The sequence below is a fragment of the Balaenoptera acutorostrata genome, chromosome 2 (assembly GCF_949987535.1).
Source record: "Balaenoptera acutorostrata chromosome 2, mBalAcu1.1, whole genome shotgun sequence".
NCBI lineage: Eukaryota > Metazoa > Chordata > Mammalia > Artiodactyla > Balaenopteridae > Balaenoptera > Balaenoptera acutorostrata.
In genome coordinates, this window is record NC_080065.1 from 110,833,523 (window position 1) to 110,977,701 (window position 144,179).

General features: G+C 38.9%; 1 pseudogene; it reads left to right on the forward strand.

Moving 5' to 3' along the window:
• The first annotated feature begins 45,546 nt into the window (after positions 1-45,546).
• LOC103016643 (regulator of nonsense transcripts 1-like) lies at positions 45,547-102,418 on the forward strand (annotated as a pseudogene).
• Positions 102,419-144,179: the final 41,761 nt, after the last annotated feature.

The window sequence follows — 144,179 nt, forward strand, 5'->3', positions numbered from 1 at the left end:
CAAACCTTAACAATTCAGCTTAAATATCACTTCCCTAGGAAGGTTCTCTTTACTTCCTTTTGCAGAATTAAGCATTTGCCTTTCTGTGTTCCCTTAACACTTTGTATTGAATTAGAGCATTTATTATATTACTTGAATAATTTATTTCCATGACTCTGAATTCCTAAATGATAGAAAGTCTGCTCTGCTCTTTTCTTGGATTATCACTGTCGATCACAGGTGAGGCATGGAGTAAATGCTTGATCTTTCTTAATAAATACAGAGGATGGATAAATAGTCATTGAACAAATGCATAAGTTTGGTGGCAGTGAAGAAAACTTTCAACTCGGCAGTCTGCAATAAACAATCAAACAAAAACATTTCAACAGTACAAGAGAAAAAAATACCTCTTGCCTACAGATTTAACATTTTCTCACAGCTTAGCAGCTTTTAGGTCATTTTCAAAGCCTTATCTCTTACATTGCCCAGGCAACATAATTAATGATGTTAATAAAAAATAAGATCTATAAGTGTTTGCTATGTGTGTAGCACTGTGATAGCACCTTATTGCAATACCTAATTTAACCATCACACAGCCTGTGAAGTAGTGCTAGTATTCACTCCACCCGGCATGTAAGAAAGTCAGTGAGGTTCTGGAGGCTACAGAGTGACTCTTTCCATAACTGAAAAAAAAGCAAGATTAAAAGCCGATCTCCAAATGCAAGCTCTTAACCCAAATGTTCGGCTGCCTTCAGACCATGTATCTCCAAATCTTTTTCAGAATGTCTACCCTGAAATTTAGTTCCTTCCACTGCTAGACTGGGAACAATTTCCAGTATTCTTATGATAGTTACTAGTAAAATGTGACATAAATGTGATAGTTTTACATACTGTATGTCCCATAAAGTGTCTAAGACCCAGGAACTCTTTGGACGTCTCTAGACCAGACTGTTTACTTATAAATCAAATGATCTGTTTCACAGAGCGGTTTGGCCTCACTGACTTTTACTTGTGCCACCACCATCTCCTGTGTGGCATTATGATCTGCCATGGCTGAAATACACGCAGATGAAGTTTGTTCATCTTTTATTTGTTTATATCTGCTTTAGCTAATTCTTACTCCATCAACAATCTCAGCTGAAATTTGTCCTAAATTCTTTACTGTCTGAACATTCTTCACGGATACCATATTAGATTAGCCTTGCAAGTAAGTAAGTGGGCAGGGAGACCCCTTAAAAATGGTGTGTGCTTTGCGTTATGTTGAAATGCTGTTTGCTCATTTTTTAACTGCAAAATTCCAATCCATATGATGTTCATTAGAAATATCCAGCAAAGATGAAACAGGGTGGTAGACAGGGAGAACTGAATAATATATAATTAATTTAAAATATGGACAAAATCTATCAGTTTGTTACAGGACATTTTTTTCCTGTTAATTCGGAATAAGTTGTTACTTGATAAAGTAGGTAAGTGACTGTTTTAGTAACTAAACTAAAAACAATTCTGTTCCTCTAAATGCGGGAATGAAAGACTTCTTATTTTACAAAATTTTAATAGACACTATGAACTCAAAGGAAAAGCATACTGAAAACAAATTGGATTTCACATTTGATAAAGGAAATATTTTGAAGGCCCTTTTGAAAATATAAGCTGTTTATTCATTTATCATTGTCTCTGTTGAATATTATTTATTACATTTTCTCACACACATGAAAGTGTACTAGTCTCCACAAAGCAAATTAAACAGGTCTCTGCCTACAAGGATCATACACATTTTGCAAAAGACACCATTGAAAATATGCCCAGAGTGGGATATAAACACCCAACTGAAGTATCTTAAGACATGGTACATGAGTAATTACTGGTTATCCTGTATTTAGACTTCACTGTCTTGGTATTTAAGGAATGCCTAGTGACTATACTGCCATCAAGACTTCAAAGGGAATTATCACTTGTACTTTGTTCCCATTCAACTTGGAAAAGCTTTATGGGTAAAAGGGATTTTCAAGAGGATCCTGAGATAAAATGTATCTTTTGCGAAGAAAACTGTGCTTGGAAACCAAAATACAAAACGAAGGAAGCTAGACACAGAGTGAAAAAAAGAGAGATGGAATTAATAAAGAGAAGACGTTTAAAAGGATCTCATCTTCATGTTGTATCTTATTACGCCAGTAACTCTACGTTGACCTTATCTCCCAAACTCCAGATTTGTGTACATGCTTGTTTACTTGGCATCTCCACTTAGATATCTAAGACTGCTCTCAACCTACATGTTCAAAATAATACTCCTGCTCCCACCTCCCCCATCCCCTAACCTGTTACTTCCCCAGCGTTCCTCATCTCAGTAAATGACACCACCATCCACCCAATCATAAGTCCTCTGGAATCTGACTCCAAAACGCGTCTGGAGCCATTCACTTTCTCTCCCTCTATGCTACCACCATTCGTTGTTCAAGCCACCGTCGTCTCCTGCCCAGCCTACTTCCATAGCCTGCCATCAGCCTACGACCGTGGTCCTCATTATATTTTCCAACTTCACTCAGATCACAGCACCTCTCTACTTAAAATTCTCCAATGGCTTCCAACTTAAGGAGAATTCTCAACAAGACTTCAAGGACTGACATGATCTGCTTCCTGACTATTCCTTCCACCTCATTTTCTACCACTCTCCAATTCAAATCCTGCCTCAAAAGCTTCATTTCTTTTTTAAACTCCAAAGTTTCTTTGCACACAGCTGTCTCCTACCCCTCAGTTCTTCTTCCTGATCTTCACTTGGCTTCCTCCTTCTAGTCGTTCAGGTGTTACTGCTTCAAAGAGAGGTATTACTTCTTGAGCACAACCTTCTCTGACCAACCAACCTAAAATAACCCACTCCCCAGTGACAGAAAGTCACTTTCTATAACATCAACTTGTTTTATTCTCTCCCCAGCACTTAACACCATCTGAAATCACTGTGTTTATTTATCATTTTATTAGTCCATTGCACAACCTAATTTGTAAGCCACTTCAAAGGAGGGTTCTTGAGCCACTTGTTTACTTCTGTATCACCTATATTGAGAATAGTCCCTGGCCCCAACTGAGCCTCAATAAATGGCTGTCCAATAAATAAAGAGCAACTCATAGAGTCACTGACTTTCTAGGAGTTAGAATACAAAAAGGAGTTTGGTAAACTTGATGTCCAAGAGTATACAGTCTTAAAACATGGAAAGAAATATCTGAGACCTAGGGGTAAGTGTCCACACCCACTAATTGACTAGATTCAATTGATGACTGACAAAGGAACTCACATAATCGTCTTATCTGAATAATATTAATAAAGGGCTAGACATTCTATTTTTTTTGAAGTGTAATCTTTTTTTTTTTTTAATTGGAGTATAATTGCTTTTGCAAAGCAAAAATGAAGCTACAGAATTACTGCCCGGATTTTTCTGCTTTCTTGTACAATTTATAAAAACCAAGTGAAGCTGTTGGGTGGCTTGCTACTTAGTCAAGGGACAAACTTATCATTAGTACTCACTTAAGCTGTGTCCCAAGTTCCATTGTCTTTGCAATTACTTCAGAGATGAGAAATGAGGGCATAAAACAAAACTGTTAAAGTAAGCCAACTACAGCTGGAGACCATCAACAGCAAAACTGGGTATGCAGAAAAGAGCAGTGGGATGGACGCTGAAGTTATGTCAACTGGAGAAGCCACATGGAAGTTAAAAAATTGTGCTGAATCCTGAACCACAAAGAATACCAACAATGCTTTCTGATGTTATTCTTTCTGCACCAAGCTTCACAAAGCACTCTATTTATTATTTCATTTATTCTAAGAGGTTTTGTGTGTGTCTGTAAATTGGAAAATATAAGTCAAGATAGTGGGTCCCCTTGGAGTGGAGGACAAGATTTTAAAACATTTCTAAAATTGAAGGCAATGGACAAAAACATACAATGGCAAAGATGAGCCTTACACAGATTTATAAATGTTTTGCTTCTAGGTCTGAGGTGTCTCCTAAATTTTATCAACACTAGAGGGTTTTGTAATTCCCTTCTGGGAAATGTTAAGCTCAAATAAGATAAGATGTAACAAAAGCCATGTAACGTCTACAAGAGAATATTTTCAGGACAGAAAGTCCCTGCATGGGGTGGCATAGCGGGAGGTGGGGGGTTAGTGAAGATGTGTGACTGCGTCAGCTTTCCTCAAAAGCGAACACTGATCAGGTTACCAGCAGCCAGTCTCTCCATCACGTTCCCCCACCTGCAAAATCGCCTGTGAGATCATATGGTACTTGCTTTCTCTGTCTGACTTATTTCACTTAGCATGATGTGCTCAAGGTCCATCCACGTCGTCACAAATGGCAGGATGTCCTTCTTTCTCATGGCAGCAATCATATCACAATATATAAATGTATCAAATTAATACGTTGTACACCTTAAATTTACAGAATGTTATATATCATGTATATTTCAAAAAAAAAATAGTATCTTAAAAAATCCCTTGTGAGAGAGGCAAGTACACCTTATTCTTCCAAGTTAGGAGCCAAAATCTTATTCCTTAAAAACATAGACACTATTCCAGTCACTACTACACAAGATCCTCTTTATGACATTTCCTTGATAAAACAGTAACAAGAACAATGACAGTTAGAAAAGGTACTTAGGCTTCTCTTGGGATTTTATTGATTTATATTTCTTAATGTGTTCTTTTAATTGAACACTAAAACCTTGGAGTAAACAACCCACCTCTTCCCTGCTCCCAGAAGATGCACTGACCTACATCGTCCCTGGGTGACTGCAATCTCAAAACAGAGCTTACAAATGCTGAGGAATGTCAGATGTTTAGGTTTTTCGTCCCTTGTAAAGCTCTGCTTTCCCATAACCAGCTGTCACTGGCAACTAAAACCTTTGATATCTGGTTGAAATATATCTTATCCAAAAAGAACTTTGGGTTTGGTGCTTGGGAACGAAAATACAACTGACCTTTTATAATGTATTATGGGGTAATACTTTATTTATATAAGTAAATAAATAAGATTTTTCTGTCAGCAATAACTTTAGCCAAGGAGCTTTTTATTGCTTGGAATTTTAGAGGGGGTCTTCAGGAAAGCAATTACCAGTGGTAGCCACTTCTGTCCAACCACTCCACTCTCCTATGATTATCATTTTCTGTAAATTGGATCCATTTAACCTCTGTAGAAAGACTCATCCTTATAATAAAATCATTAGACCATAATGACAGATGAAATGAGAAAGTGGCAGAAGGAAACAGGTGTTTGAAAGACATTTATGTAGCTCTATGGAAAGGTTGGTGGCAGTTGCTATGTTACTATTGGCTAGAGGGTCTTATTATGCCTCCAATTTAATACCTAGTAATATGTTTCTCTCAGTCATGCACTCAGGCAAAAAAGTGGGGCAATGGAACCTGGGAAGATTTGCAATTGGGTCCATCTTAAAGGCCGTGTATATATATTTGACTGTGTGTATTCTTGTCAAGTACTTCCAATTTGGACAAATCCGACACTGAGATCTATTACCTAAATATACATTAGGATAAACATTTTCCTAGCTTCAGCATCAGGGAAGACAGGCATGTCTTTTATTTCCTGTCCAGTGATATTATTTAGGCTTTAAATCATTTCCTTTACATTTTTTATTTGAAAGAACAGGAGCCTAAGAAGAATAATGCATCAATGACTTCACCATCAGACTTTAGGGATTTGACTGCTATAATGCCATGTGGCTTTTTCAAATAATGAAGTTTTTTTCTTTTCTTTCTACTTTGGTAGTTCCATCAAACCAGGGCTGCTTTATTGAAAGGGATCCATCTTTTTTTTTTTTTTTTTTTTTTTAAGAAACATTACTTAGGGACATAAGAATAACACAATGTGAGGCTGATTTCCCCTAAAGATAGAATGGCAATGAAATGAAAAAGAAACAGTGGTGATGTAGAGTCTAATCCTTCCCTAGAATAAAAAGCTCAGTTAAAAGGGCAAAACTAGCCCATGCTTCTTAAGATGAAAGTGATGGTTAGGAGGATTGCTATTTTGACCTAATGGGAACTGCAAAGGGAATAATGAGGTTACATGACCCCACGCTAGTTTGTAAATGACTACTTTCTTAGAGAACAATTCCATTTTCAGCAGCTGTCTACCAATGACATTCTCCACTAACACACACACACACACACACACACACACACACACACACACACACACACACACAATGGTGGCTGTACCTCTCTTCCTTTATAAATCCCCAAATACTTCATTTCCACCTCAAGTGTTGTTACAATGGGTTTAGAACAAATTAATTCAAAATAATCCTACATTATGCAGCCAGGATTTTGCCTTTCTCTTTAATTATCTTTGTGCAAGCTCCTTTTAAAAAGCATGTTTAATGTAGGCATTTGTCTTTCCTTTGCTGTTCTATGCAAATTTGAAAAAGATATTTGGGTACAGAAACTTGAGCCACTATTGTGTCTCTTTAGGGACCCTCCCAGGGAGAGATAAGAATTGTTCATGCATTACAAATGCCAGTGAGGCAGATTTTAACCATGCAGCCCTGCCGGAGAGCCCTCCTACTTTTGCAAAGTAAACAGCTTTCTGTCTTGCCTGTCGCCATTTGATCAATGTCTTTATGATAACACAATAGCATTATAAAAACAGGAACAGGAAATATGATTAACACAAACAAGAACTCTGCAACCCTGAATGGGACTGAAAGTGGGGGGAAAGCAAGATGATGGGGGGGAAGTAAGAAAGGAAACCAAATAGATGTAACTCCATATGTACTTCGATTGGCTTTATTGATTCCACACCCTCTCATCACTTCTACCTCCAAAACAGTCAGCCAGCTCAAGACTTAATTATTTTCTTTCTAAGAAAAAGAGAGAGTGAGAGAGTGAGAGCAAGAGCAAGGGAGAAAAGAGCTAGAATCTGTTTATAAGGAAGGCAGTCATTGCTGCTCCATTTTTTTTTTTTTTAAAGCACTTAAGGGTCATTAGTCTAACACTGCAGCAAATGTATTATTCATTTTCCTTAGCCCAATTTCTCGCCTAAGAATTCTGCAAGAAAACGATACACAGTTCAGTAGAGAGGTGATTGATCAAGCCAGAAGGAACAGAATTTGGGCATCCTGATAAAAATTTTTCTCCGTCTTCTCTGTTAGCATAAATCAATTTTATTTATGTAGTAACACTTGAATACTAACTACCCAATGCCATCCGTCAGGACAAAATTGATGACTATACCTTTAGGTTAATATTACTTGAACATTTCATTCTGAATAATTTATACACATTTCTGAATGTCAATTCCAGATTGTTTATTTGGTTTCACCAAGTGTAGCAGAACCACAGCTTTTATTAGAAAAAGGTTTTCCATCTCTGCTTATTTTGTGCATTAAAGGGGCTCATCCTATTTGGGGCCCTTGATATTAGTCCACAGAAATTGAAACATGGAATAATGTTGTACCTAATCTAGGGTTGCTCATAGCTTCCTTTTTTAAGGGCTTTTTTCTCAGTGCTTTTTCATTTTCAGTGGTAAAAACAACTGGGATTATATATAACCAGATGAAAAGCTGGCAAAATAGAGGTGAGCAGACATTTAATAATAACACTTACATGTTGTTTGTGAAGAGGGTGTGAGTACATTGCATTAACAGCCTCAGCTGCTATTTTCACTCTTCAGCAAATAATCTAATCTGTCCACCAAGACTTGCACTTTACACCACCCTCTCCTTTTGGGTGACTTTCAATGTGTGTATTACTATTCACCTTGTGAAGAACATGATACATTTTATAATCGCTCTATTTGCTCCTTCTTCGGTTTTATGGTAATCACCTTCCTACTGGGCAGAAAACACAAAAACATGTGCACATTCAGGTTCTGGAACTGAAATGAATGGTCAATTATGAAATGCTGGTAATATTTACACAATAAGAAAAGAGAAAGCCTTTTTCAACTCAACTTAATTACTGAGGATCTTGACCTAAGTCAACCCATGTCAGATTGTGTTTCTTCTCATCAGAAACACACCCATAATATCAGTTAAGTGCGTATGCAGCTCAGAGGCAATACCTAATTGTGCATTTTACATTAATGAAGAGCCTTCCATTTAATGTAAAGATTCAATCTACTAGATAAATTCTATCTTCCTCTCCACCCTCTCCCCACTCTCTTGTACATACACATTCCTCTACTTTTGAGAAACTTTCTCACAAGCAGTTGTCACAGAGTTTGGTCTCATGAGAATATCTCACAACCATTGGGAGGAAGCAGCATCTTATACAGGGTAATGCCTTAGACATTAGAGGAATAGCATCAAAACAAGGCGTGAATTCCAAATAAATCACTCTTCAGTTTGATTTATAGAAACAACACTTCTGCTGTGTTCGGAGTCCTCATTAGCAGGAACTTGCAAAGCTGCTGGATTTTACATATGTCCGGAGATAGAGTACCGCATGTGTGTGTGTGCGTGCACGTACACACACTCGCACACACACGCACACACACAGAGTTGGAAATGAATGAGGGCTGCCATTTGAAAGCCCGCCTTCTGATTTGCCTCAGATGTAATTATGATGTTAAAGGAATAAAAATAAAATCTACCTAAAATGTAGGCAGATTAAAAAGTAGCCTGTGCTTAGTTCTGCTTAGACCATCACCTGTGCGGCTTCATCTTATAAATACTTTGAATAATTTATTCAACTCCACAGATATTTACTGAACTCCAATTATTTGTAAGTCACTGTTCTAGAAACCGCACAGTTGCCAAGCTGAGCAAGTCTGAATTCCCAAATGACCTCCTAGTTAAAAGAGGTTGAGAACAAGGTATACAGCAAATATATTACTATGTATGCACACATACATATGTATAAAGAAAACAAAACACAGCCAAGTTTCATAAGAGCAGCATAAAAATACTTTTGAATTACTAGAGCACGATCTATTTTATTGAAGGTATTTCTTTTGGTTGTGCTATGTCCATTATGCATAATGCTATGTGTTGATTAAAGTTTACATGCCAAGATTTTAATTAGGAATTTTTTAAAGTACTTTGTATATTCTGTATTGCTATGCAAGGATTAGCAGTTAAGAGTTACATGGGCTTATGAGCCAAGGAAAGAAGGGTACTGTGCATTTTTAAGGGCTCAATTGTGAGGACAGACTCCTAAAAGCATTATGCTAAAACTACACCAGCTGTAGGCAACATCCAGTAAGTTTAAATACTCTTGGTGTTGTCATTCATTGTTAAAAAGGTGAGTATCACTATTTTGTAGCAAATCCCAAATTATGTAATTGTTACATATGTAATCCAGATCTCATTAATATTATAATAATATATCAGTGAATATTTATGGTCAATATTAGAAAAATTGCTTCATGACATTAATTTGCCTCTGTCTTGTTAAATGAAACATGCCTAAAAAATGATACAATTGTTATAAATTGATAGAAATATAATTATATATTTATCGCTTGTATAATTTTACTTAATTAAGGAATAGCCCTCTCTGTAATGCTTATTCAAGTTCAATAAATATTCTTAATAATCAATGCTATTGAAGCAATAACTGGCCATTGGCCATTTCAATTATTATTAAGGCTCGATTAAATACTCATTTTAAATATTCAATTTTCTGTGCTATTCATCTACATGACTTTTAAAATAACTTTAATTCAAGATGAGTTCTTTCTTTATCTTAAGGCTTAGCTTGCGACATATTTTAAAAATCTATCCAGATGGACCAAAACAACTTGATGGATAATTCTTAGGGATGACTTTTAAAAAGACAAGGAAATGCTAGAACAGTTAGACCAAGTAAATGCCTGGGGTCCTGGTCCTTGCTAAAACCTCTCTAAGCTTCCTAGACTTTTTAGTTGGGCTACAGTAATAGGTGTTTATAGAGTTTCTCAGAACTAAAATCTGTTGCTGACATACCCTTGATGTTTTCAGATGAATCTCAATACTGCAGAGATAAATGGGTTTGTTTATGGGCTGGGGGGGTGCCAAGATAAACTAACGACACAAGTAGTTCAGGCTGATCCCTTCCGTGACTCTGTTGGTGGGGTGGGCTTGCTGTGGGTATACTGTAGGGTTGTTCGGCCAGTGTGTGTTCCTGCAGCCCAAGCAGTGCTGAGAACAAGAGCACAAATCTTAAAATTCACACGGTCCAAGGATCTTCAAAGCCTCCTGAGGTTATGTAAATGCTCACAGTAACCCTATGAGACTTGTGTTACTATCATCACTTTATAAGACAGGAAACTGAACCTCAGAAGTCATGACCTAATAAGAAGTAAACCCTGAATTAGAATCCAGAGTCCCCTAAATGCCAGAGCTCTGATCTATCCACTATGGAGAGCTGCATCCTCACTGAGAAAACAACCCAGGGGCTTCAGGTTGGAGCCTAGTGAGATGACTATTCCTCTACTGGCCCATCACTAGAATGAACACCTAAGAATGGTTCCTTGGGGGTAAAAATACCTGATAAAAAGGAAGCACCTTACACAGATTTTAATCTAATAAGCAATATTCGCCTAGCTGATTGCACTATCAGTCAGTTGAAGTAGTCACATGGTCATAAAATGTTAAGACCAGAAGGGATTAAGAGTAAAATCAAACCCATCCCTTCTTCAAAATGGTTCCACAGCCATCTTAAATTAAAATTGTGAGAAGTCATAGTTGTTTGCTTTTCCCATGTTTCCTTTTGCCAGACTGATTTAGGAAAGGAAAACACTGTGTCATTAAAAATTTTCAAAAGAGTAAGGGAAAACAGAAAAATACTTGGCATATTACATTCATCTGAGAGACATTCATATTGTTAAAATGTGAACTCTACCAAGCATACAGTAACTAATCTGAGATGAGGTGTAAGGTATAATAATTCCTGGCAGTGAGGAGTACTGCTCATACGGTCTACTCACTCTGGGTATGAGAAATCGCTTTACACTTCTCACTTTGACACACCTGAGTCAGAAAGCTATCTTTAACAATACCTGAAGGAGTTCCGCTAACACGTTTTTAAAAAACAATAAATATACAGGAATAAACTGTATACAGTTCACCTACATAGTAAACTAACATGTCCATAGTTATATATGAACTAGTATGTATGTTTATTTAATTGCATTCCACAAATAAACTTTTTAAGGTTCTGTTTTCTATCTCTCCTCATATATTGTTTTTTATTAACATGTATTCAGCAAATATTTGTTGCTCGCCTACCAGACAATGGAGATACAAAGTTGAATAAGACATTTGATCTGCATTTATTAAAAATCTACTATGCCAGAGATTTTTGGAACAATCAGCACCACCAGGTAAAAGTGAGATAGTTGGAAGTAGACCAGACAGTAGAATGTGATCACTATTCTTGAGTAAAATATACCTAAGTAACCTGCCCTTGCTATAAGATAACCTGTATCTTTGCACTGAGGAAAACCTTGAAACACCTGAAAAATCCCTGCATGAAGCACCTTTGTTTAGGATCTTTTGGTATACATGTCTCTATAACTAAATTGGGCAGAAATTGTTTACTTTGTAGCTAATAAGGCAAAAGAAAGTTATGGATGGATGGTCACACAAATCCAGAATTTCTGCACAGAGGGAGCAGTCAGGAGACACATACACCCTCCTTCTTCCCTCCCTCCACCACCTTGCTGGAATAGTCTTAGTTTTGACTATAGGCAATGGAGAAAATGTCCTTTATGCTAGTTTAGGAGTAAAGGGCTCTGTGGAGAACATTTAGCAGTTACGTAAGTCATAAATTACAGAAATATCCTCTCACCATGAGAGTTTTGAACGTGATGGTCCCCTTCACACCTCTCCCCATCGACCTACTTTCAATTGGCACTTCTTTTGAGCAGTCTCTTTTGTACAAAAGCACTGGGTTTTTTTTTTTTAACTGAAATGGAACCATATTGTAGACATTTTGTCAATTAGATTCTAATGTCTTAGATATCTTTTCATATCAGCACATAAAGATCAATCTCATTTTAATGATGAAATATTTCAAATACAGAAATATTAGAATATGCTTAATACCTACTGATATATTTCTTACCATTTTTATAATTCTTGGCCAACACTGTGATCTTTCTGAACATACAAGTGATGTCATCTGAATAGCTTTGTGAATATGTTCATAGTGCGTTGTTTTCCACAGAAGAGGTTGTTAGGAGAATTTCTGAGTTACAATCTCTAACCATTGATTGATACTGCTGACTTTCTTCTAAAACGGCTCTGTTTATTGGCTCAATGGTGATGTGGACCTGTCTGTTGTCTCACATTATCATCTGATCATGAGACTATGCATCAATATGATGGGAGTCACTGACCCATTATTTTTTTAATTTTGCATTTCAGTGATTACTAATGTTGCTGAGGAACTGTTTCATAGGTTTGCCATTCCTTTGTATTTCTTCTCCAAATTGCACTTTGAATCTTTTGACCATTTAAAAAAAACTTTTGTCTTTTTCTAATTGATATTTTTGGAGTTCTGTACATATTCCATAAATTAATCCATTGTCTGTTAAATATATTTAAATTATTTCTCTTCAATCTCTCATTTGCCTTTTAAGTGTATAACATTTCTTGTAAAAAAATTTTTACATTTTTGGGGACTTCCCTGGCAGTCCAGTGGTTGGGACTTAGCCTTCCAATGCAGGGGGTGCAGGTTCGATCCCTGGTCAGGGAGCTGAGATCCCACATGCCTCGCGGCCAAAAAACCAAAACATGGAACAGAGGCAGTATTGTAACAAATTCAATGGAGAATTTAAAGAAATGGTCCACATCAAAAAACACCCCAACAAACTTTAAAAAGAAAGAAGGGGAAAAAGAAAAGAAAAAAATGTTTTAATTTTTATCATGTCAAATACATCATATTTTCTGGTTTTCTGTCTTATTTAGGAAGTCTTCTATCATCTCATGATCTTTTTTAAATATCCTAGATATTCTTATATTTTTATATTTTCTCATGCTTTGCTCTTCTATTCATCAGATATTTGTTTGTGTAAGGTGTTAACTAAAGGTCTAAATTTACTATCCATCTGTCACAAATTACTTATTGAATACTTTATCTTGTCCCCATTTATTTGAAATGCTACATTTATCATAAATTACTCCCATATACACAATCTACTTCCAGGCTGTTTATTCTGTTCATGATCTATGTATTTATTCATGTACCAAGATAATACTGCTGTAATTACTCTAGTATGTTTTGATAGTTAGGAGGACAATTGCTCCTCTTTTTTATTTCTTTTTCAAAATATCATTGACTATGGAGGTGGGGGGTGGTTGAAATGGGCAAATGTGGTCAAAACGTCTAAATTTCTAGTTATAAAATAAGTCGTGGGATGTAACGTGCAGCACAATGACTATAGTTAATAATACTGTATTGTATATTTGAAAATTGTCAAGGGAGTAGATCTTAAAAATTCTCATGACAAGAAAAGAAAATTTGTACTATGTATAGTGACAGATGTTAACTAGGCTTATTGTGGTGATCATTTCGCAGTATATACAATATCGAATCATTATGTTATACACCTGAAACTAATATAACGTTAAATGTCAATTATATCTCAATTTAAAAATATATCATTGGGGGCTTCCCTGGTGGCGCAGTGGTTGAGAGTCTGCCTGCCAATGCAGGGGACACGGGTTCGAGCCCTGGTCTGGGAAGATCCCACATGCCGCAGAGCAGCTAGGCCCGTGAGCCACAATTACTGAGCCTGCGCGTCTGGAGCCTGTGCTCCACAACAAGAGAGACCGCGACAGTGAGAGGCCCGCGCACCGCGATGAGGAGTGGCCCCCACTTGCCACAACTAGAGAAAGCCCTCACACAGAAACGAAGACCCAACACAGCCATAAATAAAATAAATAAATAAATAAATTAAATTAAAAATATATCATTAATTGTGTATATTTTCTCCAATATATATACATAAATATGTCAATATCCATTTAAATAATTGTTGGAACTTGGATTAGGAATGCCTTAAGTATACAGAATTTTACAGGAATGAATATTTTTAAAAATCAATGTTTAAATTTGTTCAGGTTTTCTTTTAGGTCCTTTAGTAAAGTATTATAATTTTCCTTATATATGTTACACCTTTCTTGTTAGGTTTATTTTTAGATATTTTGTGGGATTTTTTTATTGTTTTTTTTTTTTTACTATGAATGGACTCTTTTTACATATTTTTTAATTGATTATTTTTGATATGTAGGAAAACTCTTGTTTTTGTATATTCATCTCATATCCAGCAACCTACTCATCTACTCATGTCTCCTCATATTTCTAATATACTTTTTTCAACCTTTTGGATTTTCTAGATCCAAAATTAATGTCTGCAAATACTGAGAGCTTATTCTCTTTCAATATCACTCTCTCTACACTGTTTTCTTATTACATAGGTTAGGACCTTGAGTACAGTGTTGAAGACAAGTGATGATAGTATTTTTGTGTATATCTTGACTTGAGTGGGAAAGCTTTTAATAATTTACCATAAAATATTTTGCTTACTATAGGTTTCTGGTAGACAGCCATTGTCAGTTTTAGGAAATGTGTTTTTCTCCTTAGTATTTTTTAATTAAAAAATTAAAGCTAAATTTTATCAAATGGAGTTTTTTAGGCATCTATTTAGTTGATCATATGGATTTTTGCAGTTAATCTATTTAATTTACTAATTGATGAATTGCATCTATAGATATCCTGATATGAAACCATCCTTACACTCCTGAGATACACTTTATTTGGTTATGATGTGATTCTTATTTCCATTTGCTAATAATTTATTTAGATATTTGCATCTTTGTTCATCAGTAAGATTGGCCTACAATGTGTGCATATGTAACATTAGCCTCATAGAAAGGGTTGAGAAGCTTTCCTGCAGTTTTCATGCCATGGAAGATTTTATGTAACAGAGAAACATCCAGTGACTTGACTGTTAACCATAACTTGCCTAAATAACCATTAGAGTTTCATATCTTTCCTAGTGTTAACATCCATATGACCATGGTATATTTGTTAAAAACGATGAGATTAATGTTGGCATAATACTATTAATACAACTTTATTTTTAAAATATATGATTAAACAAATTTTACAAATAACAGCTAGCATCACTCAGTTTTTATATTATTTTCCTCCCACCTCTTATATTTCACCACAGTTCTTTAGCCCCAGACAGCTTTATTTCTAACACATCATTGCAAAAATCTGTACAAAAGCTGCAGCATAGAGACACTCCAAAACACTTGTTCTAACTGTCTGTTTCTTTGGAAGGGCCTCTTCAATCTTACTCTATTGCTCTATCTCTCTGCATGAGGTGCTCTCTGTTCTGAAAAGTCAAGAAGTGGTTTGGAGAAGGAAAGAAAAGATAGGAGAAAAAGACTGATTCAAAATCAACCATACTAAATGCAATGTGAATCCAGGACCAAAAAAAGAACATTAGTGGAAAAACTGGTGAAATCCAAATGATATCTGTAGTTTAGCTAATAGTGTTGTACCAAGGTTAACTTCTTAGTTTTAACAAATATACCATGACTATGCAGATGTTACCACTAGATGAAGGGTGCAAGGAAAATCTTTGTACTCTCTTTGCTACTTTTCCATATATCTAAAATGATTCCAAAAATAGTTTCAGTCATAGATTTTGAAAAGAAAAGAGCAACTTTTAAGCTTACAGAACTGAAAAAGGTTCTGGTGCATAGTAGTCATTAATGCTTTGTCAGCTCCTCTGTCATCCACCATCCCACATCCTCCCCAACTAGGAACCCAAGGTTGTACTGTTTAATCACTTTGTGCCTATGATATGAATTTTCCATCTAACAGAAGAGGTTATTAGTGTGTTTATGTGTGTGCATGTACACACAAACAGGCATGTGTGAGTGGTTCTGCAGATAGCTGTTTAGACATGAAGTTGCAGAAATAATAGTGATGATAATGAAGACTATTAGCTACCATGTACTCTGCATTACTTATATGTAAAGTTCTACGCTGAGAACTTTCCATACATTATCTCATTCCATGCTCACAACAGCCCTATAAATTAGGCTTAGTAGCCTTATTTAGAAGGGAGGAAACAGACTCAGAAAAATAGGCCACTTGCCCAAATTCACCCTGCCAGTAAGCTCCATGGTTCAAACACAGATCTCCTTTTCTGACTTCAGAGATTATGTTTTAAAATGCCACTCAATTATGTTATTTACTTAATGATAATAACAATGTGACTGAAACTTAATTTCAAAAAACATAAAGACTGACATTTGACTTAATATACTGGTTATCTAGGGTCATAAAATTCCACTACCACCATTAAGTAACTATGTGACCCTAGGGAAGTCACGATCTCTATTGTTTTCATTTGTTTCATCTTTAAGATGGGTATAATACCTGTTATTTTACTGATGGTGATGAGGATTAAATAAAACAATGTCAATGACCTAACACAATTCCTGATATATGGTAGGAGCTCAATGAACATGAGTTTCTTTCCTGTAGCCCCATGTCATCATGGCTTTATTGGTATGTCTAGAAATAGCACTACTTCCTCACCCTCTATTTCTGTTTTTAGTTATACTTTAGAAGTTAACAGAAACTATATATTTAATAATAATAATAAACATTTATATAATATTTATAGAGCAGTAGTCACTATTCTAATATATATAAATTTAGACCTATGTAAACATATAATATACACATATTACATAGTATTACATATGTAAAAACATATTACATATGTCCTATAGTATATATTATGTAATATGTAATATATACACATATGTAAACATATACAATAACATATATATATTCACATAATCCTCACAATTTGATGAAGTAGGTATTATGCAGTTTTACAGATGAGGAAACTAGGTCGAGACAGTTAAATAACAGGCTCAAAATTAAAAGCTAATAAGCAGTAGATCTAGGATTTGAACTCTATCACGTGGGCCGTAGAGTTCATGCTTACAGCCACTGTTCACTGTTTTTAAATAAACTGTCTTGATGATGATATTTGCTATCAATTTTAAAAGCTATAACATTAGTACATGTAAGATAATGTAGTCCTGTGTGGTAGAAAGGGAAGCCAGAAACTTACAGATCAGAAACTTCCAAACTGCATTTCCAATCAGATGCATACAGCCTTCTGTTGAACTCAAGCTGAGAACATTTGGAATATCTCATTACTTTTAAAAGGTGGGCTGCTTTCTTTAATTAATGAAAGAAAAATTATCTGTGTCCTTATTGATAGAGTGCCACTGTAAGTCGTTGTTGGCTAAAGCAGTGACATTGTTCAGTGATGGTTACAAAACTACATGGTGTCACTTAGCCTTGCACGTGACTGAAATGACAGGTGTTAAAAATGACATTATTCTGACTGCTCTGGGATATGCATCTGAAAGAGGTCAGGAGTGAAGACAATTTTACCTTAGGTCATCATTAACTCAAGTTCACAGAGATACTTTCAGATATAATCAAAAGAATTAACATGGTTTTGCCTGAATTCCCTCAACTTTAGATTATATTACCCTTTTTTTTTTTTTTGGTCTTTTGCCAGAAGTTGGATAGTAGGGGTGAGAGTGGGGGCGATACAATTCCAAATGTAGGTAACAAAATATTTTGGATAAATCTTTAGCTTAGAAAGTGGCAAGGTGCTTTCTGTGGAGTCCAAGTTAGCACCTTAACCAGATTACATTCTAGCCATTTTACAGTTTCTTTTTTAATTCAAGTGCACAGAATGGATAATTATCATTCTTAACTCACAATATATTCTTACTATCCAAGATGGCCATGACTGACTTTACGGATTTAACTGGTTATTTATTTATTTTAAATAATAAAATAAGCTCCTTTAACTCCACTATTCAAAACAAAAGCTAGGGTCTGTCTTAATAATAATCAAAAAATAGCTACGTGCTCTCCCATCCCATCCCCCTAGCCCCCTGAAACGAAACTTCACCTTTAATTCCTTGATCATCAGCCTCTCACTTTCCCTTTATGTGGTTTTTATTCCACCCTTATTCCTAAAGAAATAACATTTTTATATTATTATTTTTCACTTTATGAAAAGGTATCATGGTGTATGTAATTTCTACTTAATAGATTAGAAGACATGAATATATTTTTTTGCATGGCACTGCACTGCATGTCTTTTGAGTTGCTATATAGTTCTATATCCAGAGTTTGTTCATCTACTCCTCCCCTGATAGGCGGTAGGTGGTTTCCAACTTGTTTTAACCCCTATTATGAACAGCAATGCTGCAAATATTATCCCATTCTACATATGTAAGTGTTTCTCTGGAATATATTTCTAGGTGTGGAACCGCCAGGTTATAAGTGATGAATGCTCAACTTGAGGAGGAATATATTTTCCAAAGTGGTTGCGTCAATTTTCATATCTACTCATACTTCTGCCAACTGATTGGGTAAAAATTCTCTTGTATTAAACTTAAGTGTTTTCCCCAATCATTAGCGATGATGAATATTTGTTCACAAAGGAAGAAGTCACTTCTATGTGATAGGAGTAGCAAGTCTAGGAATTTTAATTTTTTTTTTTAACAGATACATGTCAGTTTATTACGACTTAACTATAAATGGAGATTTGGTACCCTGAGACAAGGGTGAGGAGAGGGCAGGATGATTTATACCTTATTGACAGGTCAATCACAGAAAATAAATGAAGGTTCATAGAAACTTCTCTGCTAGATAAAACCTCTTCCGAGTTCTCTAACTTGCAGCATTAAAAGGTCAGTAGTTTTTCAGTTGTTTCCTGTTTTTTTCTGTGAGTACCTTGACTTCTACATGTATGTAAGGAATTCTGAGACAGGTTGCATATCAGGGTCTCTACAGTTGTCTCAAGTCCCCAGATAGAGTTCCAAAGCTCTTACATCGCGAGATCTCCTAAAGCGGTATCACTGCTCTGGGAATTTTATTCTCAACATGTTTCTAACCCATCAATTTACTGTGCTACAGAACTACTTCTATGTATTTTATTAATTTTGATCAAGAGCCAGCAAAATTTTCTGTAAAATAGTGAACATTTTAGACTGTGCATGCCAGATGGTCTCTGTTACAACTACTCAGCTCTTCCTTTTCACAAGAAAGTAGCCACAGGACCCTCATAAACATAAATGTGTGTGGTGATGTGCCAATAAAACTTTATTGGTTACCGGGGTAAGGGGAGGAGGGGTAAATTGGAAGATTGCGATTCACATATACACACTACTATATTTTAAAGTAGATAACTAATAAGGACCTACTGTATAGCATAGGGAAGTCCTCAATACTCTGTAATGGCCTATATGGGAAAAGAACCTAAAAAAGAGTGGATATATGTATAACTGATTCACTCTGCTGTACACCTGAAACTAATGCAACATTGTAAATCAAGTATACTCCAATAAAAACTTTTATAAATAAAAAACTAAACATTAAAAATTAAAAAACAAGCAGTGAGCCAGATTCAGCCTATGGGTCACGGTCTGCTGACTCCACGTTTAAATTACCAGAGACCTCCATTGCCCTGTAGATGACACATATGTTACTAGTGTATCTACTAGCAAAGTGGCCAGTCATTTGGAATCATCACAATGTACTGAATACATACTTGCTGTTACTGTACGTTATAGTATATTATGGCATCATATTATCAATATAATATGCATTTATTTTTTAGGCTGTTTCTTTGTAAGTAGCCAGAAACCTACATCTAAACTTTTCCAATGATAACTTCAATTCAACAAATAAATCAAACCTGTATAATGCCACCTGTTTTTTTCCCAGCAACTCAGCAAGGAGATACTATTTTGCCCAACTTACAGGTGAAGAAACTGAGGCTCAGAGAATTTAAGTAACTTGTTCACAGTCACACAGTGAATAAACAGCAAAAAAAATGAGTATCTGAGCTTGGATTTTCTAGGCCCAATGCTTATACTTCTTCAATTGAGCATGTCTCCCATGTGTTCACATGCAATGAAAAATCAGTGTGGTCTTTATTTCTGAACCCTAACAGCTACCACTACTAACATTTATTGAAAGTTTATTTTTTTATAAATTTATTTATTTATTTATCTATCTCTCTATCTTTCATGGCTGCATTGGGTCCTCGTTGCTGCGCGCGAGCTTTCTCTAGTTGCGGCGAGCGGGGGCTACTCTTCATTGCGGTATGCGGGCTTCTCATTGTGGTGGCTTCTCTTGTTGCGGAGCATGGGCTCTAGGCACGCAGGCTCAGCAGTTGTGGCGCACGGGCTTAGCTGTTCCGCGGCATATGGGATCTTCCCAGACCAGGGCTCGAACCTGTGTCCCCTGCATTGGCAGGCGGATTCTTAACCACTGTGCCACTGGGAAAGTCCTGAAAGTTTTCTTTTTTTAATATACCCAACACTGTGCCAAGTCCTTTGCACACAGTATCTCATGTGATCCTTGCTAAATTCTTTAATATTAAATTTTTTAAATTCCTACTGTACACATGAAGAAACTATAGCTTGTCAAGGTAAAGTAAATTGCTCAAAGTCACAAAGCTATTGATAGTAATTTACTGAATCAAAAATCACAAAGGAGCACCAAAGCTAGTGCCCTGGGCACCCTGCCTCCCTGCCTCCCATCTGACACATACACATACAGTGGGTGAGAAACTCTTCCAGGGAAAATGAAGACATTGCCTTAAAAACACTGGCCATGTAGCTGTCTGGCTGTGAGTTATCATCATATATCTTACCACCGTTCATGTTTTTCTGCAATGTGTACTTTTCCTCCAGAGCCATAAAATATCTTGTGTTCTAATGTCCTTGATTTCCATAATCCAGGGTATATCTTTCTCAGAAATATTGCAACTATTTCCTTTGAAGGGCAAAAAGAAGCTGCTTTCTGAGAGACTATCATTTCTGGCATGATTGTCAAAATACTGCTGAAACAGATTCTGCAAACATTTCTTTTAGAGAAGGTATACTTGTTTGCCTGAATTGAGACATTCATAACTGCCTTTCTTCATTCCTCTCTTCCGTTTTCCTTTCTTCCTTCCCTCCTTCCTTTCTCCTTCCTTCCTTCTTTTCTTCCTTCCTTCCTTCCATCCCTAGCTAACTCAATCATTCATCATGTATTTTTTTTTTTCATTCATGCCACACTTAGTGGGTGACTGCTAGGTGTCAGGCATTGAGCGTAGATAAAAAGATGACTAAACGTGATAACTGTCCTCAGGAAGTATACAATAAAGCAAAGAGAGCAGGTATAAAAACAAGCAAATGCAACAAAGCCTTGGTACTCAACATGTGGTTCACCTGGGAGTTTGTTACAAATGCGGAACGGCAGACCCCATGCCAGACCAACTTAATCACAATCTGCACATTACAAACGTGTCTGTGTGCACATTAAAGCTTGAGAAACCCCGCAATATAGTAATGTCATAGATATGTACTCAACCGGGATCATCATGGGACACAAAGGTAGCAAAGATCGCTTCTCTGGAGTGGGAGCATGTATTTTTGGAAATGCTTCACGAGGAGGGATGCCTGAGCCGGGTCTATGACATGTAGTGATGTTTGCAAGGGAGATTAGAAGTAAAGATAACCTAGGGAGAAGGGAAGCATGAGCTGTAACGTCACTAAAGGCCTGAAAAAACTCAGTGCTCTTGGGAACCACAGGGAAGTCAGGGTGGGTGAGGAATATCCCAAGACAATGTTGGAACACATATGCATATAAGAGTCTGGCTAACCACTAGGCCAGTTGAGGAACTGGAAGTCTATCCTATGCGCCAGTGGTTTAGTACTGGCTGCAAATTAGAATCACTTGGGGAACTTTAAAAATACAGATACCTAGCCTTTACCCCCAGCGATTATGATTTAATTGGTCTGGGGTCATATTTAAGTTCCCCAGATAATTCAGATGGGCAGAGTGGATTGAAACCACTGTTTACAGCACTGGGAAGCCTCTGACAGGCTTTAAAGGGGACAGCAGGGTGATCGGATCACTTCCTTGGTGCCTAGAAGTCAACTTAAGAGCCTGTTCAGCCACAAAGAAGGCACAGCGTGGGTGTAAGCCAGGGGAAACCTAAAGGGACCAGGTAGGTGACTTAACTGCAAGGAGTAGGCTGAGGTCACTCAACAAGGAGCGAGGGGGACAGCAGCAAGCTGGAGAGCATATGCCACCTGAACACATTTACACCCAAATTTTAAACTAAACTTGTCTATGAGCCAGATCTAGCCAGAGGATCACCAGTTTACAACCCCTGGCATAATAAGGCTGTAAGGAAATTAAAATGTTAAGGACACAGAATCAATGGGCTTTGAAATTAATTTGGTGTAGCGAATGAGAGAAAGGAAATACATTAAATGAATGCCGCTCCCGTTCACAAAAACAGGGACCAAAATGAGGGAAAAGTTTGGGGGAGAGATGAAAGTTCAGTTTAGGGTATGTTGAGTTTGAAGTGTTTATGGGACATACAATTAAAGACCTGAAATAAATACCGATCTTGTGCTCTGTTGGATATTTGGGGCTGGGATTTGGCTAAGGAGTTGCCAGTGTGTGTGGGCTGAAGCCAGAAGAACGGCCGATAATCTCTTGAAGGAGCAGGAATATTGAACAGAGGGGAAGAGCAGCATTTTGGGCACTGAAAGAGCCTACCAAAGGCTGAAAGAGGAAGGTCAGTGAGTTGAAGAGCAGTGGAGGGCTGTGATGGAAGTTGGGCCAGGGAGGAACAGGGAGAGAGGGTCCACTTTACTTTTCCAAGTGCTTTATTTGTTATATGCTTTCTTAATATTGTTCTTAATATGAAAGATACAGACTAATTAGTTGACAATAATATCCTTCAATTTGGAATACTCCAAGGCCTATAGAATTTTAGAATAGGAAAGAGCAGAGATTAATTAACCTTAAACTTCTCCAATCTATACCCACACTATACTTAACAAGTAGATGTCAGAGTCTAATTTAACATTACTGATGAGGAGATATTGCTACCTTATAAAGAGAGCTCTTTCTTATATTATGTAAAGATCTACAAACCTAAAAATTTTAATAGTTACTGAACATTAATTCACATACTATACTAGACTCTGTGAATGACAAGCCTGATTCATCTCAACATTTATTTAGTAACTCCATGTACTAGGTACTGGGGATATAGAGAGGAATAAAAATAGGTTCCAGGTCCTTGAAGAATGTATAATCTGATGGTGAAGACAGATGTATCACCACATGCCTTCTATATAATGTGGCAAGTGCAGCCAATGGCATGCGTCTTTGTGATGAGAGTTGCCCTGCCTGACCTCAAGTGACCTGGCCTGGGGTTCTGAGAGTGGTAAACTGCAAAAGTCTTCTGGAAGACATTATACCTGAGCTGAGGGACGAAGGGGAGTAGGAATGAGGCAAAGAAAAGAGGATAAGGGTCTTCCAGGCAGTGGGAATGAAAATGAACAAATGGCTTGTCTTGGGGACTGTGTGTAGAATGACAGACAGTCTGGAAGAACTGGGAGGTTCACTTGGCCGACTAAGAGACTGGAGGAATGGTCCACTACATCATTTGGTTCGCTGGCCCAAGAAGCTGGGATTATAAAGTGCCTTGATCTCGGCAACCTTTGTTCACACAAAAGCTAATGCAGAAACCCTCTAAGTAAAACAAATAAAGAACTTTCAAATAATTGCAATTCAGAGGCATATTTTATCATCTGCATTATAGATCAGTTTCTGGGGTATCTGTGGAAGATGAACTTGAAGGTACAAGACCAGAGGCAGGAAAACCAGTTATTGCAATTTTCTTGGAGACAAGTGATGAGTTCTTAACTAGAATGGTAGCTGTAAGAAGGAAAGGGTGGGGAGAGGGGTAGGTGGCCAACTTTAAAAATAATGGGCAGGACTTTGCGACTGACTGGATATAGGAACTGAGAAGCAAAGAGGAGTACAAAAGGACTAATGGGTTTGATTCAAGCAAATAGGTATAATATGAAACACTGCCATGGTTCCTGCCCTAGAGACTTCTAAGTTAGTCAGCAAGATACCTGTTTATAGAAATAACACAAAAGTGCACCACAGGGCGAGGGTGACAAAAGTGAGGAAGAGAATCATTCTCCTCCATGGACAAAATAAAAATACTCTTTTGTTTGCTCAGAAGGTCTGAATAAAAGCAAAAAAAATTAACCTCTGGAAAAAAGCTCTCTAGTGTTATTTCATAACCATGCACTTATCAAACGCTACACTCTAATGAAGAGGGTGAAATAGGTTCAAATACCGAGACTGCTGGCTTGAAACTGTCATGTGAAAACTTTCGTTTTGATTAATATAATTGAAGCGTTCAATGTGTATCTGCTAAATTGCAATCAAATCAGTAAAATGTTATTCATTTTTTAAATGAATCTGTCAGAAGTTCTATGGGTACTCTGCCAACAGTGACTTGGATTTGCACAGCTTAACTGCAGATATTATTAGTTTAAAAACGGGTAAACTGAGACGCTGAAAATTCAATCCCTTGAAGAGGTAGAGTCAATAGTTGACTTGCAAATAGACCACCAAGGTCCCCAACAGACCAAACTGATACTGTCCCTGGTACAAAGTGGAACAGATTTAATTAAGATTCTAAATCAACGTATTGAGAGGCACCAAGTTAGGTACTGAAAAATTCACCAACTTCATTCTATCCTGATTTACCACAAACGTAGATTCCAACTCAAAAAATCTTGAGACTGTCTGTGGGGTTTTCTGCAGCGTATAAAACATAGTTTCTGGTACCATAAATGAATAAATAATTCATGCCCAGTTCTCTATTTTTCTAGGTCAGACATGTCAGTATTACTCACCCTCACCTCCTTCTCCCACTGTTGCTGCTGTTCCTCCTCCCCCCATTCCATCTCCATCTTCACCTCATCTCCACTCTCCTTGCCATCCAGTCTTTGAAAGTCCTTACACTAAAATATTTGAAGACATGGGGGAGTACTTTCACCTCTTTGAGAAAAAGCATTTACAGAGTTATATTACAATAAACATCAACAAGTAGTAATTGAATTTCTCCAAAGAAGACATACAGATGGCCAACAAGCACATGAAAAGATGCTCATCATTGCTAATTATTAGAGGAATACAAATCAAAACTACAATGAGGTATCACCTCACACCGGTTAGAATGGGCATCATCAGAAAATCTACAAACAACAAATGCTGGAGAGGGTGTGGAGAAAAGGGAACCCTCCTACACTGTTGGTGGGAATGTAAACTGGTGCAGTCATTATGGAAAACATTATGGAGGTTCCGCAAAAAACTAAAAATAGAGTTGTCATATGATCTAGCAATCCCACTCCTGGGCATATATCCAGACAAAACTATAATCCGAAAAGATACATGCACCCCTATGTTCATAGCAGCACTATTTACAATAGCCAAGACATGGAAACAACCTAAATGTCCATCGACAGATGAATGGATAAAGAAGGTGTGGTACATACATACAATGGAATACTACTCAGCCATAAAAAAGAACGAAATAATGTCATTGGCAGTAACATGGATGGACCCAGAGATTATCATACTAAGCAAAGTAAGTCAGAAAGAGAAAGACAAAAACCATATGATATCACTTATATGTGGAATCTAAAATATGATACAAATGAACATATCTACAAAACAGAAGCAAACTCATAGACACAGAACAGGCTTGTGGTTGCCCATGGGGAGGGGGGAGGGAAAGACTGGGAGTTTGGGATTAGCAGATGTAAACTATTATATATAAGATGGATACAAGGTCCCACTGTATAGCACAGGGAACTATATTCAATATCCTGTGATAAACCATAATGGAAAAGAATATGAAAGAGAATATATATATATAACTGAATCACTTTGCTGTACAGCTGAAATTAACACAACATTGTAAATCAACTATACTTCAATGAAATTTTTAAAAAAGTAGTCACTGAGTTTCTCTTACACACCAGGAAGATAATGGTGAAAATACAGCCAGGTTCCTGCCTTCATGAAGCTGAGTCTAGTGTGGTGAAAAAACAACCACAGTTAACGCAGGAAGTACAGGGTCCCAGGAAAGCAAATAGCACAGGCACCTAACCCAGCCATACTGGGAGGGGAGGTTTCTGAAAGGGACAACTTCCTTCAATTACCCGGGGAGCAAGAAACATAAAGGAGAATAATCAACTACAAAAACATACATGGCAGTGGATTCCAAGCCTGGCTGCACACTAGAAACCTCCTGAAGAACTTTTACATTTTCAAATGCCCAGGTCCCATATCATTTATATCAGAATCCCTGGAGGTAGCGCCCAGGCATCAGTATTCTTTAAAAGGTCCTTGGGTGACTGTAATGTGTGGCCAACGATGAGATCTACTGCTCTACAGATTGAGGCAAATCAGAATTTCTAAATGAAGGATTGTCATTCAGTCAGTCTCAATATTAATTTTCCTCTTCAGAATGCTGCTAGATTTCTCTAAAATTTTAAAATTCTTCAGACGTTTAAAATATATACACAACAGCAACAAAACAAAGGGAGAGAGAACACAAGCCAAGGACTCTGCCTTATGTTGAGCAACATATTTAAAGTTCACAAAGAATAGGATAAAACGACATTGTTTTAATGCTACAATGCATCTTTTCTTCATTACTCACAGAAGTTTTTTACTCCATTGTCATAACCAGTTTATATTCCTAATGGAAGAGATTAAGTATACTATCAAACCTGAACATTTTCTACACAGATTTGATGCCACTACACGCAAGAGGGGTTTTGAGTTTTGTTTGTTTTGGAACAACAATAATAACAACTATTATTTAAAATTAGAGCCTTTTCACAGTAGAACCACAGGGTTAGGCGTAAGTAAAGTTATTGGGGAGTTAGTTTGTTCCACTGGGTGACAGAAAAAAGAAACATTCAAAAAGCACCTCCTATGTTCCAGAAACTGTAGTGGGTAATTTTTAAAATGTTATTTAATTCCGGCTTTACAACTCTCTGAGGTATATATTAACATCCCCACTTATAGATAAAGAAACCAAAGCGCAGAGATTAAAGTGATGTGCTCCGTGCCACACAGGAACTTGTCCTCAGGGCTGCTCGTAAGCAAAGCCCACACCGCTTGCCCCGGATCTAATGGGCACTTCTAGTAAGGGGTGTTATAACCACTTCCATAATGAGCCAGGTGGACTTCAAACTAAATTACAACCTTCTCAGAGAACAACTCCTGTTCTTGGTAGTCAAGTGACTCTTTCATAAATTAATATAACTTTTACCTGACAGCTCCTTAACCACAAGGCAACAGATGCCTACAACTTGATGACAACCATCATCTTTATTTAAGTTGTGGGGTTCTGAGGGGGAAAAGGTTATGTTAACCTATTAGACTCCCCCAAAAACCCTGAAGAAATCTAACAAAACAGAACTGAACGTGTGAGTCACATGAAAAGATATCAGAACAACAAATTTTAATTCATGATTTTTAAAGCTGTCTCTAGGCACTACCATTAAATGATAAAAACAGCTTAGACAGCTAAAGATTTTAGGGCTGGAAAATGCTCAGTGTTGAGGGCTGACAGTTATTAGATATCTAGTTGTTGGGGAAAAGAAAACAAATTGCCCAGTCTATTTAAGGAAACATCTATTACCTAAATCTTTAAAGTGATTTTCTTAAGTTAATATGCCTATCACGCTATGCTTTGTTCCCTAAGAGTGATTTGCAAAACTCAAGGCTCACTTCTGGTAAATACAGGATTTCTTGGCATATGATTTGTGTGCCAATTTCATGCCCGTGGACATTCTTCCTTAACCCCATTTTCCTTATTGCAAATTAATTTTATTTTTATGGAGTGTATGCATCCTTTCTGTCACAAAGGGAGTATACAGAAATAAAATAATTTTTATAGAGCATATCTACTTGGGTCCCATAGTAAATAAGATACTAGAGCCAAATTTGGAGTAAATATTAATATCTCCTAACCAATCAATCCTCAAAAGCAAAATTATTTGCTATTACTGACATACTCCAATGTCTGTGAGGACATGACGTAAAATCTCCATACTACATCTCCCTCAGACAACGTGTGGCTTTCGGTGGGAAAAACACAGAAGTTTCCTGCTCATGTTCTTAAGAGAGAAGAGGGAAGAGAGGCAGGGAGGACAACTTTCTTTAATGGAAATCCTTGGGACTGGACCAGAAAGACAGCCTTCTCTCTCCTCCTAACCAAAGGCTTGCAAGGACAGGGCTGGGCCCACGAGAAAGAAGGAATAAAGCAGGCAATGTAGGCCTGTCCTCACTTCATTATAGGCCAGAATCCCTGGTAGCAAGATCACAAACTTACAAGATCTGGTTATCTTAAAAGCAAAGGCATTAATTGAGAAAGTGTCAGGAGTTTACAGAGTAGATGGGAAGGAAGAAGCAGGCTTGGAAAATGGTAGAAACTAAGGCAGCTGTGGAGAACCAAGAGGCAGGAAGCACTGAAATGATATTTTCGATAATAATTTGGCCAGGACAAAAAGACATTGAGCATGGGAGGGTGCCTGCAGGATTACTGCCCACCACAGGACACTGTCCCCTAAAGGACAGGGATGCTATTGCTTGCATCAATTTGAAAGGATTTTCTTTTTTTAATTTATTTATTTATTTATTTATTTATTTATTTATTTATTTATTTATTTATTTTTGGCTGTGTTGGGTCTTCGGTTCGTGCGAGGGCTTTCTCCAGCTGCGGCAAGCGGGGGCCACTCCTCATCGCGGTGCGGGGACCGCTCTTCATCGCGGTGCGCGGGCCTTTCTCTATCGCGGCCCCTCCCGTTGCGGGGCACAGGCTCCAGACGCGCAGGCTCAGCAATTGTGGCTCACGGGCCCAGCCGCTCCGCGGCATGTGGGATCCTCCCAGACCAGGGCTCGAACCCGCGTCCCCTGCATTAGCAGGCAGACTCTCAACCACTGCGCCACCAGGGAAGCCCGCTTGCATCAATTTGAAATAGTCCTCTCCTTTTTATTTTCAATCAAAACAGAAATTCCTAGGCAGGAGGATCCAGTTGGCTGAACAAAGTCACCTACTCACGTTCCAGTTGGCTTAGGTGGGAGAAGTGGGGAGACCCTGCCCCAACGCTGGACTCCTGCCAGTAAACACTGGTGCAAGATTCAGGCAGGGTTGATTCTATTTGGTTGGTGCCTGTGCTAGATGAGTTGGTTAGCATTTTGAATATTACCCCAGAATTCCAGCTCCCTTTTGCTGAAGGCAGAGTTGTGAATTCTATTAAGACTCACACATTATGACATTCTCTCAAATAGGAAGATGATGGGCAGCCAAAAAGTTGACAAATATCACTACCAGACTTGAATGAGATCAGCCGAAGAGTCCTCTTAGCTCATATGTAATGCAGCCTCACTTAGCAGGACAGGCAATTATATATATTACTGGGGGGAACATGATGTAACTTGGGGAATAAACACGCACCTCACCCAGACAGGAATCAGAGGGCCCTTAGCGAAAGATTTAATCAAATACTTCTTTTTTTGAATGTTTATTTTTTAATTTTTAAAATTTTATTTATGTATTTATTTTTGGCTGTGTTGGGTCTTCATTTCTGTGCGAGGGCTTTCTCTAGTTGCGGCAAGCGGGGGCCAGTCTTCATCGCGGTGCGCGGGCCTCTCACTATCGCGGCTTCTCTTGTTGCAGAGCACAGGCTCCAGACGCGCAGGCTCAGTAGTTGTGGCTCATGGGCCTAGTTGCTCCGTGGCATATGGGATCTTCCCAGACCAGGGCTCGAACCCGGGTCCCCTGCATTGGCAGGCAGATTCTCAACCACTGCACCAGCAGGGAAGCCCCTCAAATGCTTATTAACAGTAATCTCAAAGCTTTTCCTGGGTCTTTGTGTATTTGAAGAAGAGGTCATTAATGGGTAGAGGGCTTAGCAGTGGGTCCTTTCTCATGCCTGGCCAGCCCTTCGTGCAAAAATTTGAAAGGAAGGAAAGGAAAGAAAAGAAATAAGATTGCTCTCCATAATTATGTGAAGTACCGACTCCAATGTATGGAGAATCACCTTATTCACTGAAGGAGTTCAGGCTGCAGTGTCTCTGAGAATTAATGTTTGTCCTTGGAAGCTCCATGTATATGTAAGTGTGTTTGATTCAACTTGCCCTAACGGCTCCTGGTATGACAATGACAGAGGTACCTAAGCAAAAGTATCCTTAAAAGTTCTGTCTCTAGCAGAGATCTCTCCAGAAGACCTGTCATTTACCAAGGTGTCTTCAACAAATGTGCTCTTAACGAAAGGTTCCCATGCAGGGGCGCCACTGGGAGAAGTTTTCAGGACACAGGATTATCTCCAGTAAAAATTTTTCTAGTAGTTGCCCTAGCAGTGCTATTGCAGTGCACACACTGGATTAGTTCACCAAAAGTCATTTATGACTCCCCTTGCCTTTGCCTTTCTCTACGGAGCAGGCTCAAGGACTGACAAAATTGCCTTCCCAGACCCCACTGCAGCTAGGGGCAGTCATGAGTCACAGTCTTGGCCAATAAGTATCTGCAGAAGCCCAGAGTGGGTGTTCCTTCTCAAATAAAAAGGAAAACCCATGCTAGATGACACAACTTTTTCTTTTTCTCACCCTTTCTCTTTCTTCCTGCCTGGAACAATGATTCAATGCCTGTAAGTGCAGCAGCCATCTTGCATCTATGAGGACAGAAGTCACAAGTTGAGGATGACAGAGTAGAAGTTAGAAGCCTAGTGCCCTGATTGCACCAGTGGGCCAGTGACCCACTCCTGGGCTACTGGCCCTCAGATATCATGTTACATGAAACATATCAACCCTGACCAGTTTAAGCCTCTGAGCAGGTGATTTTGTTACTTGAAGCTAAATGCAATCCTATTAGTGTAGTGCCTCTAGCGGGTGTTTTTCTAACATGGGTGACCCCTATGACAATAACATCCCTGGCAATGTTCAACATTGTCTTTATAGTTTATCTTGTCTTACCAAGATAACAGACTCTCACTGACGCATTTAACAAATGCTATGGCATGGACTATAGGAATCTTTCTGCTGTGATGCTTATTCGTGATGTGATTCATATTTCTATGCTTTTTCATTTTGATTCCTAACATTTGAACCAGTGTTGTTAATAAAATCTCAGATTCATTACCATTCACTGTTTACTGCTGTTATTTTGTTGTTATCACTGTTGTATTATTTTGTTTTATTTGCCTTGTTTTGAGCTGTCCCCAATTGGGAACTTGAAAACAAGGATTAAGAAAGTAAGAGAGGACATTTTATTTTTCATTTATTTGTATTTATACAAAATTATATAAATAATATTTGATTACATAAATTACACAAAATATACAATTATACAAAATATACTGAGAATAAATTTAGTTCCATTGATGGTGAAAAATTTTCAAATTGTTATCCTTCTTAATTTAATCATACTTTTAGATTCTAACACATAACCATTAATCAATAATATCCTTTTCATATTTTACCCTCTTAAAACGTCATTTTCTCCCTTAATTTGGAAGAAACTATGGTCGAAAATAATGTAAATATCAGTTTTAACTTTAAAAAAGGATTATTGGGGCAACAGCTGACATTCAGGAAATATGAATTAATAAGCCTTATTATTTTGAAAAAACAAACACTTTTTTAAAATTTTAACTTGTTCAATTCCTGTACTTCTAGTTTTATTTGATTAAAATGTTTTCCCTTAAAAACTTTATAAAGGAGAATTTATGCCTTTACTTATTATGAAATATGTTTATAGTTTCTTTTAAATGGGCAAATTCTGTGGTCTTCTCTTGGCACCGCAAAGGGCTTGTGAGTGTCAGTCTGAGCACATAAGGTTGGAGTGGCTTCTATATTTGAAGGCTGCTGTCCATCACTGAGTAATGGCTCAGGACATAAGAGCAGAATAGTTTCTATGTCAGAAGGTTGCTGCCCAATACTGAGTAATAGTCTATCACTAGAAAGCATTAAAGAAAATAACTGTCCTTGGGGTTTGGAGGCTTTTTTAAAATGATGTTTTTATTATTTTAGAACAACTTGATTTCATTAAACAGAGCAGCAGAAATTCAGTTTGAAGTATGTATACGTTCATTACAACTCACAAACAATAAAGGCCAGACTCAACATGGATGTATCAGGAGACAGATATAATTTGCACAGATGTTGAAGTCTCTTTGACACTGACTGCAAAGAAGACCAGAGCTTCTATTTGGAACTGGAAGTTGAATTTGGCATAAGTCCAATGACATTTGCAAGAAACAAAGGCCCACTAATGAATACTAAATTTAGAAGGGTCATCTTGGATTTTTATCTCCAACTGTGTACTCTTTTTGTCGACATATAAGTTATTCATTTAATAGTCCTTTATTTGTTTTATTTTGGAAAACAGGAAACATGAAATCAATCCTACTTTAAATATTTCAGAGTTTAGGATTCAGGGAGAATTTCCAAATTTTGTAAAAATAGCTCCACATTATTCATGTCTCCTTAAACTCATAGAAATAGAACCTTTCCGTGCTTAGGACATATAGAAGAAATAAAAGGAAAGAAACACACCTAGGCTGAAGACATCTTATGAATAGGACAGATGCTACTGGCAGACCAGGTACAACAAATATAGCTAAAAATCCTGGTTAGGAATTTGTTGCCAGTTATGATTCTTGCTTTCAACTTGTAAAAACAAAATTTTTAAAATCTTCCAAAGTAGTTCACCTATAAGGACTCCACGAGGAAAGAAATCCATTTTCCAATTCTGAAACAGTAATAAGAAACGCCCAACTGTAACTGGCATTGACTTTCCAGGTTCTCTATATGTTTACAATCTATCATCAAAAATAAATTAAGAGGGACTTCCCTGGTGGTCCACTGGGTAAGACTCCGCACTCCCAATGCAGGAGGCCCAGGTTCGATCCCTGGTTGGGGAACTAGATCCCGCATGCAAGCCACAACTAAGAGTCTGCATGCCGCAACTAAGAGTCCACATGCCACAACTAAGAAGTCCGAATGCTGCAACTAAAAGATCCAGCATGCCGCAACGAAGATCCTGCATGCCACAACTAAGACCTGGCACAGCCAAAACAAACAAACGAATGAATATTGAAATTAATTAATTAATTAAGAAAGGAACATCAGATTAAAAAATGAGTATGTTCATAATGACAAGATGGTAGTAAAACAGAGGAAAATATTAAGAACAGCGTCCCTGGAGTCAAAATTCCTGGATCCAAATGTAGCTCTAGTATAACAGTTCTCAACCACGGTCCAGATCAAGAGCATTAGCAACACCTGGGAACTTGCTTAAAATGCAAATTCTCAGGCCTGGTCCCAAACCTACTGAATTAGAAACTCTGGAGATGGTGCCCAGAAATCTGTCTTTTAACAAACCTTCCAGGTGATTCTGGTGCTTGGTAAAGTTTAAGAACCACTGATCTAGCACTTAGGAGCTATATGATCTTGACCATAATAATAATTTTGAGCCTTGGTTTTCTCATCTGTAAAATAGGGGGAAATAACAGTCTCCTTTCTCTCTCTCTCTCTTTCTCTCTCTCTCTCTCTCTCTCTCTCTCTCTCTCTCTCTCTCTCTCTCTCTCTCTCATGCACACACACACACACACGCATACAAAGAGTTTTGGGAAGATTAAAAAGCAACCGAAATTCATGGAAAGCCTTCAGAAGAGCACCCAGCATACAGTAAGTGGTCAATGAGTTTTAGCTCTATGTAAGCCATTATGGGCTTAAAGGTAACAATGTTGTTAAATGAATAGTTACTGTGTGGTTTGGTGTGTTGTTATGTATATTCCTTTTCTGCACACAAAGGGATGTCACATCCATTATGTGATTTTATCCTCATAGAACACCCCTGAGGTGGGAGGGACAGGAACTACAGTCCTCTTTCCATGTATATTCAATGATTATGTATTAATTACCTAGAAACCATGTGCCTAGCCCTGTGCTAGATGCTGCAATACAACATGAACAAGATAAAGAAGGCCCCTACCCTCCAGAAGGTGACATTCTCATTTAATTCCAATCAGCCAGTAAGGCACAATGGTTCCTCATGAAATTTATAAAAGCAGTGAGAGGGCTTACTGAAAATATAGATTCTTTGGCCAGACTTTCTAAGAATTTGATTAATTAGTATTGGGTTGGAGCCCTGGAATCTGAATTTTTGATAACCTTCCTGGATGATATAGATACAGATGGTCCAGGAAAACCACAGAGAAAAACCAACCAAGAACACGTATCTGTGTATGTAAGAACATATCCTTACAATACAGTGTGAGTCTCATGATAGGAGGAGCTCAGGATGATATGGGAGAAGGGGACCATCCTTGACTAAGGGATCCCTATCAGAATATCTCCAAGTATTCAATTTCAGTGGTTTTAAAAAACAAAAATTTATTTCTTGCTCCTGCTGTTTGTGCATTGTAGGTCACAGAAACTAGTTTTTATCTTAGTTACTCAGGGTCCTAGACTTATGAAGCAGCCGCTGTCTTGAATGCTGCCAGTTGCTGTGAGAGAAGGAAGAGAAAGCTGTAAGGGCTTTGCATGAAAAATTAGATGTGTGGGTGGAAAACAATGCATATCCCTTCCTTTCATAAATCATTGTCCAGAATGAGTCACATGACTCCACTTACCTATACAAGTGCTAATAAATGCAATCATACTCACAGAATTAGACAAGAATCAGGAAATCAGTGAATAACAACAACCATTATTTTGAGATCATTTCATAGATGATGAAACTGAGCTTTAGCAACAAATAACTTCCCCCAAAATAGCAGTCAGTAAATACCCCAAGAAAGATTCATTCTCCAGTGTTTTTTATGGCATCCGGTACCAATGAGACTCAAACTCCAGCCCTATCTCCAACTGCTCTTTTGGAAGCCAGAACTAAATCAATACGTTTGCTTTTAGTGATCCCTGTTTTAGGTGTTGATGGTTCCAGATGAATGAGACATCAATCCTGTCTCCAAAGAGCATGTTTTCCACTGGAAGAGACAGTCACAGCACAATGAATATAAGACACCTCAGAATGTGATAAGCAATGGACCAGAGGGATGAATGTATGAACTAAGTGACATCCAATTGCAGAAGGGGAAAATAATTCTGCAGGGTGAGTAAGGAAAGGTTCGCAGAAGAGGAGACGATTGTGGTGAACCTGCAAGAATAAGCAGAGTTTTGCTAGTAGGAAATGAGTGGAAGAACACTGGGCAGAGCTGACAAATGGACATACAGCTAAGGGTCTTATTTTGGGAACTGTAAGACGCCCAGGATAGTTTGTCCACAAGGGTTCCTAAGGTCAAGAGTGTCAGAAACTTTCAAAGTAGTTTGATTTGAGAATGAAGGGCCTAGAGTGGCATGCCAAGGACCTTTTCCTTTTCTTTTCCCAAGTGGAGATGTTGATTAAAGTTTTTGAGTAAAGCAGTAGTATTTGGGTTAGGAAAAAAAAAGGGAAGCCAATTATGGAAAAGATGGGGCTAGAAAGAAGAATAAAAAATATGCTTCTGGGCTAGGTCAAGTAATCAGAACAACGAATGGTGACTATGACTATCTTCACCAGTCATTCTAAAACCACAATTGATCTTCTAAGATGGAAATTAATATCAACCAAAAATACTGCAAATACGGTTAGTTAGGAATATAAGAGGCCAATTCAGCTAGCAGCTGTATAAATGTTTGAGGACGAAGACAATTAGACATGAGGGTGAAGGAGGACAGGTAGGTTGGTCTACAGTAACCATTAGCCCATTAGAATGTTCCAAGAATCCTCTGCATTTGAATATTTGAAGGGGAGAACACCCAGACTGAAAGGGTATTTTGAGGTCCTTTGAACAAACCCATTCTTTGACAGATGAAAATACAAGTGCAGAAATGGCATATAAGTTTTTATCAAACCCAGTTCTAAAATCCAGTTCCAATAACAAATGTATCATAGACTTGGTATGCTTTATGCAGAGGTGATCACTAAAGTACTCTTCACAGCAGTGGTTCTTTTGATGCCTTTAGCCTTCACTCATAAAGAACCAGCTCCCTGTGACCAATGAGGCTTTCTCTATTTGCTTCTACAAAAAGTAGTTTACAGAATCCTCATGGGAGCCTTCCTGTGAGTATGTGTACAGAAGAGAGCGCATGTATTGAAAAGCTCAAAGAATAAGAGTTTTGATGGGTAATGATGTATAAAATCCTTAATATTTGCTTATACAGTCACCTCTTGATTATCCCGTAATGGATTATCTAATTTTCAGATTATCCATGCTCTGTGTTTCTGTTTTAAAAGGAGGGTTTCAACAGAGAGGAAAAGGGATATATTTTGTGCAGTCAATTCTTCAATTTGTTAGCAGTTGTCATATTGTATACAACAAGATCTTTGCATACACTGGTGTCTAAACCCCTCATTTAAAAAGATCTAATGGCAGCTATGTCATCTATATGCCTCCTCTTTCATTGAAATGGGAGACCAAAGTATAAGAAAATGTATTTTGATAAAATATATAAGCAGTCTGACACTCTCTATAAAATACAGATAAGGCCATTAAACTAGCATCATGTGATACCAATAACTAGAAGAAATGGTAAAATTCAACATGAAAATATTATGTCTAACCAAAGCAATAACTAGTAATTTAAATGGTAGAGGTTAAAAGTTATTGAGTAGGGGATTGGTTCAAGATGGTGGAGTAGAAGGACGTGCTCTCACTCCCTCTTGCGAGAGCACCGGAATCACAACTAACTGCTGAACAATCATCGACAGGAAGACACTGGAACTCACCGAAAAAGATACCCCACATCCAAAGACAAAGGAGAAGCTACAATGAGACGGTAGGAGGGGTGCAATCACAATAAAATAAAATCCCACAACTGCTGGGTGGGTGACTCACAAACTGGAGAACACTTATACCACAGAAGTCCACCCACTGGAGTGAAGGTTATGAGCCCCCCGTCAGGCTTCCCAACCTGGGGGTCCGACAAAGGGAGGAGGAATTCTTAGAGAATCAGACTTTGAAAACTAGAAGGATTTGACTGCAGGACTTTGACATGACTGGGGGAAACAGAGACTCCACTCTTGGAGGGCACACACAAAGTAGTGTGCACATCGGGACCCAGGGGAAGGAGCAGTGACCCCAAAGGAGACTGAACCAGACCTACCTGCTAGTGTTGGAGGGTCTCCTGCAGAGGCGGGGAGTGGCTGTGTCTCACCGTGAGGACAAAGACACTGGCAGCAGAAGTTCTGGGAAGTACTCCTTGGCATGAGCCCTCCCAGAGTCCGCCATTAGCCCCACCAAAAAGCCCAGGAGCCTCCAGTGTTGGGTCGCCTCAGGCCAAACAACCAACAGGGAGGGAACCCAGCCCCACCCATCAGCAGACAAGGGGATTAAAGTTTTACTGAGCTCTGCCCACCAGAGCAACACCCAGCTCTACCCACCACCAGTCCCCCGCATCAGGACACTTGCACAAGCCTCTTAGATAGCCTCATCCACCAGAGGGCAGACAGCAGAAGCAAGAAGAACTATAAACCCACAGTCTGTGGAACAAAAACCACATTCACAGAAAGACAGACAAGATGAAAAGGCAGAGGGCTATGTACCAGATGAAAGAACAAGATAAAACCCCAGAAAAACAACTAAATGACGTGGAGGTAGGCAACCTTCCAGAAAAAGAATTCAGAATAATGATAGTGAAGATGATCCAGGACCTCAGAAAAAGAATGGAGGCAAAGATCAAGAAGATGCAAGAAAAGAAAGCTGGAGTAGCAATCCTCATATCAGATAAAACAGACTTTAAAATAAAGAATGCTACAAGAGACAAGGAAGGACACTACATAATGATCAAAGGATCAATCCAAGAAGAAGATATAACAATTATAAATATATATACACCCAACATAGGAGCACCTCAATAAATAAGGCGACTGCTAAGAGCTATAAAAGAGGAAATCGACAGTAACACAGTAATAGTGGGGGACCTTAACACCTCACTTACACCAATGGACAGATCATCCAAACAGAAAGTTAATAAGGAAACACAAGCTTTAAATGACACAATACAACAGATAGATCTAATTGATATTTATAGGACATTCCATCCAAAAACAACAGATTACACTTTCTTCTCAAGTGCACACGGAACATTCTCCAGGATAGATCACATCTTGGGTCACAAATGAAGCCTCAGTAAGTTTAAGAAAATTGACATCATATCAAGCATCTTTTCTGACCACAATGCTGTGAGATTAGAAATCAATTTCAGAGAAAAAAACGTAAAAAGCACAAACACATAGAAAATAAACAATATGTTACTAAATAACCAAGAGATCATAGAAGAAATCAAAGAGGAAATCAAAAAATACCTAGAGACAAATGACAATGAAAACACGATGATCCAAAACCAATGGGATGCAGCAAAAACAGCTGAAGTTTATAGCAATACAATCCTACCTCAAGAAACAAGAAAAATCTCAAATAAACAACCTAACCTTACACCTAAAGGAACTAGAGAAAGAAGAAAAAACAAAACCCAAAGTTAGTACAAGGAAAGAAATCATAAAGATCAGAGCAGAAATAGATGAAATAGAAACCAAGAAGACAATAGCAAAGATCAATAAAACTAAAAGCTGGTTCTTTGAGAAGATAAATAAAATTGATAAACCATTAGCCAGAATAATCAAGAAAAAGAGGAAGAGGACTCAAATCAATAAAATTAGAAATGAAAACGGAGAAGTAACAACTGTCACTGCAGAAATACAAAGCATCCTAAGAGACTACTACAAGCAACTCTATGCCAATAAAATGGACAATCTGGAAAAAACGGACAAATTCTTAGAAAGGGATAACCTTCCAAGACTGAACCAGGAAGAAACAGAAAATATGAACAGACAAATCACAAGTAATGAAATTGAAACTGTGATTAAAAATGTTCCAACAAAGAAAAGTCCAGGACCAGATGGCTTCACAGGGGAATTCTATCAAACATTTAGAGAAGAGCTAACACCCATCCTTCTCAAACTATTCCAAAAAATTGCGGAGGGGGCTTCCCTGGTGGCACAGTGGTTGGGAATCCGCCTGCCAATGCAGGGCACAAAGGTTCGAACCCTGGTCCAGGAAGATCCCAAATGCCATGGAGCAACTAAGCCCGTGCGCCACAACTACTGAACCTGTGCTCTAGAACCCATGAGCCACAACGACTGAGCTCACGTGCCACAACTACTGAAGCCCGTGCGCCTAGAGCCCATGCTCCACAGCAAAGAGAAGCCACCGCAATGAGAAGCCTGCACACCGCAACGAAGAGTAGCCCCCGCTCACTACAACTAGAGAAAGCCCGCGTGCAGCAAGGAAGACTCAACGCAGCCAAAAATAAAATAAATAACTTAAAAAAAAAAAAAAAAAGGATGGAAAGGGAACTTTCACTGGGATTTAAAAAAAAAAAAAATTGCGGAGGAAGGAACACTCCCAAACCCATTCTATGAGGCCACCATCACCCTGATACCAAAACCAGACAAAGATACTACAAAAAAAGAAAATGACAGACCAATATCACTGATGAATATAGATGCAAAAATCCTCAACAAAATACTAGCAAACAGAACCCAACAACACATTAAAAGGATCATACATCATGATCAAGTGGGATTTATCCCAGGGATGCAAGGATTCTTCAATATATGCAAATCAATCAATGTGATATACCATATTAACAAACTGAAGGAGAAAAACCATATGATCATCTCAATAGATGCAGAAAAAGATTCTGACAAAATTCAACACCGATTTATGATAAAAACTCTCCAGAAAGTGGGCATAGAGGAAACCTACCTCAACATAATAAAGGCCATATATGACAAATGCACAGCAAACACCATTCTCGATGGCGAAGAACTGAAAGCATTTCCTCTAAGACCAGGAACAAGACAAGGATGTCCACTCTCACTACTATTACTCAACATAGTTTTGGAAGTCCTAGCCATGGCAATCAGAGAAGAAAAAGAAATAAAAGGAATACAAATTGGAAAAGAAGAAGTAAAACTGTCACTGTTTGCAGACGACATGATACTATACATAGAGAATCCTAAAGATGCCACCAGAAAACTACTAGAGCTAATCAGTGAATTGGGTAAAGTTGCAGGATACAAAATTAATGCACAGAAATCTCTTGCATTCCTATACACTAATGATGAAAAATCTGAAAGAGAAATTAAGGAAACACTCCCATTTACCATTGCAAGAAAAAGAATAAAATACCTAGGAATAAACCTACCTAGGGAGACAAAAGACCTGTATGCAGAAAACTCTAAGACACTGATGAAAGAAATTAAAGATGATACCAACAGATGGAGAGATATACCATGTTCTTGTATTGGCAGAAGCAATATTGTGAAAATGACTATACTACCCAAAGCAATCTACAGATTCAATGCAATCCCTATCAAATTACCAATGGCATTTTTTATGGAACTAGAACAAAAAAATCTTAAAATTTGTATGGAGACACAAAAGACCCCAAAGAGCCAAAGCGGTCTTGAGGGAAAAAAATGGAGCTGGAGGAATCAGACTCCCTGACTTCAGACTATACTACAAAGCTACAGTAATCAAGACAATATGGTACTGGCACAAAAACAGAAATATAGATCAATGCAACAGGATAGAAAGCCCAGAGATAAACTCACACACCTATGGTCAACTAATCTATGACAAAGGAGGCAAGGATATACAATGAAGAAAAGACAGTCTCTTCAATAAGTGGTGCTGGGAAAACTGGACAGCCACATGTAAAAGAATGAAATTAGAACACTCCCTAACACCATACACAGAAGTAAACTCAAATTGGATTAGAGACCTAAATGCAAGACTGGACACTACAAAACTCTTAGAGGAAAACACAGGAAGAACACTCTTTGACATAAATCACAGCAAGATCTTTTTTGATCCACCTCCTACAGTAATGGAAATAAAAACAAAAATAAACAAATGGGACCTAATGAAACTTAAAAGCTGTTGCAAAGCAAAGGAAACTACAAACAAGACAAAAAGACAACCCTCAGAATGGGAGAAAATATTTGCAAATGCATCAATGGACAAAGGATTAATCTCCAAAATACATAAACAGCTCATGCAGCTCAGTATCAAAAAAACAAACAACCCAATCCAAAAATGGGCAGAAGACCTAAATAGACATTTCTCTAAAGAAGACATACAGGTGGCCAAGAAGCACATGAAAAGCTGCTCAACATCACTAATTATTAGAGAAATGCAAATCAAAACTACAATGAGGTATCACCTTACACCAGTCAGAATGGGCATCATCAGAAAATCTACAAACAACAAATGCTGGAGAGGGTGTGGAGAAAAGGGAACCCTCTTGCACTGTTGGTGGGAATGCAAATTGTATAGCCACTCACTATGGAGAACAGTATGGAGGTTCCTTATAAAACTAAAAATAGGATTACCATATGACCCAGCAATCCCACTACTGGGCATATACCCAGAGAAAACCATAATTCAAAAAGACACATGCACCCCAATGTTCACTGCGGCACTATTTACAATAGCCAGTATATGGAAGCAACCTAAATGCCCATTGACAGACAAATGGATAAAGAAGATGTGGTACACATATACAATGGAATATTACTCAGCTAAAAAAAGGGAACGAAATTGGGTCATTTGTAGAGATGTGGATGGATCTAGAGACTGTCATAGAGAGTGAAGTAAGTCAGAAAGAGAAAAACAAATATCGTATATTAATGCATATATGTGGAACCTAGAAAAATGGTACAGATGAACCAGTGTGCAGGGCAGAAACTGAGACACAGATGTAGAGAACAAATATATGGACACCACGGGGGGAACGCGGCCAGGGGTGGGGGTGGGGGTGTGATGAATTGGGAGATTGGGATTGACATGTATACACTTATGTGTATAAAATTGATGACTAATAAGAACCTGCTGTATAAAAAATTAATATAAAATTCAAAAAAAATTGTTGAGTAAACTCTAAGAGGAGTATTTTTCTTACCATTCTAGTCTATTTTCTTAGGCAATTTCATTCATGGCCATATTTATACATAGATGATTTAAATTTACGTCTCTTTTGAGCTCCAGACCTGATTTGTTTATTGTGGGAAAATAGGGCCAGATTTAGAACTTAAATCTAAGTTTAACAAAGGGAGACGTCACCAGCCAAAAGTCCTACAACTGTAACACCTCAGTTTCTTCAAAATGACAGGCTCTCTTTTTATCAGTTAAAATCAATACTCTCTGAAAAATGCTTAAGGTAAGCAAAGGAAGAAAGAGGGTTTTGAAACTCAGGTTGAGAAGTATGATAAAATTCATTAGGGAGGGAAAGGATAGACCTATATATTAACAAACTTCAAAACAACTATTTGAAAGGGAAGCTGGCTGATATGCACTTGAAAGCATCCAAACTATTGGTCAAATATTACGGTTTTTGTCTTTTGGAGAATTTTTTTCATCTGCCTAGCAGGTTATATGATACATAGCTCTGTGTATTATGGGGATTGACATGCTTTATTATTTTCAAACTGCCCCATGGCATCTCTACTTGGATACTCCAAAGCTATCCATCACATCCAAAACCAAAGTCAGGAGCTTTCTTTGAAAGCCTACTTCCAGTTTTCTATTGTATCACATCAAGACACCATACGTATAGCTAATCAAACAGAAACCTGAGCATTTTCCCCTGAGCTCTCTCTCTCCTTCATCCTCATATTCAATCCACGATGAAGTTCTATTGATATAAGTGCCTTCTTCCCAGCCTAAGCTTGAAATCCTTTCAATACTTTCCCACTACTATTAAGTCTGGTCTGGATTTTGCAAGGTTTCAACACTGCCTATTGCTCAAGTTTCATCTTTCCTCACTCTGTTTAAGACCATCTATTCCACATGGCTTCCTTTCAGCCCTTCCAATATACCACGCTACTTCCCTCCACAGTCTTTCCACACATGCTTTTCACTCTTTTCGATTACTTCTATATTAGGGATGGATCTTGCAATGTCTAGCCATACCTACCAGGGGCCTCCAACTAAGAACTTTATAAAGACAGCATCATTAATTGAGAAAGATTAAATTATTTCTTGAAAAGAGAGCTAACTGTATCAGTTTAATAGGTAGTTAATACAAGCATGAGTATAGTATACAGCTGTATATGCCACAACTACAAAGAGTATATAGTAATCTTCCATGCACTAAACTGTTGCCAGTTGTGGTTTTGAGATAATGTAGCTGTATATTTTATACCAAAACTTTTTTTTTTTTTTTAATTGTATAGCTACTTTATTTATTTATTTATTTTTATTTTTTTGGCTGTGTTGGGTCTTCGGTTCGTGCGAGGGCTTTCTCCAGTTGCGGCAAGCGGGGGCCACTCCTCATCGCGGTGCGGGGACCGCTCTTCATCGCGGTGCGCGGGCCTTTCACTATCGCGGCCCCTCCCGTTGCGGGGCACAGGCTCCAGACGCGCAGGCTCAGTAGTTGTGGCTCACGGGCCCAGCCGCTCCGCGGCACGTGGGATCCTCCCAGACCAGGGCCCGAACCCACGCCCCCTGCATTAGCAGGCAGACTCCCAACCACTGCGCCACCAGGGAAGCCCCTACCAAAACTTTTTAATGTGCAATTTGCCGTCATATCTGCAAACACATTAAGAAATGGCTTAGCCTGCATAAAATATCAATAGAAAACGTGTGGGACTGCTGATAGAACAACAGTGCCACATCCACAGTTCCTGAGCAGCTGAAGAAGAATGTAAAAGTAAAGACCCTTCACAACGCTCTAAAGCTGTTTCCTTTTGGAATTGGATGCCTTCCAGGACCTTTATGTGTTTTTGTTTTTCTCTTAATCTGCTAATTCTCTAAGAGACCTTATCTTGTCAAAGTGATTTTGCCAACCAGAATACTTTTCAAGGACCTAACTCCTTGGATAGTATAGTTGGAGGGGTTGGGACCCCTTTTCCAAGTGTAACAGCATTTTTTTCAAAAGCAAACAAAAACAAAACACAAACATATAGTGTGATGTTAAGACTATGATAAAGAAAATATTACTCGAAGCAGCATGAAACACATCACTGAGAGCCCAAATCTAAAGGCAGTAAAAATGATGGTGTCTTTTTTATCTGCTGGCTCCTCCCTAAGTGTCAAGCGAATGATACTGGCCCCTGGCCCTGACAGCCCTGTCACCCCATCTCCCCACTGCCCAGTCTTTCTTCCCCTGACATTAAGACCAAGCCAAGCTTCTGCTCTGGTTGGCAAGAGATTCTTGGTAACAACATCTCACTATGGGAAAGACTCTTCCCTGCTATTACTAAGGGAAATATCTCTGCCCATCCTGGTGCTGTCCCTCACTCCATTCAACCATGCATCAGATTCTGGCCCATGCCAGCTGCCTTCCATGAGAACATTCTGCACTGGGAAAACTTGATCTCAAAGAATACTCGGTCTCTCCACGGGCAGTTGCTCTAAACTGACTCAATGCCAAGGTCTCAGGGACTATGCTTTTAAGTCATGATTTCGGCAGAGATTTCTGCAATGACAGCAGTTAAAAAGTTGAGTTTTCATTTAATATGCCCCTTCAAATTCTGGCTGAGATTCCATAACCTGGGAAATGTCCCTCTTTCTACCGATCTCTGGGCTCAGTAGCTCTGAGCGACACAGAATCTATGAGAGAATTCTACATTAAATCCTGCCTTTTGGATAGGATTATAGCTTCCTGGTTGTTTAACCTGAATAAACAATTTTCCAGAATCATAAACTTTATGACATTTTTTTCTAACATATTTTAACCACAATTCCTTTTCTACTTTTTATTCCCAACTCTAATAACCTAGTTTTGATTTTTTGTGTGTGTTTTAACCATTCATGCCCAGATATGAATACTACCATATATAAGTCACTGAAATAAATGGATTTATGATATTCAAGAGTCCACCGCTTACCCTGAAGCTGTGCTCCCACTTACGGCTGTGGGAATTCATAACACACCAGTGGTGAATGTCCCTGTCGCCTCAGTTGCACAGATGGCTAATTAATCGGGAATATCTGGGTGAAAAGATTGTTTTGTGCTGTCTGTGAATGTTGTTTACACTATCCCAGCTCCTCTTCTTAGCATGAATTTCTAAAACCCAGTATCCTCTTCTTGTGTGAGACAGGAAATCTGATATGGTGGTGATAAAGAATGCAGTGGAAAAAACATTCTTCATGTTAGCTCTCCCCCTAAAGCCATTTATTCACATTAAAGTTTAAGATGTGTAACGCCATGTTAAAAGGAACAAAGCCTTTTTCCGTCATAGGATTATGAGGATAGCATAAAAAATTTATTGCTGTTTATCTGTAATTAGCATGAGCAAATGATCCCCCTTCTTTTTTTCCAAGCTTCTCAAAAGAAAACTGTTTGTGATTGGGCTCTGTGCCAATATGAAGGGATAATTTCCTTAAAAAAGAAATGAAGTCTTTTTAACAGAAAGTCAGGAAGATTCTTAATAATAGCCCAAGGAGTATCTCTGATAAATCTTGTCCCAGAAACTAACAGCCCATTTTGCCTTTGTAGTCATGACGGAGACTTGCAACCGAGAACTATTAGCCCAAGTTTCCAAATATCTGTAAGAGGATCTTAAGAGGATGGCCAAGCTGGAAGCTTGGATCATTCTGCACGAGGCGCTCTGTGAGTTTTCTTGGAATCGCTAATACAGGTCAGGGGAAAAATAGACACCAGCACTTCAAGCCTTGTTTAGCTTGAACAGTCACAAAGAACTTTTTGTGCTTTGTGTCTAACAGGCTTTGCTCTGAAAATCTTCAACCATTGCTGTGTCAAATCCTGGCTCATGCCATATGCCATGTGCAGCAATTATGTTAGGTAATGAACTCCATGTTCCCTTCCCGTCCCCTCCCTCAGCCCCCATCGGTGACATTGCCCTTAGAGAATGTCTAGGCTCTCCTATTTGCAGAAAGACTCTCTGTTCGGAAAGCAGATGATTCACTTAATTCCTGGAACTCGATATTGCAGCTATATAAACACATCCCTCTGGGCTTCCCAAATAAGCACGGCCCACATTTACCACTTCCTAGTTTTCGCCAAGACAGAGAGGCTAACTGTAAAAAAAAAAAAAAAAAAAGAAAAGACTAATGACTTTGTATGAGCAAATAACTAGAAATAATACAATACATATGTGCATACACACATATATATATATATATGCAGAAATTTATAATAACAGAAGTATTAGCCCTCCCCCTTAAGATGGTAGGAATATAAAATAAAGAAAGAAACTGGGAAAGCCGGTGGGCATGGAGAACTCGTACATGAAGCTGCTGGTCCCAGATGCTGATGCATTCCCAGGGCTAGGGGTCCCACCCGCCCTCATTAGGTGTCCTGGGATCCCGCACCACCCTCTCTGGGCTGAACACCGCCCACCAGGCAACTCTCCCTGTGACCACTGCCCGCCTTGCCACAAACTGCAGTGTGAAGTGCCTTGTGGGTTTTGTGTTCCCTTGAGTTTATTCAGGTGTAAGTATAAAACTGATGGCAGTTGGAGAAGGTCAGCATTACATATTCATTTTATTTTAAATAATTAATGATGTTTCCTGTCTCCGCTTACATTAATTGCTCTCAGGTGTTAGAAAATGGCTCAGTGAGTTGCCTTTTAATGTGTTTCTTTAGAAAGACAGTGTGGCTGCTCTCTGCAATACTGAGAGCAGCATGTACTGTGCAGGACTTTCTAACTGGAGGTTAATAAAGGGGCAGTAAACATATGCACTGATGCTGTCTGCCATGTGGCGGAGAAGGCTGCATCTCACCATACAGCCAAGAATGTGAGCCATGACTTTATCCACCCTCAGAACAAGACGCAGGTTTACCCAGATTCTCCTGGTTGGATGTGGCAGTAGAAACCACTTTGATATTTTCTGAGGTAGTGACACTAATAACGGAGGGAGCGTGAAATACAAAGTCATTTTCACGATCAGTCCACAGGGAGATATCTTCTTTCAAGTACAACCCAAGTATGTTTTCAAAGAATGCAAAGCCTTCCAAAGGAATGGGACGTTACTTTATAAAAATCTGATCATACATATGGACGAACCAGGTTCTCAGAACAATGTTGATTCTGCCTCTTTTCAAAATGAACTGCCTCACTTACAGTCATATATAAAAAGGTCTGTTCTTTTTTTAAGCATTATTTTTAAGGAGAAGTTGGGCAAACATCATAGCTGATTCTAAAGCACTGCTCCATTTGTACACTCTGCATTGATGCTTCTAGGAAGGATATTTAGAACATATATTTATTTACTTAAAGAAGATCAAGACACTCACTTTGTAATACTTTTCTGTGATGTGTGCTCCCAGAGTTGGACGCTAATCAAATCCAAATGGAATCAACTGAGAGTCAAGCTGAATCTCAGAAGCATAATAACTGGCTTTAGAGAAAGGCTTTGGGGAAAGTCTTTAGGGAGAAGCAGGCTGTACCTGGGGTGTCATCATCCAATCATTCTATGTACCACTGGCTCTGTCTGTCCTCACAGTCTGAGATCCCACTGTGAAGGAAGGACTTTGGGGACATCCATCTTCCTCTTGTCTCTCTTTTCAATTTGTAGGTTACATACCAGCAAGACCAAAAGAGTTCAAAATAACATTCAAATTTAGGGGTTAGACTTCGTAAGTTTTTAGTAAGACAGCAAGAGTCACCAAAAGAGCTTTGTTCCCATTTTAAATTTTGATTGATTGGAAGACAAGATATTTTCTAACCATTGGAAACCACAACCTAATCATTAACCTAATCATCCTGTTAACTTTACCAAGTAAACATAAAGCACTTTATGTCATATTGACCTACACATGTGCACGAAATATGTGTGCGACATTCAGAGATACAGCGAGGTGCGTGTCTGTGTGCAGACACACACACACACACACACACACACACACACAGAGCGAGTCACTACAACAGCTGTTCAGCATTATTTACAATATATCAGCATCACTGCGGACCTAAGGAGCTGAAGAAAATAACAGGCCATATTTTCAGCTTAATAAAACCCTGTAGTAGGGAGCCCTTTATGAACAATTACAAGCATTTGCCGGAAATACACTTGCTGATTTAACAAACTGGGGAGGACAAATGTTCAACACGCTGTTGTAATGATGTTCAGATGCTTTTCTTAGTATTCGTTGATCTGAGATAATGCACTCTTGCCCAATCATTCTACAGAGCGGCAGCAGAAATAAATAAATAAATAGATGTAATGTGATGCGCTCCCACAATAGCAGAGCTGCTGACTGCCCCTGACAGATGGGAAAAAAAAAAAAAAAAAAAAAGTCAATATGATGCCTGAGACAGCCCAGGCTCGGCACTGCAGAATAAATTACGTGATTCGCTGAATGCCTGGGCTTCGCTCATACATACAAAAAAATTGGAAAGATAAAAGCTTGCACTGGCTTCAGATGATATTTACTGCTTGATGGATTTACTAGCAGCCCCAGTACAGTCATACTGTATTGAATTATTGGCCTCTATTTAGCTGTGTGTCTGTCGGAGTTTGAGTGTCCATTTAAGCATAAGTGAGCTGGAGGCCTGCCAAGCCTCTCGGAGGCTCGGGGTACAGAGGCAGACGTGAGCTGATGGCCACCAGCTCCAAGAACAGAGAGCTGGAGGACACTGGGGGGAGGCAGCAAAGCCCAGCTACAAAGTACTTTCTTATCAATATTAATGCCAAAATAAATATTAATGGCGGCTGCCAGGCACATCATTTTTGAATGTGCCTTGTTTTCTTTCTATTTTAACACAAACGGCTGGAAATGACTGTGTGACTTTTCTCCCTCTCTCTTTCACACTTTCTTTCTTGCTCTGAGTCTAAGAAGGAATCTGGAAAAGACCATAGCTTTGCTCCTACCCGTTGTCACAGCAGCAGGGTTTCTACAAGGCAAAGGAGGCAAATGAAATGCCAGCTTTAAGAGGTATACAGCTTCCAATAAAATATATGATTAGAATAGTAATGTACAGTACCACAGCTACTGTTCTGGGTGCTTTATTGCATTGTGCTAGGGCAGTTCAACTGAGAGGCGGCATTTCATGTACAAACAGCCCGATGGGGAAGTCACACTGTTATCTCAGCTTCAAAAAAGAAGGTGGTGTGTGGGGACAAAGGGTATATGGGGACTCTCTGTACTTCCTGCTCAGTTTTGCTGTGGACCTAAAACTGCTCTAAAAATAAAGTTTATTAATTAAATGAACACACACACACACACACACAAAGAAGGCACAGGTGTGGTGGGCCAGTGGGGAAAACAAAGAGAGCTAAGTGCCTAAGGCATTGCGTTGAGCTACCCAGAGTCTAAAATGTGAGTGAACTGAAACTGTGTACCACGTGTGCACAAGGGGGAAGAGAGGGTAACCGGGGGAGATGGAACAGTTATGAGAAGGTCTGGGTCTGGTGCTTATTCCCAGGTTACTCGCTATTTATGGGAATGAGCAGGGGAGGGTGACGGTGCAGGTCTCCTGACTGAGATCCACGGCGAGAGTCATCTGTGCAAGGGAACTGCTTCCACGAGCAGCAACCAAACACTCCGGGAAGATGCACGTGGAGCATGCCAGACCACTAAGTGTACAAGGCCAGCTTCAAGAGGATCTCCCTGCTCTGGCAGGAGCGCACACAGCATCCAGGGGCAGGAAACAGGCTGCAGGTGAACCATCCCTGCGTTCACTCACCACGGAACCAAGCCTGAGAAAATCGCTTAATTTCTTTTAGCCTCTACTTCCTAGCCTGTGAAACAGCTGAAGACATCGTACTAATAACAATTTACTACTTCACAAGGTATTTAGTGGACTAGGTGGGGGCAAGAACGATGAAAAGGGGGGCACTGTTACAGCCATGCACACTCGGTGCTTTCACACCCACTCGTTAACTCTCTTCATGACACAGTGATGTGGGGCCCGCTAGACCCATTTTAGAGAGAAGAAAAGTGAGGCACAGCGGCTTAGCCCCCATCACACAGCTACAGCACAGAAATGCTGACCCTGGACCCCACGCTTCCCCTCTGGTACACTTTCTGGGCTATAAAACGTGAATGACAGACCTCATCCCCCTCTTTGGGCATCAGGATTAGGCTGCGACTCTGTGGATCTGATGTGCATCACAGGCCTGAACTGGATGGCTGCGGAGACTCCCATCAGGTCCCCAGAGTCGCCTGCCCCTCACTCCAGTGAGACACCCACTTCTGTGAGGGAGTCCCGGGCCCAGCAGTGTTTAGATATACCAGCTGGGGGATCCCGAGCTAGCCTGGGGGTCCCAGTGTCTGGGACGAGATGCCTCGGCTGGCTCCGGGGCAAAGCAGGCTACGTAGGCTGAAGGGGTGGGGAATGCCAGGAAGGGTCCTGCCCATTTTCCGCTGGTGCTGCCCCAACTTCTGCACACGGCTCACAGCAAACATCATCACCGTCTATTTCAATCCGACCAGTTCTGCCACTTAACTCCATTCTGCGCATTGCTTTCTAAGAACAAAAGGATTCAGAAGGCAAATGGAACTAATCACTGTCGCTCAGACTTATAAACATGCAAAGTCATTGTTAGTTTCACCTGGCTGCTTCACACATATCAGCTCGCTACTTCACCAGAACAGGGCCACAACTTGGCTGGTATTGTTTCCAGTTGCCACAGATAAGTAAATTGAGGCTCCAAGAGTCCTTGCCTGGGTCACACAACTGGGAAGTCAGGAACTCAGCCCCAAAGGCCAGGTTTCCCCGGTGGGTGGGATGCCCTTCCCAGGGGCACCCCTGAGAAGTCTCTGTTCAGTGATGGTGTGTGATATATTTTGATCAATTTCTGTGAAATATTACTTATTTTTCTAATAATACTTCTAAAGAGGAAGAAAAGAGATGTTATTACTTGTTGTAACTCATCTATTCTCACAGGGATTTTTCCTAAAGGCCCCACGTGTTGCATATCCCGTCTTGGAATCAAACTAGCTAGAGTTCCAGGTCCAGCCCCACTGAAGGCTACCCTTCAGACTTTGAACGAGTTATTAAGCTTTCCTGTGCCTCACTCTACCCAAGTTCAAGTGACGGGAATAGCAATACGTTAAGTAATTGTTAGAAATATTGAAATAATGTATGAAAGCACTTAGCTCATAGGCCCCAGTACCTGATGATGATGATAATGATGATGATGATGATGATGATTAACATAACAACAAGCACTATTTACTTTATATAGCACAGTAACTCTGTAAGGCCCTGGCCACTTAATGTCATAATATGAGCAGATCAGGACAGAGAGGGTGTTTTATTACTCCTAATAACTACCAAAAATGATACTGTTAGTAGCTAGTATAATCTGCAAACTATTAATAGGTCAGAGCTGCAAACACACATGAGGCAGCAGTCTCCCTTCAAAGGGATGCTATGTTTCAGAAAGAAGAGCAAGAGGGACTTGGGATTTGGCAGTCTCTGGCATATGCTTGGGGAGGTGATGCTAAGACACCCTTTGTTTCTTGACTGGGGCAACGTGGTTCGTGATTTGTGCCCTTTATCACACGAGGGCGCAACAAGCGGGAGCCTCTCTGCAGGGGAAACACACGGCATTGCCATGATAGGAACCCAACTGTACTATCTGGTGACAGCATAATTTCACGTGATGGCAGAAATGGAACTGATGAGGAAAAAGTGGTTTTAAATTTATATACATACATAGTTTTTTGACCAGTCTATAGATTTGTGTTTCTAATAACTTAGCATACTAGGGTATATGGCTTCCTAAAAAATAATAAGTTGAACTACTTTAATAAACACTACTAAAGGTAAAGTAGTATATATAGTCCTTTAATATATTTACATTTAATTATATTACATATAATACCCACATTTTAACTTATCAAAAGTAGCAACAACAAATGCTTTCAGGTTCTTGCACTGCAATCATGCCCTACATATTTTTAATCCATTAGCTTGGAACCTGCAGTTTTTATCAGTAGTTGTGTGAAAGGTGACTAAGGCTTAGTCCTCAGTATATATGATGGATATCAAATCACCTACACTATCACTTACCAGCAGTCACTTATAGGCAGCAGAGCTCAGTTGAAATCTACCAGTAATTAGAGTTAACAGTGGCTGTGTTAACAGGACTCAAGTTAATGGATGTGCTAATTATTCTTCTCTGTGACAGACCCTGGCACCTGTTTGGTTTTTAGTTGGGAGGGACAAAGACAGATCACGGAATGTTAGAGCTAGGAGCACATCCAGTGCAATCTCCTCATTACACACAGGCACAGTTTCAGACTCTAAGATGCGTGAAAAGTGTGGACGTGCAGGACAACTGCTCATGAGAAATACTAAGAATACAGTAAAAGAATAAATAAATAAACTACTATGGTGTGAATATTTAAAATCTGCACACAGAATGAAGAGGAGTTAATAGGGAGAACACATAGAGTAAGACAAAATGGCTAACCTTAAGATTCAAGTGATTAATAGGAAAGCTCCCTTGGGATCAATCAATACTAGGACCACTATTCTTCAGTATATTTATTAACAACTGAGAAGATGGATGAGGTGAGAAGTCGCTGAATTTGTCGATGACAAAACTGAAAGATTAAGGAAGATAGTGAACTACTGTAGAAAAAAAATCTAGGGAAACCACACACTAAACTAAAATGAACAAGCCAAAGAAAAAGGAAGGGTGGATGCACTAGACTCTCAGAAAAAAAGAAAAGGGTGAGAGAAACTATGCATTATTCAGGAAGAATCTTTTCTGAATATTCAAGAGTGGACTAAATTTGATTAAGGCCTCAGATAATTGCTGTGAATAATTTTGTTAATAAATAAGCACACACCATAAGAGTAGACATTCATTCTGTATAAGATGAAAGGAAGCCAACTTCAGCCATGTTGTAACTCTTGTTTTTGGTGCCCTGTTGCCTCCAGTCTTTGAGAACTCTTCCTTAAATTGTCTGTCATGTCAGACTTCCCTGCATCCATTATTTACCACCCTCACCCCCCAGGCTGCTAATCTGTGCTGAAATGTGAATCCAGAACCAAACACAGCTAAAAAAAATCTCTAGAGAGGTGCCCCCAGATATGCAACATATTTTGAAGGAATTTGGGACCAGGAGAATGGACCCCCTGCTCTCTGAATGATCAAGATAGGAAATAAAGCATAAAGGGCTTGGTGCGTGGAATGTACAACTGCCTTATATTTAGAAAATTTGCTTAGAAACTTTACATTGTGAGCGAATGTGGAGCCTCCTTAAATTGCTCGTAGCCCCAGCAGTAGGATTTGTTCACAGGGTGGAGCTCTTCCTTCTTTTCTTAACCCTGGTGACCACTGGGTCTGGAAGCCATCTTTCCCCCCTTCTCCCACTGCTATCACTGGTGACCGAAACTCCAGGAATGGCTTTTAATTCAGCACTGTGGGCTCTGACAGCTCTCTTATATTTTAAGAGAAAGGTGAAAGCATGGGAAGAGAGATATCGGAATAGTGCTCATTCAGGAATGAGTGAGAACCTCCCCACGTAACTTCTCCTGCTTTGCAGGGGATCTTTGTACCTTGTGGGAGACTCATTTGATTTCATCTCAACCTCCACTGCTTCTTCAGGTTCTCTGCTGATGTGTTGATGCCCCAAATAGCTGTGAAGGCAGGGCTTCTACGCTTTCTGGAGAATACCCATCATTTCTTTGGATGGAAACCCAAAAGATTAAAGTCCATTAAGAAGGAGTCAAAAGATAATAGAGTTTTAATACCCTCATCTTCTAATCTTCTGGCTATTTTATTTATATATACATATAAATTTTATTTTTATACACACACACGTGTGTGTGTGTGTATATATATATATATATATATGTACACATTTCTACTGGATGTGAGACCACTCTGATGTGAAACATGTTAAGAAAGAAGCTTCTATATATGCAGAAAGATCACATAAACTTGATTCCTCATAAAATAAGATCTATAAAATTTAGTTCTACTAAATGCCATCATAGTAAGTACCTGAGTTAGAGTCTAAATTATTATAACAATAATTGTGCTTATCGGAATAGTAATGAACCCTAAGTGACAATCTATATTCTCATAGCCAAGTTTCAACACTTAAAGCCATGTGGATAAACCCTGCTGTGCATGATGTTCAGTCATGGCACTCAGGTGTCAACCCTTCCATAAACTATGTGATATTAGTCATGGACGCCCACCGGGTGTTATGAAAAACAAAATGGACCACAGCCATGAAAATTTACACACATATTAGGAGACCCTCCAACTTCACCATATCATGGTACCGATACCAGTAATGTGCATACACATGTCAGTTTTGTTTTTTTTTTTTAAATGAAGTGTCTTCACGCCTCAGGTGGTTGTTTCCTGATATTATGGTTCTAACTGGATGCCACCAGATACAGTTAGACACTGACCACTGTTGAAAATTACCTGCAGTGTCTTCACCAACTAACAGCTTCTTTAACCTAATGAGTCATCAAACATAACTGACCTTTAAATTTCCATGTCTATTAAATGAGAATCATTACTTCAAAAGGTTATTATTAGAATAAAATGAGAACAGACATACACACACAAATATAAACACTTTAAAAATTATAATATTCCACACATACATATAAATAGTACTTCTACATCCCTGTTAAAATTCCATGTACAACAGTGGAAATTCAATATAAATAAGTATTGCACCCTACTGAGTAAATTTTATCTGAAAAACTAAAGGTGGGGGGCACCTTCAAGATGGTGGAGGAGTAAGATGTGGGGATCACCTTCCTCCCCACAAATAAATCAAAAATATATCTACATGTGGAACACCTCCTACAAAACACCTACTGAATGCTGGCAGAAGACCTCAGACCTCCCAAAAGGCAAGAAACACCCCACGTACCTGGGTAGGGCAAAAGAAAAAAGAAAAAACAGAGACAAAAGAATAGGGACAGGACCCGCACTTATGGGAGGGAGCTGTGAAGGAGGAAAACTTTCCACACACTAGGAAGCCCCTTCACTGGTGGGGACGGAGGGTGGGCAGAGGGGAAGCTTCAGAGCCACGGAGGAGAGCACAGCAACAGGGGTGCAGAGAATAAAGTGGAGAGATGCCCACACAGAGGATCGGTGCCAACCAGCACTCACCAGCCCGAGAGGCTTGTCTGCTCACCTGTCAGGGCGGGTGGGGGCTGGGAGCTGAGGCTCGGGCTTCGGAGGTCAGATGCCAGGGAGAGGACTGAGGTTGGCTGCGTGAACACAGCCTGAAGGAGGCTAGTGCGCCACAGCTAGCCGGGAGGGAGTCCGGGAAAAAGTCTGGAACTGCCTAAGAGGCAAGAGACCATCGTTTCGGGGTGTGCGAGGAGAGGGGATTCAGAGCACCGCCTAAACGAGCTCCAGAGACAGGCGTGAGCCATGGCTATCAAGGCAGACACCAGAGACAGACATAAAACGCTAAGGCTGCTGCTGCAGCCACCAAGAATCCTGTGTGCGAGCACAGGTCACTCTCCACACCTCCCCTCCCAGGAGCCTGTGCAGCCCACCACTGCCAGGGTCCCGTGATCCAGGGACAACTTCCCTGGGAGAACACACGGCGTGCCTCGGGCTGTTGCAATGTCACACCGGTCTGTGCCACCACAGGCTCGCCCAACATTCCAATTATGACTACCATACCCCTCCCTCTCACCAGTCTGAGAGAGCAAGACAGCCCTAATCAGCCACTGCTTTAACCCCCTCCAGTCTGGGCGGGGAACAGATGCCTGAGGGTGACACACACACAGAGGCAGGGCCAAAACCAAAGCTGAACCCCAGTAGCTGTGCGAACAAAGAATAGAAAGGGAAATTTCTCCTTGCAGCTTCAAGAGCAGCAGATTAAATCCCCACAATCAACTTGATGAACCCTGCATCTGTGGAATACCTGAATAGAAAATGAATGTTCCCAAAATTGAAGTGGTGGACTTCAGGAGCAACCGTAGACGTGGGGTTTGCTGTCTGCAACTGATTTGATTTTAATTTTTAAGTTTAGCTTAGTATAGTTTGTAGTGTTTGTTATCATTAGTGGATTTGTTCATTGGTTTGGTTGCTCTCTTCTTTTTTTTATTTTTTTATTATTATTTTTTGTTATTTTTTAATTTTTAAATTATTTTTTATTATCTTTTATTTTTTTTAATTCCCTTTTTTTCTCCTTTTTCTTCTGAGCCATGTGGCTGACAGGGTCTTGGTGCTCTGGATGAGTGTCAGGCCTGAGCCTCTGAGGTGGGAGAGCTGAGTCCAGGACACTGGACCACCAGAGACCTCCCGGCCCCATGTAATATCAATTGGCTAGAGCTCTCCCAGAGACTTCTGTCTCAACACAAAGACCCAGCTTCACCCAATGGCCAGCAAGCTAGAGTGCTGGACGCTCCATGCCAAACAACTACCAAGACAGGAACACAACCCCATCCATTAGCATACAGGCTACCTAAAATCATACTAAGTTCAAAGACACCCCAAAACACACGACCAGACATGGTACTGCCCACGAGAAAGACAAGATCCAGCCTCATCCACCAGAACACAGGCACCAGTCCCCTCCACCAGGAAGCCTACACAACCCACTGAACCAACCTAACCCACTGGAGGCAGACCCCAAAAACAAGGGGAACTACAAACCTGCAGCCTGTGAAAAGGTGATGCCAAACACAGTAAGTTAAGCAAAATGAGAAGACAGAGAAATATGCAGCAGATGAAGGAGCAAAGTAAAAAACGCACCAGACCAAACAAATGAAGAGGATATAGACTGTCTACCTGAAAAAGAATTCAGAGTAATGATAGGAAAGATGATCCAAAATCTTGGAAATAGAATGGAAAAAATACAAGAAACGTTTAACAAGGACCTAGAAGAACTAAAGAGCAAACAAACAATGATGAACAACACAATAAATGAAATTAAAAATTCTCTAGAAAGAATCAATAGCAGAATAACTGAGGCAGAAGAACGGATAAGTGACCTGGAAGATAAAATAGTGAAAATAACTGCCGCAGAGCAGAATAAAGACAAAAGAATGAAAAGAATGAAAAGAATTGAGGACAGACTCAGAGACCTCTGGGACAACATTAAATGCACCAACATTTGAATTATAGGGGTCCCAGAAGAAGAAGAGAAAAAGAAAGGGTCTGAGAAAGTATCTGAAGAGATTATAGTTGAAAACTGCCTAACATGGGAAAGGAAATAGTCAATCAAGTCCAGGAAGCACAAAGAATCCCATACAACATAAATCCAAGGAGAAACATGCCAAGACACAGATTAATGAAACTATTAAAAATTACATGCAAAGAAAAAATATTAAAAGCAGCAAGGGAAAAGCAACAAATAACATCCAAGGGAATCCCCATAAGGTTAACAGCTGATCTTTCAGCAGAAACTCTGCAAGCCAGAAGGGAGTGGCAGGACATATTTAAAGTGATGAAGGGGAAAAACCTACAACCAAGATTACTATACTCAGCACAGATCTCATTCATATTCAACAGAGAAATTAAAACAGTTACAGACAAGCAAAAGTTAAGTGAATTCAGCACCACCAAACCAGCTTTACAACAAATGCTAAAGGAACTTCTCTAGGCAGGAAACACAAGAGAAGGAAAAGATCTACAAAAACCCATTAAGAAAACGGTAATAGGAACATACATATCAATAATTACCTTAAATGTAAATGGATTAAATGCTCCTACCAAAAGACACAGACTGGCTGAATGGATACAAAAACAAGACCCGTATATATGCTGTCTACAAGAAACCCACTTCAGACCCAGGGACACATACAGACTGAAAGTGAGGAGATGGAAACAGATATTCCACGCAAAGGGAAATCAAAAGAAAGCTGGAGTAGAAATTCTCAAATCAGACAAAATAGACTTTAAAATAAAGACTTTTACAAGAGACAAAGAAGGACACTACGTAATGATCAAGGGATCAATCCAAGAAGAAGATATAACAATTGTAAATACTTAGGCACCCAACGTAGGAGCACCTCTATACATAAGGCAAATGCTAACAGCCATAAAAGGGGAAATCGAAAGTAACAATAATACTAGAGGATTTAACACCCTACTTTCACCAATGGACAGATCATCCAAAATGAAAATAAATAAGGAAACACAAGTTTTAAATGAAACATTAGATGAGATGGAAGTAATTGATATTTATAGGACATTCCATCCAAAAACAGCAGAATACACTTTCTTCTCAAGTGCACACAGAACATTCTCCAGGATAAATCATGTCTTAGGTCACAAGGCAAGCCTCAGTGGATTTAAGAAAACTGAAATTGTATCAAGTATCTTTTCCCACCACAACACTATGAGGCTAGATATCAATTACAGAAAAAAAACTGTAAAAAATGCAAACACATGGAGGCTAAACAATACGCTACTAAATAACCAAGAGATCACTGAAGAAATCAAAGAGGAAATCAAAACTACATAGAAACAAATGACAATGGAAACACAATGACCCAAAACCTTTTGGATGCAGCAAAAGCAGTTCTAACAGGGAAGTTTACAGCAATACAATCTTACCTTGAGAAACAAGAAAAATCTCAAATAAACAATCTAACCTTACACCTAAAGCATTTAGCGAAAGAAGAAGAACAACAAAAAAAAAACCCAACGTTACAAGGAAAGAAATCATAAAGATCAGATCAGAAATAAATGAAAAAGAAATGAAGGAAACAATAGCAAAAATCAATGAAACTAAAAGCTGGTTCTTTGAGAAGATAAACAAAATGGATAAACCATTAGCCAGACTCATCAAGCAAAAAAAAGAGAAGACTCAAATCAACAGAATTAGAAACGAAAAAGGAGAAGTAACAACTGACACTGCAGAAATACAAAGGATCATGAGAGATTACTACAAGCAACTATATGCCAATAAAATGGACAACCTGGAAGAAATGGACAAATTCTTAGAAAAGCACAACCTTCCGAGACTGAACCAGGAAGAAACAGAAAATATAAACAGACCAATCTCAAGCACTGAAATTGAGACTGTGATGAAAAATCTAACAAACAAAAGCCCAGGACCAGATGGCTTCACAGGCAAATTATATCAAACATTTAGAGAAGAGCTAACACCTATGCTTCTCAAACTCTTGCAAAATATAGCAGAGGGAGGAACACTCCCAAACTCATTCTACAAGGCCACCGTCATCCTGATACCAAAACCAGACAAAGATATTACAAAAAAAGAAAACTATAGGCCACCATCACTGATGAAAATAGATGCAAAAATCCTCAACAGAAAACTAGCAGACAGAATCAAACAGCACGTTAAAAGGATCATACACCATGATCAAGTGGGGTTTATCCCAGGAATGCAAGGATTCCATATATGCAAATCAATCAATGTGATAAACCATATTAACAAATTGAAGTATAAAAACCATATGATCATCTTAATAGATGCAAAAAAAGCTTCTGACAAAATACCCATTTATGATAAAAAAAACTCTCCAGAAAATAGTAGAGGGAACCTACCTCAACATAATAAAGGCCATATATGACAAACCCACTGCCAACATCGTTCTCAATGGTGAAAGACTGAAACCATTTCCTCTAATATCAGGAACAAGACAAGGATGTCCACTCTTACCACTATTATTCAACATAGTTTTGGAAGTCCTAGCCACGTCAATCAGAGAAGAAAAAGAAATAAAAGGAATCCATATCAGAAAAGAAGTAAAACTGTCACTGTTTGCAGATGACATGGTACTATACACAGAGAATCCTAAAGGTGCTACCAGAGGGCTTCCCTGGTGGCGCAGTGGTTAAGAATCCGCCTGCCAATGCAGGGGACATGGGTTCGATCTCAGGTCCGGGAAGATCCCACATGCCGCGGAGCAACTAAGCCCATGCACCACAGCTACTGAGCCTGCGCTCTAGAGCCCGCAAGCCTAAAACTACTGAGCCAGCATGCTGCAACTACTGAAGCCTGCGCGCCTAGAGCCCATGCTCCGCAACAAGAGAAGCCACTGCAATGAGAAGCCCACGCATTGCAACGAAGAGTAGCCCCTGCTCGCCACAACTAGAGAAAGCCCATGCGAAGCAACGAAGACCCAACACAGCCAAAAATAAATATATTAAATTAAAAAAAAAGATGCTACCTGAAAACTACTAAAGCTAATCAATGAATTTGGTAAAGTAGCAAGACACAAAATTAATGCACAGAAATCTCTTGCATTCCTATACACTAATGATGAAAAATCTGAAAGAGAATTTAAGGAAACACTCCCATTTACCACTGCAACAAAAAGAATAAAATACCTAGGAATAAACCTACTTAAGGAGACAAAAGACCTGTGTAAGAAAACTATAAGACACTGATGAAAGAAATTAAAGATGATACAAACAGATGGAGAAATATACCATGTTCTTGGATTGGAAGAATCAACATTGTGAAAATGACTATACTACCCAAAGCAATCTACAGATTCAATGCAATCCCTATCAAACTACCACTGGCATTTTTCACAGAACCAGAACAAAAAATACCACAATTTGTTTGGAAACACAAAAGACCCTGAATAGCCAAAGCAATCTTAAGAAAGAAAAACAGAGCTGGAGGAATCAGACTCTCTGACTTCAGACTATGCTACAAAGCTGAGTAATCAAGACAGTGTGGTATTGGCACAAAAACAGAAATATAGATCAATGAAACAGGATAGAAAGCCCAGAGATAAACCCACACACATGGTCACCTTATCTTTGATAAAGGCAGCAAGAATATACAATGCAGAAAAGACAGTCTCTTCAATAAGTGGTGCTGGGAAAACTGGACAGCTACATGTAAAAGAATGAAATTAGAACACTTCCTAATGCCATACACAAAAATAAACTCAAAATGGATTAAAGACCTAAATGTAGGGCCAGACACTATAAATCTCTTAGAGGAAAACACAGGCAGAACACTCTTTGACATAAATCACAGCAAGATCCTTTTCGACCCACCTCCTAGAGCAATGGAAATAAAAACAAAAATAAACAAATGAGACCTAAGGAAACTTAAAAGCTTTTGCACAGCAACGGAAACCATAAACAAGACGAAAAGACAACCCTCAGAATGGGAGAAAATATTTGCAAGTGAAGCAACTGACAAAGGATTAATCTCCAAAATTTACAAGCAGCTCATGCAGCTCAATATCAAAAATCAAACAACCGAGTTCGAAAATGGGCAGAAGATCTAAGTAGACATTTCTCCAAAGAAGATATACAGATTGACAACAAACATGAAAGGATGCTCAACAGCACTAATCATTAGAGAAATGCAAATCAAAACTACAATGAGGTATCACCTCACACCAGTCAGAATGGCCATCATCAAAAAACTTACAAACAAATGCTGGAGAGGGTGTGGAGAAAAGGGAACCCTCTTGCACTGTTGGTGGGAATGTAAATTAATACAGCCACTATGGAGAACAGTATGGAGGTTCCCTAAAAAACTAAAAAATAGAACTACCATATGACCCAGCAATCCCACTACTGGGCATATACCCTGAGAAAACCATAATTCAAAAAGTGACATGTACCACAATGTTCATTGTAGCACTATTTACAATAGCCATGACATGGAAGCAACCTAAGAGTCCATCGACAGATGAATGGATAAGAAGATATGACACATATATACAATGGAATATTACTCAGCCATAAAAAGAAACAAAACTGAGTTATTTGTACTGAGGAGGATGGACCTAGAGTCTGTCATACAGAGTGAAGTAAGTCAGAATGAGAAAAACAAATACCATATGCTAATATATATGTATGGAATCTAAAAAAAAAATGGTTCTGCTGAACCTAGGGGCAGGACAGAAATAATGACGCAGACATAGCAAATGGACTTGAGAACACGGGGAGGGGGAAGGGTAAGCTGGGACAAAGTGAGAGAGTAGCATTGACATATATACACTACCAAATGTAAAATAGATAGCTAGTGGGAAGCAGCTGCATAGCACAGGGAGATCAGCTTGGTGCTTTGTGACCACCTAGAGGGGTGCGATAGGGAGGGTGGGAGGGAGGAGATATGGGGATATATGTATATGTATAGCTGATTCACTTTGTTATACAGCAGAAACTAACACAACATTGTAAAGCAATTATACTCGAATAAAGATGTTAAAAAGAAAAAAAAAAAACAACTAAAGGGATTTTACTAGGCAGGGAAACCTTGAGTGGGAGACCATTCCCTTATAAAAATTTCAAGAGTAACGCTCTAATCGTGAGGCTCCAATGTGAAAGGGAAATCTATGATCACGTGTCAGGCATACATGTATTTTAAATGGGATATTGTAAAGGGAGATATCTTCCCAGTAGAATCATTCATACTTAAGGAACTAATGAGATCATCTGCCAAAGATAATGAATCCATTAGTTGAAAAAGAAATCAAATTGTAACTCTATATCCTATATTTATGCTGTTATATATAAGGATTGAATGAAATATGAACAAAAAATACCTCATCTTATCACCCATGTGCCCAACTGAATCACTGAAATTGTTTCTAGTGTTCATGATCTCACTGGGAAGAGAAAGGATTTTCTTCAATAGTCTATTGTAACTCTGTCATTATGCTGTAGTGAGGTATTTGCTAAAACAGCTGCATCTCATGAGTAAACCTTTCCATCTGGAACAGCCATTATAGACACAAACAACCGCATCAGTTTAAAAAAAAAAAGTAAACTCTATTTCACAAAGAAGAATTCTATTTTAAGAAATATGTCTTAGAACTATACAAAAGCTAGAAAGCACGTGGAGGGGATGACCATCTCTGTCTCTCTTGGTGGAGTTGTTCTATCCATTCCCAGGCTAAGTACATACACACGTGGCCTAAACATTTGCCATGTTGATGTGTTGCCTCTGGATGGATTACAAAAAATTCAGTACATGTTCATAACAGAAACATCTGACCACCGCCCCTCACAAAAAAAAAACTGCATAAAAGGAATGCTGTTATAACATGTTAACTCTGCCAACTAGAATGAGTAGATAAAAAATATAGATATAAAAACATGTTTATCTTTCTTTTTATTCTGAGAAATTGTTACTAGGCCCTTAGTGTAAAGTGTCATGGTCCATTCAGAAATCCTTGACACCTCACACTGCACTTTTACTAACAGATATTCAAGGAAAGCTTTGTTATTTGAATAATTGGTGAAAAGTTGCATAATGCTAAAATCTTCTTAACTGCTAATTATTTGGGGTGAGTTCTTGTAAAATATTAACTATTTTCCCTTTACCATGTACCTGTTACTATCTTTCAGCAAATATCCGGGCTGTGATTTGAGTGTCCAAACTGCCTATTTTACTTCCTTTTTAACTATAGACATTTTTCTTTCTGAATAATCAATGAAGCATAGGTTACTCAATTTTTCTTTTTCATGAAGTTGGTTTACTTAGTCTTAATCTTAGAAATCCAGTCATTGTGATTTCTCGATTTCCCAACACTGTATGCTTCCTAGGTGAAAATTAAATCTAGACATGTGTACAATTGTATAAAAAAAAATCATAGAGTTTAGGTTAGGATTGGATTTCACAGCTCTCATCTTGCTGAAATGTTTTCTAATCAAAGGCTAAATAAATGCTCATTAAAATGGAATCCAGAGAGTTGAATATGTTAAGGATTTTCAGTGCACATGTTGGCATTCTGGTTAAGAGATCATGGATGAGATAGGGGTGCAGTCTTAGCATGACTGAGCCTCCTGCCAGAAGGCTATCAGTCTTCTGGGGGAGACAATAGCAGGAGCTTTAATTTTTCTCCCTGATTCCTGGGTACAATATAAAATTAACGTGCATCATGTCAAGGTTATGGCAGGGCACTGTTGTCTGAAAGAGAAAACAGTTTTTGCTCCCCGCCCTCCAAACAAAGCAAATTTCTTTGTTATTGTCAATAATGGCAAGCTGGTAAAGGTGTCAATAATGGTGCTGGTAAAGCACCAATTATGCAGGAGGAAGTTGACAGACCTCTAAAATTCAGTCTGAAAGCAAAGAAAATTGTTTATTCATAAAACAAATATAGCTCCACCTTATCTAACCTTAATGTCATAAAAGGAAATTCAGTCAAAAACATTCGTTCAGCAACTTCACTGTGCACAGCATTGTGTCTTAGTATTAACGGGCTATAAAGAACAGAAAAGAAATGGAACCTGCCCTCCCAGTGTTTGAGTTTTAAATCAGTGATTCTTGGACTCTGATCTGATCCAGCAGGCCTCTGACCAACCCAGAAATCCATATTTTTTTCAAGAAACTCCCACATAACTTTAAAATAAATGGTTGACAGAGAATGATAGTTTTACCCAAAAAAGATGGGAAAAACTTAACACCAACAACATATCCCATTTGCTGTCATCATCCAACTCTTCTGAGAGGTCTAACCTCACATACAAACCCACAGGTAGACACATCCTAGCATTCGCATGATAAGGTGATGTGTTCTTTGGGGGATAGAATACAGGGTTAACATTTTCTTAGTGGAAAAGATTTTAAAAGTCTTTTCCCTCTAAGAATGATAGAAAGGAAGAACCAAAAACAAATAAATGTCTGTTGAACAAATTTTAAAAGAATTAAATGAAATAAAGTGGGTTATAAAGATAAAATTAAGACAAAACACGGGACTTCCCTGGTGGCTCAGTGATTAAGAATCCTCCTGCCAATGCAAGGGACACAGGTTTGAGCCCTGGTCTGGGAAGATCCCACATGCTGTGGAGCAACTAAGCCCATGTGCCTAACTATTGAGCCTGCGCTCTAGAGCCCATGAGCAACAACTACTGAGCCCATGCACCACAACTACTGAAGCCCACACGCCTAGAGCCCATGCTCTGCAATAAGAGAAGCCACTGCAATGAGAAGCCCGCTTACTGCAATGAAGAGTAGCCCCCGCTCTCCGCAACTAGAGAAAGCCCGTGCACAGCAATGAAGACCCAACACAGCCAAAAAATAAAGTAAAATAAAACCTGAAGAGTCATGCAATATAAATAAATTTTAAAAATTAAGGCACAACAGTTGATATAAAACCAGTGTCCAAACTAACTTTTCTTAGCAGAGGTGAAGGCAAAAGGACAATATGCTCTGTTACCTGATTTAAAATGTCGAAAAATGAATATAGATCCCTTTTCCACAACATATTAAATGCAAATCCAAGTAGTCCTCCAAAGGTAAATTGATTTTAACTGTGTCTACATTTTCTCTACTTCTCTCTTCAGTAACCAATAACGTGTAGTATTACATGTGGATTAGGCATAATACTAGAGCTTTGTGCAAAAGACAGACCTCTAGGAATATGACATGGAAGAGCCTGCTTGATGCTTATCTAACTTTTTGAGAAAACTAGAATAAAAGAAGGAGGCATAAAATTGAGCTTAAATAATTAGCACAACATATTAATAGGGAAAAGTCAGGATAATTTTGAGAGCTCCCTCACCCTGCCACATTACATGTGCTAGGTGCCCAGGCTACAGATATTGGGGGAATCCCTTTTAGGGTCATTCTATCTTGCCTCCATATGGCAGCAGGATGGACGGATCTCCTTGGGCTGCCATTACAAAATACCACAGACTGTTGTTTCAACAGACTTACTTTCATAGAGTACTGGGTGCTAGAAGTCCATGTTTAAGGTGCCAGCAAACTAGGTTTCTGGTGAAGACTCTCTTCCTGGCTTGTAAATGGCTATCTTCTCACTGTGTCTCCAAATGCCTTTCTTCTGTGAGTGCTCGGAGAGAGAGTGAGCTCTGATGTCTCTTCCTCTTCTTATAAGGACACCAGTTCCATCATACCTAAGGGCCCCACCCTTATGACCTCTTTTAATCTTAATTACCTCCACGAAGGCCCTGTCTCCAAATGCAGTCACAAAATATGCATTTTGAGGGGGACATAATTCAGTCCATAACAGGGTTGGGGAACCCTTGGACAAGACCACATGTAGCCCATGGGCCACCTGTGCATGAGCTAGACCAAGGTGCCCCTTCCTCTCAGCAGATGAGGTCCTAGTGTGGTTTATTAATGTGGGTAGCCACAGTATCTGTGGAGTAGGTCACAGACTCAATTCCAGCCCTTAATTACCCTCTTGCTCACAAGTTCTCTACAGGGCACTGAAACGGAGCAGAACCCTGTGAGGCCCTTCCAGGTACAAATCCTTTCCGTGTTCCCTCTTCTTGTTTGTAGGAAATAGGCTTCATTCAGCCTCCTCGACCTTCCCTGAGTTCCAAAGGGCATATTCAAATAGTTGCCCGTCAGGGAAGGGAAGGAATGCAGAAACAAAGGAGTAGTCAAGAAACAATACTGCAGCATGGGGCATGGTCCTAGTTCCTCCTCAAGAAATATACATAACAATAACTTTGAGTTCTTCTGTAAGAACTAAGGCCCCCACCCAGGTGGAGGATGGTAACTTCAGGCTGAGCACAAGATTCCTGGAACACCGCCCTGTTGCCTCACCACCAACCAATAAGAAGAAAGTCTGCACACAGTGGAAGATAATGAAGACTCTCACCCCCTCCCCAAATGATTCTCCTTTAAAAACTTTCATGGTCAATCTGAATCTTCAGAGTTGCTTTTTGGACATGAGTCTGCCTTCTCCCCAGGTTACTGGGCTCCTAAATAAAGAAACCTTTCCTTTCCAACCAACACTTGTCTCTTGAGTATTGGCTTTCAAGCAGCAAGCAGCTGAACCTGAGTTCGGTAACAGTACAACTTATACAACCAAATGCAGATTTGAAGAATCTAAAGAGGAACCTGAGACACCTTGGGACATCAGGAATAACAAATAGGGCCTTCAGCAAAAGAGAATAAGAGGCCAACATTCAAAATGGATACAATGTAAACCCATCCTAAAATGTCTTACTTCCATGTTAGACAACTACTAGGTAATCTGGTACTGTAGACCTGGAACTCAGATGCCAGCCTTCTTAGGTTCAGATCAAGCACCCTGATGTAGACCTGCAGGAACTGCAGGCACTTCCATGACACAGACAAGAGTCTATCTGGGATCCAAGCCAAGTACAAATATATTCTTAGATCATGAAAGCACAGAGAGTGCCTCCTAGTGAAGATTAAACTATCCCCCAAGAAGCCCTTGGCCATGAAAAGTACTGGGGGTCAGGCTTGACTTCCTGGACTGCCCTGGCTGCAGTCTCCTTGAAGAAGGGCAGTAATGTACAATGGATAAGACCCCAGATTCCAAGGCCAAGATACCTGGATTTGAATCCTGGATCTGCCCTTTGTGGGCTGTATGACCTTGGGCTAGTTACTTAACTCCCTATGCTTCATTTCTTTCATGTGTAAAATGGTCACAAGTATACTACTTCAAAGGTTGATTGTGGGGATTAAGTAAATTAGTACCTGTATATAATCCCTCATCCAAAATTCTCAAACCAAACAGCTGAAAACCTAAAGAACTGACAAACTTACTTGGCAGCAAAACATGATCTAAACTGAAATTAGGCTATGTATAATCCTTATTTATTCTACGGAGTGCTAATACTCCTTTTTCTACTATAAAAATATGAAAATATTAGATTACAGAGAGCTACCTCAGACTTAGTTTGGGGTATAAAGTTATATTTGGTATACAGACCTTTCTAAAATAGAAAAATACAAAACTGAACCCAAGGATTACAGATAAGGCTTATGGACGTAGAATAGTAATTAGCACTTAGCAATCTATTTAAGTGTCAGTTTTGAAAAGTCTGTCCTGTGACTAAGTGTTCTGCAAATAAAAAGGGAGAGCAGTGACTCTATCTATTGCACAGACTTAAACTTCAAACTATAGAATCATAGGATAATAGAGCTAGAAGCAGTCTGAGTGATGATTTATTCCAGTCACACATTTGTAGATCTGAAAAAACAGAAATTGCACTTCCAGCCACAAAGGAGTAACAGGGACCAGATTCACCCTCCCACCTGAAATAACCAAAAAATACATAAAACAATAGTTTTCACAGGACATTAGTCAATGAAAAACAGTGATCCCTCAGAGATGGGAAACAAACAAGAGGACCCCTATGATTGCCACAGCTTATTGCCTTGGGAGAGGTTCCAGGCTGTGGTGCAAGGAGGGGAAACCCAAGCAAAGCCCAGCAGAATTCCTGAGTTGTGGATATGAAGCTGCAAGACCAGACAGACCAAGGCAGCTAAAGTCTGCAAACCAGAGTACCAGACAGAAGAGAGGTCCATAGAGTCTGAACTTTGGAGATCAACAGAGGGTCCCCTGGAGTATTCAACTAGTATTATCCATACATGCATATGAAGAAACTGTCCAAGGCCTGGGAAAGGAACACCCAAAAAGAATAAGAGGGAACAGTACTCAGCACTCACAAAGGACTGGGAATGGTGCCTGTTCCCATGAGCCAGAGTGGAAAAAAGAATCAAGATTTATGGGGCACTGGGTAGAGTATACAGCAGGGTCTTTTTTCAATACTGGGGAATAATTAATCCTAGACTAAGCATTGTTCTGGTCCTGCCTAAAATACCTTAAAAGCAAGACCCAAAAGGCTGAAGCTGTTTCCAAGCAGCTTAAATGAGTCCCAGAACAAAGTTCAAGAATATCAACTGGAATATGAAATACCCAGCCACCAACAAAATAAAAATCACAAAGTCTGGCATCCAATACAAAATTATCACGTATATAAAGAAGCAGGAAGATATGACCCATAATAATAAGAAAAAGAAATCAATCAAAAGTGACACATACTTTTCCCTATTCCTCCCACTATGTATAACTAAAACCCTGGACACTATGTATAAAACAAACATAAGAAGACTCTGAAAGGCAGAGAGAAGAAAATAGATCAGCTAGGGAACTAAGAACCCAAGGAACAATATGGTGGTGAGTTCCTTGGGTTTTCTTTTTGCCTCACATATTCCAGATTTGGTGCTGAACAAGCACACAAGCCAAATATACCAACATCTGCAGACAGAAAAATCCTCAGCAAAAGACTCTTCTTTCTAGCCAAAGAACCATGAGAGGGGCAGCATAACAAGACAGAAAACTTGAGACAACAACCTCTCCACTCCAGCCAGACATTAAAAAATAAGAACCGCAGCCCCACACCATCCACAACAGCTAAGGGCCAGTGCAGAGCCTGAGTTTCCACCCTATGAGTCCCTAATGGGGCACCACAACACCCCTACTGGGGTCATGTCAGAGAAGACCAAGGAGGGAGCCAGGTCTTTTCATCCCCACTAACCAGTAACAAGCCTCCCCTCCCCATGATGTCACCAGAGACCAGGTGGGAAGATAAAACTCCTACCCCTACCCTAATGAAGCTGTGTTGTCCCTCACCCTGTCCTAGTGATGTGAAAGAAAGCTATATAAAATGGAAAGTTTAAATAAGATCCAGAGTCTAAGAACATAATACAAAAATATCCAGGTTTCAATTGAAAATCACTCATCACACCAAGACCCAGGAAAATCCAAACACAATGAAAAATGTCAGTCAACAGATGCCAACATTGAGGTAACAGAGATGTTAAAATTTCCTGGCAAAAATTTTAAACCAGCCCTGATAAAATGCTTTGTCTAAGAGCAATTAAGAACATGCTTAAAACAAAGGAAAAAAACAGAAAGCCTCAGCAAAAATAAAATAGAAAGTTCCAGCAAGTAGAAGATATAAAGAAGAGCCAAATAGAAATTTAGAGCTGAAATATACGCTAATGTAAATAAAAGCTCAGTAAATGGGCTCAACAGCAAAATGGAGTGGACTTAGAAAAGAACCTTGTGAACTGGAAGACAGAACAACTGAAATTATCCACTCTGAGCCACAGAGAGAAAATAGACTGAAAAGTAAAAATGAAGAGAGCCTCAGTGACTTGTGTCACTGAGTCCCAGAAGGAGAGGAGAAAGAGGGCAAGACTGAAAAAGTGCTCAAAAAAAAATAAAATAATGGCTGAAAACTTATGAAATCCGGCAAAACACATGAACACACAGATTCAAGAAGCAGAGTGAACTCCAAACAAGATAAAACCAAACATCATAATTAAACTTCTGAAAAAGAGAGACAAAAATTCTTAAAAGAAACCAGAGAAAAATAACATATATAGTGACAACTATTCGATGACAGCAGGTTTCTCATCATAAACCACTGAAGCCAGAAGGAAGTGGCATGGTATTTTTCAAGTGCTGAAAGAAAATACCTGTCAACCTAGAATCCTATACCCAGTAAAATATTCCACGAGAAAGAAAATAAAATAAAAGCATTCAGGTGAAGAAAAACTAGGATAATTTGTCACCAACAGACGTACCCTAAAAGAATGACTTAAAGAAATTCACTAAACAAAAAGAAACAATAAAAGACAGAAGCTTGGAACATCAGAAAGGAAGAAAGAACACAGCAAGCAAAAATATGGATAAATACAAGAGATTCTGCTTCTCCTCCTGAGTTTTCTAAAGTGTGTTTCATGGCTAAAGCAAAAATCATAACATTGTTTGATGTGGTTCTAAATATAGAAAGAGGAAATATTTAAGACAATTATATTCTAAATGGGGTAAGTAGAGTGGCATAAAGGGAGGTAAGATTTCTATACTTCACCCCAAATGATAAAATAACAGTACCGGTAGACTGCAATAAGATATAGATAGATAGATATAGATATAGATATAGATATAGATATATAGATATAGATATAGATGGATATCTATCTATGAGACCACCAAAATAGCCAAAGAGATGCACTCAAAAACATAAATAACTCCAAAAATAAATTCTTAGAAATGTTCCTATAACCCACAAAAAGGCAGGAAAAAGAAAGAAGAGAAATGAAACATAGAGAACAAATAAAAAACAAAATATAAATGGCAGACTGAAGCCCTAACATATCAATAATTACATTAAATTTAAATACGTTAATTAAAAGAGATTGGCAAAGTAGATTGTTTTTAAAAATCACCCAACTATATGCTGTCTATAAGAAAATCACTACAAACATAGTGACATAGGCTGTACGTAAAAAAAAAGAAACAAATATAACATTAGTAAAAACAAAGCAAGAACGTATATATTAAGATTAAATAAAGTATACTTCAGAGCAAAAAACAGCAAAAATCACCAGCCCCAATTAGGAGCATTATATAATGATGAAAGGGTCAATAGACCAAGATGACATAGCAATCTTAAATGTGTATGCACCAAGCAACAGAGCTACAAAATATATAAAGCAAAACTGATAAAACCGAAAGGGGAAATAGACAAATCCACATTGACTATTTCAACACTACTCTCCCAACAATTGACAGAGCAGCTACACAGAAAACCAGCAAGAATACAAATTCAACAACACCAACCAAAAGGATCAAATCAACATCTTTATAGAGCAGTACACCTCACAAGAGCAGATTACATATGCTTTCCAAATATCCATGGAATATATATACCAAGATAGACCATATCCTGGTCCACAAATGTAAAAGAACTGAAATTGTGCAGCGAGTATTCTCTAACCACCAAAGAATAAAACTAGAAATCAATAACACAAAAATAATTTTTAAATCATCAAACATTTAGAAACTAAACAACACACTTCTAAATAATTCATGGGTCAAATAGGAGAACTAAAGGGAAATTTTAAAAATCTGAAAATGGGTAATTCATACTTTTTTCTTATCATTTAAATCTTTGTAGCAGATAATTGTTTAAACAAAAATGAAAATAATGTGGTGGGGTTTATAACATATGTAAAAGTAAATTAGACATAAACCACAGCAAGACCTTTTTTGATCCATCTCCTAGAGTAGTGAAAATAAAAACAAAAATAAACAAATTAAAATTAAAAGCTTTTGCACAGCAAAGAAAACCATAAACAAAACAAAAAGACAACCCTCCGAATGGGAGAAAATACTTGTAAACAAAGCAACCAAGGGATTAATATACAAAATATACAAACAGCTTATGCAGCTCGATATCAAAAATCAAACAACCCAATCAAAAAATGGGCAGACCTAAACTGACATTTCTCCAATGAAGAGAAATACATACAGATGGCCAAAAAGTACATGAAAAGATGGCCAAAAAGCACATGAAAAGATGCTCAACATCACTAATCATTAGAGAAATGCAAATCAAAACTACAGCAAGGTATCACCTCACACCAGCCAGAATGGACACCATCAAAAAGTCTACAAACAATAAATGCTGGAGAGGGTGTGGAGAAAAGGGAACCCTTCTACACTGTTGGTGGGAATGTAAATTGGTAGAGCCACTATGGAGAACAGTATGGAGGTTCCTTAAAAAACTAAAATAGAACTACCATATGACCCAGCAATCCCACTCCTGGGCATATACCCAGAGGAAACCGTAATTCAAAAAGATACATGCACCCCAATGTTCATTGCAACACTATATACAATAGCCAGGACATGGAAGCAACCTAAATGTCCATCAACAGAGTGGATAAAGAAGATGTGGTACATATATACAATGGAGTATTACTCAGCCACAAAAAAGAACAAAATAATGACATTTGCAGCAACATGGATAGACCTAGAGATTGTCACACTAAGTGAGGTAAGTCAGACACAGAAAGACAAATATCATATGACATCACTTATATGTAGAATCTAAAAAAAATTGGTACTAATGAACTAATTTACAAAACAGAAGTAGAGTCACGGATGTAGAAAACAAACTTACGGTTACCAGGGGATGGGGAGGGAAGGAATAAATTGGGACACTGGGACTGACATATACACTCTACTATATATGAAATAGATAACTAATAAGAACCTGCTGTATACCACAGGGAACTCTACTCAATGAGAAAAGAAACTGAAAATGAGTCTATGTATATATATATGTATAACTGATTCACTTTGTTGTACAACTGAAAGTAACACAACACTGTAAATCGACTATACTCCAATAAAAATGTTTTAAAAAAAGAAAACCTAAAAAAAACAAAAAAAATAAAATAAAATATAAGGAACAAGGAATGTAAAAAAAAAAAAAAAGACATGTCCAAAATAGGCAAGTCTGTAGAGACAGAAAATAGTAGATTAGTGGTTGCCTAGGGCCAGAGGGCATGGGGGGACTGGGAGGTAATAACTAAAGGGTAGAGGGTTTCTTTTTAGCAGAATGAAAATGTTCCAAAATTGACCGTGGCAATACTTGTACAACTTTGTGAATATACAAAAACCTATTGGATTGTACACTTAAAGTGGTTGAATTTAATGTTATGTGAACTATATCTCACTAAAGCTGTTTCAAATCAACCACCCAAAAAAAAAAAAGTAAACTATATGACAAAAATAGCACAAAGGTTGGGACAAGAGCAATCAAAGTGTGCTATTGCGTACAAGTGATATATACACCAATATGGATGAATCTCAAAATAATTGTGCTGAATAAAAGAAGTCAGACCAAAATAAGAGTACATATTATATGATTCCATTTATATAAAACTTTAGAAAATATAAACTAATGTGTAGAGTCAGAAAGCAGATTAGTGGTTGCTTGAGGATGAAGAGAGGACAAGGAGGAAGCGGGGGAGATTACAAAAGGGCACAAAGAAACTTATGGAAATGATGGATATGCTTATTACTTTAATTGTGGCAGTAGTGTCACAGGTGTACACATATGTCAAAACTTACAAACTTAAATACTTTAAATTTGTGCAGTTTTTGTATGTCAATTCTGCAATAAAAAATGTCTTAAGACTATAAAAATGAAATACAGAAATCACCTGAGGTCACATAATTTTATACTTTTATATGTATTTGCTTACTCACTTGCTGTTTTTTTGAGCAATTACAGCTTTTGTTGACTTTAAAATATTTCTGTATTTGCTTGCAGAGATATTTGTTTTTATACTTCCCTATAATTAGATTATAATCTCTGTGGCTCCTCTAAGTATGTGCAAAGGCTGTAGACATGGAAAATGGGCAAAGCCAAGACAGAGCGTAAACAAACTAAATGCCGCCAGGGATCAACTTCAGCTGCACATTCTTTGGCTGTTATTTTTAGTAAGTGAAATTAATGTGAATATTGAAACGTCTCTGTCTGTGAATGAGGATCTCCAATGTGGATGTGAAACTTTCATCCAGTGCCAAATACCAAAGTGGGAACTGGCTTCCCAAAGTTGTTTTTACTTGTAAGATTTCAAGTAGATATATTTCCATGGTTGTTAAATATCAGCTTCTGGGCATCCTGCCATAATTTTAAGACAGCTGAGAAAAGTGATTCTTAAAGTGTGTGGTCCACAGCCTATTGGAAATTTTCAAAGGGCTTCCAGTTGATTCATAAATGCATCGAAAGGACAAATCATAGGACACTGTCGGCACTTGAGTGTTTTTCTCAATTGCAGGTTTAGATCTATGTTACAAGTGACAAAAGTCAACATTCTCTTCTCCTATAGCATTAATTTAACAAAAACTCTAACTGGATATTAAGAGGCTGATTAATTATGAGTAGGCACTTTCCCATTTTTTCCTCAAAGTGTTCTGCAAACCAACTGTACCAGAACCATCTGGGAAAGCTGTAAAAAATTCAAGCGCAGACTCCTGCCTCCCACCCACATCTACTGGACTGGATACATTAGAGATAAGAGCAGGAATCTTCATGCTTGACAAACAACCTAATGATTCTTATGTATACCAAGATTTGAATGCTACAGTTTTCCCCATTTGGATCTAGCCCCACTTGAGTAGCAAAATATATTTCATGACATTTAGAACACACTACCACCTTGTTTTACTGCAGACTGCTTTGTTGGCAACAACTTATCTTATTCTTCTGTTTATCTCTGTGTTGAACTGAGCTACAAGCAGAACTATAAGGTCAAATTCAAAGATAACCTTATAAGGTCAAATTCAAAGATGACCGAGAAAACCCAGAGACTTCCGAGAAGTGGTATGAAGGATAAATGAGGAAGCTTCTGGGTGTGTGTATTGTCTGTTTTGAGGAACAAAAATATTACTTTTAGATGGCAATAACAAAATTCACTTCTAGTGAACAAAATAATTATTGAAGGCATCACAGTGGAAAAAAATGTAGTGATCATGAGCCTGAAACCCCCTAATTTGTCACTGGAAACAATTGTTCTTATAATGTAATGTTTGTTTATGTGAGAAATTTAATAACACAATTCTAACAGAACAAATTTTCTGTCAGAAAAGTTGCACAGAAAAGTTTTCAAAGATTACTGAGCTTTCATGGACCTAAAACTGTGAGGACTAAAGGGCCAGGGAGGTGGAAATGACCAAGATCAAGGAATGTGGCTGCACCTGGCCAACCTTCTAGAAATAATTTCAATTTTCATACTCAGAGTTTCTCATTCATAAGAAATTAAATTAGCACTGTAATAACCTAATAGGTATTTACAGCTGTAGGTTAATAACTGTAGGTTAAATACAAATGTTGGGCTCCCTGGTCTATTAAAGCAAGAGATGGTGTAGACACTACAAATAGACAAAGGCCATGTTTAAGAAACAGCTGAATCAAAATACACTGTTGCAATGGAGCACATCTTCAGCACAAGGAGAAAGTGGATAGGGTCACAGCGTGTCCTTTCAGTGTCAGAGTGGATTACACCTCCAACACCCCTTTATCTGCTGACTCACTAACATACCACAGCCAGTTAGGGGAGAAGAACTGGTGAGTTTGAAGGGAATAATCCTGGTTTTGGGAGCTTGGACTGTATCCAGCTTGGGTCTCAATCTGTGAGACTCCAATACTAGCTACTTCTATGGTGCTAACAAGTAAGCCGTAAGTGGCCCCTGCCTTATTGAGTTAATGTCTGCCAGGAAAGACAAGTCAAGCCTTGGTAGGAGAGTAAAGCCTAGGCTGTGAGTTAATAACGGCAGGCTGTTTCTGTGTGATATTGACCAAGTGCTTCACATCCATTTTGTAAATCAGAAGAGGAAGCTTAGAGACACTGGGAAGCCAAGTAAAACAAAGTGTATTTACTATGATTTAAAGAAGTCATAGAAAGAAGCCACATAGTAGATATGGGAAGGTCACACAAACAGAAATTGCTGGTATATGAGCTTCCTACAATAGTCCAGACTCTTATTATTCTGTACACTACATGCCCCCTCCTCACCTCTGGAAGATTTGGGGAGTTCACATGAAAAGATGTCACATTCACGGGAAGTCTTCACCACCATCTCTTTCCATGTCAAAATTTATGTCTACCCCAAATTCAGCTACTTTCCTGAAGCCATACTTCCTCCACACAATCAGGAGAATTACTCTCTGCCTCTGCTTTATTCGCAATAGACTTTTGACCTCTTTTATAGTACATACACATTTCATGGTTAAGGTTTTGCCTGTCTGTTCCCTTCGATTAAGCCCCTAAAGATGAGGTTCATGTCTGATGATCGTTCTACCATCCACAGCACAAAGCACATTATCTTGCACAGAACTGCCATTTTATAATGTCTAGTCAATTGAGTTTGAAAGAGTTATAAAAATGATCACAGAATTTTCAGAGTAAATACAGTTAGCCAGATAAAATAATGCATATTTTGCCTGATTTTTAAAATTCACAGAAATATCCCCAGAAGTAGATATTAGATTTACCCAATTTCAGCATGGATCTACCTGGATTGGAAGTTCAGCTAATGCCGACTACACAGTGCTGTTGCTATGTTTAAATGTATCCGAAATTCATGATTCAAGAGCATCAGCCTCTTCACCCTGAGTGTTCGGAACATACATTACTTTATAACTATATACAGAGACCATAATGTCTTTCTACAATCACTGTCTTCTTTTTGCAATTCTTCCATTTTGACTCATAGCTAGGAAGTGTTTGATGGAATACTTTGAGTTTAGATAAACAGTCTTAATTGATGCTTAATCTCCAAATGATCAGAGATCTATTCAAAGGCCTACCGTTCTACCACATTTTAGTGATAGGAATGCATAATTAAACATCTGTCCCTAAATAGATACATTAAGAAAATAGAAATAGATACAAATATTTTGAAAACTTGATAAAAATCAATTTATATAGGGAAACACTTACATAATACCATGAATACCATTATTGTAATCAGCTTTAAGAGAGTGAAATCTTTTGATCCCTTCCTTCAAAATCAGCTAAATACATAAACTTAGTTAAATTCAAATTGGTTTTCATTCTACAGCAACCTATGTCTTAAATATATACATAAGTGTATAAAGTATACCTGCCCTGTAAATAATTTACCTCCGGGGAAGTTCTACTTATTATTTTCCTCTAATGTAAAGATCAGCTAGACAATTTAGAGGTCAACAGTGAGCATTTAGTAATTCAGGAATGATTAAGAGTATCTTCAGCTATAATTTCAAAAACTGCAAACTGCTAGGATCTAGGGAGCAATTTTATCGGGCATTAAAATGTTCTTAAGCTGTAGAATAACATATAATGCCTTTACTGATGAGCAGCGCTATTAGTGGTCAGCTTAATTTTAAACAAATTTAAATATATTAATTTTCCTAATAAATATTTAATTGTGTATGCTGATGACAGTAAAGTAATTCTGCAGACTGGAGTTATCTTATGGTAATCAAAGCCTCAGGAGGACTGAGGAATTGTGACTGTGGCTACTTCTTATAACCTGGAGTTGCAATTTATTTGTCATAACACAAAAAGCCTGTTTTCCTCCTAGGCAAGGCACATGGTAAATTCAACAATTCCAGTTCAATTCCACAAACATTTATTAAGCACGTTCTACAAGAGGAGTCAGCATCACACAAAGGTTAACAGTGTGACCTCGGGAGCTACCTGCCGGGTTGAATCCTTGCTTTACCACTTCACACCTGGGTGCCTGTTAAAGTTACTGAACAGCTCTGTGCCTCAGTTTCCTCATCTGCAAAATGGGGATGATAATAACAGTACTCACTCAAAGGATAAAATAAGTTTAAACAAAATGAGGTGCATGAAGTTCTTTAAAAAGTCCTGATGTAGGAAGTGCCTAATAAATTGTATTAGTCTAGATTCTCAAGAGAAAAAAAACCTATAGATATAGATATCCATTTAGATATATATAGGGAGGGAGGGAGAGAGAGGGCAATGGAGATTTATTATGAAGGCTCGTGATTACAGAAGCTGAGAAGTTCCATGATCTGTCATCTGCAAGCTGGGAGCCTAAGAAAGCCAATGGTGTGATTCAGTACAAGGCTGAGGCCTGAGAACCAGGGGAGCCGATGGTATAAACCACAGTCCAAGGGCAGGATAAGATGAGATATCTAGTTCAAGTAGTGAGGCAGGAAAAAGGGGGTAGATTCCTCCTTCCTCCACCTTTTGATCTATTCAGGCCCTCAACGGATTGGATGATACCCACACACTTTGGAAAGGGCCATCTACTTTACTAAATCCACCAACTCAAATGCTAATCTCATCCAGAAACACCTTCCCAGACACACCCAGAAATAACGTTTAATCTGGGCACCCCATGCCTTATTCAAGTTGACACACAAAATTAATCATCACGTCAGTGTTAGCTGTTGAGGTGTACAAGGCACTATGTTTGGTGCTGGGATAAGGCATGAATACAACACAGTCTCCTCTCATAAAACAGGGCAGTTCTGCAAAGCTCCGGCTAACAGTCATCACTCTGGCCTTCTCCGTAATTCCAACTGGGAGCATTCTGAGGTGGAATACTAAGAGGAAACCATGAGAGACCTTCATTTCATACTTCCAACATACCTCATTTGCATACTGATAGAGTTACTAAAAAATAGGGAGAGTTTGGTCTTGAGGAAAGAGCTAATTTGAATGAAAGCCCAAGGAGAAATAACTTTCCTTCTGTTGATGTCCACCAGCCCTCCAGAGAAAGATGTTCCCTGGGAATTGCTTTGTCTGACCTGTTGTTGTTTTAATTGGTTTTCACGTATTGTTGGTCTCTCTTACCAGAAAACATTAATTCTTTTCTGGTCCCTTTCCACTTGAGATAAAATTTAAGTTTATAAGGTCAAATTAAAAGATCAATACACATTTCCAGACCAGCATATCCTCTTATTTTAAAAGGCCTCTTTTTAAGAATTGAGTGGCTTAGCTGAGTGGAGCCCTACTGTTTTTAAGAGTCTATTTGGACTTGAAATGACCCTGGGGGGCCACAGGAGGTAGGCGGGGAACATCCAGCATTACTTGGGAATTTTTGGAAATTCTGCTTTTTCTCTCTATACCTCAATAAGCTTTGTTCTCTTGGCGAGAGAAATCCAAATGTAGTTGGCTTGCACAAACAAAAGGAATTTCTTGGCTCCCATTAAAGCCAAGAACAAAAACATCCTGAGGTTAATTGAATTCAGGGGCAGCTGGACCAGAATTCAATAAGTATCATTAGAGTTCCATCTTGGCATGTGTGATGTCTCCTATCAGCCCAAGAGGCCCATCCTGCCAGCTGTGTAACGGCTGCAGGAAGACAGCATGTGCACCTCTCTATCTGCACCATCTCCCTTCTCTTGGGCTGTACACCCAGCCCTGAACTAATCTCTGTGTCCAGGGGGCTGGAGTACAAGTCATCTGCCCACCCTGAGAGCTGCACTAGAGTGTAGTAGATAAAAGCCAAAGTCTGGCAACACATTACCCAGGTTTGGATCTCAGTTCCACCACTTAACAGGTGAGTGACATTAGACAAATTGTTTAGCCAACCTGTGCCTCGGTTTTCTCATCCAGAGAATGGAGCCGATTAAGTGTCCCTATCATCATTTTGTTGTGCAAATAGCTAAATTAATACATGTAACACATGCATAAGAATAGAAGGCATTTAGAACAGTGCCTGATGTCTAGTAACCACTCAGCAAGCATCAGCAGCTCTGCCAAGTGGCAGGAAGAGGAGGAGGAAGAGAAGAAGGAGCAGGAATCAGCTACTGATGTCGCTACCAGAAGCATATGGAGTAGAGGAAGAAGTCTTAAAAGGATAGGGAGGGTGGGAGGGAGACGCAAGAGGGAGGAGATATGGGGATAGATGTACATGTATAGCTGATTCACTTTGTTATACAGCAGAAACTAACACACCAGTGTAAAGCAATTATACTCCAATAAAGATGTTTAAAAAAAAAAAAAAAAGGAACTGGTTCAAGACAAAACAAACAAATAATCCCCCCAGACTGGAAGGTATTTGTCTCTAGTCCCTCCATCAAGCCGTTAGCCTCTGCTCTGTTCCCCAATGGACTCCCACATAGTTTAGGTGCTGGAAGATACCATCTAGACTTCAGCAAGTGAATCCTCGTGCATGCCCTGCCTTGGTGTTATAAACACAAATATGTTGCTTCTGTGCTTTTTAAAAACATAGAACTTTTACATGGTAAAGGTATGGTTTAAGGCTCCTCCAAGTAATTTTCAATTTGTAAATTTCATCGATATGTATACGACTCAAGAAATAATGCTAACCATGATGGTGCGGCAGGGTGGGGAAAAAAACTACGTTAGATACAGCTTTTAAAAAATAATGTTACTCACTAAAAACTTTTTTCCGACAGAAAATGGACTGCACGTTAGTTGTGCATGCAGAGAGAAAGGAGGTGGAAGACACAAGGAAGCGAGAAAGGAAAGAGAGAACCAAAATAAACCCTCTCCTGTGTCGAGCGTTGGAAATGTGGCACTAACAAAGACTTCCCATTTCACATAGAATAAGCGCTGGCAGAGGCAGCATGCAGGGCTGTGGGTGTACTCAGCTGTGCAGTGCTGATTATAGAAGATGAAAGGGCTTGGCAATTTATTTCATCTCACACTGAAGCACTGCTGACAACTGAAAGTGAGGACAGAAGGATTCATTTGTTCAACTTCTGTTTTAAAAAGCAGACTTCAAATGATACCACAGAGAAAAAAAAGGAAATGCTGTGGTGTAATAAAATGTCTACTTTTTAAAAATACACTAACTGCAGCATTTGTATTTTGTAGATGGGTTTGGAAGGCAAAGGGGTTGGCTTTGTGTGTGTGTGTGTGTGTGGTTCTTATCAATTCCAGGGAACAAAATGTACACACAGAGAATCAACTACTAATCAGATAGGGCAAGTTAACCTAATTTGACCAAAACACTCATGTCTATTCATCCCTGAATCCAAAGATCAGTCAGAATAAAAAAAAAAAAAAATTTAACCCTGTAGCATTTAGAAAATTGAAAATGAAACGATTTTATGCAGGATCTCTATGCTAAAAGTGAATAAACATACACCACATGATAGAGAATATATTTTAAATTTCATAATGTTGGTCTTTTAAAATTGTTTGCAGGGCTTCCCTGGTGGCACAGTGGTTGAGAATCTGCCTGCTAATGCAGGGGACACGGGTTCAAGCCCTGGTCTGGGAAGATCCCACATGCCACGGAGCAACTAGGCCCGTGAGCCACAACTACAGAGCCTGCGCATCTGGAGCCTGTGCTCTGCAACAAGAGAGGCCGCGATAGTGAGAGGCCCATGCACCACGATGAAGAGTGGCCCCCGCTTGTCACAACTAGAGAAAGCCCTTGCACAGAAACGAAGACCCAACACAGCCAAAAATAAATAAATAAATAAATAAATAAATAAATAAATAAATAAATAAATAAAATTTAAAGTTAATAAAAAAATTAAAAAAAAAAATTGTGTGCAGATCCAGACTTTCTTCATTTACCTATATTGTTTGCTTGAAACTTTGGAAGAAAAGGTTCAACTTCCTTTTAAATAAAATGTGGTATTACTTTTCATCAACATATTAGTGTTTGACAATAAGAAATATTTTTCAGTTCAAAGACTCATATAAATTATTATGAAATCTAATCCACCTAGCAAAGTGGTCTTATCCCAAAAGATTTATAAAGATGGGTAATATCCCATACTGGTAGCACATTAGTTATTTATGATTAATACATAAGAACAGATCCAAATGTTAATGGCAAAAATAAAGAAATACATTCTGACTGTAATCATTAATATTAAACTAAAACACCAGTAACAAGAGCACATCATTCTTAAGCAATTTCTTTCTTAAGCAATTTAGTTAAATGATTGATTTTTTTCTTTGTAACTTATATTAGAAATTTCCACTGTGTTTTCAATGTAGGGTTGTGTTCTAATTCCAAGAAATCAGCAAAGCAATAGAAATGGAAAGGATTATGGCTAAAATAAAATTCACTAGCTTCCTTAGCCTCTTAAAACAATTATATTAAAGAGTTATTTTTTTCAACAAATATTTTTGGAGCACTCACTGTATGCCAGGCACCGTTTTGGGGACTAGGAATAATAGTGTTTACCAAAAGCTCTATCTGTTATGGAGGGCAAATGTGTGAGGCTATGCAGGCTTACACTGCCCTTCTCCAGAGGCACCATTCACAGAGACCACAATGCAACAAGGCCACCGAACTGTGCAATGCACAGCCTGCTTCTACTCTAGTACACAGAGGGAGACAGAAAATGTACAAGTAAGCTAACACATAATTTAGATCAGAACTACGAGTTAGATAAGAAAAACACAGGCTGATTGTGTATAGGATGAAGAGCCATATATGGGGATTTCAGGGAAGGTCTCACCAAAACCAGACAAAGACATTACAGAAAAAGAAAATTTCAGGCCAATATCTCTGATGAATATAGATGCAAAAATCCTCAACAAGACATTAGCAAACCAAATTCAATAATACATAAAAAGGATCACACACCATGATCAAGTTGGATTTATCCCAGGGATGCAAGGATGGTTCAATATTCACTAATCTATCAATGTGATACACCACATTAACAAAATGAAGGACTAAAATCACATGATCATCTCAACAGACACAGAGGTCATTTGACAAAATTCAACTTCCATTCATGATAAAAACTCTCAACAAAGTTGGTATGAACGGAACATATCTCAACACAATAAAGGCTATTTATGAAAAACCAACAGCTAACATCATACTCAATGGTGAAAAGCTAAAAGCTTTTTCTCTAAGATCAGGAACAAAGCAAGAATGCCCATTCTCACCAATTCTATTTAACATAGTACTGGAAGTCCTAGCTGTGACAGTCAGGCAAGAAAAAAAACAAAAGGCATCTAATTTGGAAGAGAAGAAGTAAAATTGTCACTATTTGCAGATGACATGATACTATATGTAGAAAACCCTAAACACACCACAAAAAAACTGTTAGTACTAATAAAGTAATAGTACTTTATTGAATAAATAAATTTATTATTAAATATAAATTTATAAATTTATTATTAAATAAATAATTTTAAATTTTTATATTTAATTTTTTATTTGTTAAATTTTATAAACTTATTATCAAATAAATTAATAAGTTAAATAAAGTACTAGTACTGGATTCAGTAAAGTTGAAAGATACAAGATTAATATACAGAAATATGATGCATTTCCATACACTAATAATGAACTATCAGAAAGAGAAATCACAAAAAAGATCTCATTTATAATCACACCAAAAAGGAATAAATTTAGCCAAAGAAGTGAAAGACATATACTCTGACAACTCTAAGACACTGATGAAGGAAACTGAAGACCATACAAACACATGGAAAAATATCCTATGTTCACAGATTGGAAGAATTAATATTGTTAAAATGTTCATAGTGCCCAAAGCAATCTACAGATTTAATGCAATTTCTATCAAAATACCCATGACATTTTTCACAGAACTAGAACAAATGATCCTAAAATTTGTATGGAACCACAGAAACCCTAAATAGCCAGAGAAATTTTGAGAAAAAAAAAGAACAAAGCCAGAGGTATTATGCTTCCCGACTTCAGATTATACTATGAAGCTACGGTAAGCAAAATAGTATGGTCTTGCCACAAAAACAGACACATAGATCAATGGAACAGAATAGAGAGCCCAGAAATAAACCCATGTACACACAGTAAATAATCTATGACAAAGGAAGCAAGAAAATACAATGGGGAAAAGATAGTCTCTTTATTAAGTGGTATTGGGAAAACTGGACAGTTACATGTAAAAGAATGAACTTAGAAATTTTCTCGCACCATATACAAAAAACAAATTCGAAATGGATTAAAGACCTAAATGTAAGAGCTGAAACCATAAAAATCCTAGAAGAAAACACAGGCAGTATGCTCTTTGACAAAGGTCTTAGCAATATATTTTTGGATCTGTCCCCTCAGGCAAGGGAAACAAAAGCAAAAATAAATTTTGTTGCATACCTATTATGTTCTAGTCCACGGACCAAACTTTGCATTCCCAGGAAACCCTGTAATGACTAGCAGTAACTTTTCACCAAGATCTTGACTGCAGGCATCCCCTAGCCAAAATTCATATATATATATCCTGGCTCCTCCCCCACCTCTTCAGAGCAGTTCCTCAGAGCTATCTGAGAGGCTGTCTCCTGGGCCACAGTCCTCAGTAACACCCTGAAAAAACTCAACTCAAAGCTCATATGTTGTGCTTTTTTTTTTTCAGTCAACATGAAGGACATGTAAGACAAGAATGTAAACTGGTGGGAAGGTAAACTGGTGCAGCCACTACAGAAAATGGTATGGATGTTCCTCAAAAAACTAAAAATAGAGTTGCCATGTGATCATCGCTAATTATTAGAGAAATGCAAATCAAAACTATAATGAGATGGGGAGGGTGGGAGGGAGGGAGATGCAAGAGGGAAGAGAAATGGGAACATATTGTATATGTATAACAGATTCACTTTGTTATAAAGCAGATGCTAACACACTATTGTAAGGCAATTATACTTCAATAAAGATGTTTGAAAAAAAAAAAAAAACTATAATGAGGGGCTTCCCTGGTAGCGCAGTGGTTGGGAGTCTGCCTGCCAATGCAGGGGAAACGGGTTCGAGCCCTGGTCTGGGAGGATCCCACATGCCGCGGAGCAACTGGGCCCGTGAGCCACAATTGCTGAGCCTGCGCGTCTGGAGCCTGTGCTCCGCAACAAGAGAGGCCACGATAGTGAGAGGCCCATGCACCGCAATGAGGAGGGGCCCCCGCTTGCCACAACTAGAGAAGGCCCTCGCACAGAAACGAAGACCCAACACAGCCATAAATAAATAAAAATAAATAAATAAATTTTTTAAAAAAAGGTATTAGGTGAATATGAAAAACCATGAAACTTACTAAAAAAAAAAAAAACTATAATGAAGTACTACCTCACACTGGTCAGGATGGCCATAATTAAAAAGTCTACAAATAACCAATGCTGGAGAGGGTATGAAAGAATTTGAAAAAGAATAGATACATGTATATGTATAACTGAATCATTTGCTGTACACCTGAAATTAACAACATTGTTAATCAACTATGCCCCAATATAAAATAAAAAAATTTTTTTAAATACTGGAGAGGTGTGGAAAAAAGGGAATCATCCCATCTCTCCTTGCCCTGGGTACCCCTCTCATTTCTCCATATGACTTACCTCTATTAAATGATTGCTTCAACTCTTCACTTTACCTACGTGTTCAGAGTTCTCTCAGACTCCAGTTTCAGTGCCCTAGCTGCCTAGGCTAGAAGCTCAGGAAGGGAAGCAGTGCGCCTGTGGTCACTCAGTGAGTTAAGGGCAGAGCCAGGATTTGAACTCTGGTCTCTCATGCTCCATGCCTGTATTCTTTCACTGGCTCCAGTGGCCCCCTCCAGCTCCAAGGCACTACTATGTCATCCACACTGCTTACATTTTATTCCAGGTCACTAAACTCTACAAAGGCAGTCAGCTACAAGACAGACATATTTTGCTCCAGGCTTGTCACCGACTTAGCCTCAATTAAGGAGACTGGAAGCATGGCTGAGCTGGTGGCCTGTGGCTCTGAGCTCCCTCCCGTGGCACATCCTTGAATCAGAAGTCATTGACATGGTCAGAGTGGCCATCATTAAAAAGTCTACAAATAACAAAGGCTGGAGAGGGTGTGGAGAAAAGGGAAGCCTCCTACACTGTTGGGGGGAATGTAAGTCAGAGCAGCCGCTATGGAAAACAGCACGGCGGTTCCTCAAAAAACTAAAAATAGAGTTGCCATATGATCCAGCAATCCCACTCCTGGGCATATACCCAGACAATACTATAATTAAAAAAGCCACATGCACCCCAATGTTCATAGCAGCACTATTTACAATAGCCAGGTCATGGAAACAAGCTAAATGTCCACTGGCAGATGAATGGATAAAGATGTGGTACAGATACACAATGGAATACTACACAGCCATAGAAAAGAATGAAATAATGCCATCTGCAGCAACATGGACAGACCTAGGGATTATCATACTAAGTGAAGGAAGCCAGAAAGAGAAAGACAAATACCATATGACATCACTTATACGTGGAATCTAAAATATGACACAAACAAACTTCTCTACAAAACAGAAAACAGACTCACAGACATAGAGAACAAACATGATGGCCAAGGGGGAGGAAAGTGGGAGAGCGTTGGATTGGGAGTTTGGGATTAGCAGATGCAAACTGGTATATATAGAATGGATAAACAACAAGGTCCTACTGTATAGCACAGGGAACTATATTCAATATCCTCTGATAAACCACAATGGAAAAGAATGTATCTATATGTATAACTGAATCACTTTGCTGTACAGCAGAAATTAACACAACATTGTAAATCAACTATACTTCAGTAAAGTTTTTTAAAAAGTAATCACTGAGTTTCTCTTACACACCAGGATGATAATGGTGAAAACACATCCAGGTTCCTGCTTCTATTCCCAACTGCCAGAAGCCTTCCCTTTTTTGTCAGAGTCTCTTCTCTAACCTGCAAGGAGAAGCAACCAGGTAATTCCTCACTGCTTTCCCCTAGGTCTTTGGCTCTGTAAGGCAGGAACTCAGGAGATGGTGCTGGCTGAGTTTCCATGATCTCTGTACTTAGTTTGGGCTCCATGTTGGTCACCATCAAGGCACTATTCTCTTTCAATCTGGACCCCAGTGTGGTAAAGCAAGTGTTTCTAGACAAGACTCTGAATGTCCATCCTACTGGCTGGGTGCCACCGACTAGATGGTGGACGTGCATGTTACAAGCATGACATGGGGTGAAGACAAGGTTCATGGCCAAAAAAGATTGGTCTACAAAGAAGGATGGGGCTTCTGGGTAGCAGTGTAATGGACAAAGGCGCTGGAGGAAAAAAAAAGGGTGTTTTCTGGACGCCCATGTTGATGACCCATGGTAGTGTGTTATCCAACAGAAGGCAGGAAGAGAAAATGCAGTTTCTAGGTGCCCTAGCTGTCTAGGCTAGAAGCTCAGAAAGGGAAGCAGTGTGCCTGTGGTCACACAGTGAGCAGTAATTTCATTCGTGGGAGTGGTTAATTTTACCTGGCAATTTTTTCCAACCCAAAATGTGAAGGAATCTGGGTTTACATCTTAGGCCCCTAGTTATAAGTCATCCGTTGATTGATTCATTCATTCAAGAAATACTTCAGGGGCTTCCCTGGTGGCGCAGTGGTTGAGAGTCTGCCTGCCAGTGCAGGGGACACGGGTTCGAGCCCTGGTCTGGGAAGATCCCACATACCACGGAGCAGCTGGGCCCGTGAGCCACAGCTACTGAGCCTGCGCGTCTGGAGCTTGTGCTCTCCAACGGGAGAGGCCGCGATGGTGAGAGGCCTGCGCACCGCGATGAAGAGTGGCCCCCACTCGCCTCACCTAGAGAAAGCCCTCGCACAGAAACGAAGACCCAACACAGCCATAAATAAATAAATAAATAAATAAAATTTTTAAAAAAAAGAAATACTTCATGAAAGTAAATAGGCACTAATGATATACTGTGATAACTGCTACATAAGAGAATTTCAAGAGCCTGTGGGAACCCCACCGAGGGGTACACAGCCCTGGTCTGGAAAGTTTTCCGGAGGAAATGATGAAGAAACTGAGCTCTGAAGGAGAACAAGACCTTAACTAGAGGAAGAGATGGGGAGTTGTGCTGCATGTGTCTCTAATCGAAAAGATAGAAAAAACAAGGCATATTTGGGGAAGCTGTAAGAAGTCTGGTGTGGCTGGAGCATACACTTTGACATAGGAGAGGTGACAGTTGTGTCTAAAGATGTGAGCAGGGACTTTCTCGGGCACTGAAATGGTTTGTGGAGGAACACGACACACTCAGAGTACTGCTTTAGAAAGCTCATCCTTTGGGGGCTATGTGGAGAAGGGATGGGGAGGGGGAAGACAACCCGGGGAAGGAAGACACATTAGGAACCTAAGTCAGCAGAGGTGTGTGGCAGATACCCACTGGGACAGTCAGAGCCTGCACTTGTCAACCATGCCCCAGAAAGGTGCAGTCTCCTTCTCCTCACATCCTAGTGAACTCTCTTAATGCTTGCTGAAGAGCTAGACAGACAGACATGAAAGAATTCAAGGTGTACAGGCAGATGAAGGGTCTTCTGTAGCCCACTTAAAAAACCCAGCCCAGGCCACATTGCCAGGGGTAAGTAGACTGGCTGAAATGACTTGTTAAAATCTTCCCCTGACAGGGATTTTGATACTTTTGTACTATAGAAGTAGAGACATCAGACAAAGGAATAAGCAGTCCCAGCCCCCCTGCACATCCAGCTGAAATTCGCTGTTGCCAACTTACTCTATTCCCAGGACACAGCCCAACCAAGCACCACCAAACACCAGCGGAACAAGGGAAGTATTGAGGATTCAGTAAGAATGGAGTTGTGTGTTCACTCTGTTCCCATGTAGTGACTGACCTATGGACACTGGGTAGTCAGAGAGTGACTTTTTGTAACAATTCATGAAGACAGGTTCTTATTCCCATTTTACAAAATAAAAGGCACAGAGAGGTTCAGTACCTAGCCCAGGGCCACACAGCTAAGCCATACCCTGGAACAGGGCATCCTCTGCTATACATACCTAGGCTAGTGCTTGGTGAAACAAGAAAAAGTATCAATAGATGAGGAAGTGTGCTCAGTGGCTAAAAATTCTTTGATGCCACTGGACTAGGGATTCTCACCAAGGAAACAACCTGTCTTTCAACTCAACTAGCCCTTCTGAAACAGCAATATCAAGAGTCATTTTTCTTACTGTCAAGTTTCAGCATTCAGATAAGTTCCAATGCAGGGTCTAATCGCTCTGGAGACTTCCGTTGTCTGTTAAGTAAAGTGTCCACATGCCATAGTCTCTCAGTCCCTAGCTATTATGGAAGAGAGCCCTAGGAATATACAGCTGTTTCCTAAAAACCAGCTTGTTCCTAAACCAGTGAGCCCAACTGGCTTCGATACTGAAGAGCGCCTGTGTAAACCTCGGCAGACGTGGAGGTGCCTGGTGCTGGGAGCCATGGAATACAGAGTGTAGCATTCATATCCAAAGACATCAGCTACTGAAGGTAGGATCCACGGGAGACGGGGAGTTACAACCAGCTGACTCGGAACCCAGCAGTCTAACCGTGCTGTCCAACAGTGTGGCCACTAACCACACAAGGCAATTTCAATATCGTACATACCTATTGGGATGTGATTCACCTACCGTACAATGTGCCTTCTGACGTGTGTAATTCAGTGGCATATTCATAGAGTAGTGCCACCATCCCACTGTCTACTGGTGGGACACTTCCATGACTCCAAACAGAAACCTCGTACCCATGAGCAGTCACTCATTCCTCCCTCACCCCCAGCCCCTGGCAAACAACAATGACTGTGAATCTCTGTGAATTTGCCTATTCTGGATATTTTCGTATAAATGGAATCATACACTACGTGGTCTTTTGGGACTGACTTCTATCACTTAGCACAAGGTTTTCAAGATTCATCCACATGGTAGCATGTATCAGTACTTCATTCCTTTTTATGACTGAATAATGTACCATGGTACAGCTATCTCACTTTTTGTTTATCTGCCCATCCATTGATAGACACTGGGTTGTCTCCCCTTTTTAGCTATTATTAATAATGCTGTTATGATCATTACTGTACAAGTTTTTATGTAAACGTATGGTTTCAATTCTCTTGGGCATATACGTAAGAGTATTGTAGGGTCATAGAGTAACTCTGTGTGTAAGTTTTGAGGAACTACTGAGCTGTTTTCCATACATGCTCCATCACTTTACCTCCCCGCCAGCAATGTATGAAGGTTGGAATTCTCCACAGCTGCCCCCTCTAGCAAGGTGCAGGCAGGCCCATGATGCCTCCTGGCCTGGCTACTTGAGCACTGCCTTCACAGAGCTCCACCCAGGAGATTGTTGAGGAGCTGGTCAATGGGTTTACCTTCTCCATTTCACTGGCAGGGGGCAGATGTATCAGGCCAGGGCAGGTCTGAGGTCAGACTCAGCACAGAGGGGTCCCAACACCCAAGAGCCCGAAAAGATCGGGTATTGCAGAATCTCATCTCAGAACCCCTCTCCCCCCAGGGCCCTCCCAGTGTCTTCCCACTAGAGTGGCCCACAGTCCCACTCCCAAAGGAAATGTGGACCTCCACTCACCCCACCAGCTGCATCAGAGGGTAGAGAGTCATTCTTCACATAGCCACAGGATATTACAGAAAAAATGTGTCTCCACTATACACTAGGCAATTAAAGAAACAATTTGTTCCCAGTTTACACTAGTCAATGAGTATCTTTGTATTTTGTCCTTTTGCTAAATCTGGGATCTCCAAAATTAGGTTCCCAAAACTCCGTTTAATGCAAAAAAAAAAGAAAAAAGAAAGAAAACTCAGTGTCTTCGTTTTGAAGTAAGCAGGGCTCTCATAGTCTGTCTGCCCTGCACACTGTTTCCAAACTTGGGAGGAATAAGTTTCCCCCAGACCCATTCCCTCTGGGTGAGGGGCATATCAATCCACTGTAGCTTAGATAAAATTTCATGCAGCCCTAGACTTGGAAGGTTCTGGGTTCTGACCTGCATGACCTTGAGCAGCCATCTGACATAAAAAATATCAAATAAACAACCATCAAAAGGAATTAGAAAAAGAAAAACAAACAAAGCCCAAAGTCAGCAGAAGAAAGAAAATAATAAAGATCAGAGTGAAAATAAACAAAAGAGACCAAAAAAACAAAAACAAAAAAACCCCCAGAAATATCAATGAAAACAAGAGCTACTGTTTGAAAAGATAAACTAGATTGATAAGTCTTTAGCCCGGTTCATTAAGAAAAAAAGAGAGAGGACCCAAATAAACAAAATTAGAAATGAAAGAGGAAAAGTTAAAACAGAAATGCAAACAATCATAACAGAATACTACAGTTATATGCTAACAAATTAGACAACCTAGAAGAAGCTGAAACATACAATCTTCCAAGATTGAATCAGCAAGAAATAGATAACCTGAACAGACTGATTACTAGTATTGAAATTAAATCAGTAATCAAAAAATTCCCAAAAAACAGAAGTTCAGGACCACATGTCTTCACAGAGGAATTCTACTGCATATAAAGAAGAATTAATACCTATCCTTCTCAAACTATTTCAAAAATCTGAAGAGAAGGCAACACTCCTAAAATCATTCTATGAGGCCAATATTACCCTGACGCCAAAACCAGACAATGACACTGCAAAAAAGAAAATCCCAGGCCAATATCTCTGATGAATACAGAAAAAATACTCAACAAAATATTAGCAAACCAAATTCAATACATAAAGAGCATCATACACCGTAATCAAATAGGACGTATCCCAGGATGCAAAGATGGTTCAATATCTGCAAATCAATCAATGTGATACAGCACATTAACAAAACAAAGAATAAAAATCACATGATTGTCTCAAAAGATGCAGAAAAAGCATTTGACAAAATTCAACATCCATTCATGATAAAAAAAAACTCTCAACAAAGTTGGTACAGACAGAACATATCTCAACATAATAAAGGCCACTTACGACATACCCATAGCTAACGTCACAATGAACCATGAAAAGCTGAAAGATCTGGAACAAGACAAGGATATCCACTCTCACCATTTATATTTAACATTGAATTGGATGCCCTAGCCACAGCAATCAGACAAGAAAAAGAAATAAAAGGCATCCCAATTGGAAGGGCAGAGCAAAACTGTCACTATTTGCAGATGACATGATACTATTATACATAGAGAAAACTTTAAAGTCTCCATTAAAAAACTATTAGAAGTAAAAAATGAATCAGTAAAGTTGTAGAATACAAGATTAGTATACAGATATCTGTTGTTTTTCTATATGCTAATAATAAAGTATCAGAAAGAAAAAGTAAGAGAACAATCCTATTTATAATTGAATCAAAAGAATGAGATACCTTGGGACTTCCCTGGTGGTACAGTGGTAAAGAATCCACCTTCCAATGCAGCGGATGTGGGTTCGATCCCTGGTCAAGGAACTAAGATCCCACATGCTGCGGGGCAACTAAGCCCATGTGCCACAACTACGTTGAGCTTGCATGCCTCAATGAGAGAGCCCACACGCCACAAAACTACAGAGCCCACACGCCCTGGAGCCTACACGCCACAACGAGAGAGAGAAAACCCGCATGCCACAACTAAAGAGAAGCCCGAGTGCTGCAACTAGAGGGAAGCTCGAGTGCCGCAATGAAGAGACTGTGTACTGTAACGAAAGATCCTGCATGCCTCAATGAAGATCCCGTGTGCCACAACTAAGACACAACGCAGTCAAAATAATAATAATAATAAGATACCTAAGAGTAAATTTAACCAAGGTGGTGAAAGACACATATTCTTAAAACTATAACACACTGATGAAGAAAACTGAAGATGATTCACATAAATGTAAAGATATCCCATGTTCATCAATTGGAAGTATTAATATTGTTAAAATGTCCACACTACCCAAAGCAATCTACACATTTAATGCAATCTCTATCAAAATACTCATGATATTTTCCACAGAACTAGAACAAATAATCCTAAAATTTGTATGGAACTACAAAAACCCCAAATAGCCAAAGCAATCTCGAGTAAAAAGAACAAAGCTTGAGGTATTATGCTCCCTGACTTCACACTATACTATAAAGCTACAGTAATCAAAAGAGCATGGTACTGGCACATAAAAAGAGACATAGACCAATGGAAAAACATAAAGAGACCAGAAATAAACCCATGCACATATGGTCAATTTATCTATGATGAAGGAGGCAAGAATATACAATGGGGAAAAGACAGTCTCTTTAATAAGTGGTGTTCGGAAAACTGGACAACTACATGTAAAATAATAAAATTAAAACATTTTTTCAAACCATATACAAAAGTAAACTCAAAATGGACTAAAGACCTAAATGTATAAAACTCCTAGAAGAAAACATAGGCAGTACACTCTTTGGCATAGGTCTTAGCTATATACTTTTGGATCTATCTCCTCAGGCAAGGGAAATAAAAGCAAAAATAAATAAATGGGACCTAATCAAACTTAAAAGCTTTTGCACAGTGAAGAAAAACATCAACAAAAGGAAAATACAACCTACTGAATGGGAGAAAATATTTGTAAATGATATATGTAATAAGGGACTAATCATCAAAATAGAGAAAGAACTCATACAACTCAATATCAAAAAAAAATCCAATTAAAAATGGGCGGGCTTCCCTGGTGGCACAGTGGTTGAGAGTCTGCCTGCCAGTGCAGGGGACACGGGTTCGAGCCCTGGTCTGGGAGGATCCCGCATGCCGCGGAGCAACTGGGCCCGTGAGCCACAATTACTGAGCCTGCGCGTCTGGAGCCTGTGCTCCGCAGCAGGAGAGGCCGCGATAATGAGAGGCCCGCACACCACGATGAGGAGTGGCCCCCACTTGCCGCAGCTAGAGAGGGCCCTCGCGCAGAAACGGGGACCCAGCACAGCCATAAATAAATAAATAAATAAAATAAATAAACCCAAAGTTAAAAAAAAAAAAAAGTAAGCTGAAATATTTAGTTAAAAAAAAAAAAAAAAGGGGCAGGAGACCTGAACATTTTTCCAAAGAAGACACACAGATAATATATAAAAATATCAAATCACTATGCTGTATACCTGAAGCTAAAATAATAAGTCAACTATACTTTGATTTAAAAACAAAAAGAAAAGGAAAGAAAGAACCAGTCTTGTGAAGATCTGAGGAAGAATGTTCTAAGTACCCAAGCACAGGAATGAGTTTGTCAGTCACTGGGGTCAGAGGGAAGGCCTGAGCAACTGGAGTGATGAGCAAAGGGGGAGAGAGGCAGAAGCAAGGTCAGGGTACCAAAAGAGGTCACTCTTCAGAAGACCTGATAAACCAAGTAGTTTGAATCTTTTTTAGGGACAAACAGAAACCTCTGGAGAGCTCCTTCCATTCAGGAGAGTAATGTTAGAGTTCTCATAGCACAAGAATAGCTCAGCACTGAGGCTCCTGGTCCCATTCTGGCTGCCATCAGAGCATCAGATGATGGGATATTGAGGTAAGAAGAGTAAGTACTGAGATAAATTGTAAATAAATGGTAATTATTGTACTGAGGTTCTAACTGGAAAGTCATAATAATCCAAACCCTACAGAAGCAAAACTCAAGCTGGGGCACTATAGATTTATCTGGATGAGGAATTATTTTTCAAAGACACTTGGACACTAAAGTATACATTTTTGCTCTGCCATAATGAATGGCATTTAAACAAAACTGAAGATGGAACAGAAAAGACTCTGTTTACAAGAGGTGGTCCAGGCACCAGGAGGCTCTGATAAACAGAACACCCTTTACTTGGGTTACATACAGCTTAATACAGAGTATAATATTGAGTGCAATATTGGGTATTCTATACTCAATATTGTGTATACTCAATAATACTCTCATACTGAATATAGCTTAATTACATACAGTTTAATATTGAGCTATATATACCAGACCATATAAAAAATGTGATCACTTTTCTATAGAAGCTAATATTTAATATTGAGAAGACCAAAGATATCCTATGGTAGGTAAAGCACATAAAACTGTACATCTACTCTTTTTTTTTTTTTTTTTTTGTACATCTACTCTTACAGTAAGTAGTTAATAAATGTTTAAATGAATAAATGAATGCTTAGATTTCAATCATTTGTCATTCAATAAAAATATGCTATTTAATTGAGATTATCTGATTTACAAGTTAGTTTGAATAACATCTCAATTTTTTTTAATTTACTTATTTATATTTATTTTTGACTGCATTGGGTCTTTGTTGCTGCGTGCGGGGGCTACTCTTTGTTGCCATGCGTGGGCTTCTCATCGCAGTGCCTTCTCATTGCAGAGCACGGGCTCTAGGCACATGGGCTTCAGTAGTTATGGCGTGCGGGCTTCAGCAGTTGTGGCTCAGGGGCTCTAGAGTGCACACTCAGTAGTTGTGGCACATGGGCTTAGTTGCTCCATGGCATGTGGGATCTTCCCGGAACAGGGCTTGAACCTGTGTCCCCTGCACTGGCAGGCAGATTCTTAACCACTGCACCCCCAGGGAAGCCCCTACATCTCAATTTTTATGACAGAATTTAAGTCTCTCTGATATAAGGGATGCATAGTATTTTATTATATTTTATTGATAAAGAAAAAGTTATAAAAATGAGGCTTTAACATTAGCAATTCCATTCTAATATATTGGGAATTATCATAGGTATAGCCAATTTGGGGCATAAATTTTATTTCCATAAAGACAACTTGGGGGGGAGTAAAAGTGTTTTGATAAAAGCTATCATAAAGTACACTTTTTTTAAATTAGCATTCACAAAAGAGTTAAATCACAGGAAAATGCTTTAAAAAAATATCTAAAGATAGTCCTTGTGGATAACCAAAAACATTAAAAATAGATAACTGACCTAAGCACATGATAATATCAATCAACTAGGATGGCAATTGGGCAGTATACCTGGTTATTTTTCATATGCTGCCTTCTCTTTTCTTTTCATGAGGTATAAATTACAATCAGTGAAATGCACATATCTTAAGAATATAGTCCAATGGGTTTTAATATATGTGTACACCCTATAAACAGCACCCATACTACAGAAACTTCCCTCTAGGCCTTTCCCAATCAATCTCTTCACCTTCTACTTGAGGCAATCATCACCATAGCTTAGTATTACCAGTTTTAAAAATTCATTGCATAGAATTATACTACTACTTAGCAATAAAAAAGAATGAACTAATTATAGATACAACATGGATGAACCTCCAAATCACTAAGCTGGGTGAAAGAAAAACCATACACAAAAGTAGTATATAATGCATTATTCCATTTATATAAAATTCCAAAAAAATCCAACTAACCCTTGCTGACAGAACTCAGAGCACTGGTTGTCTGGGGACCAGGGAGAGGATAAGCAAGAGGAATTACAAATGAGCATTAAGTAAATGTGGGAGGTATATTCATATATCAAAACTTATCAAATTGTACACTTTAAATATGTGTAGTTGAGTTTTTTCAACTATATCTCAGTAAAGCTTAAAATCATAACTCAAATGGCATATCAGTTTGCTGGATAAGAAAAATTTACTTTGCAAGTCACACAGAGCTTACATATTCAATAAGTAATTAAGCTTTCATAATGTGTTTTAACTTAGAAAAGGTTTCACCATTTTTCCACCAAATATTTTTCTCTAATGCAATTTTTCTTCCATCCCATGATTCCAATTCCATGTGTGTTCAATACCAATGTTGTCCTACAATAAAGAGGTCAATACTGCTCTTTTTATTTTTTTCACTCTGGGCTTTTGTTTGGTTTATTTCTATTGATTTGCAAGGTCACTGATCTTTTCTCATTGTCCAGTCTGTTGTTATGACCTCATTTCATCTCACTTCTCAAATTTCCATTTGACCCCTTTTTAGTTTCCATTTTTCTACTATGAACTTCTATCTGTTCATACATTATATCCATCTTTACCTTAGATCTTTGAAAATATTTATAATATTGTCTTAAATTCTTTTTGACTAGAAGGCTCTAGTGAAATCTTCTTTCAGTTCAAATTATAAAACAATTGTATGTGTCATTTAAATAAGGGAGTAGACTTCCTTATTTAATGTTTTATTTACTTTCAACGTACAGCTCAAAGCACAAACACTGTATGCTTTAAACCCAAACCCTTTCTTTCTCCTGTTTATTCAATATTTTGGACACATATTATGACATATGCACTGGACCTAAATTCAAGAGCTCTGTGAGAACCATATCATTGGAAGAAGGAATTCATTGATCTACTGTATTTTTCAAGGGCTTCAGCCTCATATTTGGTTATATGTTACTAACTGATCCACTAAAATAAGATGGCAAAAAACCCAGCTCTATTTTTGGAAACACAATTTTCCTTATTATTTTTTTACAAGTTGTATGTACCTATTGTCTTCTGTTATTAAGAAACGAACAAAATAATGTCTTAGTCCAGATTTGTTTTTAAGTGATGCTTCACTTTATACTTTTTGTTGAGGTATAAATCACAAAAAATAAAATGCATATATCTTAATAGTACAGTTCAATGATTTTGACAATGACTGGGTAACAACCACTGAAATTAATATATAGAACATTTCCATCACTCCCAAAATTTCCCTCATTCCCCCCTTCCAGTTAGTCTGCTTTCCCCTAGAGGTAACCAGTTTCTCACTTCCATTAACATGGTATAGATTTGCCTGTTCTTGGAACTTATATTAAATGAAGTACTTATATACTCATATAAGTACTCTTTTGCATCTAGATTCATTCACTCAGATACTATTTTTAAGATTTATCCATGTTGTTTCATCAATCAAAAGTTCATTCTTTTTAACTGTTAAGTATTCCATTGTATAAATATACTACAATTTCTTTACCCATTTTCATATTGATGGGCCTCTTGGATTGTTTTCAAATTTTGGCTATTACTTTGTATAAAGCCTGCTATGAATATTCTCTTATACACATTTTCATAGACATATGTTTTCATTTCTCTTGGCTTAATACCTAGAATGGAATTTCTGTGTCATAGATTTATTTCACTTTATATATCTTTTTCCACTCCTCAAACTGAACTTATTTGTGTTTTTAGATATTATAAAATATATCCTGTAAACAACATGTAGATAGGTCTTGCTTTTTATCCAGTCTTGTAATTTACTTCTCTCTAATGGAGCATTTAGTCCATTTACATTTAATGGAATTATGGTTTTGTTCAGATCAGTTTAATTCTACTACCTTGGTATTTGTTTTCTATTTGTCCCATCTGTTATGTGTTCTCTTGTTCATTTATTTCTATTGTCTTTTGTGCTTACAGAATAATTCTTATCCAATTTTATCTATTTTATTGATTTTTTTAGCAATACTTCTTTGTGTGTGTCCACTGGTATGTGTTGTAATGGTTACCCTATAGATAGAAATACACACACTTAACTTACCACAGTCTCAATTCATAAGATATTAAAGAACAATACAATAACTATATAATGGTATAATTTCACTTAATCCCCACTCAATTCCGTGTATATTAGCCATATGTTTTAATTCAACATACTCTATAAACCCCATACCCACTATTACTGTTTGTGCTTTAAACAGTCAAGAGTCTTTTAAAGAACTTCAGCAATATCATGAGCCTAAAACGACTAAAATTAGAGTTCAAGGGCATCAAGACAGCCAGAACCTAAGAGGCCAAGATTATCGAGAGAAGAGTTCAAAGAACTGAGCCCAACAGTCTGAGCCTTTTTTCCTCTTGAGGCACTTGCCAGTTTGTAAGTAGTATAGGCTGAGAAGCACAGAAGCGGCGCAGAAAGTAGCTGCTATGAGTTCGAGAAACTATGCAGGATTTTTGTCAGTTTCATGGTTCTGGGAAGATTTTTAAAATGGGATTAAAGAACCACCAAAAGGATGGGGTTCTGATAAAAATCCCAACTATTCAATTGGACACCAGAAGGGCTACAGTCTATGCTGAGGTTAAGCCAGAAATAGACCAGCCTTACAGACTTGAACCCAGCTGTTAATCAGCTCAGCTCATTTTAATTAAAGTAATCCATGCCGACTCTAATTGACTGCCAGAAGCTAAAGAAATCCCCTTTAGAGAAAGATAACATTTCAAGAATCCCTATAATTTTTATACATAATTTTAGTAATTCAATAAAAACTTTACCAGGTATACAAAATAAAAAATAAGGTGGGGGGAGCGGGGGGGAGGCAATAGAAACTGATGCACAGGTGATCCAGATACTGGTTTTCAGAAAAAGATTTTAAATGACTCTGAAATGGATGACAAGACAGAGAAATCAACTAGAAAACTAGAATTTATATCAAAAGAATAAAATGGAACTCCTAAAACAAAAAATAATATCAGAAATCAAGGATGCAATGGAGACCACCTCACATCCGACAGAAGAGGTAAAATTAAAGCAACGTACTTACAACAGGCCGTGGCGACAGCGGTTCCTGCAGTCGCTGGGAGCTGCCGGTGGCTCCGAGGGCAGCAAGCGCAGCTCTGCGCGCGTGGCTCGCGCGGTGGCGGCCCTTTGGATACTGCCCTGCGGCGCAGCGGCCTAGACCTCAGCGTGGCTGAGGGCTCTGTGCGGCGCAAACGCAGCAGCGTGAGCTTGGAGGCGTTTCCGCCCAGCCCGCACATGCGCACCTCCCTGGATGCGCAGAAAGCCACTTCCCAGGCTTCCACACGCAGGGCTCGGAGTTCGAATGCACCGAGTTCTCCTTCCCCAGCCAGACACAGACGCGCCTCCCAAGGTGGCAGCACTAGAGGCCGGGTCCGTGTGGAAGCTGCAGCCGGACCGGTGGACTCGCAGGTGGGCTGACCCGTGCGCATCCTGCAGAACCAGGCGAGAATGAGAACGTGGGCAAGACCAGCCAGTTGGCCAAGTTGAACTTCAAAGAAGATGAAGCTGATACTTGTTACAGGAAGGATGTCTCATACGTGCCTGCAGCTACTGCGGAATACCCGACCCCGATTGCATGGTTTACTGTGATACCAGCAAGGGTGGTTCAGTAGATCATGGAAATGCTTCTGGCAGCCACATTCTAAGTCACCTCTGAGGGCAAAATGCAAAGAGATGACTCTGCGCAAGGATGGGCCCCGGGGGAGACGGTTCTGGAGTGTTATGACTATGGCAGCAGCAAGGCCTTCTCCTTGGCTTCATTCTTACCAAAGCCACCTGGGTCATGGGGCCACTGTGCAGCCAGCCCTAAGCCACTCAGAGCAGCCTCAAGAAAATCAGCTGAGAGAGTTCGCAGTGGAATCCCCGGATCCAGGACCACTACTTCCTGTCCTGGCTGATCACAATCCCTTCTGAGCAGGAACAGCTGTGGGCTCAGAGATCCCCACGGAGTAGATGAGCCAGCTGGAGTAGCTCGGCAAGGAAAATCCTTCCACCACCTTGGAGGACCTGGAGAAGCCAGGGGTGGAGGCGGGGCCCCAGCATATCATCCCCAGGTAGGAGGACTCTTACCAGTACCAGAACATATTTGGCCCTCTGGTCAAGCTGGAGACCAACTACTCTAAGAAACTGAAAGAGTCCCAGAGTCAAGGTAACATCACTGTCAGGTGGGATCTGGGCCTTAACAAGAAGAGAATTGCCTACTTCACTTTGCCCAAGACTGACTTTGATAATCAGGCTTTAGTAATAATTTGGTTAGGAGACGTGCAGCTCACGCAGGGGAACAAGATTTGCCTGTGGTACCAAGGGGACCTGGTGCCCCTGTGGAAAGGGATCCGCCATGTCATCAAGGCTCCTGATAATTATGGCAGTGAGATCACCATTGAGCTGCAGAGTAGTTGTGGGCGCACCTTGGAGGTAACTCATAACTTCCAGGTGGATTTCATGTGGAAGTCAGCCTCATTAGACAGAATGCAGAGTGTTGAAAACATCTGCTGTGGAGGAGAGCTCCATGTTGGGCTACATCTACCATAAACAGCTAGGCGTGATCAGAAAGTGCCAGCTGCCCAAGTACTTCACAGCACAAGAGTTCCAAGACCCCCACCACTCTCAGGTTGACTTTCTGAGGATGGTGCTGCAGAGACCACTGAGCCGGATCCAGGGACCACTAGGCACAGGGAAGATGTGACCTCAGCCACCATCATCTACCATCTGGCTTAGTGGGCCTGTGCTAGTCTGCGCCCCAACTAACATAGCCAGGGATTAGCTGACCAAGAAGATCCACTGACCAGGCTGAAAGTCATGCAGCTCTGCGCCAGGGTCCTCGGCTCCCCATTGCGCATCCTGGCCCTGCACAAGCAGATCAGGAACACAGGTAGCATGCCAGAGCTCCAGAAGCTGCAGTTGCTGAAGGACAGGACCTGGGAGCTGTCGTCTGCAGACCAGAAGTGGTACTTGGCCCTGAAGCAGACTCCTGAGAGGGAGCTGCTCGTGAACACAGATGTCATCTGCTGTACATGCGGGTGACCGAAGCTTGCCAAGATGCAGTTTCACAGGGACCCAGGCCACTGGGCCCTGGAGTGCACGGTCCCTGTGTCCTCAGAGCCAAGCAGCTGATCCATGTGGATGGCCACTGCCAGCTGGGCCTCATGGTGATATGCAAGACGGCAGCCAAGGCTGGGCTGTCCCAGTCACTCCTTGAGTACCTGGTGGTGCTGGGCACCTTTCCCATCGGTGTCATCCGCCTCCAGGTCCAGGATCAGAGGTACCCTGCACTCAGCGCCTTCCTGTCCAACATCTTCTGCAAGGACCCTTGTCAGAACAGCAGCAGGTAATGTGAAGATGCTCTGTGTGACCCAGGGCCAGGAGGAGATCATCAGGTCAGGTACCTCCTACCTAACAGGCCGGAAGCTGCAAACATAGAAAAGATCACCACAAAGCTAATGAAGACAGCTGCCAAGCTGGACCAGATTGCCATCATCATGTCCATCATCATGCCCTATGAGGGCCAACGCTTCTACCAGCGCAGTACATGCAGCTCAGTAACTCCCTGCACACCAAGCCCTACCAAGAGGTGGAGAATGGCAGCGTGGATGTATTTCAGGGGCTCAAGAACAGTTTTATCATCTTCTGCATGTGGGCAAGTAAGCACCAAAGCATTGGATTTTTAAACAACCCCAGGCACTTAATGTGGCCCTGACCAAAGCACATTATGGGCAACCCAAGGGCCCTGTCCAAGCAGCTGCTCTGGAACCACCTGCTGAACTACAGTCACCTGCTGGGGGCGGGGGCACTGAACAATCTGCAGGAGAGCCTCATGCAGTTCAGCAAGCCCAGGAAGCTAGTCATCACCATCAACCTTGGAGCCCGCTTCATGACAACATCCATGTATGACCCCGGAAAGCCATTATCCCAGGATCAGTCTATGATCAGAGCAGCCAGGGCCAGCCTTTGAACATGTGCTTCCAGACCCATGACCAGATCAGCATGATCAGTGCCTACCCCAGCCTCATGACCTCCGTGAACAGTCCCCATTGCCTCCAACCTGGTCATGCCACCCATGCTGCCACCGGGGTATTTTGGACAAGCTAACAGGCCATCCACAGGTGGGGCACCCCAAAAGGCAAGACTGGTCATGGGGGATTCTAGAAGAACAGCTTTGGGCCTCCGGGGCCAGCCAGAGGAATCTCCTCAACAGCCAGGCCAGCCGGGCATGTGCCGTCAAAGCTGTCTCACAGGGTGCCCTGAGGACAGGCTGCGTCCCCATCGGCCAGCCCTTCCAGGTGAGCCAGGCCCACCTCTCCCAGCCCAGGCTGTCGCAGGACAGTTATCTTGGCAGCGTGGCGCTGTCACAAGACTCCATATACTCCATGTACCAGGGGCAGCAAGCATACCAGCCCAGCAGGGTGACGGGGCTGCCCCAGTACTAGAAGGTGGCCTCCTCCACTAGCAACTTGTTCTGGGTTAAAAAAGTAAATATAAATGGATACCTGCTTTCCATTGCTAAAACTGAAGCATCATTTTGAGCAGCATGAGAGGGAGAGGAACACCCAAGGGAGAGAGGAGCCTAAGTCAGAGCAAGTGCCCAATGCCGGTGCTTGGTGAGGAGGAGAAGGAGGAGGGGGAGTGAGGTGGGGTCCACCACGGAAGACCATCCACCGTCAAGCCTCGCCATCCCTGCTGCCAACAAGGCCCAGCGCCCACCATGTCCACACCTGGGTCTGCCACCAGGGCAGTGCGAGGGAGACCCTCATCTCAGAGGAGCCCTTTTCCCTGTTCTGTTCTTTTTCTCTTTTATTTAAAGGGGAACTACGTTTTAGCAGGAAAAAAAACTTCACACTCTGTGCCCAGTCAGGGCTCCGTGCAGTTGACCGCTGTGCTAGGCTGAGCCCCATCGTGGTGTGCTGTCCACACCAGCTCTGAAACTGCGGAGGGCATGCTGCCTGTGTTCTCAGAGGGTTTTCCTGTAAGGAAATACATGTTTGGAAGGTTTCTGGTTGCTTTTTAAAGATTCTTTCAAAGAAGTACTGAAATAAAGACTTTCCTGAGTTTGTCTCCCAAATCTGAGTGGTGGACCTGGGTGATGTGAGTAGCTTCCAGAAACAAAGTTTAAACAAACCAATACAACTAGAGACTAGGATCAACACCTGTGATGCAATTGCAAGAAGGGTTTTTGTTTGAAGTTTTAGCTTCCAGCAGCTTCTCCCTGTAGGTGAGGGAGCAGCGTTCAGGAACAGGAGGCTCCTTTCTCCACTGGACTCTGAGAAGCAAAGCATTTCCCTCTAGGGCTGGATTTGCCCCTCACTCCCTGTGGAAATTTGGACACAGAGACAGACACATAGAGGGAAGATGATATGAAGATACTCAGAAAAACAACAGCCATGTGACTGTAGTGATGAAGCTGCAAGCCAAGGAATGCCAAAGGTGGCTGGCAAACATCAAAAGCCAGAAGCAAAGAAGGATTCTCCCCCAGAGCCATCAGAGAAAGCATGGCTCTGCCAGTGCCTTGATTTCAGACTTCTAGTCTCCAGAACTGTGACACAGTAAATTGCTGTTGTCTTAAGCCACTCAACTTTTGATACTTTTTTACAGTCACCCTAGGAAATCAATACAACTACTAGTATAGTTAACAACATGGATGAATTCTCAAAAGCATTATATTATGTAAAAAAATCTTACATAAAAGATACTTACTGTATGATTCACTTTATATGAAGTTCTAGAACAGGCAAAACTAACCTATGGTGGAAAAAAATCAGAACAGTGATTGCTTATGGGTGAGGAAGTTGGGACTGGCTGGGAAGAGGCATGAAGAAACTTTCTAGGGGTATGACTATGTTCTATATCTTGGTAGAGGATTGGGTACACCAGTGTTTGCATTTATCAAAAATCAGCAAATGAATATCTAAGACTTGTGTATTTCATTGTATATAAATTCTACCTCAAAATAAAAACTACTATAAACAAATACTGAACTCTAGCTAATGGTATGCATGCTGAGGTGTTTAGAAGAAAATGTAGTGAGGTCTGTGTTTTAATTTGAAATGCATTAAAGAGTAAGATGGATTGATGACTGCATAGTTAGTTGGTTAGGTAGATATGTAATAATGCAAGTATAATATAATATTAATGGCAGAATCTAGTTGGTGGACATATGGCTGTTCAATGTAAAATTCTTTCAACTTTTCTGTGTGCTTGGATATTTTTATAATAAAATGTTACAGAAAAAAGAATGTAATAAAGGAGTTAAACAGAAAATTAGACAAAGTTTAGTCAGGCTGCAGCACAGAATTTTAAAAAGAATGGAAAATACAGAAAGGAGCATAAGTGATACCAGTGTCAGGGATAAAGACTAACATAGGTATAATTGGAGTTGTAGAAGCAAAGAAGAAAAAGAATTGGCTAGATGCTGTTTTTTAAAAGATTGTTTTTGAGAATTTTTCAAAGTAGATGAAAGACTTCAAGCCACATATTTGGTTAATAAAATGAATTGCAAGCATTTCTTTTGAATACAAAGGAAAACAAAATGAGGTATATCTAGTTAAACTGTTGAAAAACAAAGACAAAAACCCCTTAAAAGCATTCAGAAGTGCAACAATAAGACAGAGAACTGACTTCTCAATGGAATGGCATCTTTAAAGTGAGGCACGTGAATAGAGCTGGCATTTATTAGGCTTCTATTATATGTCAGGCTCTGGGCTAAACCCTTTACAAACATTGTACCATTTAATCCTCACACCCTCCCAATGAGGTAGAATTAAGAACCCCATTTTAATAAAAAGACATTGAGGGTTGGAAAAGTTAATTATTTGTGTAAAGTCAGATGGCTAACCAGTGGTAAAGATTCCAATTTAATTGCGACAGACTGTAAACATATTCATGTTAAGCATTGTGCTTCCTCCCGTATTGTAAGTGTTCTGCTTTTTTCCTCCACTTCTGTGCATCTGCCAAGGCTCTTGATCTCAGCATTCCCTGATTTGGTAATCCCCCTGCCAAGTCTTGTAATGGTTATGAAAATATGCTTGGGGTTAATATTGAAAAATGGAGAGAGAGAGAGAAACTGAATGTGGTGGAACACTAGTATCTAGTATCGGATAACAAGGATACAGATCACATTATTGTATGATACTGGAGCACTGACTGTAGAGAGAATACATTTAATTGGCACCTTTTCTTTGAATACAGTATATCTAGTCTCCATTTTGACACTCTAGTAGATGACTGAAATGCTACCTTGTGTCTTGTTAGCACCGTATTGTAAAGTGTATATTATTATAGAAAATTGACAAGGTGATGAGCTGTCACTTTAGCTAAGAGAATATCCTATTTTTAATGAATATTATTTCATAAGGAAGTGCGCTGATGACAGCTTATTTCAGTGGAAACTGTTGATGCATAACCTTTTTGCTAGACAACATTATATCAGTAGTGACTATACCTAAAAAATTATGCTAGATGCTAGAAATGTGTTTGCAAGAATAATTTTTAAGAACTGAGTACATAAGAGTAAGCAAAAGTATTTTTGAAATATTGTGTTAGCATATATTTATTATAGGAGATTTTGTGGGGGTATATTTCTTATGACAAAATAGTAATTTATACCCCAATAATATTTTGTTTTTGTATATTTTTTCTTTACATCTGTGATAAGATGTAAGAACACGTCTTCAGAATAAATTTACATGTGTAGATGAATGCACAAATGTATGTATGTATATGCTGATATGCATATAGATAAAAAATTCCGAAGTTTGTATTATATGTCATACAAATTACATCCAATCTGGCATGGAAGCACAGATCCTCCACTGATTACTAGAATTAGGAGAGCTAAATTCAAGTCCTGGTTCTATCACTTTTATTTTGTAATCTTGGGAAAGTCCTTTAATCTCTTATTTAAGATGAGTTTACTTCTCAGTTAAAAATGGAGAAAATAATAGTTGACCTACATACTTCACAGGGTGGTCAGGAGGCTTTTAAAAGAGATAATGTGTATGAAAGAAACATGATATTGCAAAAAGATATTATATTTAATAATATATATAATTATATATTATAACATATTAAATATAATTGTGTATATAAATACAAGTATCATTATATGACCTGAATTATTCTAGGAGTTACCAACTTATGGCTTCAAATAAGGTCATGTTAACAATAATAATTAAATTTCTCTACTCCATTGCTCACAACCTAATGAAGCCACCTCAAAATATGAGCCAGCTTGTTCTAGGAGAGCGAAGGGGAGTGGAGTTTTGGGAGCTCATAGGGCATCTGCTCAGGTTCCACGCTCTCTCACTCACTAACACTTTCAAGAAACCAGCAGAAGTGCTCTTGCTGACGCTTCACAGCCCACCCGCTCACGGCAAGAACATCTGCATCGGGGCACCATCCTCTAGGACCCACAAAGTGGTCAGTGTACAAAGAGCCAGAGTGGGGCTGTGTTCCTGCTCTGCACACAAAGAGAGAGAATGCCTGTCACACTGGCACAATTTCCAAGTCCCTCTTTGTTACACGGGCAGCAAGCTGTATTTCTAAGTGTCCTCTGTCTCTTCCTGCAGGACCCTGTCAGGAGTCCAGGCTTACAGCCCGAAGTCTGAAGCAGGCAATGCTGTTTTTCCCATTCTTTCCAGTTGGTCCCTTTGCTTTCCCCCTATATATGCAAACACTTGTCTCATTTTCCTCTAACCAAAAAGTATTTTTAAAATGGCATCCTGTCTGGCATATTTCACGTTTCCCACACTTGCCTAGAAATGTCTGAAATCCAGTTGGGAGCACTTAATGTTCTAACTACTTATTGCTGTGTAACACACTGCTCCAAAATTTAGTGACCTAGAACAATATCGATGTTTTGAATTTCACTGTTCTGTAGGTCGTCTGGGTGGAAGTTTTGCTGGTCTTCTGGAACTACTCAACTGAAGTCAGCTGAGCTGACTGGGGACTAGACTCAGCAGTGGCACTGGGATGATTGGGCCCCTCTTCCCTCATAGTCTCTTGTCATTAGGCTAGAATTCCTTTAATAGCAGCAAGAGTATACCAAATGAACAAAGACAGAAGCTGCCAGGCCTCTTAAAATCCAGCTTCTCAAATATACCACACCATTTCCATAGCATTCTGTTGATCAAAGTATGTCACCAGGCCAGCCCAGATTCAAGGGAAAATGGTCTGCACTTCTTCATGGAATAGGCATGCAAATAGTGAGATGATAAGAATTGTTGGAGGGCTTCCCTGGTGGCACAGTGGTTGAGAATCTGCCTGCCAATGCAGGGGACACGGGTTCGAGCCCTGGTCTGGGAAGATCCCACATGCCGCGGAGCAACTGGGCCCGTGAGCCACGACTACTGAGCCTGCGTGTCTGGAGCCTGTGCTCCCAACAAGAGAGGCCGCGATAGTGAGAGGCCCGCGCACTGCGATGAAGAGTGGCCCCCACTTGCCGCAACTGGAGAAAGCCCTCGCACAGAAACGAAGACCCAACACAGCCATAAATTAATTAATTAATTAATTAATTTAAAAAAAAAGAATTGTTGGAGAGTCATCTTTGAAGACAAACAACTACCATTCAGTCTCTGGCTACAACAGTGCAGATCCCTTGCACGTGCAAAATACACCATCCCCCTCCCAATACCCCAAAAGTCTTATTCAATTACAATATTAGCTCTAAGTCCAGGATTTCATCATTAAACATGGTCCAGGTGGGGACAAGTTTCCACAGGTTCAGAGACTCAGCTGCAGTTGCTCAACTGTGGCTCTTCTTGATTTGTGAACTAAAATGACAAGTTATCTTCCCTTCCCACCTCACCTTCACACATACATGCAAAATGCAATAGTGAGAGGGGAATGCGATAACTATAATAGACACTCCTGTTCAAGAAAGAGGAAATGGAAGGTTTGTAGAGCCACTGATCCATAGCAATTCTGAAATCTGGTCAGGTACATATTTTCAGGGCTGCTACTCTGGAAACAGAGAATGCTCTTTGATTAGGGACCAGCTCTGCCCCCTGGGAATAATTTCCTGATTCACTGTTCTCTTAGCTCTTGTCTTGTGCACTGGAGTCTTGGCTCTGCCCTCTGAGTCATTACTTGCTCTCAACACAAATAGAGAAATAGCCACCATTTCACAATTAGTGTACCATTTTGTTTCCTAACAATGCACTCTTTGTGCCAACAGCTGACCAGAACTTATTAAAAGTTCAAAATGAAGTGTGTGACCTTTCCATTTGTGTAAATATGTTCAACTATGTATGTGGAAATGCTTAAGTCATTTGTATAAATGCATCAGTATAATTATATAATGAATACATGAATAATCTATACAGTTTTTGTACTAAATTAAGCTGTCTTCCAATGTAATAAGCTGTGAAAGAATATTTCTTGTGACCTAAGAAATGCTATATTATTTTATGTCTCTTAAATCTGTTCTTTTACTTAGTTCTAGAAAGGGAAGGAGTATATGGCTTTATCCAGAGGCAAAAGAGGAGCTAGGTAGTGTCACTGACTTCCAGAATGGTGTCAAAAGAAAGAAAGAGAGGAAGAGAGGAAGGAAGGAAGGAAGGAAGGAAGGAAGGAAGGAAGAAAGAAAGAAAGAAAAAGAAAGAAAGAAAGAAAGGAAGGGAGAAAGAAAGAAAGAAAGACTTGCCCAAATTCTCTCTCTCTTGGATATTTGCAATAGGGAGGAGTGAAATGTTCCAATTGGACATGGCCTTGGACTCTTTGGGAATAATACAATACTAACAATACTTCAGTTCCTGGGCTCTCTACCTAATACTTCTTGGAAGCTCTCTCATGAAAGTTTTCAGTGGGAAATCCAGAATCTGAGAAATTCTCAGAGTTTAGATACCTAAGATATTGCTATGTATCCTTGTAGTGGATCTGCATTAACTGCTTGTTAATGCTAAATATGGTTCCAGTATTTTCCCTCCAGTTATTTTTTAGACAGTTTTTTCTTAAGTAAATTGAGGTCATTATCAGATGCAACACTTTAATATAAGTATGACAAAGATTGAGTTCTTCTTTTATTATAGGTCTTCTTTTATATTTTTGAAACCCCTCCCCACCCCCCAGTTTCCTCAGGAATTCCAGTTGTGCGTTTATTGGCTTTTCTTTATCTGTCTTCTGTGTATTATTTTTCTAATTATTAATCTTTATTCTTTGACATTTTATTTTGCTATGCTTTTCGATCCCTTCCTATATGTCTATGATTGTTTGTAATATATCCATTTCACATTTTGTTACTTCCTTGTTATTGTTTTTTCCCTGTGATTGTGTTATATGTTCCTTTCATTTTTTTCTAGCTCCCCTTCCACCTCTTCCTTCTGAATAGGATACTCTGAATCTATTTTTAACGATTGTTTCAAAAAGTTTATCTTTTAATGCCTGATATAACAATAAAGAAATCTTTGACTTTCTGCCATAATTTTTCTTCTGATGTGCAGTTTCATTTGTCATTTTTTGTTGTATTTCTTGCCTCCTCTTTTTCTGCTAATATTGCTGACTGTTTCCTTTTTATTATTACTTTTTACCATGTTTTACTTATTACCATCTTTTAATGGGGGCCTTTTCCTCTGGGTGAGCCACTTGTTGTGGAACGGAACAGTAAGGTGCTGGGAAAGTGGGCTGGGCTATGTGGAATGCCAATTTAGATATGTTGCCCCAATGTTGCTGGTCAGCAAGTCTGTCGCACACTCTATCATGAGGGCTCTGGTTATCCTGGTTTCTCCCTGTGGGCTGACAGGCAAAGCCTCAGTTGTGACATATATAAGTGTTTTGTGTGATCATTTGGTATTTATTTCTTTCTCTTTGGCCATTATTATCAGCAGCTGCAAAGCTGATGTACACACACTACTCCACCCTTCCTGAAAAGAGAAATGGGTGAGAGAATGAACAACTTCTCATCCAAGCCAGATACCCCCACTCCATACTGCTGGGTCAAATGTGACTGGGAATGTTCCTGCTAACAAACTTGGTCCACAGCTGCAATCCCAAATAAGGGATTGTTGCTTGAGTGTCTCAGGGCCATGCCACCTACTTCTGGATTATTCTATATACTGCCCCAAATCTGTAATGCTATGAGATCTCCCTTAATATCCTCTCTTGATTTGATAGAAATAGTACATTCAGCAGCTGTTCTGCATAGTTTGAGGTAGGAATTGAGGCAATATTTTAATTTTTGTTGAAGTTAAATTACAGAGTTTCCTCTGTGTTCTTCATCCTTCTTTTTTTTTTATTGTTTTCATGCAGGAAAATGAAGCTGAAAATTTTTTACATTCTTTTTTTCTGAATTTCCACTCTGAATGCCATAGAGTTGACCCTTGAACAACATGGGGGTTAGGGTGCCAACCCCATGTGGTCAAGAATCCGTATATAACTTTACACTTGGCCCGTCTATCCATGGTTCTGCATCCACAAATCCGCCAACCACAGATCTTGTAGTACTGTAGGACTAGAAATCCACATGTAAGTGGACCATGTAGTTCAAACCCATGTAGTTCAAGGGTCAGCTGTAGTTTAGAAATAATGTGATTTGCAGCAAGGTCTTTTTTCACTCACTTCCTAGAGTAATGGACATAAAAACAAAAATAAACAAATGGGACCTAATGCAACTTAAAAGCTTTTGCACAGCAAAGGAAACTATAAATAATATGAAAAGACAACCCTCAGAATGGGAGAAAATATTTACAAATGAATCAACGGACAAAGGATTAATCTCCAAAATATATAAACAGCTCATGCAGCTCAATATTAAAAAAACAAACAATCCAATACGAAAATGGGCAGAAGACCTAAATAGACATTTCTCCAAAGAAGACATACAGATGGCCAAGAGGCACATGAAAAGCTACTCAACATCACTAATTATTAGAGAAATGCAAATCAAAACTACAATGAGGTATCACCTAACACCAGTTAGAATGGGCATCATCAGAAAATCTACAAACAACAAATGCTGGAGACGGTGTGGAGAAAAGGGAACCCTCTTGCACTGTTGGTGGGAATGTAAATTGATACAGCCACTATGGAGAACAGTATGGAGGTTCCTTAAAAATCTAAAAATAGAATTACCATATGACCCAGCAATCCCACTACTAGGCATATACACAGAGAAAACCATAATTCAAAAAGACACATGCACCCCAACGTTCACTGCAGCACTATTTACAATAGCCAGGTCATGGAAGCAACCTAAATGCCCATCAACAAATGAATGGATAAGGAAGATGTGGTACATATATACAATGGAATATTACTCAGCCATAAAAAGGAAGGAAAATGGGTCATTTGTAGAGACATGGATGGACCTAGAGACCGTCATACAGAGTGAAATAAGTCAGAAAGAGAAAAACAAATATCGTATATTAACACATATATGTGGAATCTAGAAAAATGGTACAGATGAACTGGTCTGCAAGGCAGAAATAGAGACACAGATGTAGAGAACAAACATATGGACACCAAGGGGGGAAAATGGGGGTTGGCGGGGGGGTGGTGGGATGAATTGGGAGATTGGGATTGACATATATACACCAATATGCATAAAATAGATAACTAATAAGAACCTGCTGTATAAAAAAATAAAATAAAATAAAATTGAAAAAAAAAAAAGAATGTGATTTGTAAAGACCAACAAAATTACAAAGTCTCACTCAGACCATATTTTTAAAAATAAAAGAGATGGCTTGCCCTTCATTCATGGTAACTGATATCCTTCAAGTTGGAATAAACTTTAAAAACACTACACAACTTGCATTTCCTTAAATTAAGTGTGACTTCTTTGGCCAGTATCTTGAGGCAAGTAACAGGAATAATATGTGAAAATGCTGTATTCCACAATTCAGTGCAAAAAAATGTGAAACTTCTTTAAAAGTTACTGCAGGCAACTATAATTTTTCTTCCATCACTCTCCCTCTCTCTTTTTTCACTCCTTTCTTCCTTTCTTCTTCCTTTTTTTCTTCTAAAGTATTGATTTGATTTAATTCAATGATTCATATCAGCCTCCTAAAAAATTACTCAAACCTCTGCTTGAGCTTTCTACCCTCCCCACCTTGGTTCAAACTCTTACTCTCTTTGCAGAATGTCTATTTCTTCTTCTCTGCTCTGCCAAACTTTCCACGTCTTTCAAAAGCATTTTAAGGGACTTCCCTGGTGGTCCAGTGTTTAAGACTTCATCTTCCAATGCAGGGACTGTGGGTTCGATGCCTGGTTGGGGAGCTAAGATCCCATGTGCCTTTTGGCCAAAATACCAACACATAAAACAGAAACAATACTGTAACAAATTCAATAAAGACTTTAAAAATGGTCCACATCCAAAAAAAAAAAATCTTTAAAAAATAAAAAGCAGTTTAAGTTCTACTGTTCAGTGAAACTTTTCTAAATCATGCTGGGTTCTCATGTGAAAGTATAAAAAATACTTTCTTACAACTCCTATGCCAGTCAATAGATTGTCTTGTGACCTCAACTCTGTGTGGTTATTTGCTCCTATATGGTTATTTAACCCCACACCTAGATTTTTAAGCTCCTTGAGGTCAGGGACCAGGAATACTTTTCAATTTCCTGGACTCTGGTACAGTGATTTACACAAATATGCTTAACAAATTTTGGCTGATTGTGTGTAATAGGAACCAAAATGAGATATGCAGAAGGTGAAAAGCTTTTCAAACTTTATATAAAAATGATGAAAAAAAATGTGATTTACTTATATTAAACATGAAAAATATGGGCTCAAAGGAAAATTTGAGAACCTTTAAATATATGTCAGCCCTGACATGTTTTAATCACAGTAAACACAAAACTTCTCCGGCACACAGTTATCCATGATGAAGTTATTGGATGAAAGTGAAAAACCAGAAGACTTTCCGAAACATGTAAAAAAACAACAAACAAAAAAAACTGGTGTCTCTGAGGACACCAGTTTCACTAGCCAAAATTTCTCTATTCAATTTCTCCAAAACAGGAGTAACTTTATTTTCTTCCTAATTAAAGCAGAAGTAAATCTAATTTAAGTTTTTGGTTTCAATCATCACCAATAAAAAGACATAATTAGCTTTTCACTATCTTGGCCTTGACTGAGAGATGAAAACTAACTGGAAAAGAATTATCTCAGAAGAGTAATATAGAAATTATTTATTTCAGGGTGAGGGCAAGGGGACGTACATAACTATAACATGTGGAAATGTATGAAAGATAAAATAACAATTCAATGTTTCTATCTTCTGAGACAAATATTTAAATTAAAATATATTTTCCATTCAAAAGAGAGAGAGATCTGAAAATAATGAATAGGTATACCTATACTTATAATACATTATGCATCTGTTATAGAAATGTATTTGTTAACATGGAAAGATATTCATCATATATTGTTAATGCTTTAAAAAGCAATTAAAAATAATGCATACTATGTAGTACTATGTAGGTAAAATAATACATATTCGTTTAAGTCTAGAAGGAGAGGGTAGTAGATGCTGTAGGTGCCTCTTCTATATCTGTCACTTTTACTGGGTCAGTGCATCCACACCAAGCTGCTTTGAGCACAGCCTGCTGACAGCTCACCACTGCCTCCTTCCTCTGAAGAGCCGTCCTTCACCAAATAGGAACTGCCTTGCTTGAGCCTCTGGGGGCATCCCACTATCAATGACTGAATTACACAGAATACAACTGCCTGGGCCCGTTGTCTCAAGTGGTAACCAACACTGGGGTGCAGTCCATGACTTCCTCAGCTCCTCCCCCCACCTTATCCCACTCCTTCCCTTGCCCTGAGAGCCCTCTCTCTATTAAACCTGTGCACATGATTCCCTTGTGCACATGATTGCAGGCTTGGCTTCTAGGGAAACTCACAAGGACATGAAATGTTAAAAATAATTCTACAGGTGCTGAGATTAAATATCATTTTTAGTTTATTTGTCCTGCTTTTCTCTAATTAAAATATATTGTTTGTATATATAGTTAAAAAAAGTATAGAGAGTTTCAAAATACTAAGGTTTCTAAATTGTTATTTATATGCTCTTGTTTGGTAGAACCAGGGAAGTTAATTTTAAAAATATAGACAAAAGAAAGTTTAAAGGAAACATTTAACATTTTTTGTTTTAATAAAATGTGTTTATTTAAATAACACTAAAATTATTTTGAATCTTTCAGGAAAAGAATTTTGAATACTTGTGAATTTCTAAATTATTAATAATTAATTATTTTCTGACACTAATATAGGTCTTTTATTAGAACCAACTTTAGGATTTTATACTAGATGAAATATAAATATTAACTGGAATATTATTGACCCTTTTCACCTTCCTTTCTATTAACTACTTAAATAAGTATATATTAACATCTAGATAGACTTGAAAGGCATACTATAACATAAAGCAAGAAGGATTTCATTTTCTTTGGCATTTTTCTGTTTAGTCATATCTAAATCACACAAGTTTCAGCAAAGACAGGTTTGAAAATTTGTGGAAGGTTTTGGCATTATCTATGTCCTACTTGAAATTATTCATATTTAATATGATATGTTTTCAATTATACATCTATCTCTGTATAGATCTAGACATAGATCTTAGATGTATAGTATTTATCCCAGACACTGTGCTGGGCATGTTACACTAGTTTTTCACTTAATCGTTGCAGTACCCCTTCAGCATTATTATTATTATTCATAATTGAGCTCAGAGATATTAACTACCTTATGGAAGGTCTCATACTACAGAGTTCTAACTTCGTACCATCCCTCTCTTACTTTACAGTGTTTAGGAATCAGATTTGCTACTTTCTCCTACGGTATATTTTATACCTTTCTCCACTATGGCTAATAACTGACCACAAAGTTTTCCCTAAATAAAATGGCAAGTTCTTATCTAAAATAACCAAAATTCAAATAATTTGTAGGGGGAAGCTTAATAAAGGATAACTTATTATTTTAAGGGCATCCCTCAGAGCTATAATGATAAATGAAATTATATTACATTTCTCAATAAAGAGGAAACCATGTTCTCCAAAGCACATAAAATTAGTTCCAAAATTAAAAATTCAGAAGTTAGACTTAAATGAATGCCATCAATTAATTTTTGTGAAAGAACTAGAACCATTTTGAAAAAGTTCAATTGTCTTCTAAATGAAAATTAGATAAATAACTTCATTTTATTGAGAAAAATTATTATGATCCGAGAGATAGAACTAGCAGGCTTTTTCACCTTCAATTAAAAATATCAATCCTCCAGTGGAGTCCCCTGAATCATTCATCTACAGTTGAGCAGAACTCAAAGAGGATTTCACCTAGAGAGCAAAGGAGCAGTAGTTGACAGAAATGCTTCTTTTTATTTGTGATTCCATTGTCTTCAGTGAAAATGAGATTTTTTTTAAAAATGAGATTTTTTAAAAATACCCTAACAATGATTGAATAAATATTTAAGTTGTTAAAAGTTCCAGGTACTGTCTTGTAAGCTGTACCCTACAATCTGAGGGAACCCTAAAACAATGAACATATTCTCCATGTACTTTAGGTTTTCCTAATTTCAGTGCAATCTTACAGCTGCTTGAAAAGTCGCTGCTTGAAAAGTCACTGCCTGCTCAGTTCTTCATAAAGCAAATAAAGAATAAAAAGAACTCTCCCTTTATTACTGTGTTGTTGGAAAGAAATCTATATAGATACCATGCAGGTTCTTAATTACTCAGTATGTGAGAATCTGACCAGTAATATGGAAAGACACGAAATGGTGACCTATTTACAGTGTTCCACATTTTTTTTTTTTAACATCTTTATTGGAGCATAATTGCTTTACAGTGGTGGGTTAGTTTTTGCTTTATAACTGCTCCACATTTTTATTGTTACTATTTTTCTTTGAAGTAACTGTAAGGAAGGAAACAATATGGTATTTCTGTGTCCCTGGTCATCCTTTTCATTGACTGTTTTTTCACTACTAGAGAAGCATTTGTCCTTGTGTGTTGAACTAATTTAAGGAACTAGAAACATCTATGAATTCTATAGAAAATTTTATGATAGAGCGAAAAGTGACTAACCCATTTGTTACCATCTTCTCAATGGCACAAATGGCCCAAATCATAAATATCATAATCTAACTGAGACAAGATGAAATGGACCATTTTCTGTGCAGTATCACTTTTCCTTTTTTTTTTTTTTAAAGCATGGAAGCATTTGCTGAAATGTGATATCTGTAATGAAAAGCCACAGGGGAAAAAAAAGCAAAACATCCTTGCACACTGATGGTAGACTATTACATTTAGCCTACCCACACAAATTGGTCCCAGCAGTTTTCTCTTTAATTCAGGATTTATGGAAACATCTGAGATTATAAAATTAACCAAACAAAAACAGATGCTATAATTGTGAGGGGCCCAATTCTTGGATGAATACCAGATCTAAACATTAGTATATGGAGTGGAAACATTTTAACTTAAATTCTCATATATCCGTTTACAAGCCGATGTGAATATTCCACGTGAAATAACTATTTTAAACAGCTTGGAGAAATGAAATTATGTTCACATAAGTGGCCCATTTTTCTCCCTTTCAAAAGGAAGACAAGAGCTATTAAAATGATCATTTCCTCAAGTTTCTTAATTAATAATATAAAATCTCCCACCTATTAACAATTCCTAGGAAACATAGGGGGAGAGGTATATCTTAGATATAGCTCCCAAATTGTGCTTTTATAGTACCCTGGGGTGATACATAATAATGCCACTGTCATTTAGCTTGCATATTTATTGTGGAAGATCAACTTTGAGCAGTACTTAGTATTTTGGTCAGTGGTAGCATCAACTAAAAGGAAAAAAGAACACCTTTATATTTAAATAAGAGTAACTATTTAAAGGTAGTAGAAAATACTCTTCTAGTCTAGGCTACACTTAGATATTGTAAAAGACGTGGAAATTACTCTTTGGAAAAGAGATATAAAAAATAAAGTTTGATAGTCTTATTTCCAGTAAGGGCTGGGTGTAGTTGTAGCAACTGACTCCTTGTGGCTATGCCTTTGCTGAGACTGGTTTGAAGGTAAAAATACAAAGGAAATTAGAGACTTGAAATCAATCAAAAATGTGTTCTTTTTAGGAATGAAGGAACTTTTAAGTGACCTAAGATGCTTTTTCTGTAAAGTAGTAGGTTTCTCTGAATTAAAGAACACATGGCAGAGGCTATGGTTCTAAGACTGGGTAAAAAAAGCTTTGTAAACACACTCAGATAAATGTCAGGATAATACCTCCAAGGGACCCTGGCCAAGATTTGTTTATTGAATTTACACAATTGAACCAATCATGATTAAACTGCCTCAGGGCCAAAGTTCAAAGGGATAACAATCAGAATGCATAAAAAGTAGAGCAACGACTGGCATATATTAAAATAAATAAGATGTCAATATAAAGAGATGTGTCTTTCAGTTTTTTACAGTTCTGCTTGTAGAAGGTCATTAGACAAGGATTGGACTAAACCATGATGAACAAAGAATCCCACACACAAGGTCCTTCCACAGAAATCTAATTTCTTCTTGAGTTCTTTATGGATGAAATGTGATGACTGTTAGCTGGAGCCCTCCAGCTGATTTATATTTCTAAGAAGTTGATTAAGCAGTGTTTTCCACAGTGCATTCCAGAGAACACAAAACCCATGGAATGTTACTAAACATTAGCCAACCGCTCTCCTTTCCTACCAAGGTGAATCATTGAGTAAACATGGATTTAAATCTGGTTTAACAAATTGTCTGTTTTTCTACAATCCAGGTTTCCCACACTTATTTCCCTTCATAGTCCCTTTTTCTGAGGCAAATCTTGCAGGAACAGTATTCTTTTGGAATACACTTTGGGGAACCCAAATCTGAGTGAATTAATGTACAAGATCTGTGCATAGTCCTAGGCCCGAAGGTGAAGAAAATTGGTTGGTTGGTCCATACTAACTTCTTAGTTGCAGTCAGCCCCATTTTTCTTCCATAATAGGCAGTCTTCCTTCCCACTTAAGAGCTTAGTCCCTTCGCGCTCCTCTCTATCAAATGTTAATCTGACTCTCCTTAAAATAAGGTAAAAATGCTTGATAATTGCTGGATAATGTGTTTTCTCACAAACACATTTGCATGCAACAGAATAGACCTTTGATGCGAAAGAATGTAATTCTTACTCAGATATTTTAGGCAAGCAAGTAAGAACAATATTTGAAGGAATAATAAAGCTATTTATAGGCATCTTGTGCCCATATGCCATAAATGGATAGTCATACCTGAAAGTAACCCAGACCAAGATACTGAGGGCTCAGGAACTCAAAATTAGCACTTTGAACTGGACCTGGAGGTCTCTGAAGCACTTGTTTCTTAATTTCCCTGTATCTGAGCGATTCCATGAGTCGTCTGATAACAGAGTCACCATGAGGTAATGGCATCAATGTCATTTAATTGCTAACCCTGGACTAGTTGTTCCCTACTAGAAAGGCACCCAGAACAAGAGCTGCTCAGTTAGCTGAGGCTAAGCTGACAGTGGATGTTTTGAGGTTTGTCTTGGCATTTATGGGTACTAAACTCTCCAGGCAATGTTCACACAAGCTGTTAGCACCACAAGTCCATGAAGCCCAGTTCCCCAAGGTACCCAGAAAGTCAAAACTCAAAAGTCCAGGCAGAAGGACATGGAGCATCTTGACTATTTTCCTATTACATGGTTTATTCAGTCACTAAACAGTTCCTGAGCCATGTTGTTCTAGGAACTGGTGACAGGAGAAAAAGCAAGACAAATAAGGCCCAAAGATTCATGATGCTTACATGTTAGTTGGGGGGAAGACAGGCAAGAAACAAATAAACAAGGAATTATCAAGAAACGCATGAGTACAAGAAAGAAACTATAAACAAGTGACATAAAATATAGTGATGGGGCTCTGGGGCCAAGGTACAAAGAGAGGACTCCAGTATCCAGAGATAAGAACGACAAATACTAGGCCAGGTCCTAGAAGGAAGCTAAGACACCTGGTAAGAGATTGGGACAAAGATAAGAATATGGTTAGGATCTTAGATATATGACACCAAGTGGGCGAGTAACTCAGGAAGCCAGGTACAAGAAGAACGTTTAACAGAATGAGGGTGAGGAGGGGTACACATGGCTGCTACTCTTTGATCACCACTGAGCATGTTATGAGTCTAATTGCAGTTGGAAAACATAAAAGGCAACACTGGGGCAGCAAATGCTACTTAGAGAGCAGGCCAAGGAAGCCAACAAAAGTTCCTACTCCAAAGAGTTGCCATTTGATTTTCTGCTCCAGTTAACATAGATCTGGGATCTGGGGTAAACATATCTCTACCACTTAAGGAGATGAGTAAAGAGCAGGGGCCTGGCATTTTACAATGATTGGATCAAGAGATTATATCCTGAGGATTCAGATATGAAAGAGGCATGCCTCATTTGCTTATGGTGATGGCAGCTAGCACTCGGTGGGAATTTCTAACTGCAAGTTCAACACTGGCTCCACACATTTGATTCATTTCTTGGGCTGGTGTGATAGCTAGTTTTGTGTGTCAACTCAACTGAGCTAAGGGAGCTCAGATAGCTTAGAAAACAATATTTCTGGGTGTGTTTGTGAGGGTGTTTCTGAAAGATTAACATTTGAATAAGTAGACTGAGCAAAGATCCATTCTCACCAACTTGGGTTGGCATCATCCAATCCATTTAGGGCCCAAATAGAACAAAAAGGTGGAGGGAGGGTGAAGTTGCTCTCTCTGCTTAAGCTGGGATTCCCACTTTCTACCCTCAGATATCATCACTCCTGGTTTCCAGGCCTTTGAACTCAGACTGGGACTTACACCATTGGCTCCCCTTGTTCTCAGACTTTTGGCCTTGAACTAGAACCACACCACCAGCTTTCCTGGGCCTCCAGCTTGCAGACGGCAGATTGTGGGACTTCTCCACCCCCCCAGTCATGTGAGCCAATCCCTCATTACAAGTCTCTTTTTATGTATCTCTGTATGTCTTACTGGTTCTGTTTCTCTGGAGAATCTTAATATAGCTGGTGTAATAAGTGGCAATTCCCTGCATCAGCAGCAGAGAGAATACCATGTATGACAAATAGACAGGGCAGGTATTTGCTAGGATATGCATTTTCTTTTCATGTAAAAACCCATATCTTCTAACCTGGTTAAGTCAGCAGTTATTAGTAATATTTGTATATGGGCTCTAGACTTTATATCTCCTATGCAAACAGATGGTCAAAGATAAATTTTCTACATATAAAGGTTTCAGAAAATTGTAAGTTTCCTAACTGGTGAGAGTTCATCTTTATAGACATTATATTTTAATGATAGTTAAATGAAAATATATAATATTAAATATTGACTTGAGGGTATTATTGGAATCCCAAAACTCAGACTAGAGATTGAGGCAGAAAGATAAATTAACTTTGGAGGGATTCAACATTACAACTGCTTGGGCTCATCTGTAAACAGCTCAATAAAACAATAGCAAATTTAAATGAAATGATCGATTAAACATGATTTAAAATATGTTTATATGTCTCTGCCCATCTTTAATTTGGCATGAATTACAATAGAAAAAAAATTTTACAATCCATTTGTTTCTTTCTCTGGCCATGTAATCAAATATGGTCCTAAACATTTAGGGAGTTATGCTTAAGAAATTGTTTTAGGGGTCAGTTTTTATCAAAGTGCTAAAATGAAAGAGAGGAGGGGGGAAGCTATTTTGGGTTAAATTACAGGATAAAATAGAAAACAGATCTAAAATTCACTTGACCATAAACTTAGTTGAACTTAATGCTTTACACTCAGCGTTAATATTTCAGAACATTAGTGCTTTCAGTATTTGCTCAAAATTTATTTTCTATTTTCAACAAACACTTCCTAAAATAAAAGATATTACATACATTCTGTTACATGCTCTGAAGGCTAAAAAGATAAAACTCATCCCAATTCTGAAAAGGCCCTTTATATATGTTTTATAGGTACAAACCCTAGAGTATAAAAATGTAATTGGTGCTGTCAAATGGTGTCATGGGGCAGCTTTTAACCTCTACATAATCTCTACCAATCCCAAAACCTGCCCTGAAAACTCACAATGTCACTAAAAGAAAAATGCTTGCCATGCCAATACAGTTTTAATACATTCCCTTGCCCTCTCTTCCCGTTTCCTACCTTTAAGCCCCTCCCTGTAGAAAGGCTAGACCCGCCAATGGATCCTTTGCTGTGTAACAGAGGAAGGAAGATCAGTCCAATTTTAGAAGACAGGGCATGGATAGGATGTGAGAAAACCTCAGAGAGGAGATATGACTTGAGTGAAACTTTGTGGCTCTGTTAGATTTTCACGAGCAGGAACGAGGGCAGGCTGAAGAGCCTGCAAGAGCAAAGATCTAGACGAACTTTGAAAAGTACCAAGAATAATCAAGAAGGATTAGGAAAACCAGCCTGACTCCAAGTTTAGCATAACCCCAGGGGCACCACTCACATCCTACCTGGTACGGAGCTATGTTCCAGGGGACCCCCCCCCCTGAAGGTTAGGGCACCTGCTTGGATAATAATATTGACTGCTCCCTCTTTGGTTTACACTTGAGAAAAATAAAAAGCTCTTTCTGAGTAGAAAGTACTCCGTAAAGGCTAAATAATGATAATGTCCTCTCCAGTGTGTATAGATTGGTGAATGCGTTTTGACTTTGCCCTCTTTCTTGGGGGACTGTGCACAGAGACTTGGATATATGTGCCCTTTTCTGTGGCTTCATTTGTCTTTCTCTTTCTACTGTAATAGCCCCCCTGTCTCCAGTTCTCACTTTCCTCTGAGATCAGAAAATTGTCTCCCTGTCACTGGGGCTGCGGCTTCCTTTCGGCAGATCTTTCCATCTCCGTTAGTCCATCTTATCGAATTTCATGCTCTCCACAGACCTTCCCTTATTCTGTCATAGATCTTACTTTGAAAAATCTATTGTGCTTTTTAGGTTCTCTCCGCAGCCCTGACTTGTCCACCTCTCTGACATCTCATTTTCTTTCACGGCTCTCCCATGTACCTCACTAGGCCTTTATTGAACACTCCAGAAAGAGTAAAATGGGAAAGGGTGAGCTTATAAATTATTAGAGAGAACCAATCTCTCGACTACTAAAATGGCGTTCTACTGATCTAATTTGTCAATATGTTGTTTAGTACCTCACAAAATCAGACACGCACGGTTGGTAGTAAAAATTGACCAAATCGGGAGACGTAAATTCCCTCTGATTGCAGGTCCGAGAAGCGGAAATCCATACGCAGGAGGAGAGAAATATTGATGGAGCTGCATTGGCTTAAGGGCTTAAAATCACATTCCTGACATTCCATGAAAGTGTTGGGTCCTAACACCCAAGGTACGTTTTGGAGGACCTAGCAGTGTGACTGTAATAAGAAATGAAACCTTTAAATACACCACCATATGTGCTTGGCCTGCTGAGTGTCTCCTCTCTATTAGATGAGTGTGGGAGAGGCACACAGATATTCACAAAGACAATATAACCCAAATTTATCACAATTTAACATGTTACAGCACTTCCTACTGAAAATGAGTATTTCTCAAAAAGACACGTGTTTACCACAAGAGTTACTGAGAATCGCATTGCTATGGGTATGCTGGGTTTCCCTTATTTATGCCACGTTCTCCTCAAGATGCAAATATGGGTCATTCACAAGAAACATATTTTAGCTAGCTTTTTGTGATAGTGAAAGCCTTTACCATAAAAAAAGATATCAAGGAGTTCTGAAATGTTATGATCATGAAAATTACCACAGCTGTAACTTTAAAATAGCTTGAATGTTCTATTTTTAGGCTTTGATCCCTCACATAAAGCAGTTTCTCCTTTTAAATGACTTTGTCAGCTACAGATTATTCCAAACATACACAATGACAACAAGTAAACTATTTTACAATGGCTTCTGAGTACAGACCAAACCTGTATCTTTTTTCCAGTGTTTACTTTTCTCCTTATGGCTTCTTTCTTCTTTCCTTTCCTCTTTCCACTATTTTACACCGAGTTTCTTGATAAACTTTAACTACATTGTCTCAATTTATTTGTGATCTAACTTTATAATTCTTAAAAACCTTTCCTGGAAGATATTTCAGGGAATTGTGTAAAACAATTGCTTGTTTCTCCTATAAAACATGTTAATAGTGTCTTCTAACTCTGGTTTCCCTTCCATCCATTACAACTAATCAATGACTTAGATGCAGCATGCTTGTAGCGTGAGCTTGCCTATTTCCAGTAAATACTAAAATACGCTCTTTAGAATGATGTCATTTGTCAGTCTGGAGACAATCAAATTGCTGAAAACCAGAGACGAACTCACTGTTTAAAAAAAAAAACGTGGATAAGGAAAATAAAGGAGCACTTCTTGGGAAAATGAAGAGAGGCAAAAATATCATATAACACATTATTTCAAGTGCTCGTCTTATTTTGTGTAACTTCCCTGAGCTTCTAGGTTCTTGAAGACTGAGAATTTAATAGAAGAAAAAACCAGACTGCGGTAAAGAAAAGATTAAGTGAGGGTACTGTACATTCATGAGTCTAGTATATAATAAAAGCATTTTCTGGGCAAAATGAGGACCATTATCAGATAGAGATGCACATGTACAGATGGGATATATATATATATATATATATATATATATATATATATATATATACATACATATATATATATATATATTATATATATATTTCTCAAGGGGTGATTTTTAGGCACCCTGACTTTTATACTACTTGATTAAAAGACTAGACGTTTCCCCTTGAGATTTGTCCCTCTGCCTAATGTGCTGTAATTGCAACAGAGTGCTTGGTACAGCAGCAATGAGCAATCTTCTGTAATAAATTTGGGTCACTGCAAGAGTTCATCGTGCAGTCCTCGGCAACGGGAGATCAAGCGCTGGTTACTTCATCTCTAGCTTTCAGCTGCAGTGTCACTGGTTCTCCCGCCTAATGATATTAATAGAGCTAAATGTACGCAAATTATCCATGTCCTGGATCTTTCCCCTCCCCGTTTCTACGTATATTTCACCTCTAGAAAACATTTCTCACAACGGAAATGCGAATCAGAAATGCGGAAGTGTCAGGTGCCGACAAATAGACGATTCCCCTTTCCTTTAGTTCATTCTTTTTCTTATCCTATATATCTTCAGATCAACATTTTAAAAATCTTTTAGTTCGTATAAATTCTCTCATCTATTTCTCTGGTGGAGAAACAAACAGAGCTTGGCGTAGGGCTCTCCAAAGTGCTGACTGCAATGGCTAAGTGGTCGAATGAGCTTAGTGAGTGCTTTTCTTTAGAGAAACGATTTTTCACTTGCTTCATTACCCTTACTCTTCAGAGTTTCTTATTTACAGATTGCTGGTCACGGGAATTCATTTCTGCCACCTGTAAACACATTTTACAGGGCTACCGGCGAGATTTAACCCTCTACTTGAAAGTCTGGACAACTTTCCAGCCATCCCTTTCCAGATTCTTCTATGACCGCACCCAAATCACACACTCTCCTTCTGACCCACCCCTCGCCGTGCACCGAAAAATCCAACAGCCGTTCATTCTCAAATTGTGCTCTGTAAAACTTTTAAAAATCTTTTTTAACAGAACTGGGGGGATTCAATAAAAGGACTTACAGCAATAGAGCAGAAATCAGAACTAGAAAAATTAGACAGAGCGAATGGTTTCCTTTTAACTCCAGCACACATATTTAAATCAGTGAACTCTGTGCATCCGGCTTCAGACAGAGGGCTGAGACATGCGTTTTGCTTTTGAAGATCTTTGCCTGAAAACGCTTTTGAAGCATTTAATAAGTGAGTTAGGACTGTGTAAATCTTGTTAAAGCAAGTGAACATGAAGTGCACCGCCGAAAAGGCAGCCTGTTAACGCTCGGAGGGAAATCACTGTCCTTAGTCTGCTCTTACATCAATATCAGGGGCGAAGCTGGAATGTGCACTTGACCTCACTTTATATTGATGAACATTCTCAACCTTTTAAAAAGAGAAAAGATCTCATCATAAATAGACACCCCTGCTTGCTATTTATTTTTTATTTTTACAAGAATTTTTTTTTTCTTCTTCTAGGGCATTACAAGACTTCTTCTGTCCTACGTAAATGTAGAGTACTAGAACCTGCGTCAGCTGTATCAGTTACTCAGACTCCTTCCGTAACAGTAAACCCCTCAAAATGAAGGGAGAGGCTCAAAACAGCAAAGGTCCACCCCCAGTGCTTTGTCACCAGGAGTAAGCACAGGAATATCCCAACGATGCGGGTGGCCCAGGAAACTAAGGGCTAAATGCCTGAAGCAAATGGAAGTCTTTCATGGTACCAGAGAACCAAGTTCCCCAAATCACGTGTCATATATGTCATACGTGTCATCTATGTCACATATATGTCATATGTGTCTCCAGATCTAAAATAGTCACTGGGTCTTAATTCCAGTTGGCACCAAATATTCTGAAAGGAGCACAAATAAGTAAAATTTTCTATAAGCGTACAACCACAACTTTTGCTAACTAACCACAGCTTTTTGCATACAACAACCTTCTTACTTCCCCGTGACCTTGAACAGGTCATGAAACCTCTGGATCACACTTTCTTCCTCTGGATTATGGGACAATATTTATTCTTGCATGTTGCTAAGAGAATTGAATGAGCTGATATAACCACAGCACACAGCACACGGTACCCACTTAACAAATTTCAAGTTCCTGCTATCCACACTCTGAAATGCAACAACTGTGTTTCATGATACAGGGAAAATGTATTTTAATAATATCAGCGATGGACTTAGAATTTTATCAAAATATAGTCCGCATTCAACCCATTGTAGACTCTTAGCTTACTGCAAGTGAGTGTTTTCTTTCTTTTTTTTCACCAAAAAGGATGCTGGAGTCATTTATTTCCTTGCAAGAACAGTGTGGAGGTCTTTGTAAGTCTGATAGCATTATCTGACAAATAATCAATGTTTGGCTGTAACCTGAGGGCCTCCAAAGCTGGAGGACATTACTCAGCATGGTATCATGGGGAAGGAGGCAAAGCCAGCATCAATTGTTTTCTACATAGAAATTATCATGTGATTTTTGCCCAGGACTCTCCATCATAACACTTCCTATAGGATTAGATTTGAAGCTCAGAATTATTTTGATTATTCATCATGTCATCCTTTGTATCGAGACAGATTTTCTTTCACAAACTACCAAGAGCACAAGCCCAGCTGCATGTTTACTGACGTGTATCGGTAAAGTGACAGAAAAGCTATACATCTTTAGGCTCTTCATTTCTCAGAGAGGTTAAAGTGACCTTTTAACAGACCCACAATAAAATTGGAATCTGAAAAGAGTGTAGGGCCCAGGTATAAAACACTTTCCAACCTAGCTGACATAAATACTAATAGGATGGAATAATTTGAGTGGACACAGGAAAAATAAATCAAATTCACTCACACTTAAAGATATAAAACTATTGTAGAGACACAGACCATGACTAAAGGTGTGATTTATTTCTGACAAAGCGCAGTAAAATTGAAATACCTAATACCATATTCCAAACCACCTTCAGAAAAGCACACATGTTTATAAATTTTTTCTTGCTTCCAAAATATGTTCTTTCTCTGTTACCTGCTAATGCGGAAGCATAAAGCCTGTGGACTGATATGAAAACTTCCCTAGTATATTCTTTTGAACTATAAAAAGAGTGAGCATATAATTTACATATAATATAAGGTCTTATGTTATAAATACATGATCCTCTCTTGTCTTAACTACCTGACTCTACCTAATATACTGCAAATAGAGATCTGGAGTTAGGCAGAAATATCTAAACTTGAGTGGGAAGTGGGTATCAAGAAGCTCTGCATTATGAATTTTTTTTTTTACCTTATATACATAAACAGGTAATTGTGAAAACCTGGGGTATTTTGGTGACTGCAGCTAGTTTTGTTATTATTTTGAGGTATCTGTAAGATCAGAGCCATTGTTGACGTAGAATTGAAAAATGCCATAGGACTTCCTTGCTGAGATACAATAGCTAGGGAACAGCAGAAGAGTGGGGCAAGAAAAGTTCAGGGCAGTACCGAGGTAACTAGAGACCCCTGAGAGATTGGTAATCATTAAGAATAACCACATCAGGGGCTTTCCTGGTGGTGCAGTGGTTAAGAATCCGCCTGCCAATGCAGGGGACACGGGTTCGAGCCCTGGTCCAGGAAGATTCCACATGCCGTGGAGCAACTAAGCCCATGTGCCACAACTACTGAGTCTGTGCTCTAGAGTCCGTGAACCACAACTACTGAGACCGTGTGCCACAACTACTGAAGCCCACGTGCCTAGAGCCCGTGCTCCGCAACAAGAGAAGCCACTGCAATGAGAAGCCCGTGCACTGCAACAAAGAGTAACCCCCGCTCACCGCAACTAGAGAAAGCCCGTGCGCAACAACAAAAGACCCAAACGCAGCCAAAATAAATAAATAATAAAAAAATAAATCTATTAAAAAAAGAATAACCACATCAGGAATGATGGTTGTACTTACAAGGGTCTCTTAGACAACAGACTTAAGAATTTAAGACCTTGACCTAGGAGACAGAGGTCTTTAAAGTGAGCTACTCTTGGAATATTAACTTGATAAATTAGGTTCTGAATTCCTACTCTCTTTGGACTAAGTCCAAAGGACCCTGGATGCAAACTCCAAACTACAGACCCTCATGATGGGGCCTACATTCACAATTCAAAACAAAGAGTGTTCTCAGGGCAGTCGGCTTTCAGCAAATAATCTTGGCATTTTTTACATGATGTTGAAAATGTTTCATACCATTAAAACTCTTTTACTGTTTGAACCTAAACGAGCATTCTGAAGAGTATGGCAAGGATGAACCCAGGCTGTACAGCAAATTCAAGGTACTAAAAGAGGTTCTTTGAAATGCCTTAAATTCAAAAATTCTAACATGGGGTATCTGGAAGAAACTGCAGAAGGGGAAAACTTTAATTTTTCATTTACATTTTGAAAATGATGAATGTGAAATTTATAAAAGAAGTTTTATGATCTCTCTTAACTTTGGGAGCAAATTAAAAAAGGTAATTATTTAACAAAGAAGATGTAACTGTAGATGACTTACCTCAAGGAGCCCATCTACCATGATTCAAGCAAAAAGCATTTATTAAGCACCTACTATAAACGTTTATTGAGCATCTAACGTTACACCTGAAACAAAGCTGTATAACGTTGCTCTTTTGAGAAACGGCTCAATCACAAATCAATGTCTGCATTAAAGAGTTTCTCCCACCTGGCTTTTGATTTCAGGCTCATCTGTGAATTCAGTTTTGATCTTCTCTGTCCACAGCATCTTAATATGTATTCCATGTCCTACCTAAGGCAGTCACACAGGTCTCTCATTATGCACCTCGGTTCAGCCCCTCTGAAAATGTGCTGATCTATTTGAGGTGCTCCCAGAGGCTCCCGAAATTGTGCCCATGCCACATAGCCACCACATAGCCTATCCTTTCATCAACCATCCCAAATATAGCTTTTAAATTCAGTGAAAATCCACGCCATGGCCCCAACTGTTACATAATATGCAGCAAAGAGACAGAAGATATTTTACTATATGGATATCTCCCATAAGGGTGATCATATTTGACATCTATTCAATACAATGTTTTTCATCCACATGCAGAACAAAGAAAGGTCAGGAATGCTATAAAAGTGATTCCTGCATCAGTTGACTAGTTGGAAGAGTGTGTAGGTTATCAATCCAAATATTATTAGCATTACTTGGGTGAGGTTACTGTGTGTGCTATGGTTGCCACAAACTGAATCAGCTCTGAGGAAATATGATTCTGATTTGAACTTTTCGAACACTTTAGGTTCTTATGGAAAAGACTGAGGGCTCTGGAAGCTTCTCTGAGATGAACATCCTCTTTATTTAGTTGTTAGTTGCAGCCTGGGCCACGTGTCTTCTGTATCATATAACACATATGCTCAGAGCAAATGAGTCCATCTTTCTGTGACAAAACTGAGGTCCAGAAGCATTTGTTCCCCACCAGCACACATCAACTTGATGGCAGGGTTGGCAACGGGCCACTGACATCCCGTCTACAAGCACCATGACCCAGGGCCAACCTTTCCACTAAGCACAGGGGGCACAGTTCTGGGCCCACAGAAGTTTTAGGACCCATGGAAATGTTTTCATTTCTTTCAAAATCAGAAAAGAAAAAGAAATTTTAGGTCAAAGGAAATGCTAATAATTCATCTTTATAGGAATGCAGTTGTGAAATATGATTTTTATGGGGGAAGGGACCCATAAAGGCAAAAGAGCCTAGGACCTGTGAAGTCACAGGCGGACTTGGTTATCCTGGACTGTGGGTGGCCAGCTATATAATTCCCAGGGCCCTTAAGAAAATGAAAAATGCAGGGTCTCTTGTACAAAATATTATGGATTTCAAGGTGGTACCATCAGAACATTAAACCAAGCATAGGGCCCTCAGAGCATGGGGTCCCTTGCCATGGCCCTCGTTAGCTGATGGAGGGCACCATTATACTGTTAGGAACTAGTATTGCATGAGTGAAGACTGGGGTCTTCATCTCTGTTTTTACCTTGTCCAATCCTTTTTCTTCCTCCACGCATCTCCTTCAACCAGAGCTAGCCAATGAGAGGACATGAGTGCTGAGGAAGGATGTGGCTCTTCTGGGCACTGGGTTGAGAAATTTCATTCCCTTCATGACTATCATTACTTTGACAGCACTTTAAGTTCCACCCTGTCATTGGGCAGAGGATCTTTTATTTCCTATTCACCGCCCACAAATACAATGTTAAGTGACCTTGAAATTTGAGCGTTGAAAACACATACCTTATCTTAGCACATGTCACTGTCACCAGGTAAGGCCCCCAACCCCCCTTACTATTGCTTTGAAACATACTGTGGTTGGTAAAGAAACTTCTGCTGTTAAACCTACCTCAACACAAAGTCGGTGTTATTTATTTATGATGTTACATGAATCATCTGTACTTTCCCTGATAAGCCCTGGGCTGTGTGTCTTTCATTGCAGCTGACATTTTGCTGCCATTTGCCAAGCTAAGTAACTACTGTGCAATCACTCCAAGCTGATGCATGGTCATTGTTTTGCACAAAATGGATTTTTAAGTCTGCTGAAGGGCTTTCTGAAGAATATAATTTGACAAAGTAAATTTTTGCCCGTGTAACAGAAATCAGCCAGGGCTGAACCAAATGTATTTTTTAAGATAGCTGAAAGGATTTCTGCAGAGAGTTTGACAAAGTATTTTACTTTTGTGCACAAAGCAAAAATTGATTAGTTTTGAACAAAAAGGATTTCTCAGGGCGCTGAAAGGCTTTTCTCTGGAATTATATTCTTCAGCTTGCGGGATAAGATATTTGAAAGGAGTGTCTTTGAGAAGACAAATAGTTGTCAGTGACATTTTTTTTTTTTCAGGAACAAGTTAGAAGAATCTACTTACATGACATTTTCAACCACCTAAACCTGGTTTGGTTCCAGATGTCTTACTACTCACAGAAAGATGACCCATTTTCCAGTGAATGAGACTTACTGCATGAATCAGTCACTTGTTTGATCCTGCTTCTAAATTGATAGAATCACTGAGTAGACATTTCACTGAACACTTTTCCCCTTCAGTTTAACTACAGAAGACAAGAAATCTGAACAAATTGGAAGGCACAGAGTTTTAGCTTAAATTGTTTAGCTTTGGGGAAATTTTGCTAACAATTTTCCTGGTATCCACAATGCTTCTATTTGAGGAGGGGAGGTGATATGGAAACATGCAACTTATACAAAAACTGCTTCAGTTTTTTCCAGAAGTGTCGGTCTGCTGCCTGGAAAGTTTTGAAGTTGGAAGATAAATGCTATGACCTACTTATTCAGTGTGCTGTAAGAGCTTTGTCCTCAGGTGCGTGTGTGTGTGTGTGTGTGTATGTGTGTTAGTGCAGGTGGCATGTAAGCAAGTATGTGTGGCTATAACACCAATCAAATTTTTGAGTAGTGATCATTTCTTAAATACAAAGAACGTGTTTTAGAGTATATATAAAAGTAATAATTTACAATATCCATATTTTTCTATATATATCTTCGGGGTTTTTTGTGCTTTTACAATTCACCAGTATAAATTTGGAATTTCTTTTCCCAGCTCAGTTTGTATTCTCTGCATAAAATCATGACAGGACAGAGGAAAACCATCCCTGTCCCTCATTCTTTGGTTATACCGTTAAATTAAATACAAACCCAAATCTAAATTTTCTTCATAAGTTGCTGAAGCTTTAGAAGTTATGTATATTTTTACCTATTGTATATCTAGAAATTAAGGGTAGCTTGTTTTTAACAGTTTCATTATTTAACAAGGCTGTGTTCATGTTTATGAAACAAATCTTTGATTTGTTTACATTAATTGTCACAGAAGATTGCAATATGTAATCTTATTTTTGTCCTCTTGTCTGAAATCAAATAAAATCCTCTTCTCTACAAGATGTTCCTTATCATTCTTGTTTTTTAAGCAACGATATTTAAATAAAGGAAATGAGAATCAGTGGGTCAGCTTCTCTTCATCTTATTATTCACCAGCAGGAGGAACACACACCCACATGTTCTCATACACATCATTACTATAGCACTACCTCCCTAAAGCTTGACAATGGACAGCAAAAACAGTTTATTGACCAAATTCTCTGGCTTATTATCAAAACAAAACAAGCAAAATAAGTATTACAGACCTACAGGACTTTGATTACTAACCTATTTTTAGGAAGGGACTAACACAACACACCATTTCACCTCATGTCTTGACTAAGACCATGCCGGGTCTTAACCGTGTTGTAGCACAAGCAAGTTTAGAAGTTCATGGCTTACAAAGTAAGGCCATTCACTGTGGACGTCAAATCCAGGGGGGCCATAGGGGGATGAATCACCCTGGAGGTTAACTCTTGGCATGTGGTTTCTTTGGACACTTTACCCTGGAGACAATAATAAAATGATGATGGTACATAGCAGGCATAACTGGTTCATATGAATATTTGATGCTGTACTAATTGCGAGAGTAAGTCAATAAGACCAACCCTTCAAATTGAAAAGGCAGAAAAATACACATATATCTTTAAATGCTTCAGAAACAGAACAACGTAATAGCAACAGGAAAGCAAGATGAACTCCTAAGAGCCCAGAAGGAGCCAAACACTGATAGAAAGATAGGAAAATGTAACTGCCCATTAGGGACTACTTCATGATGACAAATGATGACATTTTCTTGGGAAATGGGAGAATATAAAGCCTCTCAAGTTGCTGAGGAATAAATAGTCATGGAAATGCTAGATCATAACCATTGCTCACTCAAAAGCTACAACTGATGTTAAGAAAATCACAGTGTGGAAGTCAGGACTTTTTCCCTCAAATTCACAACTGTAAAATCCTTTAAATGCTGCAAGTACTTTTAGAGGCGCTATATCACTATAGCTATAGTTGGTTTCTTTATACATTGATTGTGTAATTTTTTCAGTGACGGTATACTCCATCTTTCTACAGGTGACATTAACTCATGTTTGCTCAAATAGAATAGCCTTAATACTTCTATAAACCTGGGGCAAAAGAGAAGGAAATCCCACCCATGACCAGTAGTGAATTTTCTGCCCAGTCATCAAAATATGGGCTAGCAACAGAGTTAGCTTGATTTTAGGGAAAAATAAATAATTGGATATTTCCTGCACCTGAGCATGGGATTTGCAAATTTATACCCATTATACCCCCATCATGATGTGCTGGGCACTTACTAGGCCCCGTGAAGAAAAAACTGAGCCTCAGAGAAGGTAACTCAGCAGAGCCAGGTTCCAAACCCAGTCCTATCTGAAGACAAAGCCTCTGCTTCTGATTTCGACACTATAATATGACAGTCCCATTGCTGGCACGCGTGAGCCGTGTGCCCTTAGATGAGTTGTTTATTCCTTCTCTATTATATGTACACCCCTATTTACTCACCTAGCAGGTGGTAATGGTATTGCCTGCTCCATGAGATTTTTATTCTGAGGATTAAATGGGAAAATACATGTAAAATATGTCGCATGGTGCCTGGCACATCAGAACAGTGCCCACCTCCCATTTGCTTAATTATGGATTCATGCCAGGCCAGGGGGTCCTGACCTGAATTCATGGATGAGCTTCAGGGTGACAGAAAAAATCACTGAGGCTGAAAGGGTTAAATAGCGGAGATGCACAAATACACATGTGTACAGCACGGTATAGATTAAATAGCTGGGGGCATGGGGACTGAGAAAATAAGAATCCTCTGCCTGGGAAGTATGTATCAAGATTTCATTCATTGAGAGGAGAAGGCATCTACCCTATAGGGGGCCCGCAACGATTGAAGAGACACTTAGATCACTTTAAAACTCTTGTAACACCAAGAACTATCTTAACAAAGCAACCATTAGTCAATCTTGCCAACTGAGAACCAGACTGCATCTGTTAAAATCTGAAGAATAGTTACCTTCAGAACTGCTCCTTCAAATTTCTGGATATGATATTGAGGCTCAATTAACAAAATTCTGATTTCCCATTAAGCTTCCTTTTCTCACTCCTTTTCAAATGGCCATCTATAAAATTTCAATTTTGAAAAAGGGAAAAGGTCTTTCAGGAAAAGCTGCAAGTCAGGTTTGAAAACCCTCCCATGCTTTTTCAAAGTTCTAAGCACTACTAAATAAGATCAAGGGAAGTTATTGGTAGCTTAGCACATTGATTTTTATTTGGAAGTTGCAAAATAGCCGTCTATTTTTATCTTCCTTCCACATTGTGTTTTGAAAATCTGGAAATGGCACAGAAAACTCCAGATTTTTATCTTCCCTTGAAACACTTGCACATCTGCCAACGTGCCAATACTAGGCCCACGTTCTCAAGCGGCAACAACCAGCTGGAGCTGCAGGGAAGCCACCCCATTGGTGCATTTGCTCCCCAATATACCACAGTCCCCACCATTCTCTTATGTCTCATACCAGCCCACTTGTCTCATTTATGCTACCCGCCTTTGAATTTGTGATCCCTGATACAGAAACTGAGAAGGGTTACAAAAGCAGCCACGCTCTCCAAGTGTTAGACTTTGGTTCATCTGTCTACCTAACACCGCCTTATGAACTGGACTGTCATCAACTGCGGTTTAGGTGGTGCTCTGTGGAGGTGTTTTAGCATTGTCCCCTCCAAATCTTGCTAGACTGACAGCCCAGGAAATAAGGAGCAGTATCTCTACAGCAGTAGCAAGAGAGATCAGGGAGATATTGACAAGTGAATTGGTTTTTCCTAGAGTCTCACACATGTTTGCCTAATGCCAGTGTGGATGATCATTAGATGAAACATTTCACCATTGACGGTAGAAGATAAATCTTGGACTAAGGTTTTATGTGCTTCCTTCCATAAAACCAGACTCTGATAGGGATGAACACTGAATGAGCATTTTCTTCCCAGTTCGTTTATTTACCGAGTACCCTTGGGTAACAGACATTGGAGAGAGAGTAGAATAGAAAGATAAGTAACACATGGATTTTACCCTTGTGGAGTTTTCATACTAGTGGTGAAAACTGACATGAAGACAAATGTAATTTGGGGCAGATGGACGTAATTCGACTGACCTGGAGGAAAGATGATGAGGTAGAGAGATAGACTGGGTACTGGAGGCTGAAGGCAGGAAGTGGGGGCAAATGGGGTAAACCTATAAGAATACTCCAGAGAAGAAATGAAAAGAGGCTGAACTAGACTAGAACAAAGCATTAGGCAGGGAAGTCAACGTATTTAGCGGAAGGCACTTAAGAGCTCACTGTTCAAAAGAAAGTCCAGTTCACCCAAGTTCCCAGAGGGGAACTCTGGTCAAATTTAAATGGAGGGGGTGAAACTGTGGTCCTTTGGGTCCCTTTAGACCTGATCATATCCCTGGTCACTACACTTTCTCTCCAGTTCTCCACAGTCCCCACCATTCTCTAATATCCAACACCAAACCACTTTGCTCACCACCAACATTTAAAATAACTATATTTATTTTCAAATACGGTCGGTTAACCTTTTTTTTTTAAATGTCTTTCATCAAGGCCCAGAACGAATCATTCTATTTCAGCCTGAAATGCCATTCTCTACGAGGCTTCCTGGGCATCCACATCCCCTCATCCCAATTTTCCACTCCTCTGTGTTCAAAAAGCAATTTACAGGCCTGTTTCCTAGCATTTACTATACCGTGTTATAGTTTCTCACCTGAGTATCTCTCATACCAGCTCATGTTCAAAGTATCTGGAATACAGGAGTGTAGTGGATCGATACTTCCCCCACCCCTGCTCCAAAAAAAAGGTATGTCCACCCAGAACCTGTGAATGCAATCCTCCTTGGAGAAGGGGTCTTTGAAGAAGTACTTAAGTTAAGGGTCTCTAGATGAGATCATCCTGGATTATTCGAGTGGGCCCTAAATCCAATGATGTGTCCCTCTAAGAGACAGAAGAAGAGAAGCACACAGAGGAGAAGGTCGTGTGAAGACAAAGGCAGATATTGGAGTGCCCACAGCCACTAGAAGCTGGAAGAGGCAACGAAGGATTCTCCCGCACAGCCTTCAGAGGGACTGCGGCTCTGCCAGCATCTACTTTTCTGAACTCTGGCCTCCAGAGCTGTGAGAGAATAAATTTCTGTTGCCGTAAACCACCCAGCTTGTGGTCATTTGTTATGGCAGCCCTAGGAAAATAATACAAGCTGTATTATCAATGTATATCATTTAAATAGTTATTCATTTGATTAATTAAGTAATTCAGGGCTAGGTTGCAAGCCTAGTGATTAGTGATTGTAAGCCAAGAAGAAATTGTAAGCACCTCCAAGTAAGGGTGGTAAAATCTAATGTCATAGTCAGATAAATATGAGCCCTCTCTGTAGTAATTAAAGATTGAAGTATCCCTACCTGCTTCCAAGACCTTACAGAGGTAGGAAGTGGAGAACTGAGCATCAGTGAAGGAGAAATTCCTGAACTGGCTCTTCCAGTTCCTAAGGTCACGGTGCAATGGCTGGTACCCCAGGGTTGCTGCCAGCTACCGCCAGCCCCTACCGGGGCCAGGGAAGCCTCTCTCCATCTGCTTGGCCTAAGAAAAGCCACACCTGCAGAAACCTCAATTATATATTTTGTAGCATCTTTTTTTCCTCTGGGAAGGACCCTCATTCGTCCACCCCCCCACTCTGATAATATGAGTTTGCTATTGGATTTAACATCTGGTGTTCAAATGCATTTTTCAGAACACTTAGGAAAGTATGGAACTGCTTGTATATTGTAAGTGAAAGGGAAAAAAAAAGCTAAAAATAGTGTATTCAATTCAGTACCACTTTTAAAAAAAGTTTAAAATAAAGAATAGTTAGACAGTAGTGAGGATTGGAAGATAAAGGAACTAAAATAGTAACAGTAAATATTTCTGGGTAGTGAGATTGCTGGTTATATATTTTATGAACTGTTCTGTTCTTCATGTTTCTTAACTAACTGTATTTTCTCTATTAGATAAAATAACAACGAATATTTTAAAATCAGTAAAAATATAATGAAAACGCAAAATAAAGGATGTAACACCTTGAATATTCAGAAGCTGGGATGAGCATTGACCCAAGAGATTTAACAGTTGCATACAGGTTGCCCAGATTATGAATAAACAGATATATTATAGTATATAATACAGCATCAAGCCCATGACAGAACGGAGAAAAAAAGCAAGGCTGTGGTTAGAAATTCAAGTTGTGAAATAAAGCAGACCTGGGTTGGAATCCCAGTCCTTTAATAGCCATGAAACCTTGAGCAAATTCCCTAAGCATTTAAATTAAATAAGATAGTATACAAAAGTCACTTGGTGTAATAGCTGATAGATAATAAGATTCAGATAAATATCAATAATCTATCAATCATCACCACATAGGGTACCAATAATTTAGATTGTCATAAGAGTTAATTTCCAATTGATATCCTTTCTTAGAATTATTAATTCATTTTACATTAAGTTAAGCAGAACAAAACTGGGAATGTAAACAATCTAAAGTTAAATAATACCCTATCATTTTAGGGTAATCATACTGTGACTAATTTATATCCTTACTCTGGTCCATGAGAGCAGGTATTTTCCAGCTGACCACTAAATTACATACTATTATAATCAAATAATCAACTTTCTTATTTATGAGAAGAGGGTCTCTGGTTAGGCCTTTTATAATATTTGGCAAGAATTGGATTCTTTTAAGATGTGATAGCTATAGAATTGTTCAGTAGGGAGGAAGTTTTGAGGCTTTTTAATGTAATCCATTAACTAATTTTACAAAGGAGGAAATGAGGCATGGTGTGGTTAACTAATGTCCCTACAGCGACCCAGCTAGAGTGGTAAGGATGTCAGGTCTTGCATTTCCTCGACCAGGAAAGATCTTTCCACTGGGCTATTTTTGTTCATTTCTGGCATAGAGGCAAGCACTCCATCCATTCTGCTGCCATAATACTGATGGGGGTGGGGAGCAGTCAAAGCAGCCTCCAGGGGACATTTCATGCTCAGACAAGGAAGTTAGTTACATGAAGAAAACAGAGACTCAGATGATTAATTTGTGAGCAAGTGAATGGTGAATCCATGAGAGGATTAGTTGAGTGTTTGATGCTTGGTTTAGTATTACTTGAGAGAATTAAGAGAGATTAAATTATTAAAAACTTTATGATACCGCTTGTTTTATTTTCATAGCATTGATAGATATCTCTTCCTTAATCACTCATGATGTCTTTCTTAAGCCTATTCAGGATATGTTTGCCTGTGGGATTTTAAAGATATGTGAAACATGAATTACCAGGCAGCAATGGCGGGAAGGATAGTAACACTATGACAATATACTCATCCTCCCTCTTCCTATCAAAATTATTTTTCACATAATCAAGTACCAAATGTGGAAAAAAATGGGACTTCATCAAAAGAATCATGCCTTTCTAACTCTAAATATAGGTAAGAGGATACTGGGAGGAACTTTTCCTGTTGCCTCAGCATCAATGACCTGAGACCAGAACTGAGGACAAAAAAAGAGCATTCAGAACCCCACATTTTAAAGAGAGGACCCCCAAATTTCAGCAGGACAATTTGTCTGAGGCTTATAAAGGAGGCAATAAAACTAGTGTTCGTCCTAACAGCTACTACCCCAATCTTTCACCTCACTCTTCCTCATAGGCTGAGGTGTGGGATAAGAAGAGAATGACTGGAGTCTTCAGAGCCAGGGGTTGATGTTAAGATCTTACTTTCCTCTTTCCTGACAACATGAAGGTGTGTGTGTGTTGGGGGTGGGGGCGGTGGCGGTGGGGGGGGAGCTTCAAGAAACTCACTCAAAGAGATCATGCATGCCAGTGAGAAAGGGAAACCAGCATCTTACTCCCAGGTGGACCCTTGAAAAAATAAAAAGTACGCAGATTCATCTATGCCCTGAGCAACATGTAGTGAAATGACAATATCTAAAGACATAGAGACAGGTGCCTGCTTCTCACCTGAAATTTTCTCAAAGACAGGAGGCTTTCCAGAGCAGTCTGAGCCAGGCTTGAGTAGAGACCACACTACCATGTGCCTAGGAAGAAACTGATGGAAGATACCAACACTTTAGGGTCTCACAACTCTTGCAGGGTTCCGTAAATGACCTCAGAGATTCTGGGAAGCCCATGGATGTTCCAGGTAAAGTAAGCTGCCATAAAGTTGCCAGGTGGTTTTCAAGTGAAGAGAAAGTCCTGCTTGGAGAAGAGGTTTGGGGTATTGACTACTTAGCAGGGCTAAAGCGATATAGGGCTGCCTCTCTCTTTGTGAGTCCTTGATAATGGAGGAGATTGGATATAAAGCTGCCCCTCCAAAGTAAACAAACACATCATGTATGCTAAGTCAATCTCAACAGCAGAGGACAGCTGCAGATTTGACAGTGAACCGAACCAAAACACGACCAGTCAAACAGAATGTTAGAGGGACTTCTGCTGCTGCCCTGGAATTGACTCTCTTCAGATTAGATTAGGCTAATGTGTTTTCCAAACAGGCACATTCTAAAGATAACACTTTCTCAAGAGAGACACCTACATAGGACGTTAGATACTTCCCTTAATGCGTATTAATACGTGAACCTTGGGCCTGGCTCTCCCAGCCTCTACTCCAATTTCCCACCTGCATTCCCTCCCCAGTTCAAATAAAACTGAAGAGAAGAGAGAAAGGGAATCAGTCAAGAATCCTAGGCCATATGGGGAGTACTTCAAATAAAACGGAAGAGAAGAGAGAAAGGGAATCAGTCAAGAATCCTAGGCCATATGGGGAGTATTGTGTTCACTGTGCTATGCCAATTTTGCCATACTTTGAAGACAAGAAAGTAAGGGGGAGACTCCAAAAGAATTACTCATAGAGATTAGAGTGATGATAGGATTTGGGAAATGGCATTCTACTCTTGGTTGGACATCTGCTTTTAGTCAATGGACTTGCTAATCTAGCCCTGGGTTGGTGTGATCAGAGAAGATAAGCACTGGAAAGAAATGGCAAAGAATTGTCCTACACACATGCCTTTTGCTAAAATGGCAAGATTCGTGTGTTTCTGGAGCTTAAACTGGACTTTGCAGAAGGTGCCTCCTAATTTGCCTTCCTGCCACTACCCAGTATGAGACCTGCCCACTGAGCGAGGGGATCCCAACAGCAATAGACTCCGGGGTGGAGCCGAGAGACTAAGGAAGAGGTTGCCTGAAGCTGGATTTCTAAGGTCAGGCAACAGTGCAATGGGAAGACGCTACAGGGCCCTCCATAGAATTCATACATGCTCCCTATGAGAGAGCCCACACTTGAAAGTCTAACATGATGAGAAGCAGACCTGGCAAGTGGAGAGCTGCAATGTCAGTTGTTGAGTGCAGAGACAACTGTCTCTTATCTCTCCCTTCTCTTTGCCCCAATCCAAGGAGGAACTAGGCCTTGAAGAGGCAGAAAGATGTCTCCAGGCAAGATCATCTCCCATCCCCACCCCATCCCACCTACTCAAGCTGTCAGGGTCCCAGGCTATCCCTGTTCTAAAGGGAAGAGAGAAGAGATTTCAGACAAGTTTCAGGCTGATCCAGACTTACTAATGTTAATATATGGGTTTGACAAGGGAGATTTGACAAAGTAGTTGAAAACAGGGAATGAAGAAAAAAATTTTCATATCGTATGGCTCAGAGAGTTAGCCTCTTTAATAGGTCTTTTAAAAAATACATAAACTTTATTTTTTTAGAGTAGTTTTAGATTTACAGCACAACTGAGTGGACAGTACAGAGAGTTCCTATGTACCCCTCCCCTTACACAGGCACAACCTCCTTCCCCATCAACATCCCACACCAAAGTATGTTTGTTACAGTCGATGAACTTACAATGATACATAATTACCATCAAAGTTCATTATAATCCAAAGTTCATTATCAATCCTACTTTACGTTAGGATTCAAACTTGTTGTTATATGTTTCATGGGTTTTAATAAATGTATAATGACATGTACATACCCTTATAGTATCATACAGAATAGTTTCACTGCTCTTAAAACTCCCGAATCTCCACCTAGAATGTACCTTTTATATATATATTTTCTCTGGAATAGTAATGGGCTCATTCAAGTTCTTCCATACTCTAACCTCTCTACACTGGTAAATAATAATCCTCTGTAATAATATCTTGCCACTTGATAGTTGATGAATAAGTGGTGTTTTGTTATTATTTTCATGACTGTTTATTCCACTTTCTTGCTATAATGTTCCTCCTCCCAGGGTATTTCAATCTGCATGAATGGAGTCTACCAGTATAACACATCCAATGAAATCCTTGCAGAACATTTGGTTGATCCTGTCCAAAATGTTCATGCGACATTTGGTCCATGCCAAAAGATTCTTGAAATTTAGTCCTGTCCAAACATCCACAAGTATATTTGGTCTGTGCCAAATGGTTTTGGACAGGACCAAATATCAAGGACCTTTTGGCATGGACCAAATGACTTATGGACGTTTTGCATAGGACCAAATGTCTGCTAACTGATGAAATAAAACCAGAAGGCGTCTCTACACCTTTTTATTAAGGCATTGATTTATAATTCTGATGTGCTCTATCCTTTGAAGAGGTTGATATTATCATCATTTTGCAAATGAAATAAAGAAAATAAGCATGCCCTGAATGTTAAATGCCATACTTTCAGCTGGTAGAAAACCAACATTAAGTAAATATAAGCGTCTCTTGCTTAATACAAGTAGTTCTAGAAGAACAAAAGACATTCTTCCTAAAAATGCTGATCAGGAGTGTATTTCCTTTTATTTTTAAATGGAAAAAAATTATAAGCCATCATACCTTGATACAAAGCCCCCTACTAATGACCTAAAAGGTAATTAAAATACAGCAAATTGCCTGTATACATAAGCAACAAATTATCATGTTAGGATATAGCATTCTAAAAAAACTGCTTTCTGATCACCAAAAAATTAATGTTGTCAACCAGAAGTTGTTGGTATGCAGTAATTTAGCACACTTTCTAAATACTCTACACAAGATTGTGATGTCCTAGCAATTGAATTTGGAATAGAATTTGAGACCATTCCAGCACATCATTTAATTCAATATGTTTTGCTAAGTTTTAGGTTTATAAATATAACTTTTTAAAACAAACTTGGGTTAAGAAGTATTTTATTAAGAAATACATAAGTTCTGTGAAGTTTGGGTATTGAAAACAATGAGGCATTGTTCCAGGCAACAAGCCAGAGACATTCTGCAAAGTATGCCTGAATATTCATATAATATATTGAATATATGAATATTCAATAAGTCAAACCCAAAACAGCTATGGGAAAGTGCAAACTAAAAGACGAACTATTAGGAGCCATTACTAATGGAAGTGCAATATAAAAATCACATTCATGCTAGATTTCTAAGTAAAATGGAATTCCAAGGGAACATATCATTCTGTGTGCATACAATTTTTTAGTAACACATCTACCAAGTGTAGAATAAAGATTTATTTTGAAGACCTTAAGGAAAGTAAAATTATCAGCTTCCCTGTCTCCAGGTACTGTTACCACAGAGAAATAAAGGATTAGAAACTGTTGAAACTGTTGTTTCTGAACTGGGATGAGGAGTTTCAGGGACTTTCTTGGGTCTGGGACGTTTTTCTTAAAAGTACTTGAATACTTAATTACTAGTAAATTTTGTCATATTGCTTCTCACAAAGTTTGTACTTTAATTAATAACAATTACCAACAAAATGTGGGAGTTCAGTTTTTCCATTCTTTTTTCATCTTTGCAATGGAAAGGTATAAAATGTAAACATTTTTGACTTTGCATTCCTTAATTATCAGGGAGGCTGATCATTTTTTTCATAAGCCAGCTAAGTATCTTTTCTAGAAATCTGCCTTAAAATTTTTTTTAGCTCATTTTTCCTTTAGGGCATTCATCTTTTTCTTATTAATTTGTAGAAACTTGTTATATGTTAAGAACATCAACACTTTTTCTATGATATATGTTGCAAATATTCTCCCAAGTTTTTTTTTTTTTTTTTTTTTTTAATGAGTTGATAGTTTTCAGTACTTCTGAAGACAAAATTTTTAAATTCATACTTGGTTAACTCCAATAGCATTTTCTGTTTGTGGCTTTTGTCCTTGGGTTCAGATTAAACAGCCCTTTCCTCTCAAGATTACATAAATATTTACCTGTATTTTTCTACAATTCCTTTTTTTTTAACATTTAAAATTTTAATGTAATAGGAAATTATTTTGGTGTAAGTTATGAAGTAAGGATATTGATTGATTGATTTCCAAATGATGACAATTATCCAGCAAACTTCATTGAATAATCCTCTTTTCCCTCAACTTATTTGAGCTACCTCCCCACCCCCATCCCCCCTTATTATTTGTTATAGTTAATTATATATTTTGGTCTATTTCTGATTAAAAAAAATTTTTCCATTGATATATCTTACTATTTCCTATGCAACTGCCATTCTCTTCTAATTACTATGTCCTCATAATTTATCTGTTCAGGTTTTCAACTTCCCTTAGGTCAATTTTGGTCGTTCATATTTTCTCAGGAAATCATTTAATTCAAGAATTTTAAGCTTATCAAAGCACAATCATGATGTTTCCACTATGTCTATGGTTTTCTTATATTACATATTTCTCTCTTCCTCTCCTTTTAATTAGCCTGGACAACAGTTTGGTTCCATTATTAGGCTTTTCAAAGTTCTTAGATTTACTCTTAAAATCTGTATTTTTCCTCTTTTCTAATTAATTATTTTAATCTTTTTAAAAAGTATTTCTGTTTACTATTCACTATCACCCTTTCCTTTATTTCTCTCTCTTATTGCTCTTGGCTTCAACTTGGTGCTGTTGTTTTTCTTATTCCTTGAATCAATGCCTAGTTTATTTATTTTCATCTTGTTTAATAAAAAAAGCCCTTAATGCTTTGAGTTTTTGCTAAGTAGAGATTTGGTTATACCCCAGAATTTTATACGTAGTGTTTCATATTTGTTTGTCTGGAAATAGTCTTCAGTTTCAATTCTGATCAGCTCTTTCACCCAAAAGTTGCTTAAGAAAGTAATTGAATTATCATGAAGGAGGAAGGTTAACCTCTTGGAGAATATAATGGGAGTTTCCTTGTGGCCAACTGTATGGTCAGTTTTTATAACTATCAATACTTCATGAGGACTGGAAGAAAAAAATTATATTCCTTATTTTTTGGACATATAGTTTTAAGTATTGCTGAAAAATCAATAATGTCATTACTGACACCATTTAAAGCCTCTGTATCTTTATTCTTTTGTGATCTCTCAAAGACTAAGAGTAGTACACTGAAGTTTCCTCATACTATTATGCTTCTGTCACTTTAATAAGAGGGACAAAAGATCTAGAAGTAAAAATAACAACAAAGGGAAATATAAAGTACTGAAAACATTACTGGAAGATATTTTTATAATTTTGGTGAAGGAAGTATTTTATAATCAAGACACAAAGTCCAGAGACCATTAAAAAGAGATTTAAATACAGAATTAAAAAAATTTTTATGGTGAAAGATGTCATAAGCAAAATTTTTAAAAACAGCAAACATTTGCAACAAATGAAGCAATATTCCCAAGCTGATATATTCTCTCTTCTTTTCTGAAAAAAATTCAGAAAAAATGGCATATAAAGAACCTAAAATGTTTATAGAAATAAATATCAGGACCCTAAGTTTTATTCCTCACTTCTTTCATTA